At 34.6% G+C, this 139630-nt stretch overlaps 16 protein-coding genes, 2 non-coding genes and 2 pseudogenes across 31 annotated transcripts; 4 read left to right on the plus strand and 16 right to left on the minus strand.

Annotated features, from left to right (window-relative positions):
* The first annotated feature begins 1601 nt into the window (after positions 1–1601).
* On the plus strand, positions 1602–33712 carry LOC139772240 (uncharacterized). 2 transcript variants are annotated; one of them, XM_071705752.1, is made up of 9 exons: positions 1610–2813; positions 22054–23151; positions 27324–27567; positions 29474–29921; positions 30508–30635; positions 31751–31870; positions 32384–32401; positions 32925–33072; positions 33479–33712. In XM_071705752.1, the coding sequence occupies exons 2-9, from the start codon at positions 22060–22062 to the stop codon at positions 33573–33575; spliced, it is 2295 nt and encodes a 764-aa protein (XP_071561853.1). In that variant the 5' UTR covers positions 1610–2813; positions 22054–22059; the 3' UTR covers positions 33576–33712. The 2 variants fall into 2 exon arrangements, with proteins under 2 accessions (XP_071561854.1, XP_071561853.1); XM_071705753.1 differs by lacking the exon at positions 32384–32401 and having other exon boundaries at positions 1602–2813.
* Positions 12789–12860, minus strand: Trnaa-ugc (transfer RNA alanine (anticodon UGC)). Its single transcript has one exon. It is a non-coding gene; the product is annotated as a tRNA-Ala (tRNA).
* On the plus strand, positions 24118–24279 carry LOC139772265 (U1 spliceosomal RNA). The gene has a single exon (XR_011718096.1). It is a non-coding gene; the product is annotated as a U1 spliceosomal RNA (small nuclear RNA).
* A 77-nt stretch (positions 33713–33789) lies between the features above and the next one.
* Positions 33790–42883, minus strand: Ars2 (arsenic resistance protein 2). Of its 5 annotated transcripts, none has more exons than XM_071705750.1 (16): positions 42724–42883; positions 42217–42363; positions 41641–41958; positions 41033–41227; positions 39367–39433; positions 39023–39270; positions 38747–38931; positions 38554–38676; positions 38219–38460; positions 37986–38126; positions 37650–37895; positions 37390–37560; positions 37010–37272; positions 36622–36897; positions 36350–36466; positions 33790–34721 (listed from the first exon to the last, which is right to left on the minus strand). In XM_071705750.1, the coding sequence occupies exons 2-16, from the start codon at positions 42333–42335 to the stop codon at positions 34652–34654; spliced, it is 2781 nt and encodes a 926-aa protein (XP_071561851.1). In that variant the 5' UTR covers positions 42336–42363; positions 42724–42883; the 3' UTR covers positions 33790–34651. The 5 variants fall into 5 exon arrangements, with proteins under 5 accessions (XP_071561851.1, XP_071561849.1, XP_071561848.1 ...); XM_071705748.1 differs by having other exon boundaries at positions 36350–36499; positions 38554–38679; XM_071705747.1 differs by lacking the exon at positions 33790–34721 and adding an exon at positions 35342–36136 and having other exon boundaries at positions 36350–36499.
* A 2805-nt stretch (positions 42884–45688) lies between these two features.
* Positions 45689–56429, plus strand: LOC139772249 (uncharacterized). Its single transcript, XM_071705775.1, has 9 exons — positions 45689–46276; positions 47354–48262; positions 48484–50562; positions 50904–50972; positions 51360–52421; positions 53672–53785; positions 53898–54717; positions 55289–55441; positions 56286–56429. Exons 1-7 carry the CDS (start codon positions 46207–46209, stop codon positions 53933–53935), a joined length of 4341 nt encoding a protein of 1446 aa, XP_071561876.1. The 5' UTR covers positions 45689–46206; the 3' UTR covers positions 53936–54717; positions 55289–55441; positions 56286–56429.
* A 414-nt stretch (positions 56430–56843) lies between these two features.
* LOC139772250 (uncharacterized) lies at positions 56844–59851 on the minus strand. Of its 6 annotated transcripts, none has more exons than XM_071705778.1 (4): positions 59539–59851; positions 59100–59177; positions 58868–59017; positions 56844–58539 (listed from the first exon to the last, which is right to left on the minus strand). In XM_071705778.1, the coding sequence occupies exons 2-4, from the start codon at positions 59160–59162 to the stop codon at positions 57019–57021; spliced, it is 1734 nt and encodes a 577-aa protein (XP_071561879.1). In that variant the 5' UTR covers positions 59163–59177; positions 59539–59851; the 3' UTR covers positions 56844–57018. The 6 variants fall into 6 exon arrangements, with proteins under 6 accessions (XP_071561879.1, XP_071561877.1, XP_071561880.1 ...); XM_071705776.1 differs by having other exon boundaries at positions 56844–58557; XM_071705779.1 differs by lacking the exon at positions 59100–59177 and having other exon boundaries at positions 56844–58557; positions 59539–59850.
* Positions 59852–60009: 158 nt separating this feature from the next.
* Positions 60010–63437, plus strand: LOC139772251 (chymotrypsin-2-like). Of its 2 annotated transcripts, none has more exons than XM_071705784.1 (5): positions 60010–60427; positions 60745–60820; positions 61227–61659; positions 62379–62630; positions 63233–63437. In XM_071705784.1, exons 3-5 carry the CDS (start codon positions 61300–61302, stop codon positions 63401–63403), a joined length of 783 nt encoding a protein of 260 aa, XP_071561885.1. In that variant the 5' UTR covers positions 60010–60427; positions 60745–60820; positions 61227–61299; the 3' UTR covers positions 63404–63437. The 2 variants fall into 2 exon arrangements, with proteins under 2 accessions (XP_071561885.1, XP_071561884.1); XM_071705783.1 differs by having other exon boundaries at positions 61346–61659.
* A 2347-nt stretch (positions 63438–65784) lies between these two features.
* On the minus strand, positions 65785–69499 carry LOC139772253 (odorant receptor 10-like). The gene is made up of 7 exons (XM_071705786.1): positions 69414–69499; positions 68599–68868; positions 67396–67864; positions 67170–67269; positions 66673–66792; positions 66440–66595; positions 65785–65932 (listed from the first exon to the last, which is right to left on the minus strand). Exons 1-7 carry the CDS (start codon positions 69442–69444, stop codon positions 65876–65878), a joined length of 1203 nt encoding a protein of 400 aa, XP_071561887.1. The 5' UTR covers positions 69445–69499; the 3' UTR covers positions 65785–65875.
* Positions 69500–70984: 1485 nt separating this feature from the next.
* Positions 70985–75299, minus strand: LOC139772134 (odorant receptor Or2-like; annotated as a pseudogene).
* Positions 75300–76221: 922 nt separating this feature from the next.
* LOC139772252 (odorant receptor 10-like) lies at positions 76222–79278 on the minus strand. Its single transcript, XM_071705785.1, has 7 exons — positions 79248–79278; positions 78508–78777; positions 77714–78182; positions 77371–77470; positions 77009–77128; positions 76778–76933; positions 76222–76496 (listed from the first exon to the last, which is right to left on the minus strand). Exons 1-7 carry the CDS (start codon positions 79276–79278, stop codon positions 76443–76445), a joined length of 1200 nt encoding a protein of 399 aa, XP_071561886.1. The 3' UTR covers positions 76222–76442.
* A 2967-nt stretch (positions 79279–82245) lies between these two features.
* LOC139772260 (odorant receptor 10-like) lies at positions 82246–85449 on the minus strand. Its single transcript, XM_071705795.1, has 7 exons — positions 85206–85449; positions 84475–84744; positions 83578–84046; positions 83235–83334; positions 82968–83087; positions 82739–82894; positions 82246–82446 (listed from the first exon to the last, which is right to left on the minus strand). Exons 1-7 carry the CDS (start codon positions 85234–85236, stop codon positions 82393–82395), a joined length of 1200 nt encoding a protein of 399 aa, XP_071561896.1. The 5' UTR covers positions 85237–85449; the 3' UTR covers positions 82246–82392.
* Positions 85450–87714: 2265 nt separating this feature from the next.
* On the minus strand, positions 87715–89626 carry LOC139772261 (chymotrypsin-2-like). Its single transcript, XM_071705796.1, has 4 exons — positions 89525–89626; positions 88890–89215; positions 88368–88622; positions 87715–87922 (listed from the first exon to the last, which is right to left on the minus strand). The coding sequence occupies exons 1-4, from the start codon at positions 89568–89570 to the stop codon at positions 87773–87775; spliced, it is 777 nt and encodes a 258-aa protein (XP_071561897.1). The 5' UTR covers positions 89571–89626; the 3' UTR covers positions 87715–87772.
* Positions 89627–91668: 2042 nt separating this feature from the next.
* On the minus strand, positions 91669–93944 carry LOC139772262 (chymotrypsin-2-like). The gene is made up of 4 exons (XM_071705797.1): positions 93639–93944; positions 92787–93106; positions 92323–92577; positions 91669–91885 (listed from the first exon to the last, which is right to left on the minus strand). Exons 1-4 carry the CDS (start codon positions 93679–93681, stop codon positions 91736–91738), a joined length of 768 nt encoding a protein of 255 aa, XP_071561898.1. The 5' UTR covers positions 93682–93944; the 3' UTR covers positions 91669–91735.
* A 687-nt stretch (positions 93945–94631) lies between these two features.
* On the minus strand, positions 94632–100920 carry LOC139772263 (odorant receptor 43a-like). Its single transcript, XM_071705798.1, has 7 exons — positions 99943–100920; positions 99343–99612; positions 97940–98408; positions 97373–97472; positions 96774–96893; positions 95565–95720; positions 94632–95264 (listed from the first exon to the last, which is right to left on the minus strand). The coding sequence occupies exons 1-7, from the start codon at positions 100010–100012 to the stop codon at positions 95211–95213; spliced, it is 1239 nt and encodes a 412-aa protein (XP_071561899.1). The 5' UTR covers positions 100013–100920; the 3' UTR covers positions 94632–95210.
* A 318-nt stretch (positions 100921–101238) lies between these two features.
* Positions 101239–104255, minus strand: LOC139772135 (chymotrypsin-2-like; annotated as a pseudogene).
* A 273-nt stretch (positions 104256–104528) lies between these two features.
* LOC139772255 (odorant receptor 4-like) lies at positions 104529–107896 on the minus strand. The gene is made up of 6 exons (XM_071705789.1): positions 107583–107896; positions 106456–106924; positions 105881–105980; positions 105281–105400; positions 104953–105108; positions 104529–104651 (listed from the first exon to the last, which is right to left on the minus strand). Exons 1-6 carry the CDS (start codon positions 107875–107877, stop codon positions 104598–104600), a joined length of 1194 nt encoding a protein of 397 aa, XP_071561890.1. The 5' UTR covers positions 107878–107896; the 3' UTR covers positions 104529–104597.
* A 31-nt stretch (positions 107897–107927) lies between these two features.
* LOC139772254 (chymotrypsin-2-like) lies at positions 107928–113102 on the minus strand. Its single transcript, XM_071705788.1, has 4 exons — positions 111466–113102; positions 110825–111141; positions 110217–110465; positions 107928–109858 (listed from the first exon to the last, which is right to left on the minus strand). Exons 1-4 carry the CDS (start codon positions 111506–111508, stop codon positions 109712–109714), a joined length of 756 nt encoding a protein of 251 aa, XP_071561889.1. The 5' UTR covers positions 111509–113102; the 3' UTR covers positions 107928–109711.
* Positions 113103–116120: 3018 nt separating this feature from the next.
* Positions 116121–120516, minus strand: LOC139772256 (odorant receptor 9a-like). 3 transcript variants are annotated; one of them, XR_011718093.1, is made up of 8 exons: positions 120007–120516; positions 119285–119551; positions 118235–118703; positions 118050–118149; positions 117742–117861; positions 117435–117590; positions 116393–116825; positions 116121–116301 (listed from the first exon to the last, which is right to left on the minus strand). XR_011718093.1 is itself a non-coding variant. In XM_071705790.1 (7 exons), the coding sequence occupies exons 1-7, from the start codon at positions 120035–120037 to the stop codon at positions 117151–117153; spliced, it is 1200 nt and encodes a 399-aa protein (XP_071561891.1). In that variant the 5' UTR covers positions 120038–120516; the 3' UTR covers positions 116950–117150. The 3 variants fall into 3 exon arrangements, 1 of the variants encoding a protein (XP_071561891.1); XR_011718094.1 differs by lacking the exon at positions 117742–117861 and adding an exon at positions 117075–117207 and having other exon boundaries at positions 120007–120515; XM_071705790.1 differs by lacking the exons at positions 116121–116301; positions 116393–116825 and adding an exon at positions 116950–117207.
* Positions 120517–121580: 1064 nt separating this feature from the next.
* Positions 121581–124157, minus strand: LOC139772257 (odorant receptor 9a-like). Its single transcript, XM_071705791.1, has 6 exons — positions 123861–124157; positions 122804–123272; positions 122617–122716; positions 122310–122429; positions 121995–122150; positions 121581–121766 (listed from the first exon to the last, which is right to left on the minus strand). The coding sequence occupies exons 1-6, from the start codon at positions 124036–124038 to the stop codon at positions 121713–121715; spliced, it is 1077 nt and encodes a 358-aa protein (XP_071561892.1). The 5' UTR covers positions 124039–124157; the 3' UTR covers positions 121581–121712.
* Positions 124158–126494: 2337 nt separating this feature from the next.
* On the minus strand, positions 126495–129025 carry LOC139772136 (uncharacterized). The gene is given in 2 exon segments (XM_071705547.1): positions 126495–128158; positions 128980–129025. Coding segments are annotated over 2 exon segments (729 nt in total). The 3' UTR covers positions 126495–127475.
* Positions 129026–139630: the final 10605 nt, after the last annotated feature.

Raw genomic sequence — 139630 nt, forward strand, 5'->3', positions numbered from 1 at the left:
CTATTTTATTGACAGTCTAGGATGCGCTCCGAAAGCTGAGAGTACTGAAAATCTAAAGATACGTAACGTGAATTATAGATTTCTATTACTGTCAGTACTCTATTTCGGAATATGCACCCCTAAATTATCAATAAGTAGAACAGATATACGAATGGAATGAAGGATGAGTGAACATCCTGAATGTATATAAATATAAATCATATTGGCAAAATACAACTACATGCGCGATGTAAAAATATCTCACTCTAGAATGTTTTTATCCATTTTTTATCCAATATGTATTTTGCGTTTTTTATAACGAAAAAAGCATTTTTAGATATGTAACTTATTATATCTAAATGATAAACGTTGTAAATAATCCTATCGCGAAAAAATGATCTTTATTTCATTTAACCGAGATTTTATCGTGGGTTATTTTGGCGTGTATACTCTGTATTTACACTCTCGTGCTATGAATATGACGTTCTACTTGACACGCGTCGGACGCTTTATACGTGCTAGTTGAATCGGCGCGCGGCGCGACGTTTGATAAACGCCTCGTAACGCGGTATTAATTTTTCAACGCCTCACACCAGTCACACCAGCGGTGAGCTTTCGCGAAGACAACTTATAACACGGTTTAACTTATAATTAACTTATAATACTAGATCGCCATTGAAAAAACTTATGCCGCTGGTGTTAACCTCGGCACGTTAATCTCTCAGACTGAAAAATACTTTTTCTTTAAAAGTATTTTTATTTCATAGAAAAGGAAGGCAGAACACAATTGTTACAAACTAGGAAAGTGTACTTTTATAGTTTTTTTTACTATCTCCGTAAAGAAAAAAAAGCATAAAGTTATTTCACGTTGGTTTATAAATAATATTTTATCTTCCTTTCCTTTGAGTGAAATAAGGATTTCTGAAGAAACCCAGTTTGAAAAGTTTATTGAAGACAAACGGTGGAGATACTTTTGAAGAAACATTAGTCGCTAACGGAAAGTTAAAAGTCATTTGAATAAGATATCTGCTGATTCTAGCGAGGACGCTACAATGGATCAGTTTGTTTTGTATTCTGCGCTATTTTTATTTTGTCATTGCAATTTGAAATTAATTTTTTGTTTTATTACGCAGACGGCGTCGCGTCATTATGCGTAACGTTATGTTACTTTTACATTATGATTCAGCATGCAGGTTCACAATGTAAATTTAATTCAGAAATATCTACCGAATATCTAAATTTATTTTTTTGCCTTTTAATTCTTACATTGCAGAGAATTTATTCTTATGGTGAGAGCGTAATTCATTTAATGTTTGGTGAAGCTATTATTATCGGAATATCTTTCAGAAATTTTTTAGGAATACTACGAGGCGATATTACAATATACGTGAATTGCATTAACCGTACTTTATTGTCATCTAGCAAATATTCTCTTAAAAACTATCAAAGAGTTGAAAAATTGCAGGATCTTGACATCAGGAGTAAAAATTAGGAAAAATTTAGAGTTGTAAAAAGTTGTAAATTAATTAGGAGCACGAATTTTTTTATTATGTATGTCTATTAAGTACATTTAACAATATCTTGGAATTAAAAAATTAAATTTTATAATAAATATTAATATCACTGCGTTTATTTTTTAGAATAGCATTTTTTGAACTGTAACGATAACTTATTGAGAACGGTTTATTCGATTAACTTCATATTTGACACAAATGTTTATCATAATTGTTTGCGTCGGTTCACGGAAGTTTTTCGCAAATTTCAAAATCATTATTTATTTATTTATTTATTTTACAAGCTCGAATTTTCCAGTAAAAATTTTATATTTGACATTCCCATTTTGCGAAATATTCGTTGTTTTTTTCCAAATCCGCTCGGTAAACCGATAACTTATAACTCTAATAAATAAAAAAATGTAATACTGATTTCAGATCACTCTTGTTGAAGCTAGGATGGTTACCGTTGAAATATGATTATTTTTTAAAACAGAATTGAATTAGGACACGCTGATGTTAATAAAATCAAATTGTTTTATACTAAGATATTGTTAAATGTATTATAATTAATATAGATATACATAATAGAAAGTTCGCACCTCTATTATTAACTTATAACTTTTTACAATTTACTCCCCACATTTTGCTTAATTTTTACTCCTGTTTGAGTTCCGTAACTCCTTATGAAAGGGAAAGCAGATAGGTATGTATAGAATCGCAGGACTTTCCGTACAAGGTCTCCGTCGACAGTAGGTATATCCAGGTATATCGACGCCGGTAGCCGGGTCGCGATATACGGCGAGAACTTCGTTTACGCGCCGTTGCCGGGTGAATCGCGGCGGCGCGTGAACGGCGAGCGCGCGATTGGCCGGCCGGCGCGTCGGCCGACGCTCCGGATTGGCTGCCGCGGCTTGTGTACGTGACGACCGAGAGCGCGGCGTCCGGGGTGAAGTGAGCCGCGACGCGGCCGTGCCTGGCCGCGCCGAGCCGAGCCGAAGTGAACCGCGCGACCATTCGTACGCAACACGCGACGAATGTCGGTTGCGCGGCGGGCGACGCGCGTCGGTTTCTTCTCACGCGAGTGCGAGACGTTCGCCGGTCGCAGAAAACGATCGTCGCTCGCGATCGAACGCGCGCGTGCGCGCGCGCGCGCAAACGCACGTCTCGTCAAAATGTGATCGGATGACTTTCCTGCATCTTTTTTTTTCTCGAGACTCGTACTGCTTCTCTCTTTCTCGCGGAGGCGAAGGGAAGGAGCGCCGGCGAGTTTCGCGCTTCAGGAGGACTCGCGGCAGTCGCGGCTGATGGCGAACATGACACTTTCGTGAGGAGCCGAAGGTAATTTGCATCAGTGTATTTATTCCAAAAAACATGCTTCCGAAATAGTCACTTAAATTTCCCCCATCCCCTGAAAAGAAGTAAAAGAATTCGAGATCTCGCTTCGCGTGGCATCGCCATTTTTTCTCTGATCTTCAAATCCATTTTCTCTCTCTACGTCAATTTTTCACTTTTCTTTAATTCTCACGACCAAGGCTGTCCACTAGTCACCTCTGTTTCACCTCACATTCACGCGCGGCGTTTAGCGGCGTCGCTTAGGCACCTTAGAAAGGCACGCAGGAACGCTCGAAACCGTTACGAGCGATCTCTGATTTTAAACGTGTGGAATTCCGGTCCATAGAAATAAATTCCTGCGGGAGAATTGATCGGGGTAGATCGGTCGTTAAACGAAACGGTTCTCGTTCTAGCGAGAGGACATCGACGGAACCTGTATATACGCCCCGAGATGTGTGATTTCATTATTTAAAATACAGAGATTCTCTTTCTCTCCTGTCTTGTCAAGCGCGACGGTTCAAATCTCCGCGCGCGGCGATGCGCGCGATTCGAGTTTTCGCCGCGGTGAATCCGCACGCATTCTTTGCGCGTTCGTAATGAACTCGCGCTATTCTGCAAGTTGCGAATCACTTGAAGTTATTCAATGATAAAAACATAATATACATTTTCACCCACAAAATACAAAAATGTTAACGTTATAGCGATTTTAGCAAAATATGAATATTTTATCGGTCAAACTACTCATAAATTACGTTTAGACAACTTCGTATAAGCAATTTTTATAGCGGTCTTTATAACAATATTTATAGTATTCTACTTTTTTTATTGTTTTATTATTCAAGCCGCGCTCTGCACTGTTTCGTTTTGAGCGCGTGAAAGTGCATATGTAATGAAATGTGGAATCCTCGAATAACTTTAAAATCGACTTTATTAGCGACTAAAAGTGCCGTTCAATATGCAGAATCCGAGACTTTTGACGAATCTGTTCTCGGAAGCGTACGCGTAAATATGTTGCGTCAATTATTTATCTATTAGCGCGAAGTCGATTATTTTACTCGGAACTTGACGCAACACAAGATTTGGGACAGGATGTATATCCAAAGCCTGCTATAAAAATGATCTTAATTTATGATGGAATTTTATTCATAATTTTACATGCGACTGTAATACAGAAAACTTTTGAAAAATCAGAACGCAATTTATATATAAAATACAATATAATTATATGTAATTATATATTATTTATACATATATTTTACATTTATATTATATTTTATATTTATATTAATTGTACTAATGTGATATAACATTTTAATTAGATTCCAAATACACAACTTGTAAATTTTGTGTTAAATTCTGGCAATTTATTGCAGATTGTCTAAACTGTATCCAAGCTGATATATCTATTCATTCTACAATTTTTTATGGTTGATTTTGTAAGCTATATGATTATTAAATTTGTGAATTAATCCACAGTTTTAATTAACATTTTTACCGCGTTTAAATTCTCACGATGTTGCTATACAGAAGAGCTAATAATTCTTAAACACCGTGCTTTAAAATAATAGATATATTCTTCGAGGATATTTGCGACTTTTAAAAAAGAGAATATACTTCAGATTTCTACGTATACTATTTATATTGAAATAATCGGAAAAGGATTATAATATTTATCTGAAAATATTGCGGTATCTCTCAATAAACTCGGTTCGGCAATCTGCAACGTGCAAAATTTTAGATTTGCATGGTCGATTCGAGTGAGTGGAACACAAAGCGCAAACAACAAAGCTAAAGAAGAGCCAGTCAATACCTGCGCTCGAAACAATTTTTTCATTTACACGATAGTCCTGTCGGTTAGTTAACTGCGTACATTTCTCAAAGAAAATATTGTGTGAATAAAACTAGGTCAACTCTTTTTTAGCGAAACTGAATAAATGCGATATTTCTATGAGAGAGAGAGAGAGAGAGAGAGAGAGAGAGAGAGAGAGAGAGAGAGAGAGAGAGAGAGAGAGAGAGAGAGAGAGACAACTGTTTCTCGAAAAAAGATTAACGCAGAAAGCAAAAACGACTGGATTAAAAGAAAATATACAAATGCATATTCGCGGCGGGCTGAATTATTATTTAATATTATTCATCGACATACTTGAAGTGTATGACTTGTAAATTGATGTAAAATTAACTTATTTTTAATCTTATTTGCGTCGCGCGGATCCGTCTTGCTTTCTTCATTCGTCAAAAAATGACAATTTTTTATGATATGTAAAAAGCGTTAAATAGCCATCGCTTCCTGAGGAAGAGTGCTTTTTGGCGGAGCCGTATGCCTTCGGCAATTGCGACCACGGTCTCCACGGCCCACTGCATTGTCGCAATTCGTCGAGAAGCGGCGCGTTTTTCTCATCGTAACATTAATCTCACCGTGCTTCCGGGAGATAGCCTGGATCGCGGCCGCGTCGCGAGTAAGTACGTCGCTCTACCGTGCCTAGAACGGCGCGAGCTTTTTGCCCATCGACAGGGCCGGTTTGACCCTTTCGGTACAACGGCTCTGTAATCGTTGGTTGGGAGGAAAATCGCGGATTTCTCCGCGAAATTCCATTCCGCACACCGGCCGTTAATACATCGCGTTACCGGTGTCGGATTATCCATTAGGCGCATTAGACATGCGTTTTGCGTTCGAACGGGCCTCGCAATGAATCGCGCGATTTGAAAATTGATATACGAGAATGAAATCCGTGAGACGAAACTGCGAGTAGCGAGTAAGTTTACAGCTGTGATTTATATCACTTTCTGCTCTATGAGCAAATTTTTATCTATATAGATAACATATCAATAAATCTGCATTCTGTAATTCACGGCAATTACACTTCTGCCTCGTTAGATATCGAATTGTTCAAACGTTATGTTATGTTATTGCTTTGTCATAACAATAACAATATTATTATGTTGTTTCTATACAAATCGCCAAGCATTATTGAAATAAAGATATTTTTGCTTTAACAAGGCAACCGATCAGATCGAGGGATGTACGCGATACGCGAAACCAAGGCATTGACCCTAGTACGAAACCTACTTTACGTAACGCATACATACTATGCGTTTGTCCAATGGACTACTTTTTTTAAAGAGTATATCCCAGTATTAGAAATATAGTTAGCTATTGCGTACCAGAGAAAGCTCTAGGAAGCAGCATTTTTTTTTAAATCAAACATTTCAGTATTTTATCGGACGATAAATTATCCGGATATAACTTTAGTATTCAATTATATTGTGACGAAGATCTATCAGATCTCACATTGTTGATCTTCGTTGGCAAGTGTGGAACTCTCTTCGTCGTCCTGGTGAAATTAATGATTGCGAAGTGCAAGAAAACCGAGAGCTCGAGGAGCTCAACAATGTTGCACTGTGTACGCGAAGTAATCTTAAGTTGATCGTCACACCGTGATGACAGATTACAAGAGACTTCTGTGGGCTCGAAAGTGAACGATAGTTCGATTCGATCCCCCCTTTTGAATGCATATAAAATCTCTTTCATGTTAATAGTCGTTCGAATTTATTTTCGAAAGTTTTGGAGTAATTATTTGGAGTAATTCTTTCGAATAAAGATTCGAATTGCTTTAAATATTATTAGAAAACTAAAAATTTTCGAAATTCTGTTGATAAATCTTGAGAATTTTGTATGTCTTTTTGTGTCTAAAAAATATTTCCTTAGAAGTTACAGCTTGAATATCTGAAATGTTTTAAAATGTTTTACAATAAAAATATTTTAAAATGTTTAAAATAAAATTGCCTGTGTATACATATATAAAATAGAAAGTATAAATTAAAATAATAATATAAATTATTATTTAATGTTATAAAAGAAAATAGTATATTTTTGAAACATTGAAGACTTTAAAAAATCGTTTAATTTTAAATAATATTTGAAAGTATTCGAGATTTTTGTCATACATGTCCAAATTCGATATGGCATTATAGCTCATTATCTTTATATTGTATTTGGTAATTTGGCTAAATCTTTTTTTAATTCAATTTCACTAAAAATTGCATTGTACGTTAGTTTTTATTCAATAAGCTTGAAAATAATTGCAGCTCTCTTTACTCTTTTATTAATATACATAAATATAATAAAGATCTATTAAAAAAATTACAGCGCGCGCACAATTCATATATTTTTTATCTTATACATTTTATATTGTTTTAGTTATATCTATAAAAATAAGTAACAATGCGGGTATATATAAATATTTTATTTTATGTAGGTACACGTTGACGCGTAATAAGATACTCTAGAGCAGAGTCATGATAACGTATTTAACGTATTTAACTTTACTTTGTAATCTCGATTGCCATAAACATTATTAGCTGCTCACGGTGATCTTAGAGTAACAGCTATAGATCGTTTCCATAGTACCGTTGTGAGTTTCTGTTGCACACGTGTTATTATTATCATGCTATATACTTCTATTAGCACTAGGTCCTTCATGTTGATTATACAGACAGTTTTCGTGTAAATTACAAACGGCATGTTGGTAATTATAAAACACACTATGTACTATGCTACCACATATTAGGTCATCAAACAACTTGTATCGAGCAATCGCTCCATTTTACAATTATGTCGTCAAGGCTGAAACTTCGTTCGAAGGCTTCTAAAGAACCTAGAACGCAAGATATCAATTAATTACAGAATATGCGAAAACCTCCATAACTTTATTGTTCATATTACATTTTATAATACAGTAGCAATTTTATACGGTAGAATATATAAGTTTCAAGAATTGAGAGTTTTTAATAAGCACGATCAAGAAAATTGTTTTGTCAATTCGAAAGTTGTCGAGGAACTGACAACGCGAGTGACAATGCGTAGTTAGGAAATATATATATAATATATATCAGGAACAAGAAGTAAAGATATTTACGATGTAAAACGTGCAATATTTAACATTTTATTCATGATTAGAATATCTATTTTATATGGACTTTATTGTGTTATTCGTAATAAAATACGCTTAATCTTAATATTAAAAATTATCGCGATATTCGTAAGTTATGCAATTAAAACGATTGTTTGATTTATTTTATATTTTGGTTTATTTTATTAATCTAAGTTATTTTTCTATTCTTTAGAAACAATGATAAATATCTAGACGGGGTAATTAATGCATCTTAATTAATCAAGCAAGTTAGAAATTTGAGAAGATAATACTTTGTAAATATTAATGTTAATAATTTGCTCACTTACAATGATAAACTTATTACCTGTAACGATAAATTCATAATTGTTAATGTCTGTAAGTACGGTTTTTAATATTTAAGAAAAGATTTAATGGATTTCGTAGAGTTATATACGTGTAATTATTTGTAATTTAACAGAATGCTTTAGTAACTGTGCTTGCGGTCTTTTATCTCATAAAAGCAGTGTATAGTCTTTTAATGCAATTGAAAGTTTCAACTTTAAGGCAACGAGTATAAAGTCTTGAGTAGCGTAATCGATATTACAGCTGATGCGTATCATCTCTCTTACGTTATGTCCTCTGCTTATAGGAAAACTTGTCTATAGAATGTAGTTATGATAGTTTACGTTCTACTTTGCCACGTCATTCGCGATGTAAATTATGAGCAGATAATCAGTGCTGTGTAATACTTCATTGCTGTTCTACATAATTACATATGTCCGATATGAATCCCTCGGAAAATATTACAAATCAACAGTGAGCAAATATTTTTCTGTAATATTAAGTTATGTCGATTTCTTTTTATTAAAATCTAAATTGAAATATTTTGCGACAAAGAAGAAAAAAACTTCTTCCTCATTCAGCGTTTAGATAAGGAAACGATTTATATTTGCCAAATAATCACGGTAAAATAGCATTAAATTATTTTATTAAATAATATAATGAATTTGGAACATTTTGTGCTTTTTAAATGTTGCAACGTCCTATATTACAAAGTTGCGTGCGAAAATTATATACGAGAGGCAAAAGCTTTATAAACTGCAATATGTGCAAAAAGTACGGCAACAGCAACGCCCTAATCAAACTGATGAGAATATTACTCGGTTCGGGTTTTATCAGAGCCGTGTTAGGAACTTTTATTAATTTTCCTATAATTACGTTATTATAAACTAGAGTAATCAATTGTAATAAATTCATTGGCAGAGCGTACTCTGAGGAAATAATATAATGCAGGAACAGGCGCTGGGTGTATTCCGCGCTTCCACGCCGTTTCGTTCATGGCGAACTTTTCCCGAATTTGGCCGACTGGCGCCTATTTATATCGCGCCCGTTAAATTGTCTGCGGTACACGTCCACGGCGGGTCCGACTACAGGCACTTCGGCCGGCCGAATCGTCGAATTAAAAAGGGCACATCCTTGGCGGTTGCGGCAGAATCGATCTCGCTTCGTCGGCCTCAACTCGCCGAACTCGCTAATTGCCGAGATTACCGAATCCGCGCTTGGGGCGTACGATTGCGATGTATAACACATGCGATCATTGTAAATCAACTTTGATTAACGTTAACGTTGCGGACTCGCCTGTTATATCTATTGCAGTTGTTAATGTTGCGTTCTAAAAATAAAGCTTCTATAATTAAACTTTGATTAGAACGATAATATCTGCATTGAGAAAAAAGATCGTTTAGGTGACACTCAAAAAAGAGGACGCGGTTATCCTCTTTTAAATAAATATCAAATTATAGACATTATTGCAACAAGTTATTGTATTATTGCAACTAAAATACGCGTTTTTAATCGATTCAGTGATTATGATTATTATAACAATTGTAACTAATTACGTTTCGGCGGATAACACATCTTACATTTATCGTCGAAACTGGATCAAACGTGAAAATCTTTACGGATCCACTCGTTCGATGTTTTATATCTCGCTATATCGGGGAAGATACGCGTTTTGAATATACAAGTCAGAAATGATCGTACGACAGTTTTCAGGTGACACGTCGGAGATGGACACGTCCCGGTGGACGCGTGGGCGCCGTCGACGGTAAAGTGCAGGGCAATACGCGCGCCAGGTGTAAATAAAAACCGCCGTAAGCGCGGCCGAGCGTAACGACCGCCCGGTCCTTTCTTCCGTGGCATTGTCAGCTGGCCGGCACGTTTTGTTCCGATCTCTTTGTGAGTCGACCGCGCTCGGCCGTGGTTACCTTTCCTTTCCCGTGCGAAGCCGGGATGCCCTTCTATTTGCATAAGAATTCCGCAAACGCGGCCCGCGACCCGCGGTAATGGAAAAACTCTCTTCGGATGAAGAGACCGCGGGATCTTCCCGCTTTGCCCGGACGTGTCCTCGTTTTATGAGACACCCCGCAAACCTGCGAACCAAATGGAATCGGAGCGTATTGCTCCTTTCGTAATATAGCGCGTCGCGATCGAACAAGAAATGTGACAGTCGGAAGTTAAACACTGTTCGTTTTAAAACTTCGTTTTAACGCTTATTTTTAGACTGCGAAACGAAATGCCAAGGCGAAAATAAATAATAACAGCTGATACTTCTCGGTTTCGTGAAACGGGACGCCTCGTGTCAGATTCTTAGAAGCTAAACCGATCAATTCCGTGAAATAAACAGTGGAGAAAATTGATGAAATCATAAACTAATGTATACTCTGGGATTAATTAAAATTAAGAAATTTACAGATCAATTTTGGCCTCTGAGAGGCCACATATTCTTCACGCGGTCGTATAAAGGAAAACTGCATTTACTGGGAAGTTGACAAATGCAGATATTATGAAGTCAATTACTCTAAAGAATGCGTTGGAATGAAAATAAATGGTCTCTGGCTACTGGCTAAACGTTAAAATTAGTATCGAGTTCGATGCACCAAAACACGTTCCGCAACGTGCAACCGATAAGCCTGATATCGAAGCACGTTAACCGGATGCGCTTAAGGTACACAGACGTTGTGGGCATCTGTTTCCGTTTAAAACCCCCGCTTAATCCCTCGGTAATCATCGAAAGTTTATATTTATCAGTGATGTATCCCGAATCTGTTTTTTTTAGCGTCGCTCGTTTTTCAAAGTTCTCTAAAAAAATCGCAGTGCGATTTTAATCTTGGAATATGCTTTACATCAAGTTTCCCCGATTCAGGTTTAATCGTGAGCGTTTCCCATTTAAAAATTAAAACACGAAAGGTTCGTTACGTCGGGAGCTATTTATGAACTTTCGAAGCTCGCGAGTTCTCGAACTTCCGTGACGCCGGACAGAAGTTCGTCTCCCCTTGTTTTTATGGGAGGAGCTTGAGTAAACGTCCATTAAGCCACCCCGCGGCTTAAGAATGAGAAGATCGGATTTTAAAGAGGACTCGCGTTATTCCCCGTTGGCCCGGTTCGGGCGCAAGCACGTTCTCCCGTCTCTAGCCGTTCGATTCTGCGCTGCGATATTTTTTTTGCCAATTTTTTTTCTCGGGGACGCGAGTTATAAATTTTATGATTTATTCGTCCCGCTCCCACTCGCGGGGCGAGTGGGCCAGAAATATATACGTAGAGACGGGCAGCAGCATGGGCACCGGCTATTATATAGCCAACCGTGTATGAATTACGGCTGTGTGCATGCCAGTGACGTGCAGTCATCGGCCCAACGGCCGATGCCGATAGCCCTTTGGCTTGGACCCTATACTTAGCGGATAATCGACGCGATATACTGCGCTTATTAGCGGGTATAATAAGCCACATGCCGAACCCACAGGGCCTTCGAGATTCGTTCCGGCGTTCCGTTAAGTAGCCTGCCCTTTCCCCCCTCCGCCCTACCCTCTTCCCTCCCACGTCTCCTTTCCTATCTGTCTCTGTTCTTCTTTGGAAGCGAAACGCGGAACACTTCGAGGGAGTCCCGAAAGAAGCGCGTGCACAATGATAGTGCTTGGTCAATGATGTTGCGGCATTGACATTGTAACGACGAAACTCACGAAAAAAGTACACACGGAGAAAGAAGAGATTTTGCTGGTGTATAGTGAAACTGCATGGTTGCTACTGCATGTCTGATGTAAAAGAAATCAAATTTCTCTATTATAAACTATTTGCTATAGATATCACAAACTTATTCCATCGAATAATCTTGCTGAGTGAACTTGTTCATAAAACGGAGTTCCTGTTAAAGCTTGAGCTGGCTAAATAGAGACTATCCTTAACTGATACATTTCGCTGTTACGGAGAAACAATGTTATTATAACGTAATACTTTGCAGACTCGGTAAAATTATTATTGACAAATAATTCAGCATTCTTAAGAAATTTTTTAGTTGTCCGCATATAGTAATTAACAACGTTTGCTACGACAGCGCAAAACATGCAATGTTCAGCGAATACTTATTTCTCCGTGTATGTGTGCGTATCGCTTTTCAGAAAATATTTTCTAATCCGAATTTATGGTAACAGAACGAATATGTTTGTATTTGTATTACGAATTTGTGTGTTAGAAGGAATTTCTCAAGAAATTTATGCGAAAGGAGTTGTCACGAATGGTGGAATCTGTTCCGAGTTCCGAGTATACATAATGTATATAATGTACTACAATTATTTTTTTACCAACAAATTACGAATGACGATCATTAGACATTAGAAAGAACAATAAATTTTTATATTATAGATAATATAGACGATTAAGACTCTAAAATTTTATTTGAATTAAATTTCGTAGATATACAAATAGATAAGAGGAATTTTTTATTTAATTCCAAAGATCTTTATGCATTTAAAATACGGAAATATTCTATCAGGAAGTATATGTCAGAGTTGATCACGGAGATAAAATAAAATGGAATATAAAAAGTTGTAGGGAACAATAATATGTCTCTCTTTCATCAAACTTTTGCTAAGAGAAAATCAATTCTAAATTGATCGACAAATTTGGTGATGAGAAAATTGTATACAGGGGGTCCATATCTGTGAAATTTACTGTAATTATATAATTAGCGATTATATACGTGTAGCCATATTTATTGTCTATTGATGATCATTGATCAGTAAAAGAAAAAAAATGGAGATGCCGGGGATCGAACCCGGGGCCTTTCACATGCAAAGCGAACGCTCTACCACTGAGCTACATCCCCTGATGACAGGTGATCGTTCCGATTGCAACTATTCTTATTGCCTTTGTTAAAGCAGAGAACGTGGAGTAAAAAAAATTCAATTACGCACACAGTTTTATAAAAATTAAGTCAATATCTTGGTTTTTTGTATAAAATTCACTTATATTTTAATATCTTTAATCAAGATTTTGATTATTTAATCTTTTTTTTCAATTATATTGATTAAATAATAACTTGATTCAATAATATATTATTTAATCAAGATACTGATGAAATTAGTGAGTTAGTAGCAGCATTATTTTGAGAGCATTAGTGCTGCTGCTAGAGAGAGATTATTAATTTAATCATTACATCTTGATTAAGGATACTAAATTATACGTGAATTTTGTACGAAGAATTAACCAGAGATATTAACCAGCATGTAGCTAAGTTTTATGAATCCACGTACGCAGTGGATAAAAAAAAGTATTTGCACACCCAGTTTTGTTACAATAACTTTATTCGAAAGAATAATACATAAGTACGAACTGTGTCGATAAGTAACTTATCTATTACATATACTGTATGTAATAAATTACTTATAGACACAATTCGTACTTATGCATTATTCCTTCGACTAAAGTTATTGTAACAGAACTGGGTGTGCAAATACTTTTTTGATCCACGTATGTAATCTACTTATTTTAATATCTTCAGGGTATACCGATTAAATTAGTAAGCTAGCAGCAGTATTATTTTGAGAGCATTATCATTTTCGCGAGAGTAATGCCAGTCTACATTCTATAGATTATGCCGATACATTGCTATTGTCTTCTAGAAGATGGTTTTACACCGGCAAGATCGACTCGGTAACTATTCGCTGCCCCGGCAACTGCCTCTTCTCGATCAGTAAAAAGCGGGCTCGCGATTATAGAGAGCGTAAAGGGCCGCGGAGAATCAAAGGGACTCGGAGGGCATTCGTGGTTGCGCCAGGGCGGACCGGAGCGCTCTCGCATAATGTACCATTGTTGTTTTGTTAATGTCGAGCGAGACGCGCGAGGCCGCGCGTCGCTCCGTATCGTTCCTGAAGAATCTCGCAATAATGCGCGTCGCACAGTAATTCCGGCGAGAGGGATGCAAGGACGCGACTCGCGCTCTTTGCGCTTTCGTTCGCGGGGCGATCGAGCCAGGTTCCGCTCGTTCCGGCGCAGCGCGGCGGACGAGTGCGCGCCTATCCGCGGGGCACGTTCAACAGTGCCCTTTCTTTCCTCATACTATTCTCACTGCGGAGCCATAACTAGACTATGATAAACACTCCTCATACCATACGTATCATGCCACGTAAATGGCAAGTTATATATGTGCATAACGAAATGTGTATAACGAAAATATTGCGGATATCGAAAATTGAAAGTTCACGACAAGTGATTTGCTTCGGCGTTTTCTCCGTTTTTTAAGAAAAGACAGACTGCTTTGTTTAAAATAATGTAAATTCGTTTTGTATGTAGGATAAAAGTTAAAAAGTTTTTATGCACAAAGATTATTTTTTGATATTTTTATATATTTGTTGCAATTTTTGTATGTGAGGACTTTTATTGTTGCATTTTGCGTTTCGAGAAGTTTGGATTGTTTCAAGCACAGATTTTGCAATTTATCTTTCCTAAGAAGAAATACTAACAATAAGAGAATTTACGCTATTTGTGCAGGTTTTCAATTTTTGGTTCCGCAATATTTTTAAGGAAATATCGATTTCTCTCAATTTGTCGATGTGCAATTCCATCAATTGGGTAAATTAATGGGAATTGGAAATTAGAAACGTTTCAGAGACTAATGAGAGAGATAAGGATCAAGACAAGAATCAAGAGTGTTTTATGATAGCGAACAGTTATGCAAAAATGTTAATTGGGAAAATGATAATGCTTTCAACGCTGCTATCTATTGTTAATTTAATCACTAGTAAGATTACTGTATCAAATCTTTGTTAATTGCCATGTTGTTGCCTATGTTTGTCGAGTTATACGAGCTTATTGTTAGACTTTTGATGAATTCGATAATACAACATTTGGCCCGCTTTGGCAAATAATGTCTAATGATCGTATACACACATGCTCATCGTCGAGCTTTATTTGCCTGTATATATATCTGGTATTGGCAAATATAAGTTCATTAGGAGGGTAACGTGACGTATTGCCGAGGCGTTGCGTCCTGCGTGTGTACATACGTACGTACACCGCGGCCAAAGAGCTTACGATTAATTATCTTTTCGGCCCTCGATGCAACTTATAATGACGATCGGTGCGTAACGCCGGTGCGCTAGTCACGGGGTGAAAACGCACAGCAACATATGGTATGACACGTGCGACCAAACAACCAGGCTTACATACAAGGGCGCCGGTAAAATTTTTCACAGAAATTAGCTAAATGCTAAAACGTTTTTCTTATTTCGGAGAAATCCAACTGTGATCGAGCCTAGAATGTTAGACGTAATTCTTAAATACTGTAAATATTAATCGTGCAAAATGGATGCGTGCGTTTAACATTATAACAGTTTTTTTAATTTTAAAGCGCTGTATGGCGATATTGTTATAGAAATTTAATGTTAATAAAATTAGAGACTTACGAGAAGGAATCGATGAGACATTGGAGAGAATTTGTCACCATTTTTCATGCATTTTTTATATAAAATAAATATGTTTTCTAGGGCTAATCCGTTAATTGAGTACGTGCGTAAGTAATACTTGTTCTTCTTATTCTTAGATTATCTTGTACACTCGACGCCCATGTTTATACGTACACGCATACGATTACCACAATCATTTTAAGGGTTATTCAGTTCTAAGTCCCACGACCTCGCAAAACGACCCTTAACTAACAATAAGTCGTTCCTACGCGAAACTTTTTAACACTCGAACGTGGCGCGGCACGTGTATTCGTTGCAACGAGTAGTTTCTAATTGATCGCTGACCGATCCAATTACGCCGAACGTTGAACCGGAAGTAATTGCCGACCGCGAGGAATTGCAAGAAATTCGGAGCTGAAATTGGACGGGTTTGTTATGCAAATTTTTCGTGTTTTTTTTTTTTTTACAAAGTTCAGATCTTGGTTATCTTTGATAGTGTAACGAACCAAAAAGAAACAATTCTTTCAAGAGCAAAATATCGGGCAAATATTTCAAGAGCAAATTTTAAAATTATTAGTTTTAATGAATTAATTTAGAAGTTTATAGAAATAAAAATCTACTTATATTTTTGTGAGGGCGTGATTTTTTAATAAATTTTTTTAAATCTCTGTCTCCGATATACTTCTCACGTTCGGAGTTGATTGTGAATTGATTGATGATCTAATAAGAATAAGCTTTGTTTAAGTATTTTAATAACACCTCGTAGAAATGATGTATTTCTTTATTTTATATCTCAATTGACTTTCAGCCATTCGCATTGCTTGAAATAAGTACCTATTATTTTGTCAATGCTTTATTTTCGTTGGATGTTCTCAGACACGAGAACGATCTTGCTGAACGATCTGTAGAAATTGAAATTGACACTACGACGATCGTCCGTGTGATCGCTGATCCGGAAAAAAAGCGGTCGATGGGAAAACGTCCCGGCGGCTTCTCGTCGGGCGCGTTGGCAGAAGCATTTCTTCGCCAGTCGTTTAACTCGTTCCGCGCGATAAATTGGACACCACTTGACGTAAGGAGAGACGGCATCCCTATAAGCGTACATGAGAAGTAATTAACCATTAGTACGAGCGACCGATCGGCGCCTGCGGACCTTCTGCGATGCAGTAGCCGCCATAGGCCTTGGCGCTGTGTGCTACCCGTTTATTGATAATATCACTCATTACGGCCTGTAAATTATAACGTACGTCCCTCATTACTTCAATGGGCTTTCATAGATGGCCCATCTACTTGAATTCGACTTTATCGAACGCTCTTTCTAGCGTCCATTATCGATGCATACCGTGTCTTATTGTTGAACATGTTGATTATACAGGATGGCCCGTCATTGTTTTGTAGCGTTTTGTTTTAAATTCTCCTTTGTTTCTTTTTCTCTTTCTAGCTATAAGGGAATACGCTTTTCAAACCAGTCATCAAAGAAGGTAGTATAAGCAAAACTATTTTCGTGCCAAGGCTAATCGAATTAGTAGACATATAGACAATCGTTCCCTTAATTGATATTTTTTTTTATTTTTAAAGCTTCCAAAAATCTCGAATCTTAAGCAAAGTAGTCTGCACATTTTCCTTCAGAGAAGTACGAAAAATAATTAGCCGACTAGCTGCATCTTTAATTATCGGTATTCGTAGCAGCAACGCGTTTTTCATACGCGCGGGATGCACCTGGTGACTTCCGGAGTTGCGATCGGACAAAAAGAGAACGAGAAAAGCGACCCTGCTTCCGTTTCGTCCTTCATGCATGCGCTGCGAATAACAATGGAGCCACAGTGTAAACGTACAGTATTTATTCGTATCCCTCTCGAGCGAACGGGCGAGCTGCCCTGACAGCGATTATTCTTAATATCCCATAATTATCCGTTTGTTGACGCACAATGTGGCTTAAAGTAACATCATCACGTCGTAAACATACGTTGCGATATAGTGAAAGTGGCATACATTCCTCTCTGTGGATATAGGGTGCTCTAGAATTGTCTCGCATCTTTTCATACACCGTGTCTGTAACTTACAAGGAAGATTTAGCAACTTGAGGATTTCTAAAGAAATTTTACAATTTTGCAAAAATATAAATCTGTAAGAAAATTTTGTAGAAAAACAAATAAAGTACATATGTATAAATCTAACCACGTAGCAATTTTCTATTTCAACTGATAAATGGTTCTGAAAGTGAAATCATCCTTTCAAGAAAAATCTGACTTTGAGTATTTCTGTTAATATCTCAGAAACTATAAAAGATATTAAAAAAATATTAAATATGAAATTTCATGGTTTTTAATGGCTTACGATACGATAAAAGACTTCTAAAAAAATTTCGTATTTCATATTTCTAGAAATTTTCGGATTGCCGAACTTTCCTTGTTAGATTTCAATCTTTATTCGTCGAATTAAATTCCGAATTCTTTAATTCAGCAGAATTATAATTACAGTCTGATTATCATACTAATGTTAAAACTTAAGGATTTGTAACAGATAGTGATCTTTCTTAAATGTCTCGAGAATAACCTTTGGAAATGATAAATAAATTAAAAAAGGATCGAGAATGTAAAGGAACTTAAGAAAAATGATAATATTCTTCGGGTAGTTAAACGTTAGTTTATGTTTATGACCACTGCTAATCGCGATTGTGATATGACTTATACGGTGTACACACGATATCTTCCTGTGCAGAAAAAAAAAGATTTGTTAGTTTGGAGAGGAAGGGGAAACGTTTATTCGTGGCTTAAAAAAGTATACCTGGCAAGCTGGAGAGATATATGCAATCGTATATAATGATCTTAATGATAGTTCATTGAATGTCTATCGCAGGAAATGCAAGTGGAAAAGGAGGGGTTCCGTCCTTCGGACATTTCTTATTTACGTTGAATAAAACGCGAGGATCGCAGACCGCGTCGTTCTACATCGATTCTGTAAAAGCAATAAGACACGCAATGCGTCACGTATCTCACAATTTTTCACAGATCAGGATCTGTGAAACAGGAATTTGTATACCTCATGTTATAGATACATTATTGTATGTGTGCGTGTATGTTTATAGAAATCTGTGATATATAGGTATATGTGTTTCTACTTGTACTTAACGATATAGATTGTAATGATTATTTCTATAAGATTGTACGTGATTGCCACTTCTGAAAAATTATACGCGATAAGATTCATATTATTGATAATTATATATTATAATTATTTTATTATTTGATGAATTTTTTATTATATTTGATACTAAAATAAGAAGGATGCTTTTAACGTTCTGTTACACCGGTTGAGAACTGTATAGAAATTCATCTATAAGAAAGGAAAAATTTTATAACAAAACACTATATCAGCTTTTGAACCGTCAGCTTTTCTTTTGTACGTTAAACATAGTTAAAATAAATAAATTAAATAAACGGAGAGGAATGCGAAGGTGTGCGTCTAAGGAGACGGTTTCACATAGAAAAGAGAATGAGAAAGAATTAAAAATAACCACTGTATCACGTTGGCGCGTTGAGGAACGCCGACGGTGCTTTGATGTGACCGGTCGAAATATGCGATATGTAAGCAAGACTTGCTCGCAGACTTTAAAATTAGTCTACGTGCTTTGTCTACGCTATGCGTGCTTGCCGTCTGCGTAGGTTTGCATTTATCTCGCGTCTACTATAAACCGCATAGAAAACGAATAAATCGTTTCTCCATTTTGTCGCGTGTAAAAAAGGAAGTACGTACAGGAAAAGCATTGGATGTCTGACGGAGGTATTTAAATAGAATGCAAGAAAAATGTTTGCGGAAATGCAAGAGAATAAGAAAAGTGATAAGCATTATCTGTATAGTTTATCTTCGTTGATTTGGCTCAAAATATAATTTTTTAATTAAAGGAATTTTTATAAAAGATCTTAAAGTTTTGTATCTTTCAAAGTAATTAATTATTATCTTTCGCATGAAATCTCGATATTTTTTACAATAAGTGTTTATCGATCCCATTCAGTATCTACTATTAGAGAAAAGTTGCAATCGGTTGAGGACGTCTTTTATATGTTTTGTATTCTGAAGGGAATCAAATGCGTTTTCATGGGAATTGTCCGCAGTTGTATTGAACATTCGCGAGGGCGTAACAATCGTGAATAATGTATGACCATGTTCGCGTATGTTCTCCGCTTATTAAAATTTTAACCGCGTCGCCCGACGATGACGTCCACCGTCCACATCGCGAAAAGTACGTGAGTATCGCGGTACCGCGCGCGGATAAAAGTCCGCGCGTCGCGTCGTCGCGTCGCGTTTCCTGGATGCGTCATCGCGAACGCAAGATCGCGCGCGGCTGAATCAGCGCGGAATTAATCGGATCGCCGCGATTGGTTCCTGGTGCGACGGCCGATCGGGATTAATCTAACGGGAATGTCGGGAATTGCTGGCGCAACTGAATAATCTCGATACCGCGTGCGCACGACGACGCGCTAATTGTATTTATTAGTGAATGGGTCCTTTGTGCCGCGTCGACCTCGCGAACGCATCCTTCGCAACCGAGCGCTCGCTGTCGTTATCGAATCGCGAATGCATGGAACGCTTCAGCGTTAATAAGAACAATTGAGAGTAAAATTTTAATGAAAATAGTCGCACGCGAAAATAAAAGGTAATTTTCATGTCTCGATGCTAAATTGACTAATGAAACTGAATAAATCTCTTTTTATTTCATTGCGTGTACATATAAAAAAAGATATATACGTATTAAATTAGCTGATAAGTAGATATTTCAAATAAAACTATTTTTTATATTATAAGCGACATGTATGGAATTATGAACAGATTTCTATTCTGAATTCCGACACGAATTATAAATTATATCTTAAAGTGAGCTTTGAAGACAGCAATAATTTAATTCCCACGATATTGTGTAATAATTGAGTTTAAAAGAACACGTCAGTTTTATTATTTGTCTATTTTATTTATAGTTATGATTCCAAAAATAGTTAGATTCGAAAAGGCATCGGCTTTTGAAAAATCTTATTCTTAAGATTTTATTTATTGGACTGAAAATTATATTTATCGGAAATAAATGGTGACAAAGGCCCACGAAGGGCAAAGGGAATAGTTTCCTCGGTTATCTCCGATCCGCGATCGAATGGGGAAGTATCTATGACACGTGCGAGATTGCGGAAATCTAGCGTATCACTGTAAGCATCACGGATGAATTAAGAAGAAAAGGACGGTCCCACAGGCACGATCTCAATGACGTCACGAGTCCGGCAGGGATCAATCGGAGAGTCAAGTCGTGATAATTGCGACAATCGCGAAGATGCTTCCCAACGAGACACTCAATTCATCCTCCCCCCTTGTGCAACTTCGTCTCCCTTTCTATTTTTTCCTCTTGCTTTCTTTCGTTGTTCGTTTTATGAGTTACACGTGTCCCGTGGATATTATTACAATCAGAATTCAAATAAGAAATACATAAAAGACTTAATAGGCACGTGTTCTTAAGATAGAGCAAATAATCATAAATAAAGTAGGTAGACACAAATCTTTTTTTGTGCGATAGATAAAAAGTATCGAATTTTATTTTAACTCACTGCAGGAGACTCACTTCTTATGAAATTCAATGCGATAATAATATACAAGGTGTGGTATCCCATTTTAAATGCCCCAGACAAATATCTTGAAAAATATGAAAGATATGGAAAAACGTTTTAGACAAAAATTGTAGAATATAAAGCGGGACAAATAATGATGAAATCAATTTTCGAAAAAATCGATTTTTTTCGAGTCACATAAAAGTCATCGCCATTTTTTTTTAATGGAATTGTATAATTTTTTTACATAATATGATTCTTCTAATTATTCTACATATAAAAGTATTAAGATAAAGTTATCAAAAAATTAATAGTTTACGAGATATTTCGTATTTTATTTTGGTACATTTTGACATAAAATATAAAATATCTCGTAAACTATTCGTTTTTTTATAACTGTACCTTAACATTTTATGTACAGAATAATAAGATGAATCAATTGGTGTAAAAAAATACATTGTTGCTTTGCAAAAAAGTATCCAATTTTCAATATGCAACTGCATGTCTTTTTTGCGAAGCAACAATATGTTTTCTTACGCTAATTGATTTATTTTATTATTCTGTACATAAAAGTGCTAAGGTATAGTTATCAAAAAATAAATAGTTTACGAGATATTTTATATTTTATGTCAAAATGTGTCAAAATAAAATATGAAATATCTCGTAAACTATTTATTTTTTTATAACTTTACCTTAATATTTTTATGTGTAGAATAATTAGAAGAATCATATTATGTAAAAAAAATCATACAATTCTATTTTAAAAAATGGCGATGACTTTTATGTGACTCGAAAAAAATCGATTTTTTCGAAAATTGATTTCACCATTATTTGTCCCGCTTTATAATCTACAATTTTTGCCTAAAACGTTTTTCCATATCTTCCATATTTTTCGAGATATTTGCCTGGTACTATGTTTACGCGAGCGTGAGAAGTGGGAACATTTCGAATATCGTTAATATTATCGCAGCGTTTAACATATATCAAGAATTAAGGTTTTTATAATTGCGTTTTTTTTTCTTAGTTTCTGATGGAGAACCAGGGTTACGAGGAGGACCAGTTGCGCGCAGCAGAAGAACAGACCGCACTCGAGTCCCGCCGCCGCGATCAGCATCAGCTTCGCGCGGACACGATCGACGTGATCGATGATCCCATTGTCGCAAGGACCACTACACATCCCGAGGGTCACGTGTACGAGGACATCGCGATCGGCGCGGAGACCGACACTTGCGAGCTCTCTGAATCGCGAGCTTTTCGGGCAAACGAAGATTCCGAGCGGACGTCTTGCTCCGACGAGTCTCAATACCCTCGTGAGGCTGAAGATCGTGAACCGATAGATCCCGTTAGGCAAGCTTGGATCAATGAGCTACCGCCTCTCGCAATTGACAGGTCCTCCCAACAGAGCTCGACGTTATCCTCTTCAGCTAGGATTAGCACGAGTCACGATAGCGCGACCAATTCGTCGCAGGTGGTATCCAGGACGAGTGAAAATGATCCTGAGAGAGCCTTCGGAAAATATTGCGATCTCCCTCCCCTCCCCGGGAGCGTTCCACAGAACGTGTCACCTCGGGCAAACGAAGATTCGTCGCGAGACATCTCGGTGACGCAGTCTGATCGCCGACCGAATCGCAGACGCAGGAAGAAGGACTGCAAGCATTGCAGGAGCAAATTAGCCGACGCAGGCTCCTGCGAGAAGTTAGATGAGCTGGTCGATAGCAAGGGCGCGATCCTAAGGGAGAACGGGGCCAATCACCGGGACAGGCTCCCAGACTCGTCCACTCTCCTATTCCGGGATTCGCTTCTCAGGTCACAAAACGTAAAGATCTATCCGATTGTGAGATCGAGCCTCCAGGATATCGGCGCCAAGAGAAATTCCTCGGCCGCGTTTCGCGCGTCCGAATATGGGGTGCATACGACGGAGAATCCGGCCCGGTTTCTGCTGAACATTGAAAACGATAGAATGTTGGGCAAGGTGATGGAGGGTGCCCAGAGCAAGATACTGGGAGTATCGGGGGGAAACGGGACTGATATGAGGATTAACTCGATATACTCACAGGACCGCTGGTACGGCAAGGAGCCGCAGATATTCTATACCGACGTCAAAGATCAGAATCCTTTTCAGGTGAGCGTCGAGTTGCCTCTTGTTTCTATTTCTTTCCTTTTTAAGTATTATAAAATTTATAGATCGATGTTATGACTTCTCTCTCGAAGTTTCTTCAAACAATTCTTGCAATTAAAGGCGAGAAGAGTATGTTAATTAATTTAAATTAAGTCATATTCATATACAGAATGATATGATACAGAAATATCATATATTTGCATGTAATTTAAAGAAACTTGTATTTAAAATATGAATACTCATTAAGGAGTATTTAACTCAATTATTAAATTGCATTTGATTTTTATTTTTGATTCTTAAATTTCGATATTTTGATAGAAGGGCGAGAAGTAACATTTTTTTTTAATTTGCAAAGACAAAAGTACGAAGTTACTTTTTGAATTTTAACGAATTTATTTTTACGACTAACATTTAAACAATATTATGAAAGATAAAATTCAAAAAAAGTTTTACGAGTAAAAATTAGGAGTGTTATTATATGATATGGAGGATAGCAATAGAATTTTGAAATATATTTCAAATTAACTAATCGATAACTTGAAAGAGGAGAACGATGATACCTACTAAGAGTAAAGAAATCCATTATATTTTTTCTATGTCAAATGTCAATTGTTTGTCATATAGTGATAGCAGAAATTTCACATTTCAAATCGATTAATCGATAAGTTTATACGGAGGAGATTGAGACTAAAAAAGTCCATTATAATTTTTCTATGTCAATTATTTAACAAGATAATGCCCGTTGTTAGATGTAACGTGATATAATGACACGAGCGATGCATTTAGAGTTGTTGGTAGGAATGGAGCGGGGAGTCGGGGAGAGAGTCGCTGTCTCCGACTAGTTTCGATTTAACGACTAGCTGGTTTAGTTGAGCGTGTGGCCACTACGCGGCGCGTTTATCTGCGAGTTTCTCGTATTTAAAATGCACCACGTGAACCAATATTAAGGGGTCGTACGGTACGGAAAGCATACTTACCTGGCGCAGAGGCTACCGTGATCATGAAGGCGGTTCCTCCAGGGCGAGGCTCTTCCATTGCACTACGGTCGAGCTGACCCTTGCGAATACCCCTAAAGTGGGTATCTCGGGCGTATAATTTTTGGTAGTCGGGACTGCGTTCGCGCTGTCCCGGAAAAATTCAATACAAACAAAATACTCTTCTTTTACAGCTTACAGTGTCTTGAACACTAAGGGTGACAACTCAACTCACCACGTGGTTGAAACTTTTATATTAAATATATAAAAGAATTATATATATGTATATTAATAAATAGATAATGTATTTTTAAGATAAACTAAAAAGAAATTTTATTAATTAATTTTAATATAAACTTTCATGCTCGCATTGATTTCACGTTATAATATGTAAAAAATTAATTATAAACTAATTTCAATTAAGAGATCTTTTTAAAATATTATATACTGTATGTGTACAAATTTTATATTTAGAAAAAAAATTTTTTTTAAGTTACCGTACAGAATCAGTTGACGTTTTACAATTTTTTTTTTTAAGACGGGATTAGATCGTTATGCGCGCACCCTTCAATTTCGCGAGTTTCGTTATTGTTTCGCAGTCTTGTCTGTCCACCCACTGCGCGAAAATTAACACTCGGAGACGCACGTACTTGCAAACGCGAAGCACGACGCCGTCAACGTATTACATCACCGCTGCACACGTGCACGCCGCGCGTGCCGGAGTATACGCATGAGCAGGCGTAGAAGAGAAAAAGAGAAGCCCGGCTTTTAGAGCTTCGTGACAGGAACGGTCGATCGGCATCTTTGACATTCTGTGGTGGAGCGTACAATGGTGACCGTTCTCGCGTCTCTCCTTCGCGCGCCGTTAAATGTGATCGTTTTCGGTTAGTGGCGATCGAGAGTCGAACAACCCTAAATGCAGGTAAAGCATTTACATCTCCGGATATGCTCGCGTAGAAAAATTATATTGAATTGAAGAAACGCGTTATACTAAATCTCGTAATTCTGTGCGAATAATTATGTCGTATAATATGTATATAAAATATAGAAAAATGCTATATGATTTTTCTATATATTTATTATATATATTTATAAACAAAAAGTAACTAATATTTAGAGAAATTTATTATAAAAATATATTGTATTTATAGAAAATATTTTATATAAATATATATTAACTATATAAATATACAGTGTCTCACGAAACTGATCAAATCGTATGATTGTTGCGAATTTTTTTTTAAATTCGTAAACAAAGATATCTGTTGAGAGATATTGAAGAGATCACAGATATTTGTTTGTTTATATATTGTATTGACATTAAAAGGCCGTTTTTTGTCTGTTAAGTGTCTTCTTTGAATCAGTTAGCAGATAATTGTTGTGCAGTACGTTTGACCAATTTCGTTAGTCTATTTCTATTTTTACGTCTGTATATTTCTATAAATGTTAATAATAATAATAATAATGTGTTGATATTACGTGATTTTTCTATGTTCATAATGCAAGGTTTTCTGTATGAGGTAAAATATCTCAATATAATACTTTTATTATAAGCATTAATACAATTACGCGCATATCTCTCATGTATATTTTGTTATTTGTCTAAATAATATATTATCAGAGTTTGATATCTCGCATTTTAGTGGATACTTGTCAGACTTTTTTAAGAGTATATTATCGGGTTTGAAAAACTCTTTTTATCCGAAAGAATAAATATAATATATAAAGATTACTCAAGAGCGGCTAAACATAAAATCGCAGATGTGACTTTATTTCGAGCTCTTTCAACTGTGTTATGCTTTCTATAGATAATTCGAAACTACTGTCCGAACACTCCGGACACTTTAACGATAGCTAAGAAATCATATGGCCCAGAGAAGCGCATTACACTTTAAGCTATCATTGCCATTATAAATAAAACGCGAAATAGAGTTTCCGCGATATACGAAATCTCGACAAAATTATAAAAGTATTATGTAACGTTTTCAACACATTTTCTATTTATTCTGTATATTTATCATCCCGTATTTATTCCTTATTCAAATATTCTCGTTTAGACAAGCAATTTGCATTGTACTGTTTTGACATTACGTAATCAGAGCTATATAGCAGATAACAGCTGCAAAATATCTTTGCACAAAAAACTTTTTTAGATAATAATGATTGTGGCGTAAATGTTATGTAGTTAAGAAATGTGAGAAATCTGTCGCGGCTTATCCAGGAATATCCACCGGATATCCGCGGACATTTTGATTGAAAGTTCTGGTGGACGTGAGGGTCAAATATAGATCGCGAACGGGTGATTAGAGTGGGCGGTAAATAAAGTATCAAAACACGGTAAGCGGCAAGAAATTGTAGTGAGCGCGCGTTTTGGTACCGCGAGGTCATATTCGCGGCTCGCCGAGGTGGCTCGTCCGCGATTTCCCGGTCCGCGCGAGAGAGTCACGAGAGTTGACAGCCTCGGGAGAAGAAGAAAACGGCCGCCGTCTGGCGCTGCACCGACGTAAAGAAACAAAACGGAGCGGAAGTGGAAGATGTCTATCTATAGCCCGACGTGATCGCGACGAGACGACGAGCTCGTCGTCGTCGTCGTCGTCGTCAACGAGCGACGTCGTCAACAAAAATTACGAAAGCGCATTACAATAGGCCAGCGTTTCTTAAATTAGTAGTCGTCCTTAGATAGCCGTCCTTGCCGCTTTCGAGCATCTTGGTTCTTTTCGATGTATCGTAAGTCCGGCAAACGCGAAGAATCGTAGAAGCGAAGGTCGAACGCAGGGATATAATTCCTCTGACGTAATCTACTCATCTACATTTTATTACGCGAAAGCTCTTTCTTCGCAATTTAAGCGACTTGGATGCATAATTAAGACGCCAACTGCGATTACTGACGAAACTCGATGAAGCAGTAGATCTGTTTTAGGATCGATCACGCGCGCTTTCGTAATAGATTGAAAACGTTTGTCTTTTTAATTCCTAAATGTGTTAGGACACTATAAAACATTTATATTTTATGACGTCGATGTGTACTTTTCGATCAATCCTTTATCCCTTCCTTGAATTGACGAATTATCTTTTCTCGTTTTTTCTTCACTTATCTATGCCCTATGGGATCACGTTTCTATAGAATTAGATATGTCCTGCTCGTAAATTCGCAGCCTATTTTAGGATCCGGCTTGTTATACGTTTCCGTTTTCGTTTCAGAGGGCCTATTCCTTACCGGCGCGGACGCACACCCCGACCTCGCAGAATCGCGTTAATTTACGTCGAAGCGTCAGAAACGAGCCGCCACCGCATCCGGCGCGCCTGGACAAGCACCGTCGCGGTTGGACGTTACACCTGGCTCGTCCCCTGAAGGCGTCCGGATGCTCGAGCCCGCTCCTACCCCTGCTGATCGTCGTGCTGATCCTGCTGGGAGTCGCAGGGGTCGCGTTGTACATCGTCTTCGGTAAGTAAACCTTTATTTAATTTGTTTTACTCTTAATGCTGTTAATTATTTTATTTGCTTGTTTATTAAATGGAGAATCTAAAGTTGTCGAGCGTTATTTCACTACGATTGTATATATTCTTTTGCGAATGTTAAATATTTTACGATCTGGATTTCGTTGAATGTGAAGAACGTAACGAAGATCTGTTGTTCGTTTCTATATAATTTTTCAGTACGTGAATTATGTCCTTCTAATTTTATAATATCCACTATTATTTAGTTTAAGAGCATTAAAAATGGGAATACCGCGAGACTTTTAAAATAGCTTTCTTTACAAGATGCTTATTCCTTATTACTCATTGCTGTTGATTTATTTGAAACTCTTTCAAGCGAAATAGAAGGCACGTTGGAATCGCGCGCGCGTTATGTTTGATTGCTTGTGAGGTAATAGCAGTAGCTCGATGAAACGTTAGAAATAGTTCGCTAGACAGATGTAACGTTTGTCAGAATGAAATATTATTTAGCCCGAGGTTATCGTTCGATCAGAACGTTTATTGATTTATCATAGAGGCTCAATTTATCTTGCGCTCATGCTGACTGCACATTGACTCGCTTCCGTATCGCCGAAGTGTATACAAAGTACTTCAGATCTTCAATTCTGCAACATCTTCTCAGAGACGTTCTCAGAGATTTTTTATTTTCATACAGAAAAAAATTCATTGAAATTCCATTATCTCTTGTGATTTTCTAGCTTTTAACTATGCTTTGCGATATTATAAAGAACAGTTTTTTTTTATATCGTGCCTTTTATTATTAATACATACTGTTCGTCAACGTTAAAATAATATGAATAACATAAAGCTTCTTGACAGCTTACGACGATATAGAGCTTAAATGATATATTTGCAAGTCTTCATCGTTCGAACTTTGCTGTGTAAGGGCTTGCGTGCCGGGACCCCGTATATTAGCCGGGAATAAACGATACACTCGCCATCGCCGGCGCCGTCCGTCGCCTTATCGTTCGGGCAATTAAAAGTATCTGCATCCCGCCAGCTGACGGCCGAGGTTTAATTCGACGCAAAGCGTGGCAATTGCTCCAACGAGATGAATTTAACCGCGGGGTCAACAGAACGTTTCCTCCGACCGTGTTTGCGCGCGCGGTCGATCGTGCTGAAGCGCGGCTGCGAGTAGTAACGCGTGATGAAAAGTGGCAAGAGCCAACGGTCGTGTGTTTCGCGGACGTTCGGCATGTCTGGAATCCCGAGGCTCGAGAGAAAGTTCCTCGAAAGGCCGTCCCTTCACAACCCCTTCAAGGCGCAACATGGAGGGAACAGAAGCCTCTATTTTCTGTTTCCATCCTCCAACACTCCATTTTTCAAGTTCATTTGCGAGAAATCGAGAAGATTCTAGCTTATACTTACGAATTAATTTTTTTATTTCTTTCTTTTGTGTAATAATAAATTGGCACTTTAAATCGATTCTCGTGCAATATAAAAAAAGAAACAAGAATTGAAAAGTTCAAAGAAGAACGAATGATTGGAGAACATAATTTTACTTTCCTCTTGTATATTCTCGTATTTCTCTTGTATTGCAAAAATCCGAAAATACTTTTTCAACCAAGATTTTATTAAGCTGTTTCTCGAAAAAAAAAACAATGAATCAATTAATTGGAAAGAAAACGATATAATTTATAATGTATACTTCGTGAGATTTTTAAGGGTTCTTCTCACGTTTCAGTATGATCTTTTTCTTTTGAAAACGATCCTGATAGTTTAAAACAGAATACGGAGCATTTCTTGACGTCTCAAGCGTGGTTCGATACCTACATTTATTCCGCACTTCCGTCGTCGCGGACACGCGGTAACGAGCTCTTTCACCCGCGATGACTGATCGTGTCACGTCCTTTTCTTCTTTTTTTCTTTTTCAGAACCCGAGAAGCTCCAGATCATTCAGCAATACCTGAAGTCGTCGACGAGCAGGTTGACGGGGCAGAACGTTACTTCCGGTGAACCGTTCACGCCCATGATCCCGAACGATGAGTCAAATCTAACGATCGCGATGGCGAACATGACGACGTTAACGCCGATGAAGGCAGAGGAGTTCGCCACGGGCGCCCCTTTAAACAGCGATCCATCATTTCCGGGAAGCACTTCGCCGTCAAGCGAAGGCGCGGAAACGGAAGCTGCGAGTCAGAACGTTATTAATGCGACGAGATATTGCGACGATTGCCTCCAGGGCGAGGTGTGCGTTGCCCTTGTCGAAGAAGACGTGCCGATATGCAGGAGCCCCCTCGATCGCGACGATCCCACCGGATGTGCTGGTTTCTGCGTTGTCAGTAAGCAGAAATGCCACCGTCTCGATGTGGACGCTCTCAGGTTCGTCGCCGCTTATTTTTGATTGTGATAGCGTCGGGATAATTTATCCTATTGTTGATGGATAGCAGTGTCAGCTAAATTCTTTCTAAGCGACGACCACCTTGACAGTAGCTCTCACAGTTACAGTCATATACAGTTCTTTCATTTATATTAATAATTTAATACTATAATATTATATTAATAAGATTATATTGATAATTTAATTACCATAATTATTGTATAATTATTTTTATTTTATAATTATTATTAGCTCTTCCATTAGATTAATAATTTAATCACTATAATCACTACATAATTATTATATACTCTTGATGCTCTTCTAAATCTTGTAAGATGCAAGACGCAAGGCATATGTTATTTACAATATTTACATTGTTGAGACATTTTATGTCGAGTTATATGAATATAATTTTAGATGTATACGTGTTCGTGCATAGAATATATTTGCATAGAAATTATATGATAAATCGTCAATTATCGGGGTCCTCTTAGAGGCATAGAGATTTGATTAATACTCACTTAATTCGTTCAGTTTAATTTAGAATCAATTTGTTATCTATTTCAGTCTATTTTTGTTTTGTTAAAGGTGCGTGAAGATCGAACACCCTTGCTTAGACGCCGAATGGACTTGCTCCAACACGTTATGCATCCCCTTAGAGAAGCGTTGCGATGGGCATATGAATTGCTATGACCATTCGGACGAGTACAATTGTGGTAGGTGTAAATGGGATTAATAAATACAGCAAAAACGCATTTATCTTTTTCTGGGACGCGAGATCTCTTTGAACGATTTTACTTGGCCTTCTTACAAACAATAGAGTCCTAAAACAAATCCTGGCTTTTCTCTTTTTTTTCTTTCTTTTCTTTAATAAAGAATATGAAGATAATTAACTTTATGGCGAGAAGTCTCATCAAAAAGTGTTTTGATTATTAATGGCAGCTAGTAATGATAATCGTGATAATTACAAAAAAGAGCAGAGTTACATGCTTTAAGTATTATATTAATTACACGGAAAAATATTGGAAAAGTATACAATTAATGATTGATCAGTGTCATAAAATTAGATTTATGTGAACGTTGCTCGTTGATCTTGAATTATTGTAAGCCGGTCGCGTCCATCCACGTGCGACTTGTCTCTTGTTAAAATATACCGCATTGCCCTAGTTCGTAGTGACCTATAACTTTCTGTTATCGGCTTTTCTTCTTTGCTTATTTGCGAGGCTTCGGTTTGCCAGTTTTTTGTATCGCTCCAATCATATTTTCCGCGTTAAAGCCGAAGCGCACTCTCGAATTAAAATCATTCGATATCGATTGATGGGCTTAATAAAAAGTGGTGCAAATTACGAATGCCATATGGCCGAACTAAGATATGACACAAGCCGTGATGAAATATAGATATACAAAATTATTTTTTCCTAAGATAAAAAGAGATTTATTGAGGCTCGATTTATTCTTAGACCAGCATGCAGAATTACTTAATTTAGAAACGAAAATATTATATGCACAAACTGTTTATGAAAAAAGAAATGTTCGGCGAGATGATAATATTGTAAGAAAAATTATTGTGAGAAAAAATTAGCTTGTATACTGGCACTAGTTTTTATTGTCACTTAATATTCGTTTTTGTGCATGATTTTAATCGAGAATTATACTTTTGCGATAAATTATATTTACAATATATTTACAAAAGGACCCAATCTGCTCCCTTGATTTTATATCGAGAATGGCTTGCGATATTTAATGTGGGTATCGAGGTATGCAAATACAAAGTACGCGAAGCAAGTGGAGAATGTGATGCTATCGGGTAGTACTACACGTTCTTTTTCAGTCTGCGATCTGGAGACGCATTTTCAGTGCGGTAACGAGACTTCCTGCCTTCCGTTGGGGAGGAGATGCGACGGAAAGATAGATTGCTGGGACGCAACCGACGAGATTAATTGCACGTTAGGTGAGCATTCCAGCGTTTTATCGTGATAACGATAATCTGTGATGTCGAAATGTTCGACAAACGAAAATGTTACCTTACATGTTGTAATATGGTGAAGGAATAATGATTTTTCGTAGATTATTTGAGAGTACAAATCTGAAGTAAAAAAAAAAGAATCCACCAAGTCACATTGTTAGATATTGTATGGAGCTCTATCAAGTATTTCTTGTCGCACTTGTTTAAGTTTTGTTGCAACAAAATAATGGTAAATGCCGCGGTAAAAACATTATTAATCCTGTCTAAAGTATTATTTGCAATAAAGACATTTATAGTTGTTCTTGATCACTTTTCAAACGGTCTTCGGTCATATTTTATCTCCAAGACATTTAACTATCCTCGCGAGATACGGACAAAAAAAAAGACATCTATAGGACATCTTGTATAAAATTATAAGCAGAAAAGTTATTCGTAGTCCTCCTTTTACATCGCTTGACGAACATCCTTTTCATCTTTTTTTTCTTTTTTCCTTCGTAGGTCGTAATCTTGGTCGGTGTGAGTACACATTTTATATTTGAGATGCATGTATTTTTTTTTACACGAAAGTCTGCACGCTGAATCCTTAACAATGCACGAGTTTTAATTATTAATAGTTTAGAACGCGTGGTGTAAAATTGTTTACACCACGTCTCGTATAATGTAGCATTAGGCACTTTGACATATCCAGAGACTAATCCATTTTTATTTGAAGAATGTGATCATGTTCATTGCATTATGCTATATAGATCTCAAACTCGAATATTCCAGAAAAAAAGATAATTTGCAGATAAAAATAGTTAAGTTTGCTGTGTAAATATGAGCGAATAATCAGGCATATTTTATGATTTATTTACTAAATATTCAAGAAATGCAGTTGATTCCCTGGAAAAGTAACTTAATTCAAAAAAAATTTGATATAGGAGAATCAGAATTAAAAATCTTTTATCTCAAATTATCAAATTCATATTTGAGGCAGGTCGTCGCAAAAAATGCTGTCGCAAAAACCTAACCTAAATAATAGCTTTTATTTTCGATTTAGCTTGCCCCTTGGACAGCGAATATACCTGTAGCAATGGGGAATGCATATTGAAAGTTCGCTTTTGCGACGGACTAGCAGACTGCAGCGATGGATCAGATGAGCCTCACGGATGCAAAGGGCGATGCAATAAACACGAATTTACATGCCAGTAAGTCAATATTTTAAAATGTCTCTGTATAAGAGGTAGATGCTATAATTAAAAAGAAAACGATATTCTTTTATGAATAGGTCTTCTCTTTCTGCGATATTGAATTGTCAATCTTCGAAATTCCTTATATCTTTTAATAAACTTTTGCATTCTTTTCTAACTTAATTATATCTACTAATGACCTTTCAATTTCTTTCGGTAAGATAAACTGTAACGATATCAGTGTGTCGAACAACTTTAACATATTTTGATTCTTATCGAAAGGACTTGAATTTTAAAATTCAGCATGTCATATTTTGGAAAAAAAGAATGCCTTCACAAAAAAAATAGAAAAGAATTTGCAAGATTTAAATTCAAATATTATATATCGTTGTTTAATACATGTAAAATTTTTTTTATTGTACAGAAACGGTAGATGTATTACGAAAGGAATGAAGTGTAATGGGATTGACGATTGCGGAGATGGTTCGGATGAGAGACACTGCAAAGACCGGTTTACTTAGTATTTACACATGAAGGAAGACATTGCCAATCAGAGAAAGATTAAATGCAGTATTTTATACAAATAAATGTATGTAATGTATATAGCGTGTTGTATAGAGACAGAAATATGACAATATATATATATTGAATCACTTTATTTAGCGAATCTAGTGCCATATATCCTTTCTCTCTTTGCCCTTATCTCTTAATAATTGTAAAAGAATAACACATTAGTGAATTACAGTGATCCTTTTATTGTGTTACTATTAAGCCTGACACATGTTCACATACGTTATAAACTATAGATATTAAAACTATGTAAACCAATTTTATATCCCTGTTCATGAAAAGAAAGAAAAATTGTCGATTTTATGTAGAATATGTTGTTATCATAATATAAACATAAACATAACATTTTATTGTTATCTAAATCTATTTGCTATTTCAAATTGAAATTCAAGTAATATATAAAATACATAATATTTATTAAAATAACATCAGACTATGCGCAATTTGATTCATAGGAGATAAATGAAAATTCATCATTTAGTAGAACGAATTCTCACTACCATTCGCGATTTATAGTTCATCATTTGTTTAGTATAATTTTGTACATAACTCATTCATGTCTTCCTAATTTTCTTGAGACAGTTATAAAGAAATGAATGACGAGTTACGAATGAAAAATTGAAAAGTCTGTGTAAATCACGACTTGTGAATTGTATATAGTCTGGTGCTAGTTTTATACGTTTCATCCAAGTTTGATTTGGATTTTTTATTTTCACTTAATTTGATCAATGTTTAAAATCTTGTTCTTTTGTATATAAATTACGTACAGCATATATTTGTCTGATAATTCTTTCTTTTAGAAAATATCGAATATTTGTATGTTTACTATAACTTACTTTATTCCAGAAATTACTGATTGTAGATATATATATATATATATATATGTATGTATATATTTATGTATATACACAGGTATGCAATGTACACACTTGTGATTAATGACTTACAGAAAAAAATGTTACTGTTTCAAGTGGTTCTAAGAGGCGTCTATATATTTTCATATTGATTAGTATCTTTTTTAATCATCTTATAGGAATTCGTCCGGTTCCCGCGGTGCATCGAGGTCTCGATAATGTATGACTGGTCGGAAATCGCCACTGCAATGTTAAATCTTTATTAGAAAAAATGATAAATGTTTATATCATTGCGTGTATATATGTATATGTATAATATGTGTGTATATACACGCAAAACAAAATAAATATAATAATAAAATATCGAACTAAAACATAATCGATAAATTTTATGTAAATTTGTTTTTGATTCTATCATATATGATGTAAGCGTATTTAAAACGTATTTAAAAATTAAAATTTTACGCATATGCGCATAATAAAGTTCGTTAAAAAATCGTATATATTATTAAAAGTAATAATTAAAAATATAATTCGTAAATGTTATTAAATTAAAAATTAAATATTAATTAAATATTAAAGTGTTATTAAAAATAATTAAAAATATGATTTCCTTTTTTATGTCACATATACATATAATATATATAGGGCCAATTCCTTTTAGTGACACAAGTCGACACAAACATCGTTCTATCCTTCTTGGCATTCAATGAATAACAAAGACAGAACGACACTTGTGTCGACTTGTGTCACTAAAAGGAATTGGCCCTATATGTGACTATTGAGCACGACGTCATGATTTCCCGTGACGACCAACCGGACATAGGGTTTAAACGGAAATGGGACAAAATAAAATGACATCGTTAGAGTAACACACAAATAGATTTATTTGTTATTCATACTATAAATTTGCAGCATCAACAGATCCTGATTCGTTTTTGATAGGACTGTATAAATTATGATTTTAAAACTATTTTAATAAAGAGCAATAAAATATTCTTTTCTGCACGTATAGGATGATTCTTTATTATATGCTACTATTTCAGGAGATAAAGAGCTCAAAATACAAAGAAATATCGTAAGTTCAAGCTTTATTTTCTCAGTTATAATTAAAGAAAATACACGAAGTGCATCCGCTTTCAGTTATAACAAATAAAGCCTAAATGGTCCCTTCATATGACGTTTTTCTTTTTTATTTTGGGTTTTAGATTTACTCTTGAAATATTTATATTTAATTAAAACTCACCCTGTTAATATTCAATGTGTGTATATATGGATGCATACACATGCACCAATTTAGATTCCTTTTTTGTTTGTTTCTAAGTATATAATACCGGATCTCGATGCGCATTAAAGAAATTTGATTTATATTATAAATAACATTTAAAAGATTGTACTAATTTTGTAATATAATTTTTTGATCGCCCTAGTTTGTTATCTTATTTCATTTTTTTTACCAATAGTGTGTTACGTAATCCAGCATGTATGAATATATGCATATATTTTAGAGAATCTGTAATAGTATTAGCGTTTTTATGATTATTTTAAGGTTAAGTTATTCGCGTAGACATTTCGACAAAACTTAAAACATGTCCATGTCCGGCTGGTCCAAGTCATTATAACTAATAATAGGTCTTGATGTAGTATCTGGAGCGGCCCTGTAAAACATTGTTATCACCATATTCAGTCTAGTAACTTGAACAGGCCAGTGATACATTACCGATATCTTGACTCTTGTCTTGATTCCAATATAAAATTTATGCCAAAGAAAACTAAATGTCAACCATGTAGATTCTCTTTATAATTCATCAACCATCTTATCTACAGACTTTATTAATTAGCACTGAAACATAAAAAGAGGATTGTCTTACCGTCCTCGATTAAATCCGCCACGATTAGAACGTGGCGCACTAAATCCAAATCCGCCACCGTAACCAGAACCATAATTGCTCCTGTTACCGCCGAATCCACCACTGTAACTTCCGAATCTAGAAATATTCGTGGTTGTTTGCGTTGAGTACCTTAACGACGTTATTTCATGTTATCTTGATATTATTGATAGAATTCTTTATGATTTATACATATCATGATAATAATCGCCATTTCCTAAGTACTTGTAACTGCTTGTAACTTTTGTACTTACGAGCTGCAACCATATGGCGAAAAATTGTCACGTGATCCTTCTCTCAGTGGAGCCTTGTTACCAGGATGTTCAGGAAGCTGAGGCCTTTTTGGGTCTTTTAAATAATTGTTGAAGTACTCAGCTTCCGCTTTCACCTCGGCAACTTTTTCAGAATGTTTGTTAAAGATGTGTTTGCGGATAAAATCGGGTCCCTTGAATTTCTTCCCGCTAAGAGGGCACAACCACTTATCTTTCGATAATTCTTGGGTATTAGCTTGAACAAACTTCTCGACCTCACTATTTATATATTAAGGAAATATTTGTTAAGTTAATCGTCATTTTTTTTTCAAATTCATACTTTCCATATTGTATTATATCTAAATATTAAATATAGAGAAGAAAAGGATACACTTCGGCATTTTTCGCGCCTAATTTGTCGAAATCTTCGTCAGATAGAGTAGCAACCGGTTGTAGAAAAGCAGACATTTTGCTCTCAAAGTTGCGACAATATTCCGATAATTCTGCGCTTGAGACTTTAGCGGTGGGTGGGCATCCCCTCACGTGCATTATTCCGCATCTATTTGGCATCTCGTCCTCGTTTGGATACTCGCAGTGATTGTAATAATCAACGGAATGAACAATCCGCAAGTACAGCACTAATCTGTCTAATACCTGTAAGAACGAATATAACATTGTGTTCATTGATACATATAAAATATAATTTATTACGTCACTCATCAAATTATTTTCTATATAGTCTGATTTCTATCTTATACACGTTTAATTTACCTTGATTAAAATTAGATCTCTCTCGATTGAACTATCTCCATCGCCGCCTAACTGACCCTCCTCTTGTTCACCTGACATACCTAGTAATTCTTCTTCCTCGGCTGAAGCTTCTTCTATCAAGTAGTCTGTTATGTTCTTTAATACTGGATTTTTAGATGACAATCCAAAAGCCTAAAATAACACGCAAAGTTTCACACGATCGTAAGCCACGTTTTTGCTTCTATTGGCATGTGATGTATATAAACGTAAATTTTACTTACAGCTTGTTCAACCTCGTTGCTACTTTGAGCGGTCTTGTTTTCTTTGTCTTCTTCCTGTTTTGTTGCGCTTTCATCCTTCTTCTCGTCTCTCCATAGTCCGACTTTATTATCCAAATTGTGTACGATTTTGGCGCTAAGTTTAATATCATGCCTGACTATTTGTTTGTGAGATGTTAAACCATTCACTGATCGAATACGTCGTGATAAATCTCTGTTTACTATTGCGCCAAGCTCACAATCACGTAGCTATGTGAGACATAGTAATTAAAAACATTTGTTTCGTTTTTTCTTAAATAACAAATCCACACACACATACACACATATAAGTAAACTTACTCGGATATTGTTTAAACTCCAACAGATTTCTTTGATGTTCACTTGCCTCTCGAATGAAACCCAGCCACGACGGAACCATCGTCTCTCCGGCTGCGGATCCGCTATAGCCACACGTAAGAATCCTGGGAATCGTTTGCACATCTATCGAATGCGAAAAAATGGCTCAAAATAGCTTAAAATATAGATTACAAAAGCTTTTACAAGATTTATTTATGGAAAATATTTCAACTAACAGCTTCAACTTCTGCCTTGGTAATGGTAGGTGCCAAATTACGAAGAAAGATGCTACTCGTTTTGTGCAAAGCTCTAGGCTCCTTCTCTCTGTCTTCACTAGCCAAATCGATCACCGCTTCTGGTTCAATTGTAGACTTTTTGTTACTTTTTGCTTCTACTTCTGTTTTAGTTTCCTGCTTCTCCACTTTAATGTCTTTTTCATCGGCACCTTCATTATTAGCCTCTGTCTTTTCATTGGTAGCTGTGATAATTATGATTGGCAAAAAATAAATACAAATACAATATTCTGATAACAATTCTACGTTTTTACAAGGACAAATTTAATTATACTCACGAGTCTCCTCTTTCGGTACATCCAGTTTATTGCTGTCACTACCAGAGGAACTACTGGTACTGCTGCTACTGCTGCTACTATTGCTGTCGGTACGTTTACGCTTTCTTGATTTCTCCGATTTTTCTGCTGTAATAAGAGAGCTTGTAACGCACATAAACGCAAAGTTTTTATATAAAATATTTTAAATATATACCAGACTTATTGTCATCGGCAGTTTCCTCCACATCTTTACTTTCCACGTTTTCGTTTTCCTTGACTTTGTTAGACTCAGACGTTGTACTTTCATCTTTTGCCGAGCTTTCAATTTCCATGTTAGCATTCTGATCATTTTTGGAATCTTTCTCCTCACGTTGTGAGTCATCTACCTTATTTTCCTCGCTAAAATAAAGTGAATAGAAAAATAATTAATGTTTTTTTTTTCACATTTCATATATCTTTCTCAAAACATCTAGTATATATTGTACAGTACCTATTCTCAGATTTCTTTTCTGTAGAAGGTTTTCTCTTGTGATCTTCTTTTTCCCTCAAAAAGTCTTTAGTTATTATGGGTTTAAGTGGTTTGACATTTAAAATCTGTAAATCTTCCTCTGTTCCCCCTTCCAGTTTAATAACCACTGCATCTAAAAGGTGTAACAACGAATCCGCTTGATCGGCATCAACAGACACTTTGTCTATGTTTCCAAATTTTAGCAACTCCAGAAAAATATCCACGCGTTTCTAAAGTCAAAAATCAAAATTTCTGTCAGTCCTGATAAATATATTAATGACTAAATTAGAAAACAGATACATTATACATTTCAGCGTTGTATCTACCTTAAGCGCCGATACTTGCTCTTCTTTCCTTTTCACTGACTCCTCGGGATGGTATTTTATTTTGAACCTGACGATTAATAGAAAAAAACGCGATAAATGGACGTTCACGAAAATATCAATATAATAATATTTAAAAAGTCCAGAATAGAAACACACATACGTATCAGTGACGCAGCTAGTTCTGTAATTTAAAAAAGGCAACGCGGATGAAAACGTGGATCAATTGGCGCATCTCTTTATAATATACTTATGTATGCAGATATAAGGTACGTAAAACATCACAAAGTAACTTTTCAATGCCTTACGAAAGGTAAAGAACAATCGAAAAAGTAGATGTATGTTTTACTTCCTCATATTATGCATGTACATAATATATTCACGAAGTAAAAATTTTATATCATATTAATTATAATTCCCGTGTTTTACTTACAATAACTCAAATGTCATGTTATGTTAAATCTATAATTTATACATAACAGAGCGCACATAGAACAAAATACCCACGTGAAAAATGAACCATTAGTAAGTTTCAATTTAAAATTATAACTGCCGCCTTTTACATGTATATAAATTAGGTCGTCACAATATCTCTTGAGACAAGTTTTTAATTAGCCGTGAATCGTCGCTTTGTGATTTTAAGTCCATATGTCATAATCGCTCGGAAATATACCTTAAACGTTTGAGTGCTTTGCATGTCGAAAAGTGCCGATGAGCGCCGAAGCTTGATAATGCGCTCAGCTTTTATCGCAATTCTTAGAACTTGAATATGCTTTACGCGAGCGAAGTGTTTTCTTCCCTAAGAATTTATTAAAAATGATCAAAACTGTACATATAGTAAATTTTATTTTTACTTATTATTACACTTATCATAGCACTTTCCGATATAAAACAGAAGCACGAACACGCGCCGCTTGGTGTTTTTCGCAGATTTTTTTACCTTCGACACTCAAACGATTAAACATGGTTGATAATATCAACATTGTCAGAGTGGAGCCTCACCTGTAGTCATATTTTTACTCGCACTCAGTTTTCTCGTCGACACAGAGTCTTATCGACAAAGGTATGCTCGAATGTAAAAATAAATAACGGGTTTAGAACGCGGCCTACGCGAGCAATGTTTGGGCTTTGCGCGCCCAGCTCGCAAATCTATCTAGCTACCTAACAGGCACTTCGTGTCTTCAGCGATGCGCGAGACGCGAAATTCATAAAATATCGTACGAGAAAATAAACGAGCGAGATGACCCAAGGTATAAGGCGATGGCGGCGAAATGCTGTAGGGATAGACAAAGCTGGTCATATTGTTTGAAATTAACTACAATATATCGTATCTGCAATTTATCAGAGATTATAAATCGTCTTTCAGCTCTCCCAAGCATGTAGCCATACGTGTACATGCGTGAACAGAGTTCTATGCGACCAATCTCCTACAATGGCAGTGGTTTACTAAAAGTATTTATTGTTTACTCAGTTATGATTTTAACGACGTTGTTCACTCACTTAAGAGATATCAAGATAGCATTTTAGATAGCCAAACAGCCATTGTAAAAATGAATTCTATTTTGTTATCTATTAAAAACGCCACGAAATCATTCAATCCTGAATAATATAACCATGCAACCCCAGAAATGTACATGTGTGAAAAAAAGAAGAGTAAAAATTAATATACCATTCTTCGTCTTTATGGGCGACAAAGAACTCATTGAGCTGCTGCCTTCTGAATTCCAATTTGTACTCGTTGTAGCGTTTGATCGCTTCTTCGTCAGTAATGGTATCTTCTTGAGTACCAAGGAACGCTTTGAAGGACATCATGGGTGGCTGGGTTTCAATATTCGAATTACTGAAATTTCCAGCAACTTCTCGACTGAAAACAACATAGATATATATCATGTATTCCTCGAAGATAATCACAATGTATTACAAGGATCAATCTATAATATATGCAATAATTCGGTTATATAGCAGTTTGTCATCATATAATTAACAGGTTTTAATGCAGACATTACTTTGTGCATTTATTTAACATCTTGCTGTCAAGTGGGATGCATTTCTTTTTCTCTTTAAGTAATAAAGAGAAGTGACTGTAGTTTTCTGCATTCAGAGATTTTTCTTATAAATATAAATAGTACCTTAACTTAGCTAATAATTTTGGAGTCAAACGACTCCGTTTTGGTGGAATCCTCATAAATCCTGCCCTCCTCATCATTTTCTATTTGTCATAGAGTCTAGCAAAATTCAGAAAAGAAGAAACACTTGGACATAACAAAACAAACGAACCTGCTGCTGTTATTATGATTGCCATAGTGATGGTTGCCATGGTGAGCAGAGGCAAAATTATCCGGGCTCCAAGAATTTCCACCTGCGCCACCGCTACCACCACCGCCGCCGCCGCCGCCGCCACCACCACCGCCGCCGCTTCCACCATAATAATCGTGTCCGTATCTCGGCGGTCTGTCGTCCCACTCAAATCGCATTCTCTTTAAAGGTGGCGCCATGTCCTGGGATCTCGCAGGACTGTAACGATCGCGTCCTCCACTCCCACCGCCTCGATATTCTCGATAATCCGGACGTTGCCTAGGACGGCTGGACCACTCTCTATAAGAATCATTATCAGTGTGACTAGAACAGTAACAGCAAAAAAAACGTAACAAAAGAAAATATAAATCCATACGCGAGCGGCTATTAAAATAATTCTTCTCATTATTTCTTTTTCATGTGACAGAAGTTACAGCAGTTTTTTTTACAGATTGTATATTACGGAATGCAAGATAATTTTATTTCTCACTTATGAAACGGTTACTATAATTTAATAAGACCGGATGTATTCAAGACATATGTATATGTATTATATACCTATCAACCCAGTCATCACGCCTGCGATCGTCTCTCCGCTCTCGCGAATAAGATTCTGTCCTTTCACCTCTAAATTTATCACGTCTCTTTCTATCGTATTCGTCGTCAGAGTCTGCCATCTTTGCGAGGTACTAAACCTTTTTATATCTGGAAAAATCCGAAAAATACACGAGCTGTTTAATTAAGCTACATAAAGTGGTTCAATGTGTTTGACACTGGGGTTAGGTGCAAAGTTATAATTAACGTAAACCAATACGAATGATCTTCTCCCACAAGGTTGTGATAAGAGAATCGGCGACAATCGGAGCTTTCTTCTGCGTGAGCGAGTGTCCAAATTTTCGACATTATTAAACGTTAAAATCGAATCTCCTCCCATGCGGGAAAGGACGCGATGGAAACAGCCATCGTCGCGTTCCAACGTGTTCCGCCGTATTTGCACGTTGTCCGGGAAAAGAGCCGTCGTGCACAAAGTAGGAATGTGGACAATACGATTGATTCTTTACTTACGTGTCACTCCACCACACTCCACGACGCTACGATAAAAACGAACGTGTCTCCGATAAAATCACCCTTGTAAAAAACTTAGAGGTGAACGCCGAACGGTGAACCCGGGAACACGGGAACACTCTGCACTCCGCAGTCTGCGTCACCACTCACCAGTCGATCTCCGTTGATCTCCGTCTACGTGAACGTTGGCGCTAGCAGTCCGTTATCGATTCAACTCTCGCGTCTCGAATCGGCACCGCGTTGCACGAACGCGGGAAATTCAAATTTTCAAATTGACGCGAAAGACACGCATAGCATGTGACACATGAGGCGAACAGCTCTTTTTCATTGTTCAAATATTTAAGTAAATTATTTACTAATATAATATAACATATAATATTTGAAATTGTTATTATAACAATTTCTTTCAATTGTTATTATAACAATTTTTATTATAATAACTTTGTTATTATAATAAAATTGATGTGCAGTGTATGTTCGAGAATTTGAGTTTAATCCACATAGAACGTAATGTCATAACTTTATCATAGCTTTAGCTGTCTGTTTATTATTAATTAAATTTGGTTTATTTTATTATTGAAAATTCAGTATGTTCAGCTTCTTTCCTTACATTAAAATGCTCTTGACATGTTTTTATATTTATACAAAAAATCAATCAAACCGCGATAGCTGATTGAGAACGAGGCTGTCTCTCTTTTGCGTGGATTATCGTCACTAAAGACGGTAGGTATTCTTGTTATTTATTAAAGATTTCTGTCCATATAGAGAGAGAGATTATTCGTTAGAAACTTATATTTTGTTTGTACATAAATTACAAATTGAATTAACATTTATATATTTCTACATAAATATTGTACATATTTAAAATAATGATTATATTTTTATTTGAAACTGTTAAATTATATTAGAAGCAGCAAACGTCAAAGGATCAAATTTAAGACTTGACACGTGCGTGTACGTGATTGCCAAAATTATTCCTAAAGCGGAGTTTTAAAAGAAGGAAAAGAAAGAATATTGCAACTGTGACAATAATTAAACCTTTCTTAATTAACTCTAGAACACCACAACCACACCCATGTTTGTTTTAAAAATACCCGCTGTTTCTATAATATAATGAAAGTTAGGGAATCGAAGTGATAAGATAAATAAACTTTTGTTCTCTCTCTAAGTACACGATTCCCCATGCTGTGCAATTTTTTAGACGTATGGCTACACCCAATAGGTAGAGGTGCTGAAGACTGCTAAAAGTGCTAAACAGTAAACACAGTGTGGTGTTCTAGGGTTAAGAGAAGAATGACATAATAAAATCCTCTTAATTTGACAGATGAATTATCACGCGCGTCAGTATCCTCTGAGATTATCCTGCATCCGGTATTGCGTGAATTTCGTTGATCGTACGATTAATCTGTTAACGCGGATGTAACAAGCGGTAATAATAAGGAAATTGAAATCTTCGCTCCTCGATAACATCTCGCATCTCGGCATCACCGGGCGGTGGGATTTGTGGCCACGTATTATTTTTATACCCTGTGTTTTTTACCCAGTTACGACGATACTTTTATCATCCAGGATATTGGCACGCAGAGGAGACATGAGAGAGACACACGCGTTACAGCACATACACTCTAAAAATACGCACGCACGCACGATCGCGGATATCGTCATTATTATTATTATTATTATTACGCAACAAATCGTAAAATCGCTTTTGTTCTCTATTACGTGTACGCATACCGATCGCATACGCATAATTCTGCGACATTTGTATCACCGAAGTTCACATGTGCGTGTACCACAACGCGAGAAGAATTCCGACGTATTTCGATGTAAATGATTCACCGGAAAAAAAAAACGATTCCTCCGTTCTTAAAATGCATTCCACATACTTAATCCATGATACTCTGATCTAATCGTGGAATCGAGTTGTGTATCGATTTTAAAAAATAGACATGCACGGCATTAATGGAATGGATATGACATAAATTGTTACTGGATTCCTCTAAGAATAGAAATGATCCCGACAAACGATCGAACGTCAGCGAAAGAAAAACAATCGCATTTGGAAAAGATGAATTTTAATAGTCGTTATTTACTTAAAAGAAGTTGCTAAAATCGGCCAGTCGAATTTCGTATATTTTTCAACGTGAATTATTTACACGAGAGAATTGCAGCTGCAATTTACGCGTAAACGTAAATACATACACTGTAATTGACAATAATGACAGCGTACCTTTTGAAGTAATAATTTGATAATTTCAGTACATCTAAGCTGCGACGTACACGCAAAGCAATTTGTAATTTATAATTATGTTAGATATGGATATTCGATACTTTGTAAGTTGCGCCTCAAACAATGGAAAACAGTAAATCATGGTCGTTTCTCTTATCGTGGAGAATCGATTAATAAATACAAAGTTATTAATGATGAAAATTACGAGATTTTTATCTTTAAAATTGAAGTAAATATAAATGCGTAGAGCAAGAGACGTATTAATATTAAATGTATTTTAAACAATGTGTTTTTGTCTCGAAATTTAGAACATATATTTCTGTTTATAATTTTATTATAAAAAAAATTAAAGAATCAGAAAACATAATTATAAAGTATACACGTATTTAAAAATGTATGGCATACAAAATGATAAATAGAAAACAATCCTTAAATCTGACGCCAAATATAAATCATTTAAAGTGGGTAAAATGTTTCACAGGCGGGGAGTTTGATATTAATTGATATTTATCAATCTTCATTATCAATCAAAGTACCTAATTTAAATATCAAGAGCAGTAAATGACTTTCTTTTTAGAAGAAAAAAAAACTAATTCTATTATTTTATATTGTGCTAACAAATGATTAGATAAAGGATACTCGGATTCATTTTCTTTGAACAAACAGGAAATAATATATATTTAATAAATACAGATTACATATTTAATTAATTAATATCTCATAAAACTATTATTTATGTTGATAGAGAATGCGGTCGAGAAAGAGATTGAGATTTTGAGAGCCCTTTGTGCGAGATGAGCACAAAACACACGCACGGATTCGCAACATTCGTTTGCGGCATGCCATACAGGATGCGTAAACGTGACGAGCATTGAAGTCTCTCTCGGGGAAACTCCTAAAGAACGATGACGCAGTCATCTCCGGCTGCAATGGTTCGTCTTAAACCAGTCCTGCTGTTTCTGTTACATCGCACCTGCCGTTTTTATTAGCTCGTCCGTCTGATAAGTAGTAAATAGTAGAAACAATATAATTACTCATTGCCCGACAATGCACGAGCGTCTCTGGCTGCGCCGCCGAGGATGCCTTCGCGGATCGCTCGCGGCGCGTCCCTTTCACCGCTGGGGTATCCTTATATATATAGGAGCTTTCGGTAAGGACACTCTTGGCAATGGATCGGCAATCGGTGCTGCCAGTGTAAACGAAGCAATCAGTAGAGCAACATTCGCGAGCCGGCCTCCGCCGAGATCGCTGAGATGTGGGCCCGCAGCTTGAAATGTTCCCTGGTGGTGGTACTTTTCGCGTGCGTGTTTCTCGCCGGCTCAGGTAGTCTCCCAGTCGTAAAATCTATTTTAACTTCGTATAAATATTTGTCGCTCAATTAGACGAGTCATGTTTTCAAAGACATCAAAATACGATTGCATGTGTATTTGTATAGAAAGATCAATCATTTAAGTACTCACCTAATGCTAATAAGTTTTTTTTACTGACAGCGTTATCCGTCTTTTGTTTTGCATTGAATGAAATAGAAACACTAAGATAAATCTAAAGATAGATCTGCTCTTGATAGAATAATATCAATCCAGCTTTAAAAATCCATTATATTACTTCATTCAGAAATCGATAATTATTAATAGTTATAAAAAATATAATTAATAATTAATAAATTTATGATATAATTTATGATCAAAGCTAAGTACTTGAGAAAATATTTTTTGTATCAGATAAAATTTAATAATTTATTGTAACTTATTAAAATTATAATTATAAACTTGTAATATATAAAATTTCAAGTGTACGTGCAAAAGACAATGAAGGTAATAGCGGCGCCTTAGTATGTATATTAATTCTTCCTTTGTGTGCAACGCAATGAAATCATCTTTATAAATAATATTGGAGGCCATCTCCTTGGTGTCACCGCGTCATAATCATATATATGGTTGTTGGCCTACCTGCGGAGGAGTATAATCTTTTTCACATGTATTATGAAATATTTTCTGTAATAAATTACTAACAGTTTACAACCTTCGTCCGGAGAGTATCGAGATTGAATTTGTTGAGGACAAATGAGAGGTATCCGGTTAGTTCGGTTTTCGTGATAATAAAGTAGGCTTATTCTCCTACAATATTAGCGCTGTACAAATTTCAATATTTTATACCCGGATTGCTACTCGCTATAATGACATTTGGTTATTCTACGCCAGTAATATTTCAGTGGCTTTAATAGGCGTATATAGAAAGAATTTTAAGTGAGTGAAGTTTATAACTCGTCGGTTGTAACTTAATTTTATGTAAAACTTGGAATAAATCAAAAAAGAAAACGAATAAAGAGATGAAAAATATGTCCACGTATATCATAATTTCAACACTGTTAAAAGTAGTTCTTATATATTTATTTTTTAGGTAATGTATCAGCCGGTGCGCACGATGGAGCCGATGCGCTTCAAGACGCAGAAGATAGTCCTGGCGCTCACGATATACATTACAAGGGAATTCGTAGCTACGACAGCACCGGTTTTCCCCACGACAACAATGCTAACCGTGGTGTAAAAGCTTACGGCACGCCTTCGGGACACGGCGCCAGCCATGATCACGGAATAAAAGGCGGAGGTCACGGCTATAATAAGAACGGTGATGGCTGCTCTAAATGCAAATGGGAGAACGACGATTACTGGGAACGGAATGAGCCGGAGGAAGAGGGAGACGAAAACGATGGGGATGAATGCGATGATGGCCAATACAGGCCCGATAAAGCGCATCCTCACGGTTCTGGTAGAGGACACAAACCAGGATCGCGTCCATCCGGAGTGCACAAGACGGGGCCTACGGGCGTCTACGTTGACGGTGGAATTAAAGGAGGCGATAGCTCTGTCCTTCCTTTAGGTGGCAACTATCCGACGGACACAGGATATACGAGGCCAATCGGTGGCTATGAAACCACGCCGAAACCTGGATCCGGCTGGAATACTCCATTTGCAGGTGCGCCAAAGCCCGGATATAACGCGGGTGTCTTTGGAACAACGCCAAGCTCTTGGCCAGACTGGAACAGAGGGACAACACCGGGTGGTTCCGGTTCTCCTTCGAAACCTGCCTGGAGCGGTGGACACGATGGCAAATATCCTTCGCAGGAACCTGGTGCATTTGTTCCGAACTATGGCACAACGTCGAAACCCGGTTTAGGATGGAACAATCAATTTCCGAGCGGTTCTTCTTCCGCGGTACCACATACAGGAAGTGGTGTATCTTCTCCAAGTAGTTACGGAAATCCACAGGAAAATCAGAACAAGCCTTATGGACAACCTGGAACACAAAGTGCGTGCTTATAATTCGATATTCTTATTGATCGTTAATATTGGTACAAATATTGTTATTATATAACAAGAATAAGCAAGAAAATAATGCGGATATAACTTAATTAGCTTTTACTTAATTAATTAAAAGAAAAACGGTGGAATATCTATCATTAGCTTCAATATTTTTTAAGATGTTAATATAAATAAACAGATAAACATATAATGCTTCTATTTGTGCAGGCACATACGCTGGCGCTTATGCTGGAGCAAGCGTAGCACCTGGTATTGGAAGCTCTTATGGAGAACCATCTAACTTTGGGAGAAAAGATCACCCATTTGGCCTTTACAAACCATTAAACACTCAGACGCCTTATGGAACAAGTGTAACACCTGGTATTGGAAGTTCTTATGGAGAACCATCTAACTTTGGCAGAAAAGATCACCCATTTGGTCTTTACAAGCCAGTAAACACTCAGACGCCTTATGGAACAAGTGTAACACCTGGTATTGGAAGCTCTTATGGAGAACCATCTAACTTTGGCAGAAAAGATCACCCATTTGGCCTTTACAAGCCAGTAAACACTCAGACGCCTCATAGGCCGAATGGGACAGATCAAGCACCTTCCAACACTGATAACGAGTATTATGGCTTAGGGGGTTATAACAAACCCGGACTTGATTCTCATAGTACACGGCCTACGACTGTAACAAATACTTTCGGAACTACTAAAGGACCCTATGGAGGAATTGGTTCATCTAGGCCTGTTCCTGGAGCCCAAGAAAATGCATATGCTCCTGGAAGATCACCAGGATCACCAAGCGGAAGTGGCGGTTATGAACATCCGGGTGTCACCAAGCCAAGTTATAGTGGAAGTACTACCTCCTGGTTAGGTGCTGGTCAGACAGGAAGCGGAACTTGGCAAGGTGCGAGAACTACTGCTCATGCTGGATTTCCAACGTTAAATACTGGATTTGGCACAACTAAAACTTCATTTAGTCCCGTTAACGTCCCGAGTTCTATGTTATCCCCTCCATACGACAGAACGAGACCGATTCAACCTGGTTTTAATATTGCGAGTAGCAGCGCATCTGCAAGCGCTAGTGCAAGTGCGTTTGGAACATCTCCTGGTGCATACAGCACTCCCAGTATATCTGGAACAACCTCGTTTTATGGTACAACACCAGCATATGGAGGAAGTTCAAGTTATACCCCCGGGGTCAAAGGTTCTACTGGAAGTACCAGACCTGCTTATGGAACTACTCCTCATGGTACACATCCTAATATTGAAAGTGGTAACTGGCCTGGAGGACAGTCCGGGAGCAGCACCGGACCTTGGTCTAGTGGAAAACCTGAAGATGGAAGTGGAATTACGCCTGGTAGATATTCTCCAGGCGCTAGCGGATCTTTGCCCGGCAAGCAACCTCAAGGTGGAAGTGGAACGTGGTCTACCGGACAAGCTGCAAGCGGATCTTGGCCTGGAGGACAGCCCGGAAGCAGCACCGGACCTTGGTCTAGTGGAAAACCTGAAGATGGAAGTGGAATTACGCCTGGTAGATATCCTCCAGGCGCTAGCGGATCTTTGCCCGGCAAGCAGCCTCAAGGTGGAAGTGGAACGTGGTCTACCGGACAAGCTGCAAGCGGATCTTGGCCTGGAGGACAGCCCGGAAGCAGCACCGGACCTTGGTCTAGTGGAAAACCTGGAGATGGAAGTGGAATTACGCCTGGTAGATATTCTCCAGGCGTTAGCGGATCTTTGCCCGGCAAGCAGCCTCAAGGTGGAAGTGGAACGTGGTCTACCGGACAACCTGCAAGCGGATCTTGGCCTGGAGGACAGCCCGGAAGCAGCACCGGACCTTGGTCTAGTGGAAAACCTGAAGATGGAAGTGGAATTACGCCTGGTAGATATTCTCCAGGCGCTAGCGGATCTTTGCCCGGCAAGCAGCCTCAAGGTGGAAGTGGAACGTGGTCTACCGGACAACCTGCAAGCGGATCTTGGCCTAAGCAACCTGGAGGCGGAAGTGGAACGTGGCCAGGCCAGGTACAACCTGGAAGCGGACCTGGATGCACAGGTGGAAATTGCGGAGGTGCCACTGGTCCACAAGAAGGCAGCAATTGCCGAGGATGTTGCGGGAATTATAATTGCGACGGCGGTTGTAGTGGAAGAGATAATGTATCAGCGACGCACGGATCATGTGGTGGAACAGCAGGCCCCAATAAAGTCAATAAAGTATATTATCCCGCTGGAACTGGCGATGGGAATGTTCCAAATATTGGAACTGTATACAGACCGGATCCACATCTTTATTCTGGAACTCAAGGTATGAAAAATGAGACTGATAGATTGACTGAAATACATTGCAAATATAAATATATTAATATTATACATATTAAAATATATATTAAAATACTTATGTCCATTTCTAGCAATGCAGATTTAACTTCAACCTCAGTTTAACTTACTTTTTATTTTTTTTTAATTTTTAAAATTAGAATAAGATGAAAAGTAAGTTAAATCGATATTAAAGTTAATCTACGTTGGTAGAAATGTGGACATTAGTCGTTTAAATAATACGTAAAATAATATAAGAGATATCATGTGCTGTTTGATATGTATAGTTGCATGATTAAAGCTAAATTTAAACTTAAATTTTTATTGAAGGCGCAAGTGTAACACCGGGAAGCTCTGTGCCATGGAATTCAGCAAATCCATTTTTATATCAACCTGGAGGTATGTATGTACATTGATAATTGAAAATTTTGAATTTTATTCTATAATTTCAAAAAATTATATGTTTTTTGCTTTTATGCAAATCGTAGCATTTTATAAGTAAAGAATATAAAGAAAACTTTTATAACAATAAATTTATGTTTATTATTACATAAAATAAAAAACAGATTTAGATTTCATCACATGAAAATTACATGAAAAATATCCAGTTTTTTCTTTGCTAAAAATAGTAAGACTGTGACTAAAACATTAAAAAATAATGTGACATTAATTTCTCAAAGTTTCAACGATAAATCAAGTTTTTCGGTTTATAAAAATATATGTTAACAGTTTGTAAAATAAAATAAATATGTACAAACGTTGGATATATCTTAATCCATTGTTTAGGGGGTACTCCAAGCAGTGTTTCACATCCTTGGACTGAAACTACAGATAAACCAATCGGTCAAGGAAATCCTTTCCTCGATTCGAGTTGGAGAACTCCTGAGCCTGGATATAGCAACGCATACAATGACAGAAATGTGATTTCTCACGGAGAAGACAACACTAAACCTATTGGTCAAGGAAATCTTTTCCTGGATGGAAGTAACAGAAGAGGAGATGTCGGTGCTAATCCTAACGAAGGTGTGATTCCGCTCGAAGGAAAGATACCAGAAGGAAATAATCCTTTCCTTAGACCTGTGGTAGGTGGAAGTAGCGGCCCAGGTAGTCCGTCATATGGTAAACAGCCAGACAAATCGGGTACACCAGAAAATTTCCCTGGGTCGGGAATACCGGGACATTATCCTGGATCAGGGACACCAGGCAGTTTCCCTGGATCGGGAACACTAGGAAAGTATCCTGGATCGGGAACACCAGGAAGTTATCCCGGACCGGGAGCACCAGGAAATTATCCTGGATCGGGAACACCAGGAAACTATCCTGGATCGGGAACACTAGGACGTTTCCCTGGATCAGGAACACCAGGGAATTATCCTGGATCGGGAACACCAGGATATTATCCTGGATCGGGAGTACCAGGAAGTGGCGGTTATGGAGGTGTAAAAGGCGGTTTTCATCCTGGCGGAGTTCAACCGCAAGATAGAAACAGCGATAGATCTTATCCTACAGGAAGCAATCCTCAAGGTGCCGGTCCATTAGAATGTAAGCTAGGTCTGTTTGGTTGTGGAACATCTGGCAGCGGGAGCTACACAGGAAATGAATATCCAGGAGGAGCGTCTGGCGGAAATGTTGGAACCGGTACTGGAAATTCGGGAGGTGTTAGCAATGTTCCTGGTGGGTCTGGCTATGCTGGAATTGGTCCCGTGTCCGGCGCAGGTTATCCCGGATCAGGAGGGAACAATTTAGCGGCATCCGTTGGCGGTGCCCAGGCGAGAGCTTATGCTGGAGCTTCCAGCTCCGCTCAGGCTTCCAGCTCTAGTTTTGCCGGCTCCTTTCCCGGCGCGTCAGGTTTGTAGCTTGTAAAAATGTGTTTTAGTAGTTACGTCGAATTATTGTATCTTTTTCGATATCTGGTGGGCATAGACGTAATTTAAATATGTGAAAAACAATCTGAAGACGCAATTTGCTTCCAGGAAACGTCACGTTTTAAAAGTGAAAAATAATCAATTGCTATGATATTCTTAAAATCACAGAAATATATAATTTAATGTACAATATTTTGCAATTATTTGAAAATTATAAAAAAGTACCTTTTCGTTCATAGTAAAGATATTATTGTAAACGTTGGATCTCGAAGTATGCTAACGATACGCAGATGCGAGCAGTAAAATTTATCGAAAATGATAAAACGATGATTAAGTGTACTTAACAGAAACTTTTGTTCCTTTATTTATATCCAAATTAATTAAGGCTACGGATCTGAAAATGAACGGGCAAACGGACGCCTATTCAAAATTGGATAACTAGTGTTGCGTTAACAAGCCGCATTAAGATTAGAACGAGGGAGTGTATGCCGACTATAAATCAAGTCAACGATGCGTTCATAATTTCACGGCGTTTATCCCCGCGTTGTCAAGTAGATCATACCGATGGAAGTTTTCCCACGACTAATATCACGTCTCCGCAAAACATTGTAGCGGTATTTTTTGAAACGAGACGAATATATGCGAGATAAGAGTGTCTCACAGTGGGAAAAATAGGCCTCAAGGTCAGCCAGCGTTTAATTGCATTACGATGAGGGATTTGAAATACGCGTGTGATTGATACGTTCCTTCGTACAATGATGCATAAATCAAAGATAGCAGCGTCTTAATTAATAGTAGCGCCGGTTCCAGGTATCCATTTCCGTTCTTTGACTATGAAAGTTGTTACATACACACATACACACACGCACACAATTTGCATCAGCATAATTAATTTATCATATCAGTAATATCTAGCAATGATACTCTTCTCACTGCATCACTATATATTATAAGATAATAGCAAATGTCGACAGCCTATTGCAATAATTCTCTAAAGAGATTTGTATGATATTTAAAATATTTCTAAATAAAAGTCGAATTTAATATAAATTACATTACGACGAACAAATTTCTTCAAGGATAAAATGCTGTTGATTTTATTCTAAAATAATAAGTTTGGAGTTTTATTTGAAGATATATGACTTAAAAACTCTTAGTACACTAGTACATAAATAAAATGAAAGCAATAATTATATCTATATGAAAATCTAACAAACAACTTCGTGTTCGTAGGGCCCGCTAATAATTTTGGCGGAAATTTGTCTCCTGATGGAGCGCAAAATCAAGGTGGACCTAATTCCTGGGCTTCTAGCGGTGCCTCTGCTTTTGCTAGTAGTAGTGCCGGAAGTAAGTTTCCGATAAGATTATATTTTAAATATGTATTCGCAGATGTAATTATTTAGCAGAAAATTGTGGGAAAAAATATTAAAAATAATATCAACATATTATCTCATTGCAGGCTGGTCAGGAAATCGTCCTATCGATGTAAAGGGTTAACCATTTTGATCAGAAGACGAATGTTAAACTATAATAAATGCAAATGAAGTAATTCTGAAATATAATATACATTTGACGTCGTCACTTAATCATTAAAATACTTACTCGTATAAAGCTTCATGTATAAAAAGATTTTATATTTGTATGACGTATTATTTATTTATCACAACTGATATAATGACGAGTAGATAAAATTTTCCTTTGTACGCGTATTTTAGTTAATCGATGAAAAAGAAAACAGAAAACTTCTTTGAGTAATGTGTATAATTATTTATGTCGTAAGCACTAATTATCTGTTATATGATCGATAATTATCTGTTATATGGTATCGTAATGTAATATTCCATAACTCTATAGGCTAGTCTGTTAAAAAAATAATTTTTATTATCTTTGCCATATCGTTTTTTTATCCTAAGCGAGATATGTATATTCAATAAATAATAAAATCCTTAGACAAATATAAATAATGAATTTAATTTTTCATAGCATAGGCAGCATTATTCGATCTTAATATTTCGAGGGAATGGATAATCAACGTAAACACCTGGTGTATGTTAACGAGCGAGCTATTATCCTTAATATTCTTACAACGCAGAAGTAATTACGGCTCGCTGAGACATGTATAAAAGGATTGTTTTAGTTGCATAGGTTCAGTTGTTTTTCTTCCGGGCACACTGTGTGTTACTCGAGAATCCAGTATTTTGCGATCATCATGAATATCATCATATTGATTTCAACCCTATTAGCAATATTAGTTCAACTATGCAGCGCACAATTTGGGGGTAAGTCACACTTATTTATATAATATAAATGCTCGATTAGAGTATGATAAATTGATTGCGACACCATGGTGTATAACTCGAATCTATTAATTAATTCAATATAGAATAATTTTGAATTACAATTGTTATTGATTGTTATTCATATTAACAACTACTATATTAGCATTTATTCGTTCTATTTTACATAATTAATTGAAATGTTAATAAAATTTGTTATTCCGGAAGCCAACGTTTGATTTTTTATGGCTATTTTATAAAAGTAAAATAAGTTATTTGATTAACGAAATATTACTTATATAGGTAGATGAAAATTATGTTTTTATTTTTCTCACGTTTGACGTTAATTGAAAATGTCTAACGCAGAATTTTCAATTCTTAGATGAAGTTAATAAAGATTTTTCTATCTGAAGTATCATTTATATTGTTTGCAAACTAACAATTAGCTATTAAAGATATTAAAGTCTTCTAACCCAATTAGTTTCCTAACGTTAGGCTGTAATTTATTTGTTATATCATTAATTGAATCTTGTGTATTAAATATTTCTAACAAATTTTGTATTTGTTTATATAGGAGGATGGATGGGAGGAAATTATGATAACGGAAGAGGAAGTTATGGTAGAAATTACGGTATGGGGCGAAGAGGATCAGGATACGGGAATATGGGATACGGGATGGAAGGATACGAGAATAGGGGATACGAGAATAGGGGAAGACCACTTATTGGTATGTATTGAAATCTAGAAAAGACAATAAATAATCTGGAACTACTAAAACGTTCCTGTGTATTTCACCACTATATTCGTATAAAATTGTATTATATCATATTGAATTATAATATATCAAAACAGAGAGGGAAAAAGAGATTATATGAAAACGTTTTCCTTGCACTACAGTCACTACAGATTACACTTATTATAAATAGCTATAAATCCTGACTATCACAAAGTTTATTTTATGTGAATATATTATTATAAATACATGCGAATTAAATATAAATTTACTAATGTATAGCTGTAAAATAATGTAAAAAAAGAATTTTTCGGATATTTTATCATTTATTTTATACTGTCGAACGTATGTGATAGCATGCGAAAATTTATTTCGCATAGTATAATATAATATATAAGAAAAAATTCGCGATCTTTAATGAATGTAGTGAAAAAAATAACCAATCTTAATTAGCGCGTAGTATTGCAACAAAAATAGCTTAAAATATTATATATAGCATTCACAATTTTCATTTAAGTGCCAGTATACTTTTTAAAGAAAATAATATTTTTACCACAATTTTTGTAAAATTTTTTGCTAATGTTTGTTCAAGAACTTGTTTACTTATGTAATATGGTAGACTTAATAAACGCGCCGTCTACCTATAAATTATATTACTGAAAAGTAACGAAAGCTGTGGCACAATTGCAATTTATAGAGATAAACTTTCGAAAATACATTGAATATTGCAAATTACAATTAACCTGTGGTGTAAATGCTGCGTGATCTCAATATTAATAATTAATAATTGTTAAAATAAACTTTGCAATTTTTAATAAATTTCGTAATATTGTTTCAGATATCTTCTAACAGATATTCTCAACTCTACCCGGAAATACGGAATTTCGATAAATGATATATAATCTACATCGATACTGCAATACTTTTTGTGTTCTTATATTTACCGATTTAACGAGATAATAATAAATGCTTCTTTATTGTATATATATGTTGAAATTATTATTCTACAATTAAATTCAATTGCGAGTTGTCGGCCAATAATCTCTTATTATTATTATTATTAGTTATTTATAATAATATTGTTATTAATTATTTTTATCTTTTTTCAGATTAGAAAAGCTCTAAAAGTTTTAGTTAGAAAAAGATTAAAATAACCTGTGTCCAATATCTTTGTAGATCATTGACCATCTTTTTTCATCAAATTTCCAGCTTCATCTTATTTACCTTTTTGTTTTCTTTTATTTTTTTAGCCAATATAGTAATTTGTAGATATATAATACTTTCGCGATTAATTCTCCAGGTAGCGCATTAAGTGCAATGCATGGATTATAAACATTTTAGCAATTTTACTCGTAGGAGCATTACTTTTAGGTAGGAACATTAAGTGACTTAGCAATTTACTTAGAAATTAATTTATTATTTGTCCATACACAGGAAAAAATACGACTTTATCAGACCTATTGGCATATAAAACAGATATAGGTGTAATCATGGAAATATGCTATACAACTACAAACATACGGTGCTCAATGTAAAGAAACAGAAAGCCGTAATAGACTAGATCCGTGTAGTTAGGATATGTGATTTGAGGATAGGTGACTATTCAATGCTGTTTTATGGGCGAATTTTTTCATACAAATAAGACATTCGTGGGTTTTTTCGTTAACGTGCACCAACAAGTGCTTTTTCAACGCCGCTTTGTCTTTAAATATTTTTTGACAAGTACTACATTCAAATGGTCTCTCACCGGCGTGTACCAGGATGTGGCTGTTCAATGTGGTCTTCTGCGTGAAAGCTTTGTGACATACGTAACATTCGTATGGTCTGTCGCCGGTGTGACTTAACATATGTTTCCTCAACGACGACTTTTCCTTAAACGTCTTCTGGCAGATGTGACACGCGTGTCGCTTATCGCCCGTGTGTATGATCATGTGCGAATTCAATCGCGTCTTCTCCCTGAACGCCATATCGCACATATTGCACGCAAACGGTTTCTCACCGGTATGTATTAGAGTGTGCCGATTCAGATCCGATTTTCTAGTGAAGATTTTGTCGCAAACCTTGCAATCGTATTGACCGCCGGTATGTAACAACATGTGACTATTTAAATCCGACTTCCTTGCGCATGCCTTGTGACAGATATGACACTCGTGCGGTTTCTCGCCCGTATGGACCAACATGTGGGAATTCAGTTTAGCCTTCTCTCGAAAAGTCATCAAGCACTCTTTACACTCGTACGGTCTCTCGCCGGTGTGAACCATAGTATGCCTGATCAATTCTGATTTTCTCTTGTACGTTTTCTCACAAATGTTACACGCGTGTGGTTTTTCGCCGCTATGCGCCAACATGTGATTGTTGAGCGCAGTTTTCTGGGCGAACGATCTATGACACAACGTACACTTGAAATGCTTGTTTCCTGTATGGAGCGGTAAGTGCATGTTCAGTTTTGCCTTCTCCTTGAACGCCTCGAAGCAGATCGTACATTTGTAGGGTCTGTCCGCATTCGTATGGTTGGACATGTGCCGATTCAAATTAATCTTCTCTTTAAACGTCACGTGGCACACGTCACACTCGAAGGGCCTGTCCTCCATCTGCATTATCTGCTCATTCATACCGGCTCGCTTCATAAAAGCCTGCTGCAACGCGTCGCAATCGTACGGTTTATCCAATACGTGCAATTGCATATGGGATCTTAAACTCCATTTATAAGCGAATATTTTTTGACAGATGTTGCACTCTAACGGGCTCATTCCAACATGTATCAACATGTGGGCATGCAGGCTAGCGTTGTCGGCAAAACTTTGTTGACAAACCTCGCATTGATTTCCACTACAGTGCGTCCTTAGATGCGTCACCATGGAATCATTGTTCAGAAACCATTTCTTGCAGATTGAGCATTGGATCTTGTAAAATTTCGCTTGTTGCCCGTTTTGACAGAATCCATGGTGCTTGTCGGAGTCTTGCGTTTGTATGAAATTTGTATTGGTCAAGCATCGCTGCATCACCCCATCCTCTTTGTCACATAAATTGGTATTCGCTATTTGCGACCAGTTCTGGTGACTGGTCGATTCTCCTTCCAACTCCAACTTCACCTGCAAGAATTTACAGAGCTTTCAGAAAAGATGTGGTGACACGACACGTGGAATCTGTTTTCTATTGCTGCACTGGCTGCACTAGTTCATACGCTGAAGCGTGAGAATCTCGTATGTACATACGTTTCTCACACTTCAATGTATATGTACATTTTTTTAACTTAGTGCAGCCAGTGCAGCGATGGAAAATAACCTTATAGTGTCATAAAAACAAGTCGCGCTTTTATTAAGGATAACGTTACATCTCAAAATTTAGATTCTAAACGGAAGATGGCTATCCGACGAAATTAACAAAAGGATTACGCAGCTATAACCGTTATGTGCTTACCATCTCGTTGGAGAAATCCACCTCATTGTTTTCGATAGGCAAAAACAAGGCGCCCTTCTCGAAAGTGCCTGAGCAAATATCCTCCATGTAGTCGGGATCAAATCTGTCACCTGGTTCCTCCTTAAGCACGACGCTCACAATGTTCTCATCCTTAAAGTAATCGTTACGTTAGACTCTGGACAGCGCCAGCGGTACGTCGTATACCTGCTGCTGTTTCATACAAAAAGTTTACCATAACCTGACTGTCTATGGCTAATGCATCCATCGGTTCATCTTTCACCTTAAAACCTTCCATTTGCTACACTTCACTCTGAAAGTGAAATCAATTTATTCGCATACATTTTCACAATGCGATCAACACACAGTGTCTAAAGAAAGAAAGATATATATGTATATATATATATATATTAAAAAAAAAAACAAATTCAGGTAAAGAGAGACAAGGAAAAAGCTTTGTACACGATGGGTGCAGCCAGAAGTTATACATATGAAAAACGTCCTCCCTCCATAACCTCTCTCGGAACGCGGCGAGCGGGTACGGGGAACGGCGGCTCCGCGAGGTCCGTCCCCCGCGGCCTCGCCTGCCGCGTCGCGATCGCGAACCTGTTGCCGCGTTCCGGGAGGGTCGGTCGGAGGCCGCGAGTCGCACAGTCCCCCAAGTCGATACTCACAGCATAGGTTACATGGCCCTTCCATGGAGTAGAAAAACATAGGTTGCGCGCGGGGGCCGGACTGCCGGACGACGCTCCTTCAACCTGTTCGCGGCGCCGCTGCTGGGAGAATCGTACCGCGAACTCGGAGCAGTCGATTTCGCCGCGGGCGCGGGGGCCCGCTCTCCACCTCTAGATTCCCCTCGGCGCGCCGGACCACCGCGGGTCGTTGGGTCGCAAGGAGACGCGCGAACGCGACGACGAACTCTCTCTCCGCCAACGAGGTAATCGACGAGGCGTCCGAGGCGATGCGCTACGCGTTGGCTCACTTGGCTGGCCGCTGGCGCAGATAACGTAACGTTGCACAAAACGCACGCGCGCGCGCGCGCGCGCGCGCGTCGCATATACATACACACATATACGTGCAGAGTTATACATGTGTGCGCGTGCGTGCGCGCACACATATGGCGGCATTGGCGGCCCGACCCCGAGTCGACCGAGTACCGACGTGCGTCGCATCGCGCGCGCATGTATTGCGCCCGTATGTATGTACATAAGTACGTGCTCGGATACGTCACGCGGTGGTTACGCACACGCGTACGCGTGTGCGCGCGCACGCACGCCGCACGCATTGCGTGTTGCGAGTTGCGAGGCGCTGCGCACGTTTGGCGTTTTGTGCGCGCGTCCGACAATTTGGTATGCACTATGCACACAGGACAAGTTGGATAAATGCGCTCGTACGAGGCAGGTGTTTCTTTCAATGTTAGGCGCGCGGTATTCTTGCTTACGAGAAATCTAGCTGACGTTCTCCCCCGTCGGATAAGGAGTGCTTTTTCGCGCGACAGAGAGACAGCACGTACGACGGTATTATAACGAAACCTGTGCAATCACTGCAAATAAGGAGAAACAGGTAAGTTAAAAAGAACAAGCAGGAAAAACGAAAAGGGATCAGTATATGAGTAAATTTACGGTCGAAACTTTTTATGTAGCTGTATTATTAGTATCGATATTGTATCGAGGATAAGATGAGATTGATAATTGTTTTCTTTATATATATAATTACACATTATATATAGTTGTGTAACACTCTAATTAAATATGACGTACGTTTGAGTCATCGGTTACGTGGTTGCATTATTAGCTATATTTTTAATTACACATAAAAATCAGCAAACTTGCGTAAAGATGTTCTTTCTTAGCACAAATTATCTTTTTATTTCTTTACAGCATTTAGCCCTAATAATGACGATGGATCTCACCGTCCTATGTTTGGTAATTATTTTCATGTCGGTTGTCAGTTATGGTAAGTGAAGAGACATCCATTACGTATTCTATTGTTTTTATCTACGAAGAAAAAAGAGCGCACTTAACGTACGTTAGGTGCGAATTCAATTTAACGTAACAGTAAAAGAAGAGAACAAAAGAAGGAAAGATAGGAACAGAAAGATAGGAACTATGTATGACAAATTGTTGATCTATATGTTGTTTATAAGATGTTAGTCATTTATTATTTATCTGGACATATTTAAAATAGCGGACAGTGTTATTATATATTATTAGATATATAAATAGATTATCACATATTTTATCAGAAATTTTTGAGAATACAATTTATAAACTTTATTTTATCGAACAAAATCATTGCAAAAGAGATAATGTTTTTTAAATGTCACTTTGCGGATTCTGTGAGAGAGTTTTTTATCTCACAGTCGCTGAGATCTAATGAAAGATCTTGCAGTTTATTGATTGGAAACGGGCAGGATCTTTTTGTTTTTTAATAAAATGCGTCGTGACAAAATATCCTGCACATCCCCTTTTTCCGGAAAAGAGACTCAAGCACTTCGTATACGACGTTTGGTTGGCGGACAGGACGCCGTCGAATCTGAGTTTCCTTATCAGGTATCCTTAAGATACTACGACTTGCATATCTGCAGTGGCGCGCTTATCAGTGATAGGCACGTCCTGAGTGCGGCGCATTGTGTATGTGGCTTGATAGATGAACCCTCTGAAGAACTTAGTGCGCGCACTGGGAGCATTAACTTGAAAGAGGGTGAAAGACACGCTGTCAAAGATGTCAAATGCCATCCCGATTATGTGTATGGCTCTGAGATGTCTTGGACGGCCGATCTAGTTGTAATCACGGTGAGACAGGCTTCCCTTTTATACCTTTATGACAATTTCTCTAGTTTATACATATAATTGTCTTATTGAATTAGAAATTTCAATTATTTTATTGATATGCAAAAGAAATTTTTTATTACAGAGCAACTTCAACAAATTGCCCTGAACAAATTTTTGAAAACATTAGCATTATAGATTAATACCCATTTTAGTTATATAAATAGTTAATATTTCATGAATTTTAATTATATTATTATATAGAAACATACTAATATTCAACATAGTAATATTCTTAGCGCAACTTTTATCTATTTCTTCTTTTTGTTTTTTATACGAATTTAATTTTTAGAGATTATAATTAAAGATACTAATATTTGTTTTCTTTATGATAAGTAAGTATTTTTATGATAAAAATCTTTAACATTATCACGCGCGGAGATCGAATTTAGCTGTTTGGCATAAAGAACATGTAACTGTCCAGTGAATTTTAGATTATTCCTGATTGATGGTATACACCGGCGGAAACTTAATATAATTAATAAATTAATGTTCTTGTTAAAAACAAATTGTGGCGGTACTCGGAAAAGTATCCCTGATGCATTAAAATTCAAAGAACGCTTTTTATTTTTATGTTATGTTAAATAAAATATATTTAGTAAAATATAGTTTATCTTTCGTAAACTCCTCTTCAGGGTAAATTAGAAACTTTGTACATATTTGTGATATGTTGATGCTTTCAGCTTGCTAAAGAAATTTGCACATCACCTTCTCAATCGCCAATTGCTTTAGCAACGTGCGATGCACCCGTTGGACGACACGCTGTTATCAGCGGGTGGGGTCGTGTTCATACATTTAGTTGGTTATCTCGAAACTTGAAAAAACTTTCGGTGCCAATTATCGACAATGACGTGTGTCAGGCCTATTACAATAACACTACTGTTCTCAGTTCTCAAATTTGTACATTTGAAAGGAAAGGTATCGGCGCTTGTAAGGTAAATACTTACAAGAAATATGTTACTTTCGTTATTATTGCATTTTGAAATTCACGCGCAAGTTACATTGAAAACTTGATCCTTTACGAAATCTAAATTATTTAATTAATTATTATTTAAAATTATATATACAACAATAAAATATAGGATAATAAATTATAGGATATAATAGATTATATAATATAATAGGATTTTATACAATGAAAGTTTTGCGTATGTGTTGTCATCAATAATTTCTGAATATGTGTATTTTAAATTTTGTTAAAATGTCTAAAGTTTTTATTTTTATCTCTAATTTTATCACATAGAAGGATTCAAATAATAACAAAATGTGTAATACTTTTACGAAATACTTTTATTATTTAGGAATACCACATAAAAATGATGCATTTTATTAAAACATCGCAATTTTGTAGTTAGATTATTTTTAAAAGGAGAAGAGTAATTTTATATAATTCTATGGCTAATTTATTCCGATTATTTCAACGCTATACAATTTTATAAATACATTTTTAAGTAAAAGACGATTTTTTTTTCAATACACTTTACATTCAAACGTTAATTTTATTAAAATGCCGATTGAGATTAATATTACTTGACAGGGCGACAGTGGCAGTCCTTTGGTATATAATGGTACACTAGTAGGTATATTCTCATGGACAAAACCCTGCGCACTTGGTTTTCCGGATGTTTTTATTAGAGTAAGCCACTTTACGGATTTTATTGAAAAAGTCATACAAGATGATGAAGTAATCAGTAATAGTAAAATGTAATTGATTGAGTAATAAACGTTTTTGAAAAAATAAATGTTTCTTCGACAATTTTTATTGCACAGATATGCGTATTATGTGCAAGTGTGTGTATTTATATATTTAACTAACGAAGTTACATATCTAAATAATATTTGATGCTTGACATTAAAATATAATTGAATGTAACTAAAAATTAATTGAAAAATTGACATTATCAAAAAAGAATATTTACAGAAAATACAATATAATATCCTATTCTCTAAAAAGATTAGAATATTCGTTGAGGATTGCACGTTCCCTTGCTAGCAACGATATTGAAAATGTCTTCCAACGACAATAGATTCGGTATAAATAGAAGATCTGTAAATATGTGATCTATGCCTGGCGGCTATTATTTTAAATTGTATATGAATTTAGAAGTTAATAACTATGAAAGTTACACATATAAATCTTGTATTGAGATTCATATTTAAGATTTAAGATTTCTATCTTAAGAATTAAATCTAAAGTTGGTTGAAACATGGGAAAAATTTATTATTAAGTTTAACGGCATCGATTTTCGGGAAATGAAATTAAGAATATGAGTGTATCGCTTCTCGATAGCGCTTGTATTCATTACGATTTTGTTATAAGGATCTGTCGCGTCGTAGATTGTAATATCGGATCCCGGATATTGGAAAAGGGATCTGATGTAGACTGATATTGGTCAGGAAAGCCGCTTCCTGTAATATACGCACTTTTATCAAGATCATGCTTAGTTGCGATTAAACTTAAGTGACCATCGAGTAAAATTGGACTTGGTTCTCCAATTGTCTTTAATCGCAAGTCTGCTTGATCTTATTTTCCTTATATGTCAATATGCTGTGATTTATAGAATTATAAGCCCAGTATTTGTAGAATATTCATTGAATTATTCACTGAGAAATATTCACTGCTATACATTTGGTTTAACGCTGTACTTGTGTTGACCACATGTTATAAATAGCCTTAATGTTTACTTCGTGTTTCACAATATTCTATTAGGTAATAAGTATATACATAATATTAGTACATACAATTCCGTTTATATAAGTTAGACTTTATAGGGTAACTCTAGGGAAATAAAGGATGTGGTGCAGGTTTAGCAGCTTGAAGCTCACTGAATCAATAACGTTAACTGCCTTTTTGCAAAAGATCTTTATTTTTTAATATTAGTCATATAATACGATATAATTTTAAATGCGCAAAATTTTATTTTAATTTTGTCATATTTTTTTACATTTTTAGAATTATAGAACGTAATGTCTATAATTCTTATCATTTTGTTGCGAATTTTAAAGGTACGTTCTAAAATCTTTCAAAATTATTAACGTTGATAAGCAATTTTAAATATTTCTCATTATAAATATGTTTTTCTATATTAAATAATTAATAGAATTGCTCTCATAATTCGCGTGATAATATTAGATGAGAAAAGAATATTTATATCATTAAGTTTAGTTAAAGAATAGAACGATAAACTATATTAAAAATTGAAATAATATCAATTTTTATTGAATATAACTTTTTAAGATTTTAAGACTTAAATCTGGTATGGAAGAATGTTTTTTATTAAAGGTGCTTATGATCTGAAGATTCGTTTAAAAGATGATCGATATACATATAAGTACATATAGATTGACTAAATAGATTCCTTGAAATTATTTCCTTTCTGCTTTTTGTTACAAAAGTTCAATATAATCTTTAACTTCATTTGTCCATATAACGAAAGGGATAAACTTAACGTTAAACAAATAATATTATAAAATATGAATAAAATATATAAACTTCATCTATTAATATACCTTATACAACAACAATACTGTAAAGTTAAATGGGAAATTAATTTATTACGGTTTATTTGACTCATGTAAAAATTGAGCTATATAATATATATTTGAAACGTTTCGTATACTTAACTATATTTTTCCGTTTAATATTATATCGATGATTTTATCATTTGATATCACATTGTTATTTTATAATAAAACTAAAATAGTTATTGTTATAATTCAAATTTATTCAAATTTATAAAGAATAAGGTATCCGCATTTCCCGACTTCTGTTATACGATTGAAGGATTAATATCAATTCGATGCGTCTAAAAGAGTTAGAAGTAATTAAACTCAGCTATTGATACTCAGCTATTGATACAATATAGAACTCATAGCTGTCACGCACTTTAGTTCGACTATCGATCACTTAGCGGCTCTCATCTTGTACTTTATAACAATTAATAAGGAAAATTATGTTATACTTGTATTAGGATTTATATTGATATCTATATAGTTGCACGTATCGGACTAAATATTTTTTCGGATTAACAAATTTTTTTTCTCAGTGTAATATTTAATACAATGTTTCGTATTATTTTTATATATCTCTTTCTCTTAAATATATGTTTTATTGAATATACATAATATATAACATGTACACAAAATACATAGACAAGGTCTGAAATTAAATTTTATAATTTTATGAACGTTGTCTGGCGAATAGAACTGACACATATCCGCCCGATGTTTTCATTAACTGAAATTTAAAAAAATATATAAAATTTATAAAATATGTACATGTGAAATAATACCTTCATATTTTATAAAAATATAGAAAGCGATGTAGTTATTATTAAAAAAATATAAATTTTGCTTGGTACGTGTAAATACATTTTTAAAATATTTTTTTTGACATAATATATTTATTTAATCTTTGTGCGTGCGTGAAATTATATATATATATATATATATCTATTCTATATATATATATATATATATATTTCTCCCGACGGAGATAACTCGTTCTCTACAGCAATAGACTTTCCGGACGACCACGTATTACACATATCGCGTAAAAAAGTCACGGTCGGTCTCGCTCCGCGTGTCCTTGGCGCGAGACACTACCGTGTCTCTTGATATGTATATTATATATGTATATGTGTAATAATTTACAATTTTATAGGAAAATGTAGATAATATATTGGTTGCCAATAACGTGGTTATCATCACTAATAATTTAAATAATAATGAGTGAGTCACTTACATTGCAAAACATCGACAGTGTCATAGGAAACATTCTCCCAGCTGTAATATGAAGGGATTTTTTGGCTCGAATCATTATTATAATCAAAGTTCTCGCTTCTTCCGGCTCCAGCATGTACCATTCGTAATCATACGCTGCATGATATATTTCTTCGCACTTAAAAAATAATACCGACATATAATTATCCTCGCCATTTTTCTATTACATGATGCTGCTTACATAGTAACACTTACTTGTGCCACCAGAATTTCACCTATTACACAATGGAGACACATGTGGCCGCAAATGTTTAACCATATAGACATAAGATATATCAAACGCATCATTGACATCTCCTGTCCTTCTGTCAGCACCTAAATAATCAATAAAGAAGTACGATCATAAATAATGCAAGCTATTTTAACAAATAATATCATAAATGTAGGAAATCAAATCTTTTATTGCATCGTTCTTCATTTTGGTGTTAAAGATATACTAATGTACTATTTAGAACAATAACATCTATTTTTATAATAATAGTTTAAAATATTATATAGATTAAGTTTTCTAAGTGCAAAGTGTGTTAAATGTTATTTTATTTTTAATAATTAATACAATTCTTAGAAGAATGAAACAGCTGAAATATTTTGCATTCATAATTTTGGAGAATTTTGACAATACGTAGGCTCACATCTTTACATGCTAATTTATTACTGTACTTGAAATAAGCAGATTTGATTTTGCAACTTACCGTAACGATTAAAAATATGAATAAACAAAATAATGTACCAAAATATAATAGTAAACCGAGTAATAAGAAAGTGAATGTACTTTCAACGATATTGAAATATCTAAAAAAAGAATACTGTCTAGTAATTTCTTAAGTTTTGTGAATATATATATATGAAATATATAAGATTTTATGAAATAAATATTATATATTTCATAATATGTATAAAATTAAATTAATATAAAACTTGATTAATCGTATATGATCCTTGACGGTGAAAGCTAGACCATCGTTGAAGTTCTTAAATTGTCTCACATTGATGAATCGTTCTTTGAGATTCTCCATTTGGCTACACAAGTGAAATACCAGTAATCCAAGTAAGTTATCTACGCCGCTGTAAGATGCACCAGCCATTATGATCAAAAGGGCTTGCGCGGCGTACGTGAGCTCGTAGTACGGACTATGATTTTCATCATAGAAGTAGTCGCCATGCAAAGGCAAGATCTTAACTGGATTCGTAATATTTGTCATATATCTCAACGATGTTCCGAAGAAAGGTGGAAATACAAGTAAACAGAATCCTACAGTCATAAAGATATATCCAAATATAATAATAACACGCGCATACTGCGTATGTTTTATCATAACATGCAGCTCTTCGTCGGTTTTGGCTTTTAACCAATCATCGGCAATCATATTTAACACCAATGTAAGATCTTTAACAAAACAAGATTGTATTAACGAGTGTTCAAAATTAAAGTAGAAATAATTTCTAGTTTATAAAATCTATTTTAAATGCGAATTTTTAACGAAAGCGAAAAATTAATAATGGCGATTTTTTTCATTATGGTACAACATACATTTTGATAGTCTTATTAAAATCGTCGAAATAACTCTTGATAAATATACATGTAGATTAGCTATATAGAAAGGACGATAGTTAAAATGGGCCAATTTTTTCCTCCGAAGTGTAACAGAAGTTATATGGGTGTAATCTTATGTTTTTGGAGTCGCTGAAGACGATGGTAGTATTTGTATTCGTCCAAACCCGTGGGAAAGTTGTCAAAAATCGCTTTAAGAAGGTCGAAATAAGTGACGATTTTGTTCTAATTATTTAACTATACGTTACTATAACTATGAATGCTACCATCGCCTTCAGCGACCTCAAAAACATAAAATTAGGTATATGCATAACTTTCGTTACACTTCGGGGGCAAAGATCGGCCCATTTTACCCATCCTTTATTTTTTACATAAGATTTACATATTTATGAAAAATGTCGACAGATTTACAGAGGTACTTTGTGTGACGGAAAATTGTCAATAGACTGATCTACTTTGAGTTATCTATAATTAGATTTGTTAAGCAATGTTTTGTATTTAATATGTTTTATCGAGATTAGTGCTACTGATTAATTTGTTTGAACTGATAATGAGTTGTTTGAAATTACCGGATTTCTTCCGCCATATGATCACCAGTTTCATTAACGCTGTCACCAGTGGTAAAGAGAACTGCAAGTTGTCTATTGTTGCGAGCATGTCACCCCACGTTCTTACCAGCGAAAACATTGCGGGAATGATGCCAATGAAAACAATTAGGAGCAGAGTGAAGATCGCGCGCAAGTTCGATAAGAATCTGTCAGAAATATTTCCACGAATATTCGGCCATAAGCCAACAATATTTAGCGTAAGACGATTCAGTTTAGTTGCCCATTCGAAATCTACCGAATAGATTATTTTAATGTACGACTGATGATGATGGATATGAGTTGATCTTCAATCTTATGCTATATGCGTGCAAAAAAATATAACACCTTGTCAGCCCTGCGAGTTTTATGTATCTTACGAATAAAAAGTTTATTATTATATATATAAGCATATAATGATGAAATATTGTATACGATCAAATAAGACTATATTCTCATAAGCACTGTGTTGAATAATGCATTTTTTATTTTATATTGTTATCTTAACTATTTATGTCTTATAAAATTGAACATTAGAAGACATTAATTTTTTACAAACGGTTAAAAAAATTTTGATAGTAACAGTTTCAATGGCAGTCAATATGTTAATAGGTGTAGCACTTATACAATAATGTATCCCGTCGGCAGCGTAATAAGATGTTTATTTGAGCAAAATGTGCAAGAGAACATATATTCAATGCGATCAACGTGCGATTGATGTTTTAATAAATTATATACAGTCGTTTTAGTTGTGTGCCACTGTTTTAGTCTAATGTACGAAAAATGATAGTTGTAAGCACCTGCATATCCCATTAACTCGGCGCTATACATGCTCGGAAGTGTACAGCAACGTTAAGACTAACGTATTCTCTTCCGTGGGAGAAGTGTACCCTATATAGTCTCAATAAGTGCGCTGACTGTTGTGTATCAAGTTTCGCGAATTCTGAGCGCGTTTTTATAATGTGCAGAGAATCGTAAATATTGCAATTGCCGACACTTGCACGATCATTGTAATCGTCAGGTGCAACGCTCTCACACAAAAAGTGAAAATAGAGAGAGAGAGAGATGAATGAAAAACGTGAATCGATGTGTGACAGGGCCGCAGTTATAAACTTTATATACATTTGTAGTCATTATCAGCTGAATGTAAATTCGTCGAAAAGTAGTCAAACTGATATAAACTCAACAATGCGTAAATTAATGTATTGATACAGCACACATAGTACGCCTTAATAAATTGGATCAGCTAACAACAAGAAGAGATGTCAGTTCTGACTATAGCAATATTAAAAAATTTTTAATGATATTACTTTTCTATGATTGTGACAATTATGAATATTTGTAGCGCCTATATATAATCTCGTTTTGAATACGGTTTTTTGAAAGTTCTTCGTCTTTTTTTGTCTCGAAAATGAGAGTACGCCGTCCCTGACCTTTATACATCTGAAGTTTATGAAGTTGTGCGTAATACATGATGTTAGAGACGTCACGCAAGAGGCATGGCTGTAAAAGTTTTCACGCAAGTAGGATCCAGAATTTTAATATCGTTCTTCTCTCATATCCCTTCTCTGTATTTCACGCAACGTTGAAGCATGCGCATTCTGGGGTTGTATTACCTGCCATTCTGGGGGGTACCTCCCACCCTCGACAGGGGCAGTAACATTAGTATCTTACGTGGATCGGCGATGAGTACATCGTGCGCGAAGTTCAGTAATGAGTGCAATATTGAGTATCCTTTCTTTCGCATTGTGTTACTAATTGTAAGTTTACGAGCAGTTACGTTCTTTGTAATTTACAGTTTTTGAAAAATGTAAGGATATCGTTTCTCGCATGTTATGATTTTGTAATGTTTTATTAATTATTTATCTGAGAAATTGGAAAAGTTCTATATATGTATATATGTAATCTAAAGCTGTTGAGAATTGCAAAGTGTGAAATGTGTCTAGAATAGTTTCTATTTTAACCTTACACCTTTGAATAAGCGACATAAAAGGCTGAAACACTATAGTGAATCTTGTTGCACAGTGTCGAAACACATTAGCGGAATTAGTGAATAATACTTAATAACTTAATACGTGCGTTGTCATATCCCTCTAATGTATATAATTGGCGCAAGAAGGAAACGCGTTCTATCCTACATTTGTCGCCAGACCTGATGTAAGCAATTGATAAATTCCATTGCTGGCGGATTTTTTTTATAACCACAGAACATTTTGACGTGAAAAATAAACGTATCGCTGGTGATATATATGCGTTTATTGTACTAATTTATATGTATAAAACATTTACTATTCTCGCAAACAATGATTCGCAAAGTTGTTAGACTATTTTTATTTAAATAAGGGATTAGATAAATAGAAATTTTCGATAAGATTAATTTAATATATCTCTACTTCTGGTATAATGTTAATATTCAATCTAATGTTTCGTATTATTTTTATATATTTCTATATTTTAAATATGTAATGTTTTATTAAATATACATATAACACTTGTAGAGTATATGAAACACATAGACAGTTCTGAAATTAAGTTTTCTAATTTTATAAACGTTGTCTGGCGAATAAAACTGATATATATCCGCCCGATGTTTTCATTAACTGAAATTTATAAAAAATATATCATTTATAAAATATACATGTAAAATGACACTTTCATATATTATAAAATATATAAAGTAATGTTGTTATTGTTAGGAAAATATAAAATACGTATGAATGTGTATGTGTAAATATTTTTTAAATATTCCCATTAACATTATATTTATTTAATTTGTGTGTGTACCTATATATAATTGATCTTACAACACAATTTTAAAAATACTGAGCATTGAGAGTACAACGCGGTTAGTGTGTGAGTAATCATAATAACTATATTTAATTAAATAAATTAAATAAATTAAAAGTTTATAAAAATATACAGATATTTCGGCATCGCTTCAGCGATGTCAAAAAAGGTAAATCAGAATTATTTCTCATGCACTCTGTTAGGCCATATATGAATGTTGCCTTATCCATCAGCTTGGTTATTGCCACTGGAGAATATATAATTAAATAATAATGAATGAGTAATTTACATTGCAAAACGTCGACAGTGTCATAGGAAACATTTTCCCAACTGTAATACGGAAGGATTTCTCGGCTCGAATCATTAATATAATCAAAGATCTCGCTTCTTCCGGCTCCAGCATGTACCATTCGTAATCATACGCCGCATGATACATTCCTTCGCACTATATAAATAATACAGAGATATAATTAAATTAGAATCAAAAGCCATATACGGTCCAAGCTTAGATCTTTGACAGCCTTATATTAATTTTTGTGTATATATATACACATATTTTATCCAGTTTTTAGATAATTAAATCGAGTCGATTTAATTCCGGGGGAGGGAAGAGTTTTAATTCCAACAATAACTGTGTTTCAAGTCCGACAAATAATCGGCGCGCAGTTAAATAAGTTGAAAAAAATATATGTATATAGCCATATGTACCAGCCATTAGACAATAATAAACTTCGATAGATTCTCTCGAGTACCGACTTTGCATGGTTTTTTTAGATATGATGATGATGATGATGATGATGATGATAATACGTACTTCTGCTACTAGAATTTCACCTACTGCACAATAGAGACATGTGTAGCCGAAAATAACTGACACTGCAGATATTAAATAGATGAAACGCATTATCGACATCTCCTGTCCTTCTGTCAGTACCTAAATAATCAATAAAGAAGTACAATCATAAATAATGCAAGCTATTTTAACAAATAATATCATAAATGTAGGGAATTAATTATTTTATTGTATCGGTTTTCACATGGCATTAAAGATATACTAAGGATGTACTATTTAGAACAACAGTATCTAATAGTCGTATTCATAGTCCTTCCTTGAGAATAAGGATTCCTTGTTCCTTATTCTACATTTCATCAACCTTCCTTGACCGATCAAGGAACCTTAAGATTTATGAAATTTAGAATAAGGAACAAGGAATCCTTATTCTTGAGGAAGGACTATGAATACGGCTATATATTTATCATAACAGTTTGAAATATTATATAGATTAAGTATTCTAGGTACAAAGTGCGGTAAACGTTATTTTATTTCTAATAATTAATACAATTCTTAGACGAATGAAATAGCCGAGATATTTTGCATTTGCAGCTTTGAGGAATTTTGGCAATAGACTCATATCTTCACATGGTAATTCATTATTGCAATGTACTTGAGATAAGCAGATTATATTTTTTTCTGTAACTTACCGTAACGATTAAAAATCCGTATAGACAAAATGATATACCAAAATATAATAGTAAACCGACTAATAATAAACTGAACATATTTTCCACAATATTAAAATATCTAAAAAAAGAAAACTTTCTAGTAATTTCTTAAGTTTTATGAATATATAGATAGGTATATGAAATATATAAGATTTTACGAAATAAATGTTATATATTTCATAATATGTATAAAATTAAATTAATATGAAACTTGATTAATCGTATATGATCCTTGACGATGAAAGCCAGACCATCGTTGAAGTTCTTAAATTGTCTCACATTGATGAATCGTTCTTTGAGATTCTCCATTTGGCTACACAAGTGAAATACCAGTAATCCAAGTAAGTTATCTATGCCGGTGTAAGATGCACCAGCCATTAGGATCAGAAGGGCTTGCGCGGCGAATGTGAGCTCGTAGTACGGACTATGATTTTCATTATAGAAATAGTCGCCATGCAAAGGCAAGATCTTAACCGGATTCGTAATATTTGTCATATATCTCAACGATGTTCCGAAGAAAGGTGGAAATACAAGTAAACTGGATCCTACAGTCACAAAGATATATCCGAATATAATAATAACACGCGCACTCTGCGTATGTTTTATCATAACATGCAGCTCTTCGTCGGTTTTGGCTCTTAACCAATCATCGGCAATCATATTTAACACCAATGTAAGATCTTTAACAAAACAAGATTGTATTAACGAGTGTTCAAAGTTAAAGTAGAAATAATTTCTAGTTTATAAAATCTATTTTAAATGTGGATTTTTAACGAAAGCGAAAAATTAATAATGGCGATTTTTTTTATTATGGTACAACATACATTTTGATAGTCTTATTAAAATCGTCGAAATAACTCTTGATAAATATACATGTAGATTAGCTATATAGAAAGGACGATAGTTAAAATGGGCCAATTTTTTCCTCCGAAGTGTAACAGAAGTTATATGCGTGTAATCTTATGTTTTTGGAGTCGCTGAAGACGATGGTAGTATTTGTATTCGTCTAAACCCATGGAAAAGTTGTCAAAAATCGCTTTAAAGCGGTCGAAATAACTGACGATTTTGTTCTAATTATTTAACTATATACGTTACTATAACTACAAATGCTACCATCGTCTTTAGCGACCCCAAAAACATAAAATTAGGTATATGCATAACTTTCGTTACACTTCGGGGGCAAAGATCGGCCCATTTTACCCATCCTTCATTTTTTACATAAGATTTACATATTTATGAAAAATGTCGACACATTTATAGAGATACTTTGTGTAACGGGAAATTGTCAACAGACTGATCTATTTTGAGTCATCTATAATTAGATTCGTTAAGCAATGTTTTGTATTTAATATGTTCTATCGAGATTAGTGCTACTGATTAATTTGTTTGAACTGATAATGAGTTGTTTGACATTACCGGATTTCTTCCGCCATATGATCACCAGTTTCATTATCCCTGTCATCAGTGGTAAGGAGAACTGCAAGTTGTCTATCGTTGCGAGCATGTCACCCCACGTTCTTACCAGCGAAAGCATTGCGGGAATGATGCCAATGAAAACCATTAGGAGCAGAGTGAAGATCGCGCGCAAGTTCGATAAGAATCTGTCAGAAATATTTCCATGAATATTCGGCCATATGCCAACAATATTTAGCATAAGACGATTCAGTTTAGTTGCCCATTCGAAATCTACCTAGGAAGAGATCATTTCAATGTACGACTGATGATGATGGATATGACTTGATCTTCAATCTTATGCTATATGCGTCAAAAAAATATAACACCTTGTTTGCGAGTTTTATATATCTTACGAATAGAATTTTTATTATTATATATAAGCATATAATGATAAAATATTATATATGGTCAAATAAGATTATATTCTTATAGGCACTGTGTTCAATAATGCCTTTTTCATTTTATATTGTTATCCTAGCTGTTTATGTCATATAAAATTGAATATAGAAGACATTAATTTTTTACAAACAGTTCAACAAATTATGATAGTAAGAGTTACAGTGGTAGTCAATGTGTTAAGAGGCGCAACACTTATAGAATGTATCTCGTCGGTAGCATAAGAAGTTTATTTAAGCCAAATGTGCAAAAAAACAATTCAATGCAATCAACACGTAATTGATATTTTCATAAATTATATACAGTTGTTTTAGTTGTGTGCTGTTTTAGTCTAATGTACCAAAAGTAATAATTGTAAGGACCTGGGCTCGTATTCCGTTCCTGCCTACCGACAACTGTCGGTTCGATGAGTGTCGTTGCGCAGGTTTTTCATATCGTGTAAAAGCTGCGCCGACACCGTTAACGACGCCGACGACTGTCGGTAAACGGATTTTAGCGGAACAGAATACGGGCCCTGCGTATCCCATTAACTTAGCGGTATACATGCTCGGAAGTGTACATTGCAGCAACGTTAAGACTAACGTATTCTCTTCCGTGCGAGAAGTGTACCCTATAGTCTCAATAAGTGCGCTGACTGTTGTATATCAAGGTTCGCGAATTCTGAGCGTGTTTTTATAATGTGTAGGGAATCATAAATATTGCAAGTGCCGACTCTTGCACGATTGTTGTAATCGTCAGGTGCAACGATCTCACACAAAAAGTGAAAATGGAGAGAGAATGAATGAACGCGAAGCGATGTGTGACAGGGCCGCAGCTATAAACTTTATATACATTTGTTGTAATTACCAGCTGAATGTAATTTCGTCTAAAAGTAGTCAAACTGATATAAACTCAACAATGCGTAAATTAATGTATTATATTGATACTGCACACGTAGAACACCGTAATAATTTGGATCAGCTAATAACAAGAAAAGATGTCAATTTTTACTATAGTCGTATTAAAAATTTTTTTATGACATTACTTTTCTATGAATGTGACAATCATGAGTATTTGTAGCAAGTATAAATAATCTTGTTTTGAATACGGCCATTTGAAAGTTCTTCGTTTCTTATCTTTTTTTTTGTTTCAAAAATCGAAAATGCCGTCCCTGATCTTCATGCATCTGAAGTTTATGAAGTTGTGCGTAATACATGATGTTACAGGCGTCACGCAAGAGGCATGGCTGCAAAAGTTTTCACGCAAGTAGGATCTAGAATTTTAATATCATTCTTCTCTCATATCCCTTCTCTGTATTTCAAGCAACGCTGAAGCATGCGCATTCTGGGGTTATACCTGCCATTCTAGGGTTGTACCTCCCACACTCGACAGAGGCTATAACGTTAGTGTCTTACATGGAACGGTGATGAGTGCAATATTGATTATCCTTACATACTTAGGAGAAAGAGATTGATACCATGTTTCATATATTTTATAATATATTACTGAATAAATGTAGTATACAGTATACCCTGTATAGTTTTATACTCAGGCATCCCGAATACACCACAAATTCAAATAAATTTTAATTCCGAATACTCTTACAATAATTTTATGTTAAATATATGTACATATGTTTAAAATAATGTTATTATTTTTCTTGCATCTTTCTTCTGTTGGTTAGATATATAGTTAAAAATGATTGATTTTTAACCTTGCATAGCGAATAGAAACGATATGTAACCGGCTGATGTTTTTATCAACTGTAATGCATAAAACACATATAATAAATATTAAGACGTTAAATTGTCAATATAAGAATAGACGCAATACGAACGCCATATGTTATTATTACTACAAGAGAAATATAAACCTATGTCAGTGTAATTTATAATTTATTGCAATTTATGATCCCTTTTTTATTATAATGAATTAATTATTTCTTTAATAATAAGATATTTTTAGAATTAATGTCTTATTAAAAAGAAATTAAAAAGACAAAACATTTTATTAATTAGTATGATAAAATAGATAAATCACTCACGTTACAAAACGTCGACATTGTCATAGGAAACATTTTCCCAGCCGTAATATAAAGAGGCTTGTTAGCTCGAATCATTATTATAAGCAAAATCTTTGCTTTTTTTGGTTTCAGTTTGTACCATTCGTGCTCATAAGCTGCATGGTATATAGCTTCGCACTTCATAGGTGACATTATATAAAATACTTTTCTTTATGTTTATATACTATGTGTTCCTAGTATACTTATACTTACTTTTGCTACCAAAATCTCACCCACCGCACAAAACAGACACATGTGCCCACAAAGATTTATCGCAACAGATATGAGGTATATAAAGCGCATCATTGACATCTTTTTTCCTTCTGTAAGTATCTAAAAAATTAGTTAAGTAGTATTACACAATGTTCCTGTATTATTAATTATATGTTACTGCAAAAAGCAAATAACATTGAGTTTTTAATATAATTTCTGAAAAAGTACCTTTATTTTATATAAAAATCTTTTTCTGGTCATATCAATATATATTTTTGACTTAACAACATATTTATTACAAGTTTTATTTTTAGTTTCAATTTTATTTCAAATAAAAGAATTAGAAGTTTTTGAAAACTTACTGCGACGATTAGAAATCCGTATAAACAGAACAATATTGCGAAATAGATTAGTAGTCCGAGTAATAGTAAAGTAAATGTATTTTCGATAATACGAAAACATCTTTAAAAAGAATTGTATCTATTAGTGATGTCTGTGTACGATTACACGATTTTTAATAATAATTTACATTTATTCCAAACTTTGGTCGTGTAATTGTAGACTTTTTACGTCATAAACTTTTAATATTTAATTTTTTTGTGAGAAATATTTTACGTGATAATAATTATCTTAAAAAATATATAAATGTCGAAAGATATTTATTTGGTAATTTCAAATGTTGGGATATTGAAATTTCTACGGAACTTGATTAGCCGTATGTGCTCCTTTACAACGAAAGTCACGCCTTCATCATAGTTCTTAAATTGTTTTATATTAATCAGCTTTTCTTTAAGATTCTCCAGTTGCCCGCACAAATGAAATATCAGTAATTCGAACAAGTTATCCACACCGCCATAGGACGCAATACACATAAAGAGTGTGAGAGTCTGTATGGCGAATGTGAACTCAAAATACGGACTTTGATTTTTATCGTAGATATAGTGGGTTTGTAAAGGTAAGATCTTATCTGGATCGGTGATATTTGTTATATATCTCACAGACTTTCCAAAGCAAGGTAGGATCACGAGTGTACCAACTCCCACGAACATACAGCAGTAACCAATTATTGTGAGAATTCGGGCATTTTGGGCCTGCTTTATCATAATGCACCGTTCTTTACCGGTTTTGATTTTTATCCAATCCTCAGCAATCATATTTATGACCATTAAAAGATCTTTAAAATGAAAAATCGTGTTATATTGGATAATGTATGAAAGTAAAAGTAAAGAAGTCACAGAAAAACAGAAGAAATATAAAATTAATCTAATATATTAAATGTGTAAGCAGTTCTCATTAAGTTCTCTCTCTCTCTCTCTCTCTCAGCTATTTTTTAAATTAATAATTTTTTGCACACAGTATTTCTTAAGAGTAATATTACAATTTTAAATTATGATATGAGATGTGAGTATATTATTGCGATAATTCAAAATTTAAGCACTTAAAAGAAGATTTAATGTATTGAGTTTTATGTATAAAATTCGTCACTTTATGTGTCTTACCTGTTTTCTTCCACCATATGACGACGATTTTTATTATGGTCGTTATTAATGGTAAAGTGAGTTGTAGATTGTCTATCATTGACATCAGGTCACCCCAAGTTCTCACTAAGGAATGTATTAATGGAATCGCGCCAATAAAAACAAGAACGATAAAGGTGAATGTTGCGCGTACGTTCGACAAGAACTTATCGTAGGCATTTTTGTGAGCCCTCGGCCAAATTCCAATTGAGTTCAACATGATGCGATTTAGTCGAGTTGCCCATTCGAAATCTAGGCAAATAAGATTAATTTTTATTGGTAGTACATTAGTTGTGACGCATGATAGCAATTATAATATTTGACAGTAAACATTGTAGTAAAGTTCAATTATACACAATCATTATTAAATTAAGCCTTTTAAAATTATTTTGTAAAACTTAAATTAAATATATAATTATTATTTAAACGGCAATATTAATGTGACAATTTTAAATAATTATTGTAAATTTTATCATCAAAAATTTTTTTATTATAGTCAGATTGACCTTATATTTCAGTTTTTCAATCAACTCGTTTGTCAATAATATTCTGAAAAATTTTTCTGATCGATTTCGTAAATATATTATTGTATTTTGACATAAGTTTCTATGTAGATAGTTATTAAATTAAGAGAATATATAGAATGTCGATAGTCTTTCTAATAATTTTAATATTTACAAGCGTAAATTACGATTTATTTTTAATATAATTATTCCAAGCACCTGCGTTTCTGTCAGGCTCAATGACATCCATGTTGAGACTAATATATGTTGCAATGTTTTTCCGCAAGAGAAATATATCTTAGGAGTGGCAATTTCTTCCGTATATAAGTTTGCAAACTTTGCGATCGTTGTACGGAGTGTAGAGAATCCTGAATGTTATAAATGTCGATTCACACTTCAGCGACAACTACTAGATGCTATAGTTTCATAATGGAGTAGGCTGAAACGACTAACAGGCTATGACAGATGATAGGGCCGCAACTGTAAATGTTGCTTACATTTATGTGATTATAATAACAGTAGAGAAACCTAATAACATAGAGAATCGGTACTACATAATGTATCAATTATATGATGCAAATTGATTTATTATTATAACAAACAGAGTAACACAAATTTATTTAGTTATTAAATGAAAAATTATCTTAATTACAACAATCTTTAGAACTAATTTAATTATTATTATAAGCTTTCTATAACTGACTTTATTATATAACCTTAGCTGAAGCTGAATAATCTTTTGAGTTTTTCTGGTCTTCTTTAAATTCAGGAAATTATCGTGCGTCCCTGTTCTCTCTATATCCCAAGTTTATAGAGTTCATCTGAAATGTACGTCGTAAAATTATCGACAGTTTTTGCAGCAAATTTCTCGCTTGGACTTTAATGCTATCCTGTCGTATCATCCCTCTCTTCTGTCCAGGCAACGACGAGTCATGCGCATTCTACGTATGGGGGTGTGCTACCGTCCACCACCACGAAAACCCTCCGACTACCCATGCGCGCGGTGTCTATAGTATCCTGTGTACGTACAGTATCCTATGGTAACGCGACAGTGACAGGACTGACACTTGACAGTTGCGTTGTCGCGCTCAGATGTAAGCGAAACAATTATTTGATGGCTTGTATCTTTCATCAATTATCTTTGTAGTAAAAATTACGCGAGTGCTGTATCTGCTGATTGAAGGAAACGTGCTTAACATTTATTATACAGATAACTTTGTAACATAGAACTCATAATAACACATGCAACTCACGAATTAATAATGTTACGGATGCCTGTTCGCTCGCGGAATGAAGTATTTAGATAGAGAAAAGTAATATCACAGTTCTACAATACATATTAAGAGAGATACTTTGTATGACGGAGAGTTGTCAATATACTGATCTATTCTGAAATCTATAATTAAACTCGTTTATTAAGCGGTGTTTTGTATTTAAGCTTTATCGAGATTAGTGCTACTGATTATAATTTGTTTGAACTGATAATAAGTTGTTTGACATTACCGGATTTCTTCTACCATATGATAACGACTTTCATTGTTACTGCTATCATTGGTAAGGTGAATTGCAAGTTGCTTATCGTTGCAAGCATGTCACCCCAAGTTCTAACCAGCGAGCATATTGTGAAATTTTTTTAAAAGATATGTACAAATTAAATAATCTATACGTAAAATATTTTTAGTTATTATCATTAATACACATATATTTTTTATTACGCAATAACTTCTATACTAATTAAACTACATTAAATTTAATTATTGTTATTTAAAGTAATTTTTAATTAATATTAAATAATTACTCAGCAGTTACTCTTAACTGCCTTTCCATTTTTAGCATCTCAATAATGTGAGGCAATGTTATAAAATAAAGTACAAAGAAATGGCAATTATTTTAATATTTAATGTTGATATTGCAATGTTAAAAGAAGATTTAATATAACTAGAAGATAAAACAGAATTAGATAGAAATAGATAGAAGTTTATTCCTTTATAACAACGGAATTGTATATAAATTAGAATAAACTTGGTCTCGATGTAAACGTATTTATTGTTGTATGATTTAATTGATGTAAATATCAATATATCTCTAAAGTGGGTTGTGTATTGATAAAAATATCAAGACATAAAACAGTTTCTGATATATTATATTTTCTATTGACGTTGAGACCAGATATATATTTTATACAGTAATAAGGTAATAGAGAGACTGATAGCTTTTGCATTAAACTCATTATCCAAAACAGAAAGGAATTACTCACGATTGCAGAAAGAAGATTTATCAATCATTTTTGGAGTAAAAAAGTTTCACATATATGTATTTGGACAGAATTTTACAATTCTAACGGATTATAAGCTCACTTTTAGGTCCTGTTTAATCCGGTTAAAATATCTCTAGTAATGTCACCGCAATTACTGCGTTGGAGTTTAATCTTAGCATCTTACACATATAGACTCGAATATCGGTAAGGAAGAAGACAGGTAAACGCAAATGCATTAAGTCGATTGCCCATGGAAACGCCGGAATTCAGTATTTCACCTTTAGGAGAATTAAAAATTGAAATCAATGCAGAACATACTATTAAACACAAGGACATAGGAAAATATACACGAGTCGATCCAGTACATCATCTATCCAGAGTACGTCGATGATTGCTTCAAGATTTTCCAACGGAATGACAAGAAGATCGTTTCGCACCTTTTTTTTTTATAATATGTCAAACAAAGTTATCTGCGCACAAGGGTTGTGTTTTATGGGGATCGAGTGTTGTAACACCAGAATGTGCTAAATGCTAAAGAATCAGTACTACAGATGTTACACAATAATGCTCATCCAGGGATAATTAAAATGGAAGCGATAGCTACTTCGTAGCCACTTTTGGTGGTGGAATGGACAAAGCCATGGAAATATACGTAAGTAAATGTGACACTGTCAACTAGGAATGTCATGTTAACTAGGAATAACATGCCGCTAGTTTAAGGAAACACTTGATGGATACCCCCAGGAAAACCATGGATCCGCTTATACCTATGTTCGCTTAGATTTCGCTAATCCTTCCCACGGAACGACATTTATATTATCGCAGATGCTTTGTCTAATTGTTGTCGAGTCGAAATCGATATATGGCTTGCATGTGCATAAGTTTGTGTTGTTATTGAGATTACTAAATAAATGTAGTATACAGTATACCCTGTATAGTTTTATACTCAGGCATCCCGAATACACCACAAATTGAAATAAATTTTAATTCCGAATACTCTTACAATAATTTTATGTTAAATATATGTACATATGTTTAAAATAATGTTATTATTTTTCTTACATCTTTCTTCTGTTGGTTAGACATATAGATAAAAATGATTGATTTTTAACCTTGCATAGCGAATAGAAACGATATGTAACCGGCTGATGTTTTTATCAACTGTAATGCATAAAACATATATGATAAATATTAAGACGTTAAATTGTCAATATAAGAATAGACGCAATACGAACGCCGTATGTTATTATTACTACAAGAGAAATATAAACCTATGTCAGTGTAATTTATAATTTATTGCAATTTATGATCTCTTTTTTATTATAATGAATTAATTATTTCTTTAATATTAAGATATTTTTAGAATTAATGTCTTATTAAAAAGAAATTAAAAAGATAAAACATTTAGTATAATAACCATTAATTAGTATGATAAAATAGATAGATCACTCACGTTACAAAACGTCGACATTGTTATAGGAAACATTTTCCCAGCCGTAATATAAAGAGGCTTGTTAGTTCGAATCATTATTAGAAGCAAAATCTTTGCTTTTTTTGGCTTCAGTTTGTACCATTCGTGCTCATAAGCTGCATGGTACATAGCTTCGCACTTCATAGGTGACATTATATAAAATACTTTTCTATGTTTATATACTATGTGTTCCTAGTATACTTATACTTACTTTTGCTACCAAAATCTCACCCACCGCACAAAACAGACACATGTGCCCACAAAGATTTATCACAACAGCTATGAGGTATATAAAGCGCATCATTGACATTTTTTTTCCTTCTGTAAGTATCTAAAAAATTAGTTAAGCAGTATTACCCAAAATTCCTATATTATTAATTATATGTTACTGCAAAAAAAACAAATAACATTGACTTTTTAATATAATTTCTGAAAAAGTACCTTTATTTTATATAAAAATCTTTTTTTGAAAACTTACTGCGACGATTAGAAATCCGTACAAACAGAACAATATGGCGAAATAGATTAGTAGTCCGAGTAATAGTAAAGTGAATGTATTTTCGATAATACGAAAACATCTTTAAAAATAATTTTATCTATTAGTGACGTTTGTGTACGATTACACGATTTTTAAAAATAATTTACATTTATTCCGAACTTTAGTCATGTAATTGTAGACTTTTTACGCAGTAAACTTTTAATATTTAATTTTTTTGTGAGAAATATTTAACGTGATAATAATTATTTAAAAAAATATATAAATGTCGAAAGATATTTATTTGGTAATTTCAAATGTTGGGATATTGAAATTTCTACGGAACTTGATTAGCCGTATGTGCTCCTTTACAACGAAGGTCACGCCTTCATTATAGTTCTTAAATTGTTTTATATTAATCAGCTTTTCTTTAAGATTCTCCAGTTGCCCACACAAATGAAATATCAGTAATTCGAACAAGTTATCCACACCGCCATAGGACGCAATACACATAAAGAGTGTGAGAGTCTGTACGGCGAATGTGAACTCAAAATACGGACTTTGATTTTTATCGTAGATATAGTGGGTTTGTAAAGGTAAGATCTTATCTGGATCGGTGATATTTGTTATATATCTCACAGACTTTCCAAAGCAAGGTAGGATCGCGAGTGTACCAGCTCCCACGAACATACAGCAGTAACCAATTATTGCGAGAATTCGGGCGTTTTGGGCCTGCTTTATCATAATGCACCGTTCTTTATTGGTTTTGATTTTTATCCAATCCTCAGCAATCATATTTATGACCATTGAAAGATCTTTAAAATGAAAAATCGTGTTATATTGGACGATGTATGAAATTAAAAGTAAAAAAAGTCACAGAAAAACAGAAAAAATATAAAATTAATCTAATATATTAAATGTGTAGGCAGTTCTCATTCAGTTCTCTCTCTCTCTCTCTCTCTCTCTCTCTCTCTCTCTCTCTCTCTCTCTCTCTCTCTCTCTCTCTCTCTCTCTCTCTCTCTCTCTCTCTCTCTCTCTCTCTCTCTTTCTTTCTCACACACACACACACACAGCTGTTTTTTAAATTAATAATTTCTTGCACACAGTATTCCTTTAAGAGTAATATTACAATTTTAAACTATGATATGAGTATATTATTGCGATAATTCAAAATTTAAGCACTTAAAAGAAGATTTAATGTAATGAGTTTTATGTATAAAATTCGTCCCTCTATGTGTCCTACCTGTTTTCTTCCACCATATGACTACGATTTTTATTATAGTCGTTATTAATGGTAAAGTGAATTGTAGATTGTCTATCATTGACATCAGGTCACCCCAAGTTCTCACTAAGGAATGTATTAATGGAATCGCACCAATAAAAACAAGAACGATAAAGGTGAATGTTGCGCGTACGTTCGACAAGAACTTATCGTAGGCATTTTTGTGAGCTTTCGGCCAAATTCCAATTGAGTTCAACATGATACGATTTAGTCGAGTTGCCCATTCGAAATCTAGACAAATAAGATTAATTTTTATTATAGTACATTAGTTGTGACGCATAATAGCAATTATAATATTTGACAGTAAACATTGTAGTAAAGTTCAATTATACACAATCGTTATTAAATTAAGCTTTTTAAAATTATTTTGTAAAATTTATTAAATAAATAATTATTATTTAAACGGCAATATTAATGTGACAATTTCAAATAATTATTGTAAATTTTATCATTAAAAAATTTTTTATTATAGTCAGATTGACCTTATTTTTCAATCAACTCTTTTGTCAATAATATTCTGAAAAATTTTTCTTATCGATTTTGTAAATATATTATTGTATTTTGACATAAGTTTCTATATGTAGATAGTTATTAAATTAAGAGAATATGTAGAATGTCGATAGTCTTTCTAGTAATTTTAATATTTACAAGCATAAGTTACGATTTATTTTTAATATAATTATTCCAAGTACCTGCGTTTTTGTCAGGCTCAATGACATCCATGTTAAGACTAATATATGTTGCAATGTTTTTCCGGAAGAGGAATATATCTTAAGAGTGGCAATTTCTTCCGTATATAAGTTTGCAAACTTTGCGATCGTTCTACGGAGTGTAGAGAACCCTGAATGTTACAAATGTCGATTCACACTTCAGCGACAACTACCAGATGCTATAGTTTCATAATGGAGTAGGCTGAAACGACTAACAGGCTATGACAGATGATAGGGCCGCAACTGTAAATGTTGCTTACATTTATGTGATTATAATAACAGTAGAGAAACCTAATAACATAGAGAATCGGTACTACATAATGTATCAATTATATGATGCAAATTGATTTATTATTATAACGAACAGAGTAACACAAATTTATTTAGTTATTAAATGAAAAATTATCTTAATTGCAACAATCTTTAGAACTTTTAATTATTGTTATAAGCTTTCTATAACTGACTTTATTATAAGCTTAGCTGAAGCTGAATAATCTTTTGAGTTTTTCTGGTCCTCTTTAAATTCAGGAAATTATCGTGCGTCCCTGTTCTCTCTATATCCCAAGTTTATAGAGTTCATCTGAAATGTACGTCGTAAAATTATCGACAGTTTTTGCAGCAAATTTCTTGCTTGGACTTTAATGCTATCCTGTCGTATCATCCCTCTCTTCTGTCCAGGCAACGGCGAGGCATGCGCATTCTACGTATGGGGGTGTGCTACCGTCCACCACCACGAAAACCCTCCGACTACCCATGCGCGCGGTGTTTATAGTATCCTGTGTATGTACAGTATCCTATGGTAACGCGACAGTGACAGGACTGACACTTGACAGTTGCATTGTCGCGCTCAGATGTAAGCGAAACAATTATTCGATGGCTTGTATCTTTCATCAATTATCTTTGTAATTAAAATTACGCGAGTGCTGTATCTGCTGATTGAAGGAAACGTGCTTAACATTACTATACAGATAACTTTGTAACATAGGACTCATAATAACACATGCAACTCATGGATTAATAATGTTACGGATGCCTGTTCGCTCGCGGGATAAAGTATTTAGATAGAGAAAAGTAATATCACAGTTCTACGGTTCTTCTTATCTAGTAAGGGTAAGTGATTACGATGCACTATGACACGTATACCTTTGAATGAGCGAAATATAAGACTAAGGGCGGTATTCATAGTCAGATCTTATATTTAAGATCGTCTTAAGTCCGGTCAAAAGCAGTCTTAAGACTTCGTTCAGCCAATGAAATGACCGTATTAGCATCTTAAGACATTACTTAAGACGGTCTTGAAATAAGATCCGACTATGAATACCGCTCTAAAACACTGATAAATCTTGATGCACTGTGTCGAAATACATTAGCGGAATTAGTGAATAATACTTAATGCGTGCGTTTGACTCTCGCAGCACGAAGCGAGTCAAGCGAGAGAATCAATAAGCGGAAAAGGGGCAACAATGTATTCAATTCGATTTATATAATACGACATAAGAGTGGAAACATTTTAACAACTTCGTACATCGTTATTTACGAGAATAGCAAATGTTTTATACATACAGAGTAGTGCAATAAATAACACAGTTATCATAATATTATAAAGGAAATAAATTCTTTTATTGCATCGTTTTTCGTTTGGCGCGTTAAAGATATACTAATGTACTATTTAGAACAATAACATCTACTTTTATAATAATAGTTTGAAATATTACATAGATTAAGTATTCTAGATGCAAAATGTGGTAAACTTTATTATATTTTTAATAATTAATATAAGTTTTAGAAGAATAAAACAGCCGAGATTTTTGTATTTGCAACTTTAAGGAATTTTGACGTTAGACTCACATCTTTACATGCTAATTCATTATTATGTATATTCAAGACAAGCAGTTGATTTTCTTTTTGTAACTTACCGCGACTAATAAAAATGCTTGTAGAAAAAATAGTGTACCAAATAATAGTAATGTAGTAAACCGAGTAGTAATAAAATGAATGTACTTTCAACGATATTAAAATATCTGAAAAATAAATAGGGAAATCCGGGGCATAACGGGACCACGGGGCATAATGGGGTATGGTCGAGATTATATAAAATCTATGACTTTAAAAGGTTATTAAAAAATTAAATAATCTATACGTAAAATATTTCTAGATATCATTAACAAACATATACTTTTGATTTTTTTTGGTATTACGTAATAACTTCTATATTAATTTGCATATTAAATTTAATAATTTTTTTTATTAATTAACATAATTTAGTTGATACTAAACAATTAATTAAATAAGTTGATAAATTAATAACTTATTATTCTGTCGAAATAAACATGAAAAAGGAACTCAAGTAAATTTTCAGCTATTTTTTTGCACGCGCACATTAGTAAGAGCTAAACCAATAATGTACATTAATAATAACATATAATAAAAGATATCTACGATACATTTATATTTATGTAAATGTTTGATTTATGTAAATGGTGACTATACATTTGCTCAATGATCTTTATTAAATATTAAGAATACGTAATACATAAAGAAAGATGTTATTAGAGCCTCATTTTTTGTTGGATCCAAGGAACAAAGGTGTAGACATTGGTGTATACATCGGGATAACCAATGGCGCACGGTCTTACACCAGACACCAGACCGACAATGGTTCTGTCGCTATTTCGAAGCAGTCCGCTACCGCTGTCACCCTATAACAAAAAAATGGAGATTATTTATTGTTGTAAATGGAGATTAGTATGCCTTATATGAATGAGATTGATAATATCTTTCATGTTACGTTTAATCCAAAATTGGCAATTTATTTAAGACCGCAGAACTCCGGTAATTTAGCGTTATCATTTCTATAAACAGTTAAGATGATAAAGAGAGAAATAATTATATAAGAATCCTACTTTGAGAATTAATGTTATTATAAATATGAATTAATTATGATGTAAAATATTATCCTATACAAGATACGAGGAATGTAATATTGTAATGCAAATAATGTTCAGTATATCGTCGTGATTGAACAAGAGTTATTGTAAAATGTATTATTTATACAGACGAAAAATATTAAATATAAAAAACGCGCAACAATAAAATCAGATATGCGTTCGAGCATTCTGTTAGATGTAATGTAATGTTACATACAGTGCACAATCCAGTTCCGTAGCTGATGAGGGTACAGAACTCGTTGTTATGAATGAGCATAGAGTTTCCATGATATTGCTGGCATTCTTGCGGAAGCATGGCGTTTGCGTACAATTTCTGCAAGTTTTTATGTATGGGTTTTCCGAGGCCCATAGCACCCCATGCTGCAATCGTAACGCCGTCATTCTCTGCTATATTCCTTCTTGGAAGCCCAATTTGCCGTACTTTTGGTCCAAATTGAATGGGTGAAGTCAGCTAAAAATATTTTATATTAATAAACTAGACTGTAGAAGTGTAATTAAAAAAGTACGTATTATTTTTATCATTTGCGTTTGTCTGTCTGTCTGCCTGCCTGCCTCTATCTCTCTGTGTGTGTGTGTGTGTGTGTGTGACGTCTGTCACTGTGTTATTACTTTTATAAATGATATAGAAAAAAGTGTACCGTACGTGCATATTACAAATGTATTATAAACTAATATAATAGTATATTGTAATATGTATATTAGTACATTAAAATTGTACCTTTATCAAACCGATGTCATAAGGGGCTCTACCCGAAGGGCTGTTGGGATTATAATTTTCATGGATCCACAGTCTTTGCACTTTATAAGCCTTTCCACCTGAATTAAGGTAGGCCGAGCCAGCAACAACGGTCGTAGATTGCATTTTCTTGGAATCGCGAATTAGAGGCACCACGCAATGCGCGGCAGTTAGAATGTATTGTTTATCAATTATGCTACCGCCGCAAATGTGGTTGTTGTTGACCCTTATGGAGACGGAATGCGGATAGTCTTCTATGTTCGCGGGTATTCCATTCACTAACTGCTCTGGTTCATCGCCATAAACAGCTGCAAATGTATAACAAAGTAGTTTCAAACACCTCTCATACAATGTATTAATAATTTTTTTCAAAAGTATTTTAATATATACAACACAATACGGTAAATGCAATGAGAATATGGTGACGATTAAGCATGTTGTACAGTATGCAATTATATATAATTTATATACACAGTTTTTATATATGCAAACGAAATATAATGTATAATGCTTTTACAAGGTAGATTAATTATAATATTAAAAAAGGGAAATTTAATTATATAGAGCTTATTAAATTGCCATACAATACGTTATCAAGTTTTTGATATTTTACTTACCTACGATGGTCGCCAATGCGATCAGGATACACGTTATTTGTTTCATTGCGTAGGTCTGCTTTTACACTGTGTCTGGCAAACTTTGGGAAACACAGTATTGGCCAATGCGTATGGTACAATTTATATACGTATCGAAATATGTACACAGCTGTGAATAATATTAATTATTCCATTTTTATTGCGTTATAACGAGATTATCGTAGAAATCGCAGTGATGCGATATTGAATTAAGAACGATATTAAGATGTTCATATCTTTATTCAATTCATGAGCAACCGTGCATTATGAGTGATATTTGTAAGTTAAGCGAATAAAATGTTACATATTTTTATAAAAATAATCCGAGTTATCATACATCTAATAATAACAACATATTTTAACAGTAATAAAATATTATTGGTTGTACTTTGATGAAATCTCTCTATAGCATTGAAAGAAATGTATGGTTTAAATCACAATAATGCAACAACATTGAACATCATGTATTTGACAAGTTTTTCTAAGTAAATAAGACATGCATATATCTTATAATAATAAACTTTATCATATTTAGATTTAAATCTGGATTATATAAATATAAATAAATTACTTCTTGAGTAAAATTAGATTTTTATCTGATTTTTATAGATTTCTGTTTTTCTCTATGTCCAGCAAAACCGATATATAATCACCATGTCCTTAACAACTAAAAATATAATATATTATAAAAAGTGTATGAAAAATTAACTTAATTAATGACTTAATTAATTAACTACGTTTGATGTGCTTTATATATACATATATTATTAATTTATACAATGCACAGTTTGGCGATTAAATAATTTCAATTCCTGGAATTATAATCTAAAAATTAATAATATTTTTCACGTTTTAGCTACTAATTTATACATTTTATTTGTGTAAAAGAATATTTTATTTATTTAAATTTATTTCAAATTTTTACTTTAAATATTTTTATTTATTGTAAAAAATGTTACGTAACACTTGACAAACAGTATAGTCATATACAAAATTATATTAGAGTATTAGACTATACATATATTAAATAGAACAAGTATCTTCATTAGCACTATATAATTTATATTTTATGTGTAAGTTAACCAAGGAAATAACGTACTTGTGCGATCAAAATTTGTCCTACAGCGCAATAAAGACATGTGTTATCAAATGTATTGATATCAGATACCGTCATAATGAAAGTTAAATGAGACACTGACGTCACTGACAGATCTCAACCTTGAGTCACCATCTAAACAAATGAATGATAAATAGAATTAAGTATTTAATTTTTGGAATTTGAGTGAAGAACAGTCATCAGTGTTGAATACACAAATTAGGATATTAATAATATATTAATTGTATTAATTATAATTTATGATATACTTGCAAAGTACTTGCAAGATAAATATTATAAAAATCTATTACAAAAATATATTAAAAAGAACGGACTGAAAGATTTACACATTTATGTATACACAATGTAATTACCTATATAATACACATATTTGCAATAAAAGTAATAAGACGATTTATTTGCTAAAAAATATAATTAAATTGAAATTGAATTATTTAAAAAAATCAAATTTAAGAAATAATTTATATTGCATATGTCCAACTATATTATCTTCTTAAAATTTGTTTGTTTCTTATATAGAATCAATTTGTTTGGAAGAAAAAATACGATTTCTTTCATTCATTAATTATATGTTTGTTTTGAAATTATTTAAATCGATCTTGTTATGCCGTATTATTGATTTATCACTAAAGTGTCATTCAACTTCGAAAACAAAACTTAAAGTACAAAACAGGTGTGCGTTTTATAGCCATGTGTTACATATACATCCGTGGACAGCGATTTGTCCCATATCTGACTAGTGAAGTAACTCTGAAAGATGTCCACCCTGTTTCTTCTAATAAATGGTTATATTTAATTATTCAATTAAAATAAAATTTAATTGATATTAAAGATTTAACCGAATAACTTGATAATAAATTCATAATTTATTATTTTGTCGAAATAAACATGTAAAAAAGGAACTCAAGTATCAGCTGTTTTTTGCACGCGCATATAATATTGAGAATTTAGTAAGAGCTATACAAATGATGTAATTTAATAATAATATATACATATATAATAAAAGATATATTTGCTCAATGATCTTTATTAAATATATAGAGATTAAGAATATATAATACATGAAGAGAAGAATGTTAGTAGTTCATTTTTCCTTCGATCCAAGAAAGATAGGGATAAACATTGGTGTATACATCTGGATAACCCCTGGCGCACGGTCTTCCACCAGACACCAGACCGATAATTGTTCTGTCGCTGTTTCGAATCAGTCCGCTACCGCTGTCACCCTGCAACAGAAAAATAGAGACTATTATCGTACTGTTCCTTATATGATTTTGACAATATCTTACGCGTTATGCTGAATAAAAAATCATTATTTAAGATGGCAGAATTCCAATAATTTAGCGTTATTATTGTTATAAATTATTAAGATGATAAAAAGAAAAATGAGGGATATAAAAATTCTACTTTGAGAATGCTATTACAGATATAACTATGATATAAAATGTTATCGTGGATGCGTAAAGGAATGTAATATTGTAACGCGAATGATGTTCAGTACAATGTCGTGATTGAACAAGAGTAATTACGAAATGTATCATGTGTATACATATATATATATATATATATATATTATAGACGGAATATAAATATTAAATATAAACATTAAATATAAAAAAAGATGCAATAATGAAATGAGACATGTTAGATATATGCTACATACATTGCACAATCCAGTTCCATAAGTGATGAGGGTACAGAACTCGTCCTTGTGAATGTTCATTAAGAATTTGTGATAAGCCTGGCACGTATCCGGAAGCATTGCTTTCGCGTTCAACTTCTGCAAGTTGTTATGTACAGGTTTTCTGAAGCCCCTAGAACCCCAGGCTGCAATCGTGACGTCATCATCCTTTTCTATAGTCTTCGTTGGGAGCTTAATTGGCTGTTGTGTTGGACCAAACTCAATGGGCGAAGCCAACTAAAAGTAATTTATACTAATGAACCAAACAGTGAGAATGATTAAAGCGTGTTTCATTTATTTGACGTCTGTATATCATTACTTTTGTCACTAATATATCGGAAAGTATACTAAACATGCATATCACAAATGCGTTATAAGCTATAATATATTATAACATATATGTATTTTTTTATTTCAAGGTTGTTTACTTTATTTTAAGATTGTACCTTTATCAAACCGATGTCATAATTGCCTCTACTGGCGCGAGGATTATAATCATCGTGATACCACAGTTTTTCCACCTTATGACTCTGTCCACCTTCATTGAGGTAGGTTGTGCCAGTAACAACGGTCACAGATTTCCTTAGATGGGAGTTCTGAATTAGAGGCGCTACGCAATGACCGGCAGTTAGAATGTGCTGTTTGTCAATTATGCTACCGCCGCAAAAGTGGGTGTTGTCGACCCTTATGGAGACACAATGCGGATAGTCTTCTATGTTCGCGGGTATTCCATTCACTAACTTGTCTGGTTCATCGCCATAAACAGCTGTAAACGTATAGTAAAACTAAGTGCGTATCAAAACGTTATTACCCTCATTATCAATTAGAAATATTTGCATTTAATTATCACATGTTATTTATCTAAAAAAGAAATTCTTGTGAATTGCATATTTAATATATCTATATTTAATTTTATATGTTTTATGACATAAGAGAAAGTACAATAATTTTTGTTTCTATTTTTATACAAAATTTAAAACCAATAGGATAGAGCTAATAAATGTATAAGTACAATAGGAATAATAAAAAGATGCGATAAAAAACAATAAAATCGATAAAAAAGTACAATAGAAATATGGTGAAGCATATTGTACAGTATATGCAATTACACAATTATGTATTTTATATGCAATTTATAGTTTTATACATGCAATATTAAAAATTGAAATATAATGTATAATGCTCTTATAAGATATTATTTATAAGATAAATTAAGTATTAAAAACAAAATTTAATTATATAGAACTTGTTTTAAATTGTCACACAAATTGTTATCAAGTTCCTGATGTGTAACTTACCTACGATCGCCAATGCGATGAGGATACACGCTAACTGCTTCATTTCGTATATCTGCTTTTACACCGTGCCTGGCAAATTTTGCGAAGCAAATGGTAATGCGTATGGTATACAATTTATATACCTACGCGCGTATCAACAAATGTACACAGCTGTGAATAGCATTAGTATGCCATTCAATTGTTATCGCTAACAAATCATTAGTACAGAGATCGTAATTAAATAATATTGAATTAAAAATGATATTAAGATACTATAACTTATCATATCTTTATTTATTTCATGAGCAATCGTGTGTTATTACCGATATTTGTAACGTTAAGTGAATAAAATATTGTAATTTTTATAATTTACATATTTACGTATACACAGTCTATAACTATATAATCGATACGCACATCTTTGCAATAAGTAATGAAACGATTTATTTACCAAAAAATACAATTAAATGGAAATTAATTATTACCAAAATCAAATTAAGAAATAATTTATATTGTAAATATACTTCCAACTATTTTATCGTTTTAAAATTTCCGGTAAAAAATTTTTCAAAACATATGTATAAATATACAAATTACGTCCATATATGTATACATACTTGTATATCCCGAAACATTCATGTGGACGGCTATAGAGAGACGTCTGTTTTTCACACGACGCAACCATAGACTTCACAACATACATTTGTGCTTATAGATTATTGAAATGGTAAAACTGCAGGGTTTAACTCAACCATTCAACAAGCTCACGCACCCTCCATAAATACACCCTTTGCATAATAAGAAATAAGCAGCTCGAATGCGAATGGAAAATACAGACACTATAGGCACAGGGCCGCATATGAAATATATAACAAACTTAAAAATGTTCACGCAGTAGGCTTGAAAATACAATTAAATTATATACATTTTTGCTAATTAAAACTTAAATCTACTTTTAAAAAATATAGATATAAAAATATTATAAAAAAGATGATTTTTTAAAATTTATATTACATTCGTAATTACCGTTTTAACAAGTTTATTTAGATTATTGCTTTCTTATGTAGAATGTTATGTAGAACTTCAAAGAAGATAAGAAAATTTTTACGATTTTAGAATGTTTATGACTGGAAATTTCTAATACCGATCCTGCTGCATCGTATTTATCTATTGACTCACTTTACTGAAGCTACGAGATAAAAATAAAAGTTCTTTATAAAATTGATAACTTTTAAACAGTTCTCCTTTCATGATGCTCCAGCGAAGTTATATAGCTTGACCTTAGATGAACAGTTAGATGTAAACGTGCAATAAGATACAATTTATCAATACGTGTCTACAGATATCGTCACGGGGAACAGTTTTTCCACAGTAAGATGCAGCGATCTATTAAAACTTGCATCATTAATAGGTTTTTTGCCTTTTTTGGCTCCAAGTTGCATCATTTATACTCGCGTGCGGCTTCGTAAAGTCCGTCGTACTTTACAAATAGCAGACATATAATAATAAACTTGGTAGTTAAAATTATACTATGTAATTCGTTTTTATTTTTAAAATTATTGGGGATTTGTTTTACAATTAAATGTCTGCAGTTTAATTACGATGTGCTAGTAAAACCGATATGTAACCACCCGATGTTTTTAACAGCTAAAATATAATAAAATTATACAAATAATTAGGTGGATATTTCATTAGTTTAAATAATATTAAATTTTCTCACTGTTCGCGTATCATTCAGTAATTATACTGTTATTGAGAATCTTAATTTTTATTTCCAATTAATTTAATTAATTTTCTTTAATATATGTTTAGTAATTTCTAATTTTAAATGTTAGTAAAAAATATTTAATATCTACTTTATTCTACAATGTATCTTTGTAAAATGCTATTAGAGAGAATTTTATTTGTATTGTGCAAATGATTAAATTAATTTATAATACATCTTACATTGCAAAATGTAGCCATCGTCATAGGAAAGAGTTTTCCTGCAGTAAGGTGCAGTGGTTTATTGGCCAGCATCATTATAATCAACAGATTTCTGGCCTGCCTCGGCTTTAGATTATACCACTTATAGTGATAAGTAGCCTCGTAAATCCCATCACACTTGATAAACAGTATCCGAAAAAAGAATTACATTAAGATAGAAATTTAGTATTAAATTTATTAAATATTTAAATAAATAACATACATGAATATTATTTAATATAGGGGAGACCGGGGCGAACTCGACACGATTTTTTTAAAGGCAATTTTCAACAATTAATTAAAATTTTCAAGCAAATTTAATGGTACACATTTAAAGAGTGTCCCTTCAGGTACAAAATTGCTTAAGGAAGTTTTGCTGTACGTCGCTTAGTTTTGCCCCCAGGAAAGGAAAAGTGACGCAAAGACAAATTTTCAAATTGAAAAATGCCGTGGTAAACTCGACACTTTGCCTGATCGACACAATTTGATCTGGAACTTATTTTTTATTGTCTGAAACTAAACATACATTGTTTATCGTGTATTTAGAAAGTACAAAAATTCGGAATTGAGTAAAACAATCATTGGAAATAATGAGAACAAAAATTGTTGAACATTCAATTATTTTCATCTAAACTCATGTCTGAAAAACAATTTATGCAAGTAAACTCGCGATTAGACGTGCGCACACATTTGTCATGGACCATATAGCTGCATGACAAGCATCGTTTGTTATTGGGAGCCGATAAAACTGCGTGGTGTCGACTTTGCCCCGAACGTCATTTTTCACTTTTGTCACTCCAAAAATATAAAAATTTTGAAAATTTGTAAAAACTATTATCGGATTCGTATAAAGCATCGAATTTCCCATCAAAATCACTTACCGGTAGATTCGCAAGAGTAAAGCTCGATAAAAGAGTGGAAATTTTCGAGAGATTAGAAAAATTACTTTTCACCATCAAAAACGCTTATGTCGCGCTAAAAATTACATCATAACTCAGAATGTCACCAAATTCCGTTGATAATACTGGCACATAAAGACGCATTTACAGTAAGAAAGGCAAGTTTTTACGATAGATTTAAATTAGCAAAAAGCCTAGTGTCAAGTTTGCCCCGGTCTCCCCTACTCATGTTATGTATACTAACGATAAGTCATGAAAAATATATCTAATATTTTAAAATATCAATACTTACTTGAATAACTAAAAATTCGCCTATCACACAATAAAGACACATATGTGTGAATATATTAATGAAAGCCATCAGGGTGTAAATGAGTCGAGCAATGGAGAGATTGCGACCTTGTGTCGTTATCTGCGCAGTAAAAATGACTAAATGTAATTAAACATTTTTAAGAAATTGTTGTATTTAAAGAGATAAATATAAATAAATGGTTAACATAATCAGGTTTAATAGAAGCAGTAGTTTAAATGATTAAGAATTAGATTGTATTGTATCTATTTCTTTTGAGAAAAAAATATTTTAAAAATAAGTTGTCGAGAAGTAATAAAGTATTTATAATTAATTGTCATTATAATTATGCTTTTTACATATGTAGTAACATTCGTAATTCTTTAAAGTGACATGAATACGTACAAATTATGTTGTGCAATTTGAAATAGATCTAATTTATAAGCATAATACATTAAATAATTTTAATGGAATAATAGATATATTATTTGAAGAATAAAAGATAGATAAGAATATGGATATTACAGTTCTAATTGTAAATTTTGGCATTCTAATTGCACAAATAAAGAAATGTATAAATACAAGTTAGAAAATATACTTGCGGTGATAAATAAAAATCCAAACAGAGCAAAAAGTATGCCAAAATTAATCAGCAGACCAAGCAGCATCAAGTTAAATGTATTGTCGATGATTTTAATAGATCTGTAAGCAAAAGTTAGCATGGTATAATATGATTATGATTTTCTTTTACTCACTTTTTTTCTATATTTTTTAATATAAATAAAAAGTAAAACAAAATTTCTTTTCTAATTATAATAAATAGCAAATTTGATATTTTATGATATATATAAATAAAACTTATGCAATATTATGTACCTGAAATTAAAAAAATTATATAATTTGCATTGTGTCAGTTATGATCATGACATTTTGAGTTTATTAAAATTATTATACATATACAATATATGTATATATATTATAATAACTTATTACCAAAAAAATCTTTCGCTAATGATTAACAAATCATTTTGCTCTTGTTTTCTAACAAAACTTGATGGATTGTAGAATAAACGGAGAAGAATTTAATGCTTTAGAAAATACTTTATAATTTCTGTAAAATTTATTTGATTTATTTGTAAACTTTTTTTTGTTTTATCAGTATACTGAACCTGATAAGACGTATATGATCCTTCACGCTAGAAGATAGTGCTTCCTCAAAGTCATTAAATTTATCCAGATTAAGAATACGTGTCCTGAAGTTTTCAAGTTGACCACAAATATGGAAGACCAGATAACCCATGAAGGAGTCCGTGACGGTGTACACAGATGCGGATATCATAATACTAAAACCTTGTAGGATGAAAGTTGTCTCGTAAAACGGGCTGTTACTTACATTGTATATGTAATATGTTTGCAATGGCAGCACTTTGCCTGGATCAGTAATATTTGTCATGTATCTTATTGATATATTAAAGGAAGGAAGAATTACACCCAAAATATACGAGATAAACATGACAAAATATCCCCAAATCATGATTAGACGTGTTGTCCGCGCTTGTCTTATCATAACGATTTTTTCTTTTTCTGACTTTAATTTTATCCAGTCCTTTTTAATCATTTGTAAAATTGGTACAAGAACTATTAAAAATGAAGTACGTTAGAATTATATTATTAATTGTATGTTGTTGTGAGAATGATCAATAAAATGAAAAAAATAATAAATTTTTTTAGAAAATGTAATAGAAAAGAATTATAATTAAAATGATAAACATATGAACGAAATCAGTGCAACAAAATATTTAATTAAGTTTGGTTTCCGAGTCCGAGCCGCGTGAATTTTTTATTTGATTCTGATATTTCGTGAACATTTCAGTTTTTTTTAATCAGATACTATATCAAATAGGACGAGTGTGGCCTAGTAGACAGCGCACTGGTCTATTGAACCGAAGTCCCGGGTTCGATTCCCGGCCAAAATTATATTCGCTCGTTCTCTTCTCGGAAGGCAATGGTAAACCACCGAGAGTATGTCTTGCCAAGAACGCTTCTCTAAAAAATTATAGCCGTTCGGAATCTGCGTTAAACTGTAGGTCCCATATACAATGTGTATAATCCACGTGCGCAACACATGTATATGAAGAGAAGCCATCATCACGCTCGGATACGAGTAATAGGACTGAGGATATCAAATAAATAATTCACGCGGTTCGAATCCGAAAGTCAAATTAAATGTGTGCGTATACACACCGCGAAAGACTCAAATATCAAAATATTTAATGTTAAAGATCTATAAATTTTGTTTAAAATTGATTATTATATATGTATAAAATATTCTTATAAAAAAAATATTATCAAATTTCTGTATTAATTAAATTTCAAGTTAAAATGGACAAAATATGACAACTTAATGTGTTTAAATTTAACGTAATTACGAACATTGAGAATTATTAAATTTGTCGTCTTGTTAAAATTCTTTATGAGAGAAATGTGAATAAAATTGCTTTTTCTATGCACATTTCTTTTCTTTCGCTTTAGAGGTAGGACACTGTGACACTCAAGTTTATATACCTAGTACCTTCCTTCTTCCGCCACAAGAGAACAAGTTTCATTATTGCTATTAAAAGTGGTATACTAGTTTGCAGATTATCGATCATTGACGTAATATTGCCCCATATTCTGATGAGAGAATGAAAGGTTGGAATGACGCAACTCCAAATAATTATATTTAATATAATAATCACGCGTATATTCATCATCAATTTGCTTCGTGGAGTTTTGTAAGGTTCCGGCCAAATTCCAAGTAAGCTCAGAAAAAGTCGATTTAATGTAATAACCCAATTGTAATCTGTTTCTAAATAAACGTTAAATATAAGATTAATAAAGGTTCTTTTTAAATAACGTACATCAGTTAATATTCTGCTAAGATTAAAATATATCATTTTTTTCTATTTACATCATATTACTCGTCTTTTTTATCTATACACATTTATAATATATCTACTTGAAATTATTTTCGCACATTGTTTTATTTTTTACTTTTTGCATGTAACTCTTGTATGAGCAGCTAGTAGAAAACGTATTAAAATTGCTATTTATTTAAAAAATATTTTATTATATTAGGCTTATTATATCACTATATTAGGATATTAAGACTATAGCAAAAGAATATAAGCACCTTCATATCCCGAATGCGTCGAGGTAACCATATCAGCAGTTACGGCGGAATTAACTTCCTCTTTTATCATATCTACAATGTGATCATACCCTCAGCAACTTACAATACGAACTGTAACATATGCAGAAACTTCACACTCTTCACAGGCTTACTTTCCTTACTCCCCTAAGTGAATACCGTAGTCGTTAATAATGCACGTGTTCGTAACAAGAATGCGCGTAACGCTTATAACTACTTGTTTAGCCTGGGGAAACTGAATTATAGGGGTATTTATTTCCCCTCTGTGAGCTAAACACCTGCGACGTGTCAGCAACATTGGTAAAGGGCCGCATATAAATTCAGATACTCATTCGACATACTTCACAAACTGCAAAATTTTTTTTGACATAGAAAATTTGAGAATATTTAGAGTAGTTGTTGTACATCAAGCAAAGTTGTTGCACGTTGTTAAAAAATATCAAAATATAGTTTTAATTAATTTATCTTCATAAAAATATAGCATATATTTGAAACAATTATAGATTTATAAATATCTATTGAATATTTGATAAGTACACTCTGAATTCTAGCATCTTCTAAATTTATTCATTTTTTGGACAAAAGAAATCTTTTGACAAAGGTAAAATTTTTCTTTTGTTACATTAAAAATAAGTTTAACAATTTCTAAAACCGACCCTGTACAGTAGTTATCGATTAACGTTTTGCTGAAGGTGCACGATATGTGAAAGTTCTCTTCTGCGTTAAAGTTTGAAATTTCACAACTTTCAGTTCACAGTCTAGCAAAGTTGTACAATTCTATACAATTCTGTATTTCAAGGATCAAAATACAGAAAAGTAGTCAGATATGTGCACGCAACAAGTATCTTATCACCAGAGAAATGAAACTTACATTATTTCGAAAGGCTTTACGTCTTGAGATAATATGTTATATAACGATGCATATTATTGTTCTGAACACTCGCTAGATGGATAAAAAAAATATCTGAGATATTTACTTTTATTCTGTGATAATGTATTTATATATACATATATACACACATATGCATATAGTAAACAGAAAAATTATTTAAATTTATTTTTTGAATTATTAGATATTAAAATATTTATTCGCATATTGTAATTGTTGCTTCAAAGTTTATTTGAAACTGATATATATAAAATAGGTTGAACAAGCAAATTATTACCACATATCGTAAATGATACATCTTATGTTCTCTTCAAAAAAACATAATCTGTATATAATATTTGCTAATAACATGAAAAATTAACTTTCTATGCAAATTAATTTTTGTCAAGAATATAATTTTGTGATTATATGTTACAAATTATTATTGTACAACTTGCTGATATAATTAGCTGATTTGTTTTATATTATAATTATACATTTTATTATTCTTTAATATTTTGCCTGAATATTATCTATTATCTGTAAATCTGTAAATTATTTAAAACAAAAATTGAAAATAGAGCGTTAATAAATGTTTATGATTTTATTATGTCGTTGAGGTATTCGATATTTTGGTTTATACTGGTATGAACATCCGGAACTGTGTGGAGTTTCGTTGCGTGAAATACTGTAGGTAGCTAAACCGACAAGTTTGCCTTCATAAATCAGAGGACTGCCGCTGTCACCCTAAATAATAATTATTAATACTGTCATTATTTAATTCTGATACATTTAACTGAATGTTTCACATATTATATAAACACATATATGGCTTTCACCCCTCCATATATATCTATTAATTATGTTATCATTACTATTCTTATATTTTACCTTTTAAATTAATTTTTAAATATAAATGCAGTTAATAAAAAGAGTAAAGAAAAACTTTTGTAAAAATATTTTACTAGGAGCATATATATGTTATATACGCTAGTGAAAAAACTCTTTTTTTTTCTAAAACTTAAACAATCCCCTAAGTCAGAATATATATAAGATATGTTAAAATGTATCGTTTCTTTAATATTATGTTTTTTTAATAATATCTTCTTACCTTGCAATAATTACTTTCAGATTCCGCTCGAGTGCAGAATTCAGACTTAGAGAGCTCTTTCTTGTAGAATGACTGGCATTCTTGATGATCAATCGTTGTTAACGTTACTTGCTTCAGATTCGCAGTCTTTTTTCCTTGACGATCAGCTATCATCCAACTAACCATTTGCAATTTTACACCCAGTGGTACTTCTGTTTCAGATAGCGCAACCGGCTGAATCTTCTCGTTGAATTGAAGTGGTTGTATTAGCTGCAAAAGTTCATTATGTTACCGATATTTACGCGGTAGATATCGCGGAAAACAATATTTTTCAAAACCAAAAATTCTTAGATCTCAGCATTTTAGTTAAATGATTGATTATACCATAGAGGGGACCGTCTAATTGATAATCTTTAGCACTTTAATTTAAAAAAGAATTAAACAAAAAATTCTAAATTATTTAAATACTAGAAATAGTAAGTTAAACACTTATTTAATTATTCAAATATCGAAACAAATGACAATGTGTATACGTGTGTGTGTGTGTGTGTGTGTGTGTGTGTGTGTGTATGAATAAATTTAATTATAGTATAAAAACAATAAGTACAAATATGAATATGTACCTTAAGCACACCAAGTCCGCTAGTGACATTATTTTCAAGTGGGTTAACGTGATGATTTTGCGAGAACATTTCTTTAACAAAGATATGAACACCGCCAGGTTTGAGGCTGCTCGTGCCGCTCACTATGATTATATTGTTCATAACGTTCCAGACATGCTCGAACGGCGGAACACATCGATCCGACGTGACGACGTGATACTCGTCAAGTATAGCGCCGGAACATGCGTGTCTGCCGTTCCTTCTAATCGACACAACATATGGATGCTGCGTGATGTCAACATCGCCGTCAACATATTGCGTTATTTCAGCATTGGCACTTGATACAAATATTTATTGTCACTTTCTAAAAATACGATTAACTGTTTCTTTCTCTGCATCAAGATTAAGGAAAATTTCATTTTATTTTCGTAATAGCAAACAGTGAATAAGAGGTAACAATCTTTATTTTGCTTCACTCACACTGCAAGTAGTCTAATCCTCACAATGCGAGTAGTTAAATCATTATGGAGACATTCGCGTAATTATTGAAGTTCAAAATATGATTTTTCTTTCAAATATGCTATAATTGCTTAATGTGAATGAAACTTCTAATATAATGAAGTCAAATTTATAATCATTTAAATTTATTTAATCACCTACCACTAACGGCGACGACGATCAAAGTCCATGCTGGTGGTAACATTGCGAAGTATACCGTACGAGAACATGGTTTCGAACAGAATTTCAAAAATGTCACTTCTTCACTACTGCTTATATACACGAACGAATATTTACGCAGTTGTGATCGGGGGGGGGGGGGGAATTCCGGTTTCAATGTGTTTGTACGCAATATGGTCGCGTGTATAACTAGTATGTATGCAAAATTAATGGCCATGTGTACGATATGATTGTGCGTAACGACGCTGTTGGCAATCGTTTCGTATCAGGCAATCGGAACCCTCTTTTTGTGATTAATGATTAATGATTAATCATTTGCATACGTATATTTTGTGAGAAAAGCAATATGTACCTTATTAAAGGCACATATGGTAAAATGACAGTTTCCTTCTGACTTTTGTATGATTTATGAAAGATATTTTCTTGCGTGATTTTCTCTCTCTCTTTCCATCCCCACACTTCTGCTCCATATAAAGCTATGCTTGCAATCAGCGAATCGTATAACTTAATTCTTCTTATCCAGTCTCCTCCAAATAACCTTTTTCCTATTCCCCAAACCTGTCTCATTGCTATAGTAGCCTTCCTTACTCTTTCGTTTATATGCGCCTCCTGTCCTCCGTTCTTTTGGAATGTGTAGCCTAGATAGCAGAATTCCTTTACCTCCTCTATTTCTTCTCCCTTCCATTTTCTTCATTTTACCTCCTCCCTTCCTGAATCTCATTACCTTTGTTTTCCCTACATTCACTCTCAGCTTTTTTCTGTCGAAATATTTCTCCAGTCTTTTCATCATCCTCTTCATCTCCTCTTCGTCCTCTGCTATAGCTACTATATCGTCTGCGTATGCTAACGTCCAAAATTTTATTCTCTTTACTACCATGCCTCCATCTTGCCCTCTTCTCATTGTTTCCTCTAAGTCTGCCAGCAGCAGTATGAAGAGCATAGCGCTCAGCGGGCATCCCCGTCTGACTCCTTTGACCGTCCAGAAGCATGATCTCTTGCGAAAAAGGAATAAAAGTTCTTTATAAAATTGATAACTCTTAAACAGTTCTCCTTTCATGATGCTCCAGCGAAGTTATATAGCTTGACCTTAGATGAACAGTTAGATGTAAACGTGCAATAAGATACAATTTATCAATACATGTCTACAGATATCATCACGGGGAACAGTTTTTCCACAGTAAGATACAGCGATTTATTAAAACTTGCATCATTAATAGGTTTTTTGCGTTTTTTGGCTCCAAGTTGCATCATTTATACTCGCGTGCGGCTTCGTAAAGTCCGCCGTACTTTACAAATAGCAGACATATAATAATAAACTTGTTAGTTAAAATTATACTATGTAATTTGTTTTTATTATTAAAAATATTGGGGATTTGTTTTACAATTAAATGTCTGCAGTTTAATTACGATGTGCCAGTAAAACCGATATGTAACCACCCGATGTTTTTAACAGCTAAAATATAATAAAATTATACAAATAATTAGGTGGATATTTCATTAGTTCAAATAATATTGAATTTTCTCACTGTTCGCGTATCAATCAGTAATTAAGCTGTTATTGAGAATCTTAATTTATATTTCCAATTAATTTAATTGATTTTTTGAAATATATGTTTAGTAATTTCTAATTTTAAATGTTAGTAAAAAAATATTTAATATCTACTTTGTTCTACAATGTATCTTTGTAAAATGTTATTAGAGAGAATTTCATTTGTATTGTGCAAATGATTAAGTTAATTTATAATACATCTTACATTGCAAAATGTAGCCATCGTCATAGGAAAGAGTTTTCCTGCAGTAAGGTGCAGTGGTTTATTGGCCAGCATCATTATAATCAACAGATTTCTGGCCTGCCTCGGCTTTAGATTATACCACTTATAGTGATAAATAGCCTGGTAAATCCCATCACACTTGATAAACAGTATCCGAAAAAACAATTACATTAAGATATAAATTTAGTATTAAATTTATTAAATATTTAAATAAATAACATACATGAATATTATTTAATATACTCATGTTATGTATACTAACGATAAGTCATGAAAAATATATCTAATATTTTAAAATATCAATACTTACTTGAATAACTAAAAATTCGCCTATCACACAATAAAGACACATATGTGTGAAAATATTAATGAAAGCCGTCAGGATGTAAATGAGTCGAACAATGGAGAGATTGCGACCTTGTGTCGTTATCTGCGCAGTAAAAATGACTAAATGTAATTAAACATTTTTAAGAAATTGTTGTATTTAAAGAGATAAATATAAATAAATGATTAACATAATCAGGTTTAATAGGAGTAGTTTAAATTATTAAGAATTAGATTGTATTGTTTCTATTTCTTTTGAGAAAAAAAATATTTTAAAAATAAGTTGTCGAGAAGTAATAAAGTATCTATAATTAATTGTATAAATCTAATCTAATCTTACATATGTAGTAACATTCGTAATTCTTTAAAGTGACATGAATACGTACACATTATGTTGTGCAATTTGAAATAGATCTAATTTATAAGCATAACACATTAAATAATTTTAATGGAATAATAGATATATTATTTGAAGAATAAGATAGAGTAGATAAGAATATGGATATTACAGTTCTAATTGTAAATTTTGGCATTCTAATTACACAAATAAAGAAATGTATAAATACAAGTTAGAAAATATACTTGCGGTGATAAATAAAAATCCAAAAAGAGCAAAAAGTATGCCAAAATAAACCAGCAGACTAAGCAGCATCAAGGTAAATGTATTGTCGATGATTTTAATAGATCTGTAAGCAAAAGTTAGTACGGTATAATATGATTATGATTTTCTTTTACTCATTTTTTCCCTATTTTTTAATATAAATAAAAAGTAAAACAAAATTTCTTTTCTAATTATAATAAATAGCAAATTGATATTTTATGATATATATAAATAAAACTTATGCAATATTATGTACCTAAAATTTAAAAAATTATATAATTTGCATTGTGTCAGTTATGATCCATTACATTTTGAGTTTATTAAAATTATTATACATATACATATATATAAATATATGTATATATATTATAATAACTTATTACCAAAAAAATCTTTCGCTAATGATTAACAAATCATTTTTCTCTTGTTTTCTAACAAAACTTGATGGATTGTAGAGTAAACGGAGAAGAATTTAATGCTTTAGAAAATACTTTATAATTTCCTTAAAATTTATTTGATTTATTTGTAAACTTTGTTTTTGTTTCATCAGTGTACTGAACCTGATAAGACGTATATGATCCTGCACGCTAGAAGATAGTGCTTCCTCAAAGTGACTAAATTTATCCAGATTAAGAATACGTGTCCTGAAGTTTTCAAGTTGACCACAAATATGGAAGACCAGATAACCCATGAAGGAGTCCGCGCCGGTGTACACAGATGCGCTTATCATCAAACTAAAACCTTGTAGGATGAAAGTTGTCTCGTAAAATGGGCTGTTACTTACGTTGTATATGTAATATGTTTGTAATGGCAGCACTTTGCCTGGATCGGTAATATTTGTCACGTATCTCATTGATATATTAAAGGAAGGAAGAATTACAACCAAAATATACGTGAAAAACATGACGAAATATCCCCAAATCGTGATTACACATGTTGTCCGTGCTTGTCTTATCATAACGATTTTTTCTTTTTCTGACTTTAATTTTATCCAGTCCTTTTTAATCATTTGTAAAATTGGTACAAGAACTATTAAAAATGAAGTACGTTAGAATTATATTATTAATTGTATGTTGTGAGAATGATCAATAAAATGAAAAAAATAATAAAATTTTTTAGAAAATGCAATAGAAAAGAATTATAATTAAAATGATAAACATATGAACGAAAACAATGCAACAAAATATTTAATTAAGTTTGGTTTCCGAGTCCGAGCCGCGTGAATTTTTTACTTGATTCTGATATTTCGTGAACATTTCAGTTCTTTTTATCGGATACTATATCAAATAAATAATTCACGCGGTTCGCATCCGGAAGTCAAACTAAATGTGTGTGTGTGTGTGTGTGTGTATCATATACACACCGCAAAATAGACTCAAATATCAAAATATTTAATGTTAAAGATCTATAAATTTTGTTTAAAATTGATTATTATATATGTATAAAATACTCTTATTTAAAAAAAATATTTTCAAATTTCTGTATTAATCAAATTTCAAGTTAGTGGACAAAATATGATAACTTAATGTGTTTAACGTAATTACGAAAATTGAGGATAATTAAATTTGTCGTCTTGTTAAAATTCTTTATGAGAGAAATGTGAATAAAATTGCTTTTTCTATGCACATTTCTTTTCTTTCGCTTTAGAGCTAGGACATTGTGACACTCAAGTTTATATACCTAGTACCTTCTTTCTTCCGCCACAAGAGAACAAGTTTCATTATTGCTATTAAAAGTGGTAAACTATATTGCAGATTATCGATCATTGACGTAATATTGCCCCATATTTTGATGAGAGAATGAAAGGTTGGAATGACGCAACTCCAAATAATTATATTTAATATAATAATCACGCGTATATTTATCATCAATTTGCTTTGTGGAGTTTTGTAAGGTTCCGGCCAAATTCCAAGTAAGCTCAGAAAAGATCGATTTAATGTAATAACCCAATCGTAATCTGTTTTCAAATAAACGTTAAACATAAGATTAATAAAGGTTCTTTTTAAATAACGTACATCAGTTAATATTCTGCTAAGATTAAAATATATCATTTTTTTCTATTTACATCATATTACTCGTCTTTTTATCTATATAACATTTATAATATATTTACTTGAAACCAATTTCGCACATTGTTTTATTTTTTACTTTTTGCATGTAAGTCTTGTATGAGCAGCTAGTAGAAAACATATTAAAATTGCTATTTATTTAAAAAATATTTCACTATATTAGGATTATTATATCACTATTTTAGGATATTAAGGCTATAGCAAAAGAATATAAGCACCTTCATGTCCCGAATGCGTCGAGGTAACCATATCAGCAGTTACGGCGGAATTAACTTCCTCTTTTATCATATCTACAATGTGATCATACCCTCAGCAACTTACAATACGAACTGTAACATATGCAGAAACTTCACACTCTTCACAGGCTTACTTTCCTTACTCCCCTAAGTGAATACCGTAGTCATTAATAATGCACGTGTTCGTAACAAGAAAGCGCGTGACGCTTATAACTACTTGTTTAGCCTGGGGAAACTGAATTATAGGGTTATTTATTTCCCCTCTGTGAGCTAAACACCTGCGACGTGTCAGCAACATTGGTAAAGGGCCGCATATAAATTCAGATACTCATTCGACATACTTCACAAACTGCAAAATTTTTTTTGACATAGAAAATTTGAGAATATTTAGAGTAGTTGTTGTACATCAATCAAAGTTGTTGCACATGTTTATGCTGCACGTTGTTAAAAAATATTAAAATATAGTTTTAATTAATTTATCTTCATAAAAATATAGCATATATTTGAAACAATTATAGATTTATAAATATCTATTGAATATTTGATAAGTACACTCTGAATTCTAGCATCTTCTAAATTTATTCATTTTTTGGACAAAAAAAATCTTTTGACAAAGGTAAAATTTTTCTTTTGTTACATTAAAAATAAGTTTAACAATTTCTAAAACCGACCCTGTACAGTAGTTATCGATTAACGTTTTGCCCAAAGTGCACGATATATGAAAGTTCTCTTCTGCGTTAAAGTTTGAAATTTCAAAACTTTCAGTTCACAGTCTAGCAAAGTTGTACAATTCTATACAATTCTGTATTTCAAGGATCAAAATACAGAAAAGTAGTCAGATATGTGCACGCAACAAGTATCTTATCACCAGAGAAATGCGACTTACATTATTTCGAAAGGCTTCACGTCTTGAGATAATATGTTATATAACGATGCATATTATTGTTCTGAACACTCGCTAGATGGATAAAAAAAATATCTGAGATATTTACTTTTATTCTGTGATAATGTATTTATATGTATTTATATATACATATATACACACATATGCATATAGTAAACAGAAAAATTATTTAAATTTATTTTTTGAATTATTAGATATTAAAATATTTATTCGCATATTGTAATTGTTGCTTGAAAGTTCATTTGAAACTGATATAAAATAGGTTGAACAAGCAAATCATTACCACATATCGTAAATGATACATCTTATGTTCTCTTCAGAAAAACATAATCTGTATATAATATTTTGATTATAATCGGCAGTCATAGTTTTGCTAATAACATGAAAAATTAACTTTCTATGCAAATTAATTTTTATCAAGAATATAATTTTGTGATTATATGTTACAAATTATTATTGTACAACTTGCTGATATAATTAGCTGATTTGTTTTATATTATAATTATACATTTTATTATTCTTTAATATTTTGCCTGAATATTATCTATTATCTGTAATTCTGTAAATTATTTAAAACAAAAATTGAAAATAGAGCGTTAATAAATGTTTATGATTTTATTATGTCGTTGAGGTATTCGATATTTTGGTTTATACTGGTATGAACATCCGGAACTGGAGTTTCGTTGCATGAAATACTGTAGGTAGCTAAACCGACAAGTTTGCCTTCATAAATCAGAGGACTGCCGCTGTCACCCTAAATAATAATTGTTAATACTGTCATTATTTAATTCTGATACATTTACCTGAATGTTTCACATATTATATAAACACATATATGGCTTTTACCCCTCCATATATATATATTAATTATATTATCATTACTATTCTTATATTTTACCTTTTAAATTAATTTTTAAATATAAATGCAGTTAATAAAAAGAGTAAAGAAAAAATTTTGTAAACATATTTTACTAGGAGCATATGTTATATACGCTCGCGAAAGAACTCTTTTTTTCTAAAACTTAAACAATCCCCTAAGTCAGAGTATATATAAGATATGTTAAAATGTATCGTTTCTTTAATATTATGTTTTTTTAATAATATCTTCTTACCTTGCAATAATTACTTTCAGATTCCGCTCGAGTGCAGAATTCAGACTTAGAGAGCTCTTTCTTGTAGAATGACTGGCATTCTTGATGATCAATCGTTGTTAACGTTACTTGTTTAAGATTCGCAGTCTTTTTCCCTTGACGATCGGCTATCATCCAACTAACCATTTGCAATTTTACACCCAATGGTACTTCTGTTTCAGATAGCGCAACCGGCTGAATCTTCTCGTTGAATTGAAGTGGTTGTATTAGCTGCAAAAGTTCATTATGTTACCGATATTTACGCGGTTGATATCGCGGAAAACAATATTTTTCGAAACCAAAAATTCTTAGATCTCAGCATTTTAGTTAAATAATTGATTATACCATAGAGGGGACCGTCTAATTGATAATCTTTAGCACTTTAATTTAAAAAAGAATTAAACAAAAAATTCTAAATTATTTAAATAGTAGTAATAGTAAGTTAAACACTTATTTAATTATTCAAATATCGAAACAAATGACAATGTGTATACGTGTGTGTGTGTGTGTGTGTGTGTGTGTGTGTGTGTGTGTGTATGAATAAATTTAATTATAGTATAAAAACAATAAGTACGAATATGAATATGTACCTTAAGCACACCAAGTCCGCTAGTGACATTATTTTCAATTGGGTTAACGTGATGATTTTGCGAGAACATTTCTTTAACAAAGATATGAACACCGCCAGGTTTGAGGCTGCTCGTACCGCTCACTATGATTATATTGTTCATAACGTTCCAGACATGCTCGAACGGCGGGACACATCGATCCGACGTGACGACGTGATACTCGTCAAGTATAGCGCCGGAACATGCGTGTCTGCCGTTCCTTCTAATCGACACAACATATGGATGCTGCGTGATGTCAACATCACCGTCATCATTTTGCGTTATTTCAGCATTTGCACCTGATACAAATATTTATTGTCACTTTCTAAAGATACAATTAACTGTTTCTTTCCCTGCATCAAGATTAAGGAAAATTTCATTTTATTTTCTTAATAGCAAACAGTGAATAAGAGGTAACAATCTTTATTTTGCTTCACTCACACTGCAAGTAGTCTAATCCTCACAACGCGTGTAGTTAAATCATTATGGAGACATTCGCGTAATTATTGAAGTACAAAATATGATTTTTCTTTCAAATATGCTATAATTGCTTAATGTGAATGAAACTTCTAATATTTGAAAGTCAAATTTATATAATCATTTAAATTTATTTAATCACCTACCACTAACGGCGACGACGATCAAAATCCATGCTAGTGGTAACATTGCGAAGTATCGAAGTATACCGTACGAGAACGTGGTTTCGAACAGAATTTCGAAAATGTCACTTCTTCACTACTGCTTATATACACGAACGAATATTTACGCAGTTGTGATCGGGGGGGGGGGGGAATTCCGGTTTCAATGTGTTTGTACGCAATATGGTCGCGTGTATAACTAGTACGTATGCAAAATTAATGGCCATGTGTACGATATGATTGTGCGTAACGACGCTGTTGGCAATCGTTTCGTATCAGGCAAACGAAACCCTCTTTTTGTGATTAATGATTAGTGATCAATCATTTACATACGTATATTTGGTGAGAAAAGCAATATGTACCTTATTAAAGGCACATATGGTAAAATGACAGTTTCCTTCTGACTTTTGTATGATTTATGAAAGATATTTTCTTGCGTGATAAGATTAATTTAAAATGTGTTCGAGGAATCTCATATATCATATTTTGGATGCAATAGTCTTCCAAATAAGAAGCTATTTACTATCTCAGTAAAAAACAGATAACGATCAATATGTAGCTGTTTATACATTTCCGACTATTAACTAACTTCTTATACAGTTTACAGAAAAAAATATGAATTTCGAACATTCGTGGAGATAACGCGATATCTTAAATGCATAAACTTCTCAAGACAATTTATCAAGAATAACGGATGCGCAATATATGCCGACAGTAAAATACCGATTCGATCCGTGAATCGTATGTGTGATTTATATGACGATTGACGAAACGTATCAATACGCAAACACTCTAATTGCACAAAGCATACAGTAAATATGAAACCTGATAAGTAATCCACAGATATATGTTGATCCTCAGAGCCGCAATAAAATTTTTAGACTTGCGCATCAGGCGCAAGCGTTTTGTCAAATTTCCGCTGGCCACCTGCACAGATGTGAAAGATGAGCAGTCTGAGAGAGTTATCGATAGATGTGTAGGAGAGCTCGACCATCATCAGGCTGATGATGATGCACTGAATGAAAAATGTGTCCCTATGGGATCAGGATCACATCATTACGCTTGATCGGAGCCGGAGCTCGGATCGGGGCATCTTCGATTCCGCGGCCGGCTCGCGCGGCGGGCTCGGCCGTCCTCGGTTACGCTCGGTTACGCTCGGTTTTCGCGCGGGCTCGGCCGTCCTCGGTTACGCGCTCGGTTTTCGCGCGAGCACGGCGCGTTTGATTCCGCCGCGATTTCGAGTACCGGGTACCGCGGGGACGGTTCTCGAACTTTGGACATCGCGAGTCGCGAGAGCTCTCAACGTGATATCTCGTAAGAAATCGTTTCATTCGAATTACCGAACGCATTAAATCGCTTCGTGTCACAGGTGTCACAGGTAGACAGGTACACGTCAATCCTTCGCGGTTTTCATACCGGTTGTCAGTCAAAGCGAATTCGCTCTTGTGATGAGCTCCCGTCCATATTTCTAATCACCGGCAGCGAATTACGTGCGCCGTCGAGCGTCCGGAGAGCCGAGAATGACATCACACAACACTACACAACATTCGTGTCGTATCGATTCGCGGATCGACTGTAAATCAGTCGATGCGAACTCTCGATCGCGTAGTACGCGTACCACCGAGTCGGAGTCGTTGTCTCGCCGTGACGTCACGGCGGCGCGGCGGCGGCTGCCGGCTGGCTTTTTCGTATTTCGGAGCGTACGGTTTTCTAGTTCGAGGTATCGTCGCTGTGTGTATGTGAACGCGTGTGCGATGCTGATGTCTTCCGTCACCTTCGCGAGAACGATTCTTTGAGAAAATCGAGAGGCTGATTCAGTCGCAGATTACCGGTGAGGTCAATCATCAGCTGTCCACGGCGATATGGTGAGATTGGTGAGTGAGCATGTTATACTTGCTGTACTTGCATAACTGATGTCCATTTCTATTAATGTAGATTCATTTCTATGTCAGTTTAACATTGTTAAATTTGTAGTGTCAAATTATACTAAATTTGAGTTATTTTTAATCATTTTTATAGGTCGCCACTTAATGTCAGTGTGTGAACACGTGTGCGATGCTGTTTTCCGTCACCTTCTTGAGAACGAGGATTCTTTGAAAAAACCGACGAGGCTGGAGTCGCAAATCACCGGTAGGTCACTGATCGGCTGTCCGCGGCAATATGGTGAGTGAGCATGTTACACACTTGCATGACTGATGTCCATTTCTATTAATGTAGATTAATTTCAATCTCGGTTTAACACTGTTAAATTCGTAGTATCAAATTATAGGTTCAACTTGAGTTATTTTTAATCATTTTTTATAGGTCGCCACTGCTCCTACTTAATATATGTCACTAATTTAACTGAAACAGTGTTAATTTGACTAAACTATTAAACCAATTAAAATTATTATAATTAATTATTATTAAAATAATAAATTTCGACACACATGTTAGTTAAAAATAACAAAGTGTTATTTAACTTTAAGTATTGATTTAAATTTCACTATTTAATATTTAACAGTAAATTTACTTTTTATCTTTTTCAAATTCTAAGAATTAGAAAAAGATAAATTTACTGTTAAATATTAAAGGATGAAATTTAAACCAAAATACTTTAAGTTAAGTGTCATTTTGTTATTTTTAACAAACTTTAATCTCGGTTTAGCTTACTTCTGATCCTTTTTCTAATTCCCAGAATTAGATAAGCTAAATCGAGATTGAAGTTAATTTTGTACTGATAGAAATGGACTTTAATCCTTCGCAATCCAAGATATTCCTTGCAAATGAGAGAAGATCAGATACTTCAATGTCATTTTATCGACTGGTCTAACATGAATCAAAGAATTTCTATTACTTGGCGGAATTTATGGAAATTCTAAAAATATAGCTTGCCGATTATGCCAATTATTGTGCTTACATTGTAAAAGAATATTCACTTGCAATTAACTTGGCTGAGTTCAACATTAAACATGAAATCTGTTTGAATATGTAAAATATCTAAATTCATTTTGTTGCAGAAGTTCTATCTAAAAAAAATTGTAGGCATAATAAATGCTTTTATAATTAGAAGAAAGGGAGAAATAGTCACTGATATATTATTACAAAAAGCTATACATATAAATAATATTTCCATGTAAAAATATATTGCTGATATTTAAGTTAATAATAAATTCTCCGACAACAGAAATTTAAGTACAATTTCAATTAAACTTATACAAATTTAATAAGTAAATATTTTCTACAAAACTTTTTTTGCTTTTACTGTAATAGTCACAATGTAAAGCACCTTGATATTCAGAATATTTCGATCTATCCCTGTCGAATGTCACTTAAGAACTAGCCTCTCTTCTTGTTTCATGTAACGAAGTAACCTTCTATTTAACTAGACGTGTCTGTTACGCATGCTCATAACAAAAGTTCTCGAAAATGTGAGGACGAATGCATATTCCAGGAATTTTTTTCCCTTCACTTCTTTGTGAGAAGTAGTCACAACAAAATATTCATACTATCAGGTGAATAACCGTACCATTGCATTACCACGCGAATATTCGCACACACGCGACGTGTCACATTCTCATAAACTAATCGATTTAGGATGTTGTAAATAATATCAGGTATAGATTGCTTATAGCCAATTATTTTAATAAGAAAAGAAGACGTAAATTTTCAGTACTACCTGTTCCATAATTTATAGATTGTATATTTAATATCTAATATACATGTAAGTGAGAAACGAATATGACACTGCATCATTTTTATAAAGCCACACTTTTGCAATTTCTCTCGTATTTTAATTAGTCATTATGATGGAAAGGTTGATGAAAACATGACATATGTATGTTTTTTCAACATACAGCGGTTGCTGTACCGTGAGCGACTATAGTCGGTAGTACTCATACCTTTCGTAGTAGTTATATCCTTTTGTAGAAATTGACCGTAGTCGGCGTAATAACGAAAGAGTTAAAAACATTTCTCGTTTTCTCTTGTCCGTCCAAGTAGCCGCTGACGAAACTTGGATAACAACAGGTGGGTGTGATGACACGTATATGCATATGCACTATATTCCCATCACGCACGCGAGATCGATTTTATTACAATGCATACAATTGCTATTTACGGAAGATTTGGGTACACAAATTTAAAGAGAATTAATAACGAAAATGTGTCTGTACGACGTAACTATTATGTAATCTGTCTGCCCCGACAGCGTATTTAAACATCATAATAGTAATATTTTACAACAATTTAATAGTAATTGTCATAAGTATTTTTCTATCGACTTAAGTAGATACGCTCGCGAGAGTATTCACGATTACAAACAATACTCAAAAACAAAACACACATAATCACATCAAAATGCATAATATAAGGAGAAAATTTACATTTCTCTCACTTTCTCTATCATCTTCTCGTTGTGTGCAAACAAATATATAACCATGCAACTGATGTTTTTACTAATTAAAATATATATTTTGATAAAAATATGGTTATTTAACAATATAAACTTAATAGATAAATAACTGTGAAGTTTAAGATTTTAAATACACGAAATAAAAAGTTTGATTAAATTTTTTTAAATTAAATTGATTAAATTTTATATATTAAAACATAATACGGATTGCACAATAAACTTTAATAAATGTTTAGTAATGCCAAACGAGGTTTTAATATGATACTTATAATTAAACACAAAATTATCTTACACTACAAAAAGTGACCATTGTATAACAGGAGATATTTTTCCAACGGTGAGATAAATTGGTTTAGAGCTTCTTGTCATTAACATCAACAAATCTTCTGTGATTTTTGGATCCATGATGTACCATTTATTACTGTATGCTGCATAATATAATTTATTACACTTGAAAAAATCAAAAGCACTTTTAGTTATAAATTATTGAACAAATTGTCCCATAACTAAAGTACTTACATATCCTTTTGTAGAAATTGACCGTAGTCAGCGTAGTAACGAAAGAGTTAAAAATATTTCTCGTTTTTTTTTGTCCGTCCAAGTAGCCGCTGACGTAACTTAGATAACAACGAGTGAATAAACGTGGGTGTGACGACACGTATATGTACTACTATATTCCTACGCACGCAAAATCGATTTTATTACGATGCATACAATTGCTATTTAGGGAAGATTTGGGTACATAAATTGAAATAGAATTAGTTTGATACTTTCAGTATCATATTAACCGGAAACGTCTCTGTACGATGCAATTCTTATAATCTGTCTGCCGACAGTGTATTTAAACATGTAATAGTGATATCTCATAATAATATATTGATGATTGCCATAAGTATTTTTCCATCGACTTAAGTAGATACGCTCGCGAGAGCATTCACGACTACGAACAATACTGAAAAATAAAACACACATAATCACAAGCATGTGTGAAAATCTGATAAATTGCATACGAGTCATTTTTACAATTATGAACCAAATTTTTGTGCATGCAGGATGTATATTATGATCAGAACAGATATCTATAGATTATGATTTATTTAACTTTAGTTATGTTTACAAGTATTATTATTACAACAGAATTCTCCACAAAAATAATTCAATAAAATTTATTTATTTGCAAATAACATCAATACAGGCATACTTCTTAAGCCAAAGTATAATTCTATGAAAAGTTGCATACAATTTTGGAAAAGAGACTTCACATTCTTCTCACTTTTTTAATCAACTTTTGTTGTATGCAAAACGGATATATAACCAACGGACGTTTTTATTAACTGAAAAACATATTTTTTAATGGTTACAGTGTAAATTAATAGTATTAAATTAATAGCATGAGCTTAGGTATATAATTGCGAAGTTTAAGATTGTACATATATAGATGAAAATAAAAGATTTGAATTATATATATAAAAATGTAGTACATTGTGTAATGATTTTTAACAGATTTGCAGTGACACCAAACAATATTTTAATGCAATAGTGAAACATTAAAATATCTTACACTGCAAAAGGTGGCCATTGTCACAGGAAAAATTTTTCCAACCGTCAGATAGATTGGTTTAGAACCTCTTGTCATTAAGAACAACAAATCTTCCGCAATTTTTGGATTTAGCGTGTACCATTTATTACTAAATGCCGCATAATATATTTCATTGCACTTGAAAATACCAAAAAAGCACTTTTAGATATCAATTATTATATACATTATTACACATCTAAATAAAAAATTTTCACTATCATATAATAGTACATATAGAGTTAATTACACAACATTTAATTTACACATAAAGAAAATGTATGCAACCAACCTGGGACATCAAAATTTCACCGAGAGCGCAATATAAACACATATTTGCAAATATGTTAAAGACGATAGAAACAAAATATACTATGTGAGCGAAGGACATATCGTTTCCTTCGTCGAATAGCTAATTAATTTATGAAATAAATGAAAAGACATAGCTATTTTTATTAACACTAATTATGAATTTTATAATAATATGCTATGTAAATATAATAATTTTGTATCAGAATGTATTTAATACTAATATACATTAATTCAGGTCAATTTCTTTAAACAATGTCTTATCCAAACTTTGCGTTTTAAAATACTTACATTAATCATTCGAAATCCGTAGAAAGCAAGAAGTACCGTAAAATATGTAAATAAGCAGAGAAGTATTGTGCTATATGTATCTTCAATAACACCAATAGTCCTATAAAAAATGTTTCATGTATTAAATATATTCTATAACATATTTCATATAGATTCTATTTACATATATCTTATAGAAAACAAACCTAAGCAAACGGATATGCTTTACTATGCAGCACTTTAGAACTTCGTGGTAATTTATGTTTTTATCCAAATATTGCAAATGATTCTTAAGAATGTCTAACTGACCGCATATATGAAAAACCAGAAGACTCAGAAAATTGTCTATTGCAGTATAGGCCATCGTGGAGATAGCTGTATATATGGCTTGATTAATAAATGTCAATTCGTATTGCGGTCTTTTTGTTATATCGTAAATATAATGAGTTTGTAAAGGCAGTGGCCTTCCCGGATCAGTAATGTTGGGAGTAAGTCTCATCAATATTCCAAAAGCAGGCAGTACTGCGACAAAGAAGCACCCTAATCCCATTACAGAGTAGGAGCAAATAATAATTATACGTGCACTTTGCGCTCTTCGCATCATCAAGCTTCTCTCTCGATCACTTTTTAACTTTATCCAATCGTTCGCGATCATATTCATAATCGGTACAATAGCTTAAAAATAAACAATTTACAGCGTTGCTGAATTAAAATATGTTAAGTTCAACCTTAAACAGTAAAAGGTACAGAAAAAAATTCAATAAGAATTCGAAACAATGTCACTGTTTTGGTATTTAAAAAAGAATATATTATAATTATAAATCAGTAAAAATATTTTCCGTAATCTACGAATCTGAATGTACATAAATATCGTACAAACTCTATTATTTATATAAAAGTAAATTTATTATAATTTGGTATTTTATATACAAAATAATTAGCAAAATCAAATTTTGTGAAAAATATTTTAATTAAATGTTGGATATATTTGATTTTAAAAAAATTATACATACTTTTATGTACATAATTTTTGAAATATAAAAAACACCGAAAATAAAAATAACTATGAATTATTTAGTAAGTACATGGTCTACTATCCATATAGAAAAAAGATATATTTATATATGACCTTATTTCATTTATGTCAGTTATGCGATATGTATTTAAAATTATTAATATTAATCTAAACACTTAATTTATGTATAAGTTATTTACCATACTTTTATAGCTTATAAATACGATCAAATGATCATTACCTTCTTTTTTCCACCAAAAAATCACAATTCTAATCAAGCAGCTTATGAACGGTAAAGTAAATTGTAAATTATCTAACATTAGCAAACTGTTTCCGAAAATATTTATCAAGGAATGTATAGAGGGAATAAGAACGCTGATTAATCCCAACAAAGTTACCAGCACTCGAAAATTGCACATTAATTTCTGCCGAGGATTTCGTGCGACCTTAGGCCAAAGTCCAATCAAATTTAAAGTAAAACGGTTTAGTTTCACTGCCCATTCGAAATCTACCTGCGGAAACCTTGATAAATACAAAGCTCATAAGTAAAAGGATTGTAAAATTCTAATGTAATATATACTCAAATACATTCATATAATTAGACCAAACGGACTGTGTGTAGTAATTAAAATTAAAACATCTTTAAACACTTTAATTTGGGTTATTCATGCAAGCATAAAGATTATTTTAGAAATAATAAATAATTATTGAACAAAATTGATTGATTTCAAGTTTGTACAGTTAGATATAACTGACGTTATTACAATAGTTTGATATGGTAAAAAACACAATTTACTGCAAAAAGCGATAATCCAGATTTTTTGTTAACGGTGAGAAAAAAAGGTATAGATTCTTCTTATTATTATTATTATAAATGATATCACTGCTTGCATACAATTGCAACATAAAATTCGTCGTTAAGATTCTTTCACATACAATTACAATAATCAAAACCATGAGCACCTTGATATCCGTCATATTTCGAACTTTCCATGTTCAATGCTATCTAGAGACTGGCGTCTCTCTCTCTTTCATGAATCGACGTTACCTCCTATGCCGCGAAGAGCATTTCTTGCGCATGCTTATACCACTTTTCGAAAGTATTGAACGATCAACTTGTACTTAATAAAGTATTTTAAATATTCTGCCTCTACTGTCGTTTCGAATTTCCGTCAAGTTTCTAGCATCGAAACATGTGCGAATAAAAAATTGCACGATAACAAGTGGATATGCTTGATGAAAAAACGTACATAAGTGCACCAGTTATATTTCCAGGCTTCTATAATCCTCTGCTGCTTATAACTATTGTTTATAGGAGTAGACTGTACAAAGCTTATCGTGCATTGTCCCAATGGTGTTAATTTTTTACAATAAATTTGCAAAAATTTTATTGTTTGTTCTTATAAGTATCTTTAATATAATTGTTATTAAATAAATTATTTTTAAAATATTTAAAATCTTTAAATCAAGTAATTCAGATTTAATAATACATTATATAAAATAAATGGTTAAGTTAAATATTTTAAATACACGAAATAAAAAATTTAATTAAATTTTTTAAATTAAATTTATTAAATTATATATATATTAAAACATAATATGAATTGCACAATAAACTTTAATAAAAGTTTAGTAATGCCAAACGAGGTTTTAATATAATACTTATAATTTAACATGAAATTATCTTACACTACAAAAAGTGACTGTAACAGGAGATATTTTTCCAACGGTGAGATAAATTGGTTTAGAGCGTCTTGCTTAACATCAACAAATCTTTTGTCATTTTTGGATCCATGTTGTACCATTTATTACTGCATGTGGCATAATATATTTTATTACACTTGAAAAAATCAGAAGCACTTTTAGTTATAAATTATTGAACAAATTGTCCCATAACTAAAGTACTTACATATTCTTTTGTAGAAATTGACCGTAGTCAGCGTAGTAACGAAAGAGTTAAAAACATTTCTTGTTTTTTTTTGTCCGTCCAAGTAGCCGCTGACGTAACTTAGATAACAACGAGTGAATAAGCGTGGGTGTGACGACACGTATATGTACTACTATATTCCCACGCACGCAAAATCGATTTTAATACGATGCATAAAATTGCTATTTAGGGAAGATTTGGGTACATAAATTGAAATAGAATTAGTTTGATACTTTCAGTATCATATTAACCGGAAACGTCTCTGTACGATGCAATTCTTATATAATCTGTCTGCCGACAGTGTATTTAAACATCATAATAGTGATATCTCATAATAATAGTGATTGCCATAAGTATTTTTCCATCGACTTAAGTAGATACGCTCGCGAGAGCATTCTCGACTACAAACAATACTCAAAAATAAAACATACATAATCACAAGCATGTGTGAATATCTGATAAATTGCATACGAGATATTTTTAAAATTATGAACCAAATTTTTATGCATGCAGGATGTACATTATGATCAGAACAGATATCTATAGATTACGATTTATTTAATTTTAGTTCAGTTTGCTAATTTAATTATTACTTAATAGAACTCTCCACTCAAATGATGCAATAAGATTTATTTATTTGCAAATAATACTAATACAGGCATACTTCTTAAGCCAAAGTATAATTCAATCAAAAGTTGCATAATATTGGAAAAGAAACTTCATATTCTTCTCATTTTTTAAATCAACTTTTTGTTGTATGCAAAACGGATATATAACCAACGGACGTTTTTACTAACTAAAAGACATATTTTTTAATGGTTACAGAGTAAATTAACAGTATTAAATTAATAGCATGAGCTTAGGTACATCGCAAAGTTTAAGATTGTAAAAATATAGATTAAAATAAAAGATTTTAATTATATATATTAAAATGTAGTATGTACATTATACAATGATTTCTAAAAGAACTGCAGTGACATCAAACAATATTTTAATGCAATAGTCAAACATTAAAATATCTTACACTACAAAAAGTGGCCATTGTAACAGGAGAAATTTTTCCAACAGTCAGATAGATTGGTTTAGAACCTCTTGTCATCAAGAACAATAAATCTTCTGCAATTTTTGGATTTAGGGTGTACCATTTATTATTAAATGCCGCATAATATATTTCATTGCACTTGAAAATACCAAAAAAGCACTTTTAGACATCAATTATTATATACATTGTTACACATCTAAATAAAAATTTGTCACTACCATATAATAGTCTATAGACTACAGAGTTAATTGTACAACATTTAAAATTTGCACATAAAAAAATATATATACAACTAACCTGGGACATCAAAATTTCACCGAGAGCACAATATAAACCCATACTTGCAAATATATTAAAAACAATAGAAACAAAATATACCATGTGAGCGAAGGACGTATCGTTTCCTTCGTCGAATAGCTAATTAATTTATAAAATGAATGAAAAGACATAGTTATTTTTATTAACATTAATTTGGAATATTATAATATGCCATGTAAATATAGTAATTTTGTATCAGAATGTATTTAATACTAATGTATTTATTAATTCAGGTCAATTTCTTTGAACGATATCTTATCCAAACTTTGAGTTTCAAAATACTTACGCTAATCATCCGAAATCCGTAGAAAGCAAAAGTTACCGTAAAATATGCAAATAAGCAGAGAAGTATTGTGTTATATGTATCTTCAATAACATCAATAGCTCTATAAAAAATGTTTCAGGTATTAAATATATTCTATCACATATTTCATATGGATTTTATTTTTTTATATATCTTACAGAAAACAAACCTAAGCAAACGGATATGCTTTACTATGCAGCATTTTAGAACTTCGTGGCAATTTATGTTGTTATCCAAATATTGCAAGTATTTCTTGAGAATGTCTAACTGACCGCATATATGAAAAACCAGGAGACTGAGAAAATTGTCTATTGAAGTATAGGCCGTCATGGCGATAGCTACACTGATGGCTTGATTAATAAATGTCAATTCGTACTGTGGCCTTTTTGTTATATCGTAAATATAATGAGTTTGTACAGGCAGTGGCCTTCCTGGATCAGTAATGTTGGGAGTAAGTCTCATCGATATTCCAAAAGCAGGCAGTACTGCGACAAAGAAGCACGCTAAACCCATTACACAGTAGGAGCAAATAATAATTATACGTGCAGTCTGTGCTCTTCGAATCATCAAGCTTCTCTCTTGATCACTTTTTAACTTTATCCAATCCTTCGCGATCATATTCATAATCGGTATAACAGCTTAAAGGTAAACAATTTACAGCGTTGCTGAATTAAAATATGTTAAGTTCAACCCTAAACAGTAAAAGGCACAGAAAAAAATTCAACAAAAATTTGAAACAATGTCACTGTTTTCGTAATTAAAAAGGAATATATTATAATCATAAATCAGTAAAAATATTAATTCCGTAATCTATGAATCTTAGTGCACATAAATATCGTACAAACTTTATTATTTATATAAAGGTGAATTTATTATCATTTGTTATAATATTTTTATGTACAAAATAATTAGCAAAATCAAATTTTGTGAAAAATATTTTAATTAAATGTTGTATATATTTAATTACAAAAATCATACATACATGTATGTACATAATTTTTGAAATATAAAAAACACTTAAAATAAAAATAACTCATGAATTATTTAATAAATACATGTTCTATTGTCTATATAGAAAAAAGATGTATTTATATATGATTTCATTTCATTTAAGTAAGTGAATTATGTATTTAAAATTATTAATATTAATTTAAACACTTAACTTATGTATAAGTTATTTATCATACTTTTATAGCTTATAAATACGATCAAATGATCTCTTATACCTTCTTTTTTCCACCAAAAAATCATGATTCTAATCGTGCAGCTTATAGGTGGTAAAGTAAGTTGTAAATTATCTAACATTAGCAAACTGTTTCCGAAAATTTTTATCAAGGAATGTATAGAGGGAATAAGAAGGCTGATTATTCCCAACAAAGTTACCAGCACTCGAAAATTACACATTAATTTCTGCCGAGGATTTCGTGCGACCTTAGGCCAAAGTCCAATCAAGTTTAAAGTAAAACGGTTTAGTTTCACTGCCCATTCGAAATCTACCTGCGGAAACCTTGATAAATACAATGCTCATAATATAGAAAAATTATACAATTCTTATAACATACTGAAATACATTCATAATTAGACTAAACGGACTGTGTGTAATAATTTAAAATAAAATATTTTTAAAAACTTTAATTTGGGTTAGTCATGCAAGTATAAGGATTATTCTAGAAATAATAAATAATTATTAAACAAAACTGATTGATTTCAAGTTGGTGTAGTTAGATATAACTATAACGTTGTTACAATAGTTCGATATGATCATAAGAAGCACAATTCACTGCACAAGGCGATAATCCAGACGTTTTGTTAACGGTGAGCAAAATAAGGTATATATTATTATTATTATTACAAATAATACCACTGCTTGCATACAATTGTAAAATAAAATACGTCGTTAAGATACTTTTCACATACAATTACAATAATCAAAACCATGAGCACCTTGATATCCGTCATATTTCGAACTTTCCATATTCAATGCTATCTAAAGACTGGCGTCTCTCCCTCTTTCATGAATCGACGTTACCTCCTATGCCGCGAAGAGCATTTCTTGCGCATGCTTATACCACTTCTCGAAAGTATCGAACGATCAACTTGTAGTAAAGTATTTTAAATATTCTGCCTCTACCGTCGTTTCGAATTTTCGTCAAGTTTCTAGCAACGAAACATGTGCGTATAAAAAATTGCACGATAACAAGTGGATATGCTTGATGAAAAAACGTACATAAGTGCACCAGTTATATTTCCAGGCTTCTATAATCCTCTGCTGCTTATAACTATTGCTTATAGGAGTGAACTGTATAGAGCTTATCATGCATTGCTCTAATGTTAATTTTTTACAATAATTTTGCAAAAATTGTATTGTTTGTTCCTATAAGTATCATTAATATAATTGTTATTAAATAAATTACTTTTAAAATATTTAAAATCCGTAAATCAAATTATTCAGATTTAATAATACATTATATAAAATAAACGGTTAAGTTAAATAAATGCCTGGCCAAAAATTTACGAAAAAACAGGTACGTCTAATAACGATTTTCTTAAGATTTATTTAAATTCTATATTTGTACCACTACTAAGAAAATTCTCAGTATTCCATTCAATTAATGCATTAAAATATATTTATTTGTAAGTAACATATTAATAGTTGTAGCATAGTTGAACTATAGTTTTCTACAAAAAATTGCATAATATAGGAAAAAAATTTACATTTCTCTCACTTTTTCTATCATCTTCTCGTTGTGTGCAAAACGGATATGTAACCAACTGATGTTTTTACTAATTGAAATATATATTTTGATAAAAATATGGTTATTTAACAATATAAACTTAATAGATAAATAAGTGAAGGTTAAGATTTTAAATACATGAAATAAAAAATTTAAATTTTATATATTAAAACATAATACGGATTGCACAATAAACTTGAATAAATTTTAGTAATGCTAAACGAGGTTTTAATATGATACTTATAATTAAACACAAAATTATCTTACACTACAAAAAGTGACTGTAACAGGAGATATTTTTCCAACGGTGAGATAAATTGGTTTAGAGCGTCTTGCTTAACATCAATCACAAATCTTTTGTAATTTTTGGATCCATGTTGTACCATTTATTACTGCATGTAGCATAATATATTTTATTACACTTGAAAAAATCAGAAGCACTTTTAGTTATAAATTATTGAACAAATTGTTCCATAACTAAAGTACTTACATATCCTTTTGTAGAAATTGACGTAGTTAGCGTAGTAACGAAAGAGTTAAAAACATTTCTCGTTTTCTTTTGTCCTCCCAATTAGCCGCTGACGTAACTTGGATAACAACGAGTGAATAAGCGTGGGTGTGACAACACGTATATGTACTACCATATTCTCACGCACACAAAATCGATTTTATTACGATGCATACCAATTGCTATTTAGGAAAGATTTGGAAAGATACACAAATTGAAAGAGAATTAATTTGATACTTTCAGTATCATATAAAACGGAAACATCTCTGTACGATGCAATTCTTATAATCTGTCTGCTGAGAGTGTATTTAAACGTCATAATAGTGATATCTCATAATAATAGTGATTGCCATAAGTATTTTTCCATCGACTTAAGTAGATACGCTCGCGAGAGCATTCCCGACTACAAACAATACTTGAAAATAAAACACACATAATCACAAGTATGTGTGAAAATCTGATAAATTGCAAACGAGATATTTTTAAAATTATGAACCAAATTTTTATGCATGCAGGATATTTATTATGATCAGAACAGATTTCTATAGATTACGATTTATTTAATTTTAGTTAAATTTACGAGTTTTTTTATTACTTAATAGAATTCTCCACGCAAATAATGCAATAAAATTTATTTATTTGCAAATAACATCAATACAGGCATACTTCTTAAGCCAAAGTATAATACTATGAAAAGTTGCATAATATTTTGGAAAAGAAACTTCACATTCTTTTCATTTTTTTAATCAACTTTTTGTTGTATGCAAAACGGATATATAACGACCAACGGACGTTTTTACAAACTGAAAGACATATTTTTTAATGGTTACAGAGTAAATTAACAGTATTAAATTAATAGCATGAGCTTAGGTATGTAACTGCGAAGTTTAAGATTGTACATATATAGATTAAAATAAAAGATTTGAATAATTATATATATTAAAATGTAGTACATTGTATAATGATTTTTAATAGATTTGCAGTCACACGAAACAATATTTTAATGCAATAGTCAAACATTAAAATATCTTACACTACAAAAAGTGGCCATTGTAACAGGAGAAATTTTTCCAACAGTCAGATAGATTGGTTTAGAACCTCTTGTCATCAAGAACAATAAATCTTCTGCAATTTTTGGATTTAGGGTGTACCATTTATTATTAAATGCCGCATAATATATTTCATTGCACTTGAAAATACCAAAAGCACTTTTAGACATCAATTATTATATACATTGTTACACAACTAAATAAAAATTGGTCACTACCATATAATGGTCTATAGACTATAGAGTTAATTGTACAACATTTAATTTACACATAAAGAAAATATATATACAACTAACTTGGGACATCAAAATTTCACCGAGAGCGCAATATAAACCCATATTTGCAAATATATTAAAAACGATGGAAACAAAATATACCATGTGAGCGAAGGACGTATCGTTTCCTTCGTCGAATAGCTAATTAATTTATGAAATGAATGAAAAGACATAGTTATTTTTATTAACATTAATTTGGAATATTATAATAATATGCCATGTAAATATAGTAATTTTGTATCAGAATGTATTTAATACTAATGTATTTATTAATTCAGGTCAATTTCTTTGAACGATTTTTTATCCAAACTTTGAGTTTCAAAATACTTACGCTAATCATCCGAAATCCGTAGAAAGCAAAGGTTACCGTAAAATATGCAAATAAGCAGAGAAGTATTGTGTTATATGTATCTTCAATAACATCAATAGCTCTATAAAAGATATTTCATGTGGATTTTATTTACTTATATATCTTACAGAAAACAAACCTGAGCAAACGGATATGCTTTACTATGCAGCATTTTAAAACTTCGTGGTAATTTATATTTTTATCCAAATATTTCAAATGATTCTTGAGAATGTCTAACTGACCGCATATATGAAAGACCAGGAGACTGAGAAAATTGTCTATTGAAGTATAGGCCATCATGGCGATAGCTGTATAAATGGTTTGATTAATAAATGTCAATTCGTATTGTGGCCATTTTGTTATATCGTAAATATAATAAGTTTGTAATGGCAGTGGTCTTCCTGGATCAGTAATATTGGGAGTAAGTCTCATCAATATTCCAAAAGCAGGCAGTACTGCGATAAAGAAGCACGCTAATCCCATTACACAGTAAGAGCAAATAATAATTATACGTGCACTTTGCGCTCTTCGAATCATCAAGCTTCTCTCTTGATCACTCTTTAACTTTATCCAATCCTTTGCGATCATATTCATAATCGGTATAACAGCTTAAAAGTAAACAATTTAAGGTGAATGCCCCAATGGCCGGACACTGGGATGTGTCCGGCCATTGGGACATTTACCTTACAGCATTGCTGAATTAAAATATGTTAAGTTTAACCCTAAACAGTAAAAGGCACAGAAAAAATTCAACAAAAATTTGAAACAATGTCGCTGTTTTCGTAATTAAAAAAGAATATATTATAATTATAAATCAGTAAAAATATTAATTCCGTAATCTACGAATCTTAATGCACATAAATATCGTACAAACTCTATTATTTATATAAAGATGATTTTATTATCATTTGTTATAATATTTTTATGTACAAAATAATTAGCAAAATCAAATTTTGTGAAAAATATTTTAATTAAATGTTGTATATATTTAATTACAAAAATCATACATACATGTACATAATTTTTGAAATATAAAAAACACTTAAAATAAAAATAACTCATGAATTATATTTAATAAGTACATGTTCTATAAAATGTTCTTAAAATATAATCTAAAATATTTTATTTATTAGACAACGTATTAAACATTCAATACACTATTACACTATACAGTGATCGAAAAACGATATACTGCGCCAATGAATAATTATTTCCATCAGTAACAATTAATTAAAATTGATTATGAAATGCTCACTTTGCGATCTGTTACATCTGCCCACTTCCTCAGCTTAGGTTCTTCTTTTCTTTCTGCATTGCTATTTCTTCATGGCACTTACATCTATTTCGTAAAACAAACAAAATATTTATTACAATTAAACGTGATTACAAGTAATTACTAGAATATAATAATCGTGCGGCTTTGCCATACCTTGCACGATACTCTCGAAATTAATCACACGCGACGCGTACTTCATCCGCTTTCAACTATAGCATTATTCTCGCATATTTTTATTCTCGCGTATACTTACTACGCGTATCCCTATCTACGTAGAGTACCGCCCTAAACGTACGCGTAATCTTATCTTTTACAGGCAATTCCGTTTTTACCGAACAACAGGGCAACTAAACACAATCGCCGCCAATTGTATAAACGGTTCGTTGCGTCGCAATTTCGGGAGTGCCGCTCGAAATCGTTGAATTTTCGAATATGACAATTAAAATCGTCGCATTTTCGGGAGTGCCGTTCGAAGTTGTCGTATTATCCGGAAGCGGATCGCGCGATTTTAATAATTAACAAATAGAAAATATAAAATATTTGTATAATTTTTTATATGTATAAAATTATACAAATATTTTATACTTTTTATTTGTTTATTACCTGCTTTTATGTTACAGAGTAAAGTACTTCCTTCCCATGGGTACAACCTTGGCGAGGTGGGAAGGCTCAGTACCCAGTACGAGGATTTTACCCAAGCAAAACTCTCGTTCTGCTTGGATAAAAATCTAAAGACGGGGAAGCTAACGTACCCTCGTCCGCCGATTTAATTGAATGAACGAACCGCAGCCGGTTCGTCGCGTTTGCTTCGGGAGTGCCGTTCAAGTAATCGGACTAAAGCACTTTTTAAACGGGAGTGCCGTACAGTATCGCGCGAGAAAGACTTTTACTAAAATTAGTCCGCGCGCGATTGTAGTTTATTATCCGCGAGTGTTTCTCGCGAGTGTCCTGTGCGGTGAGAGAAGGAGGCCTGACGTCCTGAGAGGAGGAGGAGGTCTGAGAGGGACATCGGGCCCCGGCGGAGCAACCTTGGGGTAAGTATCACCTTTTATCTGCATAAAATTAATAGTTTTTCCTCATTTATTCGGAGTTTTATTTCGATAAGCTAAAACTAATTAGAAAAAAAGAAATTATTCAAAATTTTATAAAAATTTATTTTTGTAAATATTTTTTCCGGAAAATAGATAATTATATCAGTGAATCTAATTGAAAGACGAATTTAGATGCGCGTAAAATTATGTGTATCTTTTGAAACATTTATCATTTTCAGCGCCTCTTTAATTTATATCTTTCGTTTTGTTACAGTATCATCGTAGTTACGTGGCCGAATTACTCCGCCCGTTGCGCATCGGATCGGTGAGTGACGAATTTTTTACAATAGTATGGGGTAACGAATTTGTGAGACCTATATTAGATATATTTATGTATTGTATCCATATAATAGTAAGATAAATGCGACTTCTTACAAATTCGTTGCTCTAAAATGGATAGACTAGATCAGACTAGGCTAAATAATTAATCCTGGAGCATCATCATTATTTATTGTGCTTACGGGAGAATGCATCCATAAGCACATACATTATGTCGATGCATTATTTATTAATGCATCTAATGTTATTTGTATCGCAGAAAATGCGAAGTATACCAGTCGCCTGAAATTTATAGGCAATTATTTAAATTTGGCAAATATACACGGAGAAAAAAATAATGTTGTATCAACAGCCTGAGTCTAATTGGAAATAATCTTGTTAATTCAATACATTATGCTTTTGTTTTAATAAAATAAAACAAGATTATTTCCAATTAGACTAATGCTGTTGATACAACATTATTTTTTCTCTGTGTATATTTTATTGAGGACGAGCATGGCCTAGTAGACAGCGCACTGGTCTATTGAGCCAAAGGTCCCGTGTTCGATTCCCGGTAGAGCTAGAAAAATTTTATTCGCTCGTTCTCCTCTCGGAAGGCAATGGCAAACCACCGAAGAGTATTCTTGCCACGAACACTTCTCTGAAAAAAACATAGCCGTTCGGAATCGGCGTTACTTAAACTGTAGGTCCCATATACAATGTGTATAATCTACGTGTGCAACACATGTATATGAAGAGAAGTCACCACGCTCGGACACGAGTAATAAGTAACGATGATGGTGATGTATATTTTATTATATATAAAGATATTAGTTTCTTGTGCAATATTAAAATCAATTATTTAGATTTATTACATTAATTACATTTTTTAAATTTATTTTTAAAATTATTAAGAAATACAGAAAAAGACAAAGAACTAAAATAAAGTTTTATAACGTTTTTCGAATATAAGATTTTATTTAAGTTTTTTGTGACTTTTATTTTTCGTGTAGAATAAAAATTTTAAAAATATTTATATTTTTTATATACAATTGAAATAAATAGAAATTAATTTTTTATAGATAGACAATAGATAATTTAATTACAATTATGGAATTAGGAAATAATAAAAGCTATAAGTATCTGTAGATGGAGTACAGATAGGTTTAATAAAATAAAATAAATTAATTGATTATATAGATAAGAAAATTTAAATGTGTTTCTTCATTTTCTTTTTTCTCTCTCGTTCTTTCTCCCTATTCCAAATATTCCTCCAGGATTAAATATTACATAAATTGGTGCAAAGAAGCAAAATGTATTAATAAACTCAATGTGCATGCATTACAAATGAAAAAGACCAAAAGATATTTTGATTCACGTTGCATATATTCCACATGAACCTTATTGTACATACATATATAGATCACACTAAAAAGTGTTAATCGTATTTATAGTCTTGGACGATATTTATAGTCTATCCATATGTAGCTTGGCTTTGTATAAACAAAACAAAATAAAATAACGTGAGATCCAGTGAATATTTTATTGCGGGACAGAATCATTTTTCATGTAGAATTATCTCAAAATTGATAGTTTTCATATCAATTATATGACATTAAAATATATAATATAATCGTAGATATATGTATTTTTGATATGTCATATTATAAATATAAATTTGATAACAATTTGCGTTATAATAACGAAATATTTATATAAATATGTATATAAGAATTTGTAAAGACAAATGTTACAGCGTAAGAACTTGATTCATTATATTGATTGCGATATTAATTATATGGAGAAATTATTAATCCCTTTGGATCTCACGTCATTTAGTCTGAATATCTCACTTGATATCTAAAGTGAGATTAAGTAACGATTCGTGATTCGGTTCGCGGTTCGGTTCGCGATTCGGTTTATACTCTTATACCAAACATTGTTTGTCCATTCATTAATAAATAATTGATTGATCGAGTCATCGATTAATTTTTAAATTTCTGTTGTCTCGTGTTTTTACATTGTACTATTGAAATCCAGATATTTGTGACTAATTGTGAGATATAATCACGACGATTTTTATTAGAACGCGATTAACATAAAATTCTTTCATTTCTTGATAATATAATTCTGTTTTACTTTCCATTGCTGCTGTGTATTAATTCTTGGACGAATACATTAATTACGCGTATCATTGTAAAATTAAAAGCAAAATTAAGTCACTTAATTAAATTTTATTAACGATCCAACGTGGTTGTTTATTTTTTTCCGATATGATTAACGCGCGCTTATTAACGATCGCAACGATTCGTAATCGACCGCAACATTATAATCGTCTACCGGCGCTGTTAATCAGCCGGCATTGAAGGAATTTATCTCCTTCTCATTTTCTGGCTGACATACAACCAAAATGGATTTGGCCAGTAACAACTCAATAGGTGAGTTCAATCTTGGTCAGAAGAAACGACGGAAACATCTCATAAGGTAAGGTCTATATTAATGACCAGAATTGAAGGTTTGTAAAGTAGTTAACATACAAAATAATTTGATCTGTTTATTTGCCCAAAGTAGGACTATTTTCTTTATATTTTCTCGCATATGTGCGAGATTGGAAAATCCCCATCCCCAATTAAATTCCAATCGCGCACGTTAAAACTCTCAATTCTACGTTTCCCATATCTCAAGTGATCACTTTGAGGTATGGATTAACAAATACTAAATTGTAATACGGGTAGGTAGGACAACGGATAAAGTTAAGCGTGTAAAAAATGTCCCTCTCGTGGTGTGCCACCTTGCCGTGGTGAGAGGGCTCCCTGTATCAACGATCCACTGGGGCAGTACCTTCGGCTTTACCGAAGGGAGGGCCCGGTGGGGAGGTACAGGGTCTACGAGCACACCGTACCCTCCTCCCAGTTCGCTGGGAGTGAAGGGTACAATGGGGTCCGGCGCTCCCGTCGCGTTGTCTGCCGCCGCGAGGCATTACGCTTCGCGTATACGGTCCGTCGCGGGTCTCTCCGCGCCGCGAGACTATGTCGTCGGCTTCCCTCCCTTATACGCGTCGTCGCGGGTCTCTCCGCGCCGCGAGACTATGTCGTCGGCTTCCCTCCCTTATACGCGTCGTCGCGGGTCTCTCCGCGCCGCGAGACTATGTCGTCGGCTTCCCTCCCTTATACGCGTCGTCGCGGGTCTCTCCGCGCCGCGAGACTATGTCGTCGGCTTCCCTCCCTTATACGCGTCGTCGCGGGTCTCTCCGCGCCGCGAGACTATGTCGTCGGCTTCCCTCCCTTATACGCGTCGTCGCGGGTCTCTCCGCGCCGCGAGACTATGTCGTCGGCTTCCCTCCCTTATACGCGTCGTCGCGGGTCTCTCCGCGCCGCGAGACTATGTCGTCGGCTTCCCTCCCTTATACGCGTCGTCGCGGGTCTCTCCGCGCCGCGAGACTATGTCGTCGGCTTCCCTCCCTTATACGCGTCGTCGCGGGTCTCTCCGCGCCGCGAGACTATGTCGTCGGCTTCCCTCCCTTATACGCGTCGTCGCGGGTCTCTCCGCGCCGCGAGACTATGTCGTCGGCTTCCCTCCCTTATACGCGTCGTCGCGGGTCTCTCCGCGCCGCGAGACTATGTCGTCGGCTTCCCTCCCTTATACGCGTCGTCGCGGGTCTCTCCGCGCCGCGAGACTATGTCGTCGGCTTCCCTCCCTTATACGCGTCGTCGCGGGTCTCTCCGCGCCGCGAGACTATGTCGTCGGCTTCCCTCCCTTATACGCGTCGTCGCGGGTCTCTCCGCGCCGCGAGACTATGTCGTCGGCTTCCCTCCCTTATACGCGTCGTCGCGGGTCTCTCCGCGCCGCGAGACTATGTCGTCGGCTTCCCTCCCTTATACGCGTCGTCGCGGGTCTCTCCGCGCCGCGAGACTATGTCGTCGGCTTCCCTCCCTTATACGCGTCGTCGCGGGTCTCTCCGCGCCGCGAGACTATGTCGTCGGCTTCCCTCCCTTATACGCGTCGTCGCGGGTCTCTCCGCGCCGCGAGACTATGTCGTCGGCTTCCCTCCCTTATACGCGTCGTCGCGGGTCTCTCCGCGCCGCGAGACTATGTCGTCGGCTTCCCTCCCTTATACGCGTCGTCGCGGGTCTCTCCGCGCCGCGAGACTATGTCGTCGGCTTCCCTCCCTTATACGCGTCGTCGCGGGTCTCTCCGCGCCGCGAGACTATGTCGTCGGCTTCCCTCCCTTATACGCGTCGTCGCGGGTCTCTCCGCGCCGCGAGACTATGTCGTCGGCTTCCCTCCCTTATACGCGTCGTCGCGGGTCTCTCCGCGCCGCGAGACTATGTCGTCGGCTTCCCTCCCTTATACGCGTCGTCGCGGGTCTCTCCGCGCCGCGAGACTATGTCGTCGGCTTCCCTCCCTTATACGCGTCGTCGCGGGTCTCTCCGCGCCGCGAGACTATGTCGTCGGCTTCCCTCCCTTATACGCGTCGTCGCGGGTCTCTCCGCGCCGCGAGACTATGTCGTCGGCTTCCCTCCCTTATACGCGTCGTCGCGGGTCTCTCCGCGCCGCGAGACTATGTCGTCGGCTTCCCTCCCTTATACGCGTCGTCGCGGGTCTCTCCGCGCCGCGAGACTATGTCGTCGGCTTCCCTCCCTTATACGCGTCGTCGCGGGTCTCTCCGCGCCGCGAGACTATGTCGTCGGCTTCCCTCCCTTATACGCGTCGTCGCGGGTCTCTCCGCGCCGCGAGACTATGTCGTCGGCTTCCCTCCCTTATACGCGTCGTCGCGGGTCTCTCCGCGCCGCGAGACTATGTCGTCGGCTTCCCTCCCTTATACGCGTCGTCGCGGGTCTCTCCGCGCCGCGAGACTATGTCGTCGGCTTCCCTCCCTTATACGCGTCGTCGCGGGTCTCTCCGCGCCGCGAGACTATGTCGTCGGCTTCCCTCCCTTATACGCGTCGTCGCGGGTCTCTCCGCGCCGCGAGACTATGTCGTCGGCTTCCCTCCCTTATACGCGTCGTCGCGGGTCTCTCCGCGCCGCGAGACTATGTCGTCGGCTTCCCTCCCTTATACGCGTCGTCGCGGGTCTCTCCGCGCCGCGAGACTATGTCGTCGGCTTCCCTCCCTTATACGCGTCGTCGCGGGTCTCTCCGCGCCGCGAGACTATGTCGTCGGCTTCCCTCCCTTATACGCGTCGTCGCGGGTCTCTCCGCGCCGCGAGACTATGTCGTCGGCTTCCCTCCCTTATACGCGTCGTCGCGGGTCTCTCCGCGCCGCGAGACTATGTCGTCGGCTTCCCTCCCTTATACGCGTCGTCGCGGGTCTCTCCGCGCCGCGAGACTATGTCGTCGGCTTCCCTCCCTTATACGCGTCGTCGCGGGTCTCTCCGCGCCGCGAGACTATGTCGTCGGCTTCCCTCCCTTATACGCGTCGTCGCGGGTCTCTCCGCGCCGCGAGACTATGTCGTCGGCTTCCCTCCCTTATACGCGTCGTCGCGGGTCTCTCCGCGCCGCGAGACTATGTCGTCGGCTTCCCTCCCTTATACGCGTCGTCGCGGGTCTCTCCGCGCCGCGAGACTATGTCGTCGGCTTCCCTCCCTTATACGCGTCGTCGCGGGTCTCTCCGCGCCGCGAGACTATGTCGTCGGCTTCCCTCCCTTATACGCGTCGTCGCGGGTCTCTCCGCGCCGCGAGACTATGTCGTCGGCTTCCCTCCCTTATACGCGTCGTCGCGGGTCTCTCCGCGCCGCGAGACTATGTCGTCGGCTTCCCTCCCTTATACGCGTCGTCGCGGGTCTCTCCGCGCCGCGAGACTATGTCGTCGGCTTCCCTCCCTTATACGCGTCGTCGCGGGTCTCTCCGCGCCGCGAGACTATGTCGTCGGCTTCCCTCCCTTATACGCGTCGTCGCGGGTCTCTCCGCGCCGCGAGACTATGTCGTCGGCTTCCCTCCCTTATACGCGTCGTCGCGGGTCTCTCCGCGCCGCGAGACTATGTCGTCGGCTTCCCTCCCTTATACGCGTCGTCGCGGGTCTCTCCGCGCCGCGAGACTATGTCGTCGGCTTCCCTCCCTTATACGCGTCGTCGCGGGTCTCTCCGCGCCGCGAGACTATGTCGTCGGCTTCCCTCCCTTATACGCGTCGTCGCGGGTCTCTCCGCGCCGCGAGACTATGTCGTCGGCTTCCCTCCCTTATACGCGTCGTCGCGGGTCTCTCCGCGCCGCGAGACTATGTCGTCGGCTTCCCTCCCTTATACGCGTCGTCGCGGGTCTCTCCGCGCCGCGAGACTATGTCGTCGGCTTCCCTCCCTTATACGCGTCGTCGCGGGTCTCTCCGCGCCGCGAGACTATGTCGTCGGCTTCCCTCCCTTATACGCGTCGTCGCGGGTCTCTCCGCGCCGCGAGACTATGTCGTCGGCTTCCCTCCCTTATACGCGTCGTCGCGGGTCTCTCCGCGCCGCGAGACTATGTCGTCGGCTTCCCTCCCTTATACGCGTCGTCGCGGGTCTCTCCGCGCCGCGAGACTATGTCGTCGGCTTCCCTCCCTTATACGCGTCGTCGCGGGTCTCTCCGCGCCGCGAGACTATGTCGTCGGCTTCCCTCCCTTATACGCGTCGTCGCGGGTCTCTCCGCGCCGCGAGACTATGTCGTCGGCTTCCCTCCCTTATACGCGTCGTCGCGGGTCTCTCCGCGCCGCGAGACTATGTCGTCGGCTTCCCTCCCTTATACGCGTCGTCGCGGGTCTCTCCGCGCCGCGAGACTATGTCGTCGGCTTCCCTCCCTTATACGCGTCGTCGCGGGTCTCTCCGCGCCGCGAGACTATGTCGTCGGCTTCCCTCCCTTATACGCGTCGTCGCGGGTCTCTCCGCGCCGCGAGACTATGTCGTCGGCTTCCCTCCCTTATACGCGTCGTCGCGGGTCTCTCCGCGCCGCGAGACTATGTCGTCGGCTTCCCTCCCTTATACGCGTCGTCGCGGGTCTCTCCGCGCCGCGAGACTATGTCGTCGGCTTCCCTCCCTTATACGCGTCGTCGCGGGTCTCTCCGCGCCGCGAGACTATGTCGTCGGCTTCCCTCCCTTATACGCGTCGTCGCGGGTCTCTCCGCGCCGCGAGACTATGTCGTCGGCTTCCCTCCCTTATACGCGTCGTCGCGGGTCTCTCCGCGCCGCGAGACTATGTCGTCGGCTTCCCTCCCTTATACGCGTCGTCGCGGGTCTCTCCGCGCCGCGAGACTATGTCGTCGGCTTCCCTCCCTTATACGCGTCGTCGCGGGTCTCTCCGCGCCGCGAGACTATGTCGTCGGCTTCCCTCCCTTATACGCGTCGTCGCGGGTCTCTCCGCGCCGCGAGACTATGTCGTCGGCTTCCCTCCCTTATACGCGTCGTCGCGGGTCTCTCCGCGCCGCGAGACTATGTCGTCGGCTTCCCTCCCTTATACGCGTCGTCGCGGGTCTCTCCGCGCCGCGAGACTATGTCGTCGGCTTCCCTCCCTTATACGCGTCGTCGCGGGTCTCTCCGCGCCGCGAGACTATGTCGTCGGCTTCCCTCCCTTATACGCGTCGTCGCGGGTCTCTCCGCGCCGCGAGACTATGTCGTCGGCTTCCCTCCCTTATACGCGTCGTCGCGGGTCTCTCCGCGCCGCGAGACTATGTCGTCGGCTTCCCTCCCTTATACGCGTCGTCGCGGGTCTCTCCGCGCCGCGAGACTATGTCGTCGGCTTCCCTCCCTTATACGCGTCGTCGCGGGTCTCTCCGCGCCGCGAGACTATGTCGTCGGCTTCCCTCCCTTATACGCGTCGTCGCGGGTCTCTCCGCGCCGCGAGACTATGTCGTCGGCTTCCCTCCCTTATACGCGTCGTCGCGGGTCTCTCCGCGCCGCGAGACTATGTCGTCGGCTTCCCTCCCTTATACGCGTCGTCGCGGGTCTCTCCGCGCCGCGAGACTATGTCGTCGGCTTCCCTCCCTTATACGCGTCGTCGCGGGTCTCTCCGCGCCGCGAGACTATGTCGTCGGCTTCCCTCCCTTATACGCGTCGTCGCGGGTCTCTCCGCGCCGCGAGACTATGTCGTCGGCTTCCCTCCCTTATACGCGTCGTCGCGGGTCTCTCCGCGCCGCGAGACTATGTCGTCGGCTTCCCTCCCTTATACGCGTCGTCGCGGGTCTCTCCGCGCCGCGAGACTATGTCGTCGGCTTCCCTCCCTTATACGCGTCGTCGCGGGTCTCTCCGCGCCGCGAGACTATGTCGTCGGCTTCCCTCCCTTATACGCGTCGTCGCGGGTCTCTCCGCGCCGCGAGACTATGTCGTCGGCTTCCCTCCCTTATACGCGTCGTCGCGGGTCTCTCCGCGCCGCGAGACTATGTCGTCGGCTTCCCTCCCTTATACGCGTCGTCGCGGGTCTCTCCGCGCCGCGAGACATTCATTACGCTTAACGAATCGTTCATTTGACTGTTTCAGAAAATAACGACGCAGAAGATGACATCGGAGCAGCGAGGGAATCCTGCCGAATGTGACATCCCGAGCAGCCTGAGAGGAGGAGGGAGGCCCTAGGATAGGCATCGGGCATCGGCCAGTACCAACACTTCTGGTAAGTGTTACTTTTTATTTTTTCTAAAGATAGTATAGAATCCCTCTTTTCGTTTATCCTTATTTCGTTGCTACATTAAACCGTGTTTCGAAATATAAATTAGTAAAAAGAAATAATTTGAAAAATTTGATTCAAGTTGATTCTACATAGAGACTTTTTTCGAAGAAGTAATTTAGGAAAACATTAATCTGAATAACGAATAAGATGTTCGATGCGCGTGACAATTATTTAATCGATTCGATTATTATATGTTACAGAAAATATCCACGCTGGAAGGACCATCAGCTTCGCATCGATGGGAGAACACGATGGACATCTCAGAGCAGCTTGAGAGGAGGTGGAGGCCTAGGAGAGGCATCGGGCATCGGCGTACTAACACTTCTGGTAAGTGTTATTTTTTATTTTTTCTAAAGCTATTATAGAATCTCTTTTATCGTTTGTTTTTATTTAGTTGCTACATTAAACCGTGTTTCGGAATATAAATTAGTTAAAAGAAATAAATCGAAAAATTTGATTCAAGTTGATTCTAACGTAGAGACTTTTTTCGAAGAAGTAATTTAGGAAAACATTAATCGGACTAACGAATAAGATGTTCGATGCGCGTGACAATTATTTAATCGATTTGTTTATTTTTATGTTACAGAAAATATCCACGCAGGAAGGAGCATCAGCTTCGCATCGAGGGAACACGAGAAACACCCGAGCAGCGTGAGCGAAAGTGGAGGCCTGGGAGAGGCATCAAAGTTGTGCAAAGTATTAATAGTACAGTTTTACATTCGCGAGATTTACGTGCTCGATACCGTACTGTGCGTGCGATATTTAATTTTGATTGTGTTTTGACACAATCCCTGGGGTACGACCTTAGCGAGGTGGGAAGGCCACGCGCGT

This window comes from Temnothorax nylanderi, unplaced genomic scaffold (assembly GCF_030848795.1).
Source record: "Temnothorax nylanderi isolate EJ_2023f unplaced genomic scaffold, tnyl_v1.0 TNYL_tig0047_pilon, whole genome shotgun sequence".
NCBI classification, from domain to species: Eukaryota; Metazoa; Arthropoda; class Insecta; order Hymenoptera; family Formicidae; genus Temnothorax; species Temnothorax nylanderi.

What these genes read in the sequence shown, in the direction of transcription:
- LOC139772260 (XM_071705795.1), bottom strand. Translation starts at nt 85,236, where the DNA reads ATGGATGTCATTGAGCCTGACAAAAACGCAG. An exon ending in TGAGCCTGACAAAAACGCAG is followed by an intron (nt 84,745 to 85,205) that starts GTACTTGGAATA and finishes TTATTTGTCTAG; the next exon opens with ATTTCGAATGGGCAACTCGA. An exon ending in CATATGGTGGAAGAAAACAG is followed by an intron (nt 84,047 to 84,474) that starts GTAGGACACATA and finishes TTCATTTTAAAG; the next exon opens with ATCTTTCAATGGTCATAAAT.
- LOC139772261 (XM_071705796.1), bottom strand. Translation starts at nt 89,570, where the DNA reads ATGAAACAAATAACGTGTATCCTGATCGCATTGGCGACCATCGTAG. An exon ending in CGCATTGGCGACCATCGTAG is followed by an intron (nt 89,216 to 89,524) that starts GTAAGTAAAATA and finishes ATACATTTGCAG; the next exon opens with CTGTTTATGGCGATGAACCA. An exon ending in ACGGAACTGGATTGTGCACT is followed by an intron (nt 87,923 to 88,367) that starts GTATGTAACATT and finishes TTTTTGTTATAG; the next exon opens with GGTGACAGCGGTAGCGGACT.
- LOC139772249 (XM_071705775.1), top strand. Translation starts at nt 46,207, where the DNA reads ATGTGGGCCCGCAGCTTGAAATGTTCCCTGGTGGTGGTACTTTTCGCG. An exon ending in TGGACAACCTGGAACACAAA is followed by an intron (nt 48,263 to 48,483) that starts GTGCGTGCTTAT and finishes CTATTTGTGCAG; the next exon opens with GCACATACGCTGGCGCTTAT. An exon ending in TGCTAGTAGTAGTGCCGGAA is followed by an intron (nt 53,786 to 53,897) that starts GTAAGTTTCCGA and finishes ATCTCATTGCAG; the next exon opens with GCTGGTCAGGAAATCGTCCT.
- LOC139772256 (XM_071705790.1), bottom strand. Translation starts at nt 120,037, where the DNA reads ATGGAAAGTTCGAAATATGACGGATATCAAG. An exon ending in ACGGATTTCGAATGATTAAT is followed by an intron (nt 117,862 to 118,049) that starts GTAAGTATTTTA and finishes TAAATTAATTAG; the next exon opens with CTATTCGACGAAGGAAACGA. An exon ending in GTGAAATTTTGATGTCCCAG is followed by an intron (nt 117,591 to 117,741) that starts GTTGGTTGCATA and finishes GGTATTTTCAAG; the next exon opens with TGCAATGAAATATATTATGC.
- LOC139772253 (XM_071705786.1), bottom strand. Translation starts at nt 69,444, where the DNA reads ATGTATAGCGCCGAGTTAATGGGATATGCAG. An exon ending in TCATATTTTTAATCGTTACG is followed by an intron (nt 66,793 to 67,169) that starts GTAAGTTGCAAA and finishes TTGATTATTTAG; the next exon opens with GTGCTGACAGAAGGACAGGA. An exon ending in GTGAAATTCTGGTGGCACAA is followed by an intron (nt 66,596 to 66,672) that starts GTAAGTGTTACT and finishes TTATTTTTTAAG; the next exon opens with TGCGAAGAAATATATCATGC.
- LOC139772262 (XM_071705797.1), bottom strand. Translation starts at nt 93,681, where the DNA reads ATGAAGCAGTTAGCGTGTATCCTCATCGCATTGGCGATCGTAG. An exon ending in CATCGCATTGGCGATCGTAG is followed by an intron (nt 93,107 to 93,638) that starts GTAAGTTACACA and finishes ATACGTTTACAG; the next exon opens with CTGTTTATGGCGATGAACCA. An exon ending in ATGACATCGGTTTGATAAAG is followed by an intron (nt 92,578 to 92,786) that starts GTACAATCTTAA and finishes AATTACTTTTAG; the next exon opens with TTGGCTTCGCCCATTGAGTT.
- Ars2 (XM_071705746.1), bottom strand. Translation starts at nt 42,335, where the DNA reads ATGGCAGACTCTGACGACGAATACGATAGAAAGAGACGTGATAAATTT. An exon ending in GGAGTTTAAACAATATCCGA is followed by an intron (nt 37,896 to 37,985) that starts GTAAGTTTACTT and finishes TGTCTCACATAG; the next exon opens with CTACGTGATTGTGAGCTTGG. An exon ending in TCGCCATATGGTTGCAGCTC is followed by an intron (nt 36,500 to 36,621) that starts GTAAGTACAAAA and finishes AACGTCGTTAAG; the next exon opens with GTACTCAACGCAAACAACCA.
- LOC139772255 (XM_071705789.1), bottom strand. Translation starts at nt 107,877, where the DNA reads ATGTTTAACGTTTATTTGAAAACAGATTACGATTGGGTTATTACATTA. An exon ending in CTTGTGGCGGAAGAAAGAAG is followed by an intron (nt 106,925 to 107,582) that starts GTACTAGGTATA and finishes CATTTTTAATAG; the next exon opens with TTCTTGTACCAATTTTACAA. An exon ending in GATCATATACGTCTTATCAG is followed by an intron (nt 105,981 to 106,455) that starts GTTCAGTACACT and finishes TTTTGCTTACAG; the next exon opens with ATCTATTAAAATCATCGACA.
- LOC139772252 (XM_071705785.1), bottom strand. Translation starts at nt 79,278, where the DNA reads ATGGATGTCATTGAGCCTGACAGAAACGCAG. An exon ending in GAGCACATACGGCTAATCAA is followed by an intron (nt 77,471 to 77,713) that starts GTTCCGTAGAAA and finishes TTCTTTTTAAAG; the next exon opens with ATGTTTTCGTATTATCGAAA. An exon ending in ACGGATTTCTAATCGTCGCA is followed by an intron (nt 77,129 to 77,370) that starts GTAAGTTTTCAA and finishes CTAATTTTTTAG; the next exon opens with ATACTTACAGAAGGAAAAAA.
- LOC139772251 (XM_071705783.1), top strand. Translation starts at nt 60,760, where the DNA reads ATGACGATGGATCTCACCGTCCTATGTTTGGTAATTATTTTCATGTCG. An exon ending in CCGATCTAGTTGTAATCACG is followed by an intron (nt 61,660 to 62,378) that starts GTGAGACAGGCT and finishes TGATGCTTTCAG; the next exon opens with CTTGCTAAAGAAATTTGCAC. An exon ending in AAGGTATCGGCGCTTGTAAG is followed by an intron (nt 62,631 to 63,232) that starts GTAAATACTTAC and finishes ATTACTTGACAG; the next exon opens with GGCGACAGTGGCAGTCCTTT.
- LOC139772263 (XM_071705798.1), bottom strand. Translation starts at nt 100,012, where the DNA reads ATGATAAAAGAGGAAGTTAATTCCGCCGTAACTGCTGATATGGTTACC. An exon ending in GATCATATACGTCTTATCAG is followed by an intron (nt 97,473 to 97,939) that starts GTTCAGTATACT and finishes TTTTGCTTACAG; the next exon opens with ATCTATTAAAATCATCGACA. An exon ending in CGATGGCTACATTTTGCAAT is followed by an intron (nt 95,265 to 95,564) that starts GTAAGATGTATT and finishes ATTATATTTTAG; the next exon opens with CTGTTAAAAACATCGGGTGG.
- LOC139772257 (XM_071705791.1), bottom strand. Translation starts at nt 124,038, where the DNA reads ATGTGTAATTTTCGAGTGCTGGTAACTTTGTTGGGAATAATCAGCCTT. An exon ending in TTTTTGGTGGAAAAAAGAAG is followed by an intron (nt 123,273 to 123,860) that starts GTATAAGAGATC and finishes TTTACCTTTAAG; the next exon opens with CTGTTATACCGATTATGAAT. An exon ending in CAATGGCCACTTTTTGTAGT is followed by an intron (nt 121,767 to 121,994) that starts GTAAGATATTTT and finishes TATGTCTTTTAG; the next exon opens with TTAGTAAAAACGTCCGTTGG.
- LOC139772240 (XM_071705752.1), top strand. Translation starts at nt 22,060, where the DNA reads ATGGAGAACCAGGGTTACGAGGAGGACCAGTTGCGCGCAGCAGAAGAA. An exon ending in AAGATCAGAATCCTTTTCAG is followed by an intron (nt 23,152 to 27,323) that starts GTGAGCGTCGAG and finishes TTTTCGTTTCAG; the next exon opens with AGGGCCTATTCCTTACCGGC. An exon ending in CTCGATGTGGACGCTCTCAG is followed by an intron (nt 29,922 to 30,507) that starts GTTCGTCGCCGC and finishes GTTTTGTTAAAG; the next exon opens with GTGCGTGAAGATCGAACACC.
- LOC139772254 (XM_071705788.1), bottom strand. Translation starts at nt 111,508, where the DNA reads ATGTTACCACTAGCATGGATTTTGATCGTCGTCGCCGTTAGTG. An exon ending in GATCGTCGTCGCCGTTAGTG is followed by an intron (nt 111,142 to 111,465) that starts GTAGGTGATTAA and finishes TATTTGTATCAG; the next exon opens with GTGCAAATGCTGAAATAACG. An exon ending in GCGGACTTGGTGTGCTTAAG is followed by an intron (nt 110,466 to 110,824) that starts GTACATATTCAT and finishes GAACTTTTGCAG; the next exon opens with CTAATACAACCACTTCAATT.
- LOC139772250 (XM_071705776.1), bottom strand. Translation starts at nt 59,162, where the DNA reads ATGGAAGGTTTTAAGGTGAAAGATGAACCGATGGATGCATTAGCCATA. An exon ending in CCATAGACAGTCAGGTTATG is followed by an intron (nt 59,018 to 59,099) that starts GTAAACTTTTTG and finishes GATTACTTTAAG; the next exon opens with GATGAGAACATTGTGAGCGT. An exon ending in TGGATTTCTCCAACGAGATG is followed by an intron (nt 58,558 to 58,867) that starts GTAAGCACATAA and finishes CTTTTCTGAAAG; the next exon opens with CTCTGTAAATTCTTGCAGGT.